The 144,179-nt window shown below is 41.9% G+C and overlaps 1 protein-coding gene across 1 annotated transcript; it reads right to left on the bottom strand.

Annotated features, from left to right (window-relative positions):
* Positions 1–29,690: 29,690 nt before the first annotated feature.
* klf7b (Kruppel like factor 7b) lies at positions 29,691–91,902 on the bottom strand. The gene is made up of 4 exons (XM_070975794.1): positions 91,414–91,902; positions 50,015–50,666; positions 40,100–40,223; positions 29,691–34,355 (listed from the first exon to the last, which is right to left on the bottom strand). The coding sequence occupies exons 1-4, from the start codon at positions 91,513–91,515 to the stop codon at positions 34,304–34,306; spliced, it is 930 nt and encodes a 309-aa protein (XP_070831895.1). The 5' UTR covers positions 91,516–91,902; the 3' UTR covers positions 29,691–34,303.
* Positions 91,903–144,179: the final 52,277 nt, after the last annotated feature.

Genomic DNA, 144,179 nt, shown 5'->3' with positions numbered 1-144,179 from the left:
TAAGACCTGATGTGACAGAGACAGAGAGACAGGATAAGGATGGACAGACTGAATGTGGACGGTGAGAAAGGACAGATTAACCAGGAATGATGATGAAAGGTGAATGAAAGGTGAGCCGTTCTAAAACAGCTGAAGACGCCCGACAGTCTTTTAAAGTGAATTTCTAAGTAATGAGCAGTAACTACGGTCATATATATATATACGTGTTTGTATGTTCGTGTCAAGAAGCTGCACACACAACTTCACCGTATATCAGTGACTTATTATTTCTTTTTGAGATGTTCAGCACCTTTGCCCAACCGGTCATTAATCACAGGAGGGTTGGGAGGAACCAGAGAACACAACAAAGGCAATATCTTCTTTTACAGTCTCCCGTCATCTGATGCCACTTTCACAATCTGAGCTACAGGCTGCTGCTGTCATTTTTCTCCCTGACATAAACAACATATTTGTTCCCTTAATGCCTGCTTAACTGACCACGGAAGGATTATCAAATACACTATCTCTAATAGGGGTGAGACGATAATGTTTTCTCTGGATATTACTGTTGTCGGCCTCTGCGGCAGAAACACATTGCAGATATGAATATGGTTCTTACATATTGGTGTGATGAAGCAGTTCATTGTCCATCTGTTTTGTGTTTAACTCCCTCCATCTGGTGCAGCTATACGCTTACAGAACAGCTAATTTGTTGTTTTCTATTAGTCAATGTTGCCTCACTCCTAGATCTTCCTAAATCATGTTAATGTGGCATTTTATAGCTAAACAACAGCAAGAATGTTCATCAATTCTTCGTTGGACTCTGACCACAGTAATGACGATCCTGATTGTTTTAGGTTTTAATTGCTAAAGAATTCATTAATCCATGTACCATGGAAACATTATCTTATAGAATATTATTATAGCAAGAGTTCCTTTAAATAATCAAGGTCATTGCTATTTTTAACATTTATCAATGTGTCATAAGATGGCAGTGGAGGAAAGACCATGGCCATGATAATTACAATCAAACTTAAAGGTCATCAAAGTCATCAAAAATGAAAGTTTCCATTTCCTGGTCTATTTTGCTTCAGCTTTAGGTTTACATAACAATTTGTAAGAGTGAGAATGAACCTTGAACTCGTGTGCAGCAAAAACAGAGCCTGTGTTGTTGTTGTTTCTGGTGTTTTGGAGCTTGAGGGAGTTAAATCGAGTTTTCAAAGCTTCAGCAAGCTGGTGAACACACACACACACACACACACACACACACACACACACACACACACACACACACACACACACACAAGCACACACACTTACAAATTTCCAGAAACCCTCCCATCCCTCCGGCTCACCCCAATTCAGATGTCATATGTGTATTTTCCCCGGATCAAAGGGAGGTCACGTTAATTAACCAATTTCACACTCCAGGCGCGCGCACACACACACACACACACACACACACACACACACACACACACACACACAGACATGCTCCACCGTCACACAGACATGTTAATTAAAGACTTTAGGCCACATGAGTGGGAACCAATCAGAGCCCATCGTCGAGGGTTACAGGAATGTTTATGATAAACTGCTGATCGGCAGTAAAGTCGAGCCTGGCTGTTGATCCGCTGCGACTGTTTCACAGCAAACTCTCTGTTACAGAAGCACTGTGTCCAGTCACATGTGCAGTATTCTGAATTATACATGTGCATATAAGTATGAAAGCTATAATACAGGACAGGGTGTCCGAACATAGACGAGACGACAGCAGATGAGGTGGGGGTGAAGACTGCCACCATGACAAGCAGACTGCTTTCTCTGCTAGCTTCTACATTAAGCACTGTTTTTTTTTTTTTTTTTTTGATAACTTATGTATTATTTGATTTGTACAGGGCAAATTGCTCTGAAATGGCAACTCATTAAATGAATAATAAGCACAAGTTGTCTTTTTTTTTTTTTTAAAAAAAGGAAAAATTAAAGCTGTGCCAACAAGTGAGTCTTGATAACTTAAAATGATATATTAAACTAATGACATATATTAAGCTGAAATGGCATAAGTGAAAACCACAAGTTATACAAATTCAGAGTTAAGAAAGTAAACTAACTTTCTATATCACGACACCTCAGACTACTCAGTTATACATGGCTGATTACCACAGCCAAACAGACTGTGTTCACATCCTTTTCTGTGGCCAGTTCAGCCCATGTTTAGGTTAGTTTAATTACACTGAACAAAAATATAAATGCAACACTTTTGTTTTTGCTCCCATTTTTCATGAGCTGAACTCAAAGATCTAAAACATTTTGTATACACACAAAAGATCCATTTCTCTCAAATATTGTTCACAAATCTGTACTAAGTCTGTGTTAGTGAGCGCTTCTCCTTTGCCGAGATAATCCATCCCACCTCTCAGGTGTGGTATATCAAGATACTGATTAGACAGCATGAATATTGCACAGGTGTGCCTTAGGCTGGCCATAATAAAAGGCCACTCTGAAATGTTCAGTTGCTTCATTGGGGGGGTCTGGGGGGGTCAGAAAACCAGTCAGTATCTGGTGTGACCACCATTTGCCTCACGCAGTGCAACACATCTCCTTCGCATAGAGTTGATCAGGTTGTTGATTGTGGCCTGGGGAATGTTGGTCCACTCCTCTTCAATGGCTGTGCGAAGTTGCTTTAGTACAGATTTGTGAACAATATTTGAGAGAAATGGATCTTTTGTGTATATACAAAATGTTTTAGATCTTTGAGTTCAGCTCATGAAAAATGGGAGCAAAAACAAAAGTGTTGCATTTATATTTTTGTTCAGTGTAGTTAACTGGTAACAAAGCAATGGGCATCACTGCTGTTTCATATACCTTGTGCACCACTTTAGGACACTGGTGTAACTGTCCACTGTGACCGTCGCTGTATTGTCCTCATATCCTTGACACCTGCCAAGTAATCAGACATGAATGTTTTCTATGGCACACAATGTAAAGGGATGAGAGGATGACTGATTCTGTCTGTATCGTTGCTGTAAATTCATTTTCCTCCCTCGGAAGGCATTTTTAGCTGTTACTAGGCAACAGCTTCCACTTATTTGAAGAGTAATAATAATTTCAAGGCCAACAAAAATAATGTTTATATATCAATAAATGTGTAAATATTGCTTACTAGTGGCCATAGTGTGAGCAGAATAATCCACTTCAACCCATGCATTTTAGAAAAAAAAACTGTCTTTTCGCCTTTTGCTTTCTGCATTATGAACTTCCATGTATAGTATAGTTGAATAGTTTGCGCTCTGAAGCTACAACCCAGCAGATGGCAGTAATGCAACACTTACGGATGCCAACCGCCATAAAACTCAACAGAAGAAGATGGCAGCAACCGTCATCGGTCATCAGTGCACATTTGTTGTCTCACACATTTTTTGTCGGCACATTTAACTCAATGAAGTAACCCACTGTGAGAAATGTAAAAAAAAAAACAAAAAACAGAGATTAAGCAGCTACTTTGACGATGCGCCGTGGATTAAAGCCTACGACTGATACCAAAATGTGGTGCAACATATGTCTATGTCTACATCCACCAGACAAAACAGGTGCATTTCATACAGGCTCGAAGAAATTAAGTCCTCCATAATTTGATTAACACAAAAAGCGGAAGGAACACATCAAAGCGGCACAAGCTATCGCTAACAAACAAGCTAGTCGAGCAGAAAAGTCGCCCTCCTGCAAAACATTGAATGAAGAGCAATGTTGAGCTCTGTTGTCATTTCATAAGGCTAAACGTGCACATTCTTTCTTCCCATGCTGATGCTTTTGCTTTGATGAAGCTGCTATTCGTGAATGTCGGATTCACGTGACAGGGGAATGTGGGTAATGCTGAGCACTGCACAGTCAGGGAGTTTCAGTAGCAGACCACTGACATCCAGGAGTCTTTGATGGATCAGAGGACATCACGAAAAATCACCTTGCAACTTAGCAGAAACTCCACTATAACAGAATGGATGCCCTTAAAGCGATCAGAAAACACTTGGCAGCATCCTCCATATATGATTTGGTCCAAACAGTAAATACAAACAATCCAGATTTCTACTCCAACATCAGCAAGGTGGTTACACTGTCCCTTCACTGCCTCTGAGCAGTGCAGCATGTGAGAGGGGATTCTCACATCTCAACATAATAAAAATCAAGCACAGAGCTCGACTGTCACATACTTGTCTCTTGGCCCTGGTGCACATTCACCTGTCTAAGATGTCCATAGAGACATTTGACCCAAAGGCAGCTGCTGACCTGTGGATGCAGACAGCCAGTCGGAGGCTCAGCCAGGGACTGGAAGGTGCATCTTCATCTTCTACTATGCAGGAAGCTGAAGGAGATGACAGTATATATATACAATTGCTGTCCAAAATGATCCCAACCTCCAAGACCCCCCCCCCATTCTTGTTCTTGTTCAGGCAGTATTCATGCTGCATGCTGTTAGCCATTTACACATGTGCACATGAAAGATTCTGGAGATTTTGACCATCTGTACATGTTTCTTGTGTCCCTGCATGATCCACAACTGGTGACCAGCTATCCACCCATGCACACGCACCCTCACACACATAGAAAAGACAAAAACATGCCTACTAGGTCTAATATCTTAGATTCTAATTCTAACACTTTAAGTTCTAAGATGATATTTTCTGCCTGTGCTCAAAGTCCATTTTCATGGTCCAAAATGGCAACTAATCAAAAGAAACGGTCTAATTATCCTGTGGCGTCACTGGAAAAAGGTCAAACTGCTTTCAGACTACATGAATAAACTTATTATTTCAAACAGAATCTGCACCAGCAGATCTTCAGTGACTCACACAGTTCTCCTCCCATTTCAGCACAGGCAACTTTGTCAAATACTAAAAACCAATGTGGTCTTCACAAAAACAACACCTTAAAATTTTCACTATTTCCAAAGTATGGCCTTGTTTGTATATTGAATCTGGCAGATGTGATTTTTATGTATCCAGGTTTGTCTTGAGGTCCTTGATTCTCCTATGAATATATTTCTCAAGCAGCTGCCTTGATATTGACGTGTCAAGGCAATGCAGACAGACTTATTTTGAAATAAATCAATATATGATGGAAGTCTGGGCCCTGATAAGGTGTGTAATGTCGCCAAATATAAACTGCAGCCCAAGGCATGTTTATTTAAGGCAGTGGGTCCCAATGCAGAGGTCAGGACCCCCTGAGGCCTTCACAGATAAATGTGATGGGTTGGGGGGTGAGAAGAGTTTTACCTCTTGGACTCTAAAAACAAGTGAGTCAGTCTGAGAGGAGAACAGTCATCTTTGATTGGCCTGCTCACAGTTTGTAGATAGAGACAACCTGTGGGGGGGGGGGGGGGGGGTTGCGGGTAAGCAGTACTTGATTATAACAGAGTCACAAGTCCAGACATAGTAGATTCCTGATGACTTTGGTGATCCCCTGACTTTTCATCTCACGCCACCATGAGGTTAACCTTTGTGGTTTTGAGTGAAATGAGTGAAATGACTTAAGAATTATTGTACATTCATGCTCCTCTCAGGGCGATCCCTTGACTTTTCATCAATGGCCATTATTATGTAAAAAATGACCCAATACTTTGGGTTACAACCTGCAGAACTAATGACATTGCCATCTGTATCAGCTTCACATTGTGTTTAGTTTTACCTCCCTGATGTTAGCATGCTAACATGTGCCGATTAATTTCCTATCCATCAAATAATCAATGAATAAACTGACTGTGTCACTGCTTCATACCACACTGATTGTCATCGTGGGAGCTTATTAGATTACATTTTGAAATAATTCCACACAACAGTATTATTCATCCAATGTTATTGTCTTGTGGTTTGATGTCTCTCTGAGGCACATGACTTTATAAAAACACTGAATAAAACATTGAATAATATCTATTGATATTGAGAGCTTCCATCCCAAAACACAAAATTGTTATGGGACTCGAAAAGCTCACATCAACCTAAGCCCTCCCCTTTGTACAAAGATGAAGCCTCGCTGCTGAATTCCTGGCATGCTCCCTCATTGATCCTGCCTGCTCTGCTCTGTCTTGACTCATATTGCTGTGTTAAATTGAGTTTAAATGGATGGCATTGTAACATAATGGCATGCTGTAACATAAAGGCCGGAGGTCAAACCCTCAGGATCCTGAAGCAGCTGCTGCTCCCTCTGACCTGAGGACCTTGATGAAAGGGGCTCAGAGGATGGACAGAAAAGAAGGAGGACAAAAGGAGGGAGATCAGTAATGCACCTTTAAACACACACAAATACAGTACACCTGTCTGTCCCTCTGCACACATTATGACCATGCACATAATAAAGCAGATACATTCAAAAAGATCCCTTTCTCTGTGATTTGGCCTTCAGTCCACACTCAGCCAGCAGATTCCACCCCCAAGCTTTTCTGCTTTTCTTCATGGTGAATACATTGAAAACGATGGCCTTGCTTTTGAATGTGGACAGGAGAACAGAGCTTTTTAAAAGGCTGTGAGCCTTCACAGCAACACACTCATGGTTAAATCATAGCAAACCCAATCTAACAAACAAAAAAACTCCACACTTCCTTTACCGTGTTGACACTGTAAGTAAACCGCTAATGCAGAATCGTCAAACATAAACATACAGAAAATAGCAGTTCCATCATAGCTTAGCATATCTTCATGCAAACTCACATGATGTATGTATGTAGCATATTAGCATCTGCACAAAAGTATCATTGTGTCATATTTCAGGTGCAGGCAACAGCAAAGAAGAAACAAATGCAGAAAGATGCTGGCAAAGCCGGTTGAGTTAAAAAGTTTAACTCAACTTTTTAATTTGAACAACTGATCACCTGATTACTTAGCCTCACAGCTAGAAGGTCCCGGGTTCAATTCCTGCCTGGGGCGCTGAGGGCGTGTCCTCCACCATGCCTTCGGTGCCTGCTGCCCTTCATCACGAGGAAAGGGGCGTTTCTTTGTGGAGTTTGCATGTTCTCCCCGTGTTCACCTGGGGTATCTTCCATAAAAAAAAAAAAACCCCTCTAAAATACATGCATTAAGATCACCACCTGACCAAATGGTGACGAAGAAGGAAGGAACCGGGCACCGCTATCAGCTGGCAGCCCACCGCTCCTGGTCTTCCGCGGAGGAAGGACTTACCAGGATGGGTTAAACTCGGAAGAAGAATTTCACCTAAGCATGGCGTGTATGCATGTTGTGTAGTGTGTGACAAATAAAGGATGTCTTTCGTTTTCTCCTAGTGATGATCCCATGAGGAGCTTTCGCCTGCATATCCCCTCAACTATAGAGACAAAAACAAATCCACTATTGCAAGTTTAAACGGACTTTACAAGAAACAGCGGTCAATGAATAGGCTGTCCAAACAGGCAAAAACCATCCATCCATCCATTTTCTACACCTGACTATCCCTTTCAGGGTCACAGGGGGGCTGGAGCCTATCCCAGCTGTCAATGGGCGAGAGGTGGGGTACACCCTGGACCGGTCGCCAGTCAACTACAGGGCCACATATAGAGACAGACAACCATTCACGCTCAGAATCACACCTGCGGGCATTTTTAGAGTCACCAATTAACCTAATGAGCATGTTTTTGGTCTGTGGGAGGAAGCCAGAGTGCCTGGAGAGAACCCACGCATGTACGGGAAGAACATACAAACTTCGCACAGAAAGGACCTGCCCGACCCGGGGATCGACCTTCTTGCTGTGAGGCACACGCACTATCCGCTGCGCCAGAGTGCCGCCCCAGGCAAAAACCTACCAAGGTTGAGGCAAGGAGCAGGTCATGGTAGCAATACAGAAACAGAGGCATCAAGCAGTATGGTTCAGGGGAAAAGGAGCAGGTTATACAAGTGGAGCTAATGAGGTACTGAGGAGCAGGTGTGCAGGTGGGTGCGGAGGTGCACCTCATCATCCAGGGAAGGTGGGAACATTGGGAGGGCCTCTGGTGAACTGGTGAGGAATGAGGATGCCTGGAACAGCCTGCCATCACCAGAAAAACCTAGGTTTTTTATGACCTATAATTAAGTTACATAACGTAACAGTAACATTTTTAACCCAAACCATGATCTCTTCTTAAACCTCACCAAGTTTGGTGCATAAACCTGAGGAAACTGTGACCATTTTACAACAACAAAGGTTCAGTTCAGCCTAAACCAAAGCATGCAGTGGCTGATTCACAGTGTTAAACAAGTGACGATGAAGGCATGGTACACCTATCACTGGTACTCTCCAATGATCATATATGTCATTTTGTGGAGTCACTGGCAATCAACCTATTCAGTCCTTTAGGCATGAGGACATTTTGGTCTGGAACAATGCAGGAGCTTAGGGATTATACTGTATTAATGAGACTGAAGGGGAAAAATGTCAGATAAGCAGGCTACTTCAATACAAGTCAATCAAGAGAGTACCCTAATCCCTCACAGGTGTACAGAAGGCCACACTGGAACAGAGGATCAAACTCTCAGATTACCACAAGGGCCAAACAAGAACAAAGATCACTGCATCAACAGTAGATGGTTCAACTGCACCACCTGTCTCCTAGGAATTCGATTTATATGCATGTTTTGCAAAAAAGATTTTGGGGTAAATATAATTCAGACAAGATAAAATAAAATAAGATTAGATAAAATAAGCCTTGATTGGTCCTCCAGCAGGGGAATTTGGGTGTTAATGTTTTCTGGATATATTTTTTTTCAGTCAAGGACGTGTTATGTTCCTGATTTCTGTTATTTTCTTTACCAAGTACTTTGACTCCTCAAACCTAATCATGAAAACATATATCATAGTTAAGTTGCCATTGGGAATACAAAGGAAATACTATATGCAGCCAGTCAGCATTTGCAATATGTTGTACATGAATAATTTGTGAAACTTGTTTTTGTCTATTAAAACATTTCCTCATGTGGCTAAAAAATGTAATTAAGGCTCCATCACATTCCTCCCAAAATGTATTTCCTGTTGCAAATTACCAGTACATGAATGCAATTTGTAGGTAAGTTTGGCTGCACAGCAGAGCCACTGATGCACGATCCAGTGGAGACAACCAGAATGCAAAGAATGTCATTAATGGAGATTCAATCTGAGTTACAATAGTGATAATTATATCTTACAACTGAAAATGTGACTAAGGCCTGAGTGTACCGTAGCTCCCAGCTGGTCAGTCCCTAACCTTTCATTCTTTGCCTCTGATGATAGTGTTTCATTGCCAGTGAAACACGGGGAGGTGGGCCACGCCTGACCTTTATCTGATACCTGGCCATTGCATTGTTCAGCTCAATGTTTTATGTTTTTTGAAATACAAATGTTTTATTTTTTGAAATACAAACACCAAGAGCTCTTTTAGGACTTGGAGGGTGGATCAACATAGTGTTTGGCTGTGTGTATTTAATTTCAGGTGGATGGCAAGCTTTAGGAAACTCAAATGCGAGAATGTATGAACACTGTTTCTCACATAGACTGTCCTTTCAAATGTCACCACATTAGTATTGACTTGGTATTTGACTGTGACTTCATTGTGGTTGTTCTGCTCTGGACTTGAGCACGGGTTCATCCATGACTTCTACGGCAGTGCAGCTGATTAAAGATAGAACTTGTTCACAGCTTTATGTACCCTTTAAACAGTGGTGCACACCAGCAGTGTGAGGCATGGAGTCAGAACTCAGAACAAGGTTACCGAGCTGCAGGAGTATCAGACTGGTAATTACTGAGGCAGTTACACAAACACACTCACACACACACACAGGCATGCACACGCGTGCGCACGCACACACACACACACACACACACACACACACACACACACACACACACACACACACACACACACACAGGCATCTGTCATCTGTAGGCAACTGGTGCCACGGCAGCTAGCAGCTAATTGGATCATTGTCTGGAAAGGAGAGAGGAGGAGCGAGGGATGAAGGAAGAAAAAAAGGGAGGAAAGCAGGCAGGGGAGAGAAAACAAGAGATTAATGAGACCAACAACTCTCTGAAGACTGCCGGGCAAGGTGAAACTCACCGGGGATAAGTGCTGTAGATTCATCTGTTTTCTACCAGTTATGCATAAACAATCTATATATTGTTTGTTTTTAGAGTTCAGTCGATATCCTGCTAAATATCTAGGTGATCTTTCATCATTCAGCCTGGTTTGGTCTCAGTGTGATTATAAAATACCCTGAGCTTCATAGATGGATGACTGGTTTATTTAAATTTTGTAAGAAAATATGCAAATGAACTCATCCTTGAAAGCTCTGCTAATCAATATCTTTTAGTGAATCCAATGACTGCATATAAAATGAGATAATCCTGCTTCTCTTTGGAGCTTTTTGGCCTCTTTTAGCTTACGTTTTTACGGCACATTTACTGTTTGGTTCAGTCTTAGTGCTGGCAGGACTGACCCTGTGTCCAGCAGCATCAGGCACTAAACTGCAGACACAGTTAGCTGCAGGAGTAAATGGCAGACATTTTCCTCAAGAGACTAAACCAGAGCTCAAAGGAGAGTTAATATTGGACTTAGATTCATCAGATAGATGCAAATATGACACCAAAATGAACACCAAATGAATGCTAGTGTTGCTCTGTGTCTCTTGGATGTTGGCAATCGTCTGCTAGACATTAGCCAAAACAACTGGGAGACCATAATATGTAATGTGAGTCATATGTGTTTCAGGTTATTACAGAGTGTGTCTGCCCCCAAGTGGCCTACAAATCAATTGATGAAGCTTTTATGCCAGCTTTACTAGTGCCAAGTCTGTGAAATTAACATGATGTGGGGAGACTTAGAAACAGTAAACTTGCCTTTCAAACTGGGATGAGGTGGCGTGTTGAAAGGAGTTGGAGTTAACAGCAGTTGCGATAAAGGATAAAAACTAATTAACCCAGCTTAGCTTCTCTGAGTATGCCTCCAAGCAGCACTGATAATTTGTTATATTGCTGCATCTCTTTTCAGCCAACAATAACTTGTAATTGTCAGGACTTAAAGCAGCATGTCTAATCTGAAACCAAACAAAACTCTGAATGAATGACAATCGAGCTCTGTGCAGATGGTTTACTAACACGTTAGCTATACAAGTCTTCTGCTGCTGAGGGGCCACAAAAATGGATTAATCCATCTTTACGTTGCATGTGTGAAAAGCACAAAATATGAAACATGTTAATAAGACAACTATGGAGCTTCCAGACTGCATTATTTCACTTTTAAGCTAGCAAGGCTAGTTCCTCCTGTTGTGCTAAGCGAGGCCTTATAATTAAACTGAAATGTCATTTTGTTGTCACTGTATTATTCAGTCTGACATCGGGTTCATGTTTACGAGTGGTTTTGTTTTGCAGCAAACGGGTGTTTTGTGTCTTTGTGTCAGTGTCTATGAGCAGTGAACAATTTTCAAACTGAACAAAGAGTCAGTTTACAACAAGCTGTACAGCTGTGCTGATTTCATCCACGCTTATTATCCCACTGACACAGGAAAATGACGTACCCATGGCTCATCCACATGTACATGGGTATTTGTAGTTTCTCTGTGTTTTGACCTTTCATCAACACACAAACGTAGTTTTACATAATTAAAATGCATCTTAAGGAGAGAGGAGGCTTGCCAGAGCATCTATGAGAAAGGATGCACAGGTGTATCCCACACAGAGGAGCAGAACCACATGTTCTTTGCCTGTCAACATTCGTTTGTTCTGACCGCATTCCTTAATGACATTTCACCCTGATATTACTTCTGTCTTTATCATTGAATGCAGGCTACACTCAGTTCACCTGCTATAATCATGGCATGTTGTTTACAGGTCCAAACATCAAATGATCAGATCAACAAGAACACTTGCATTCAGCATTTAGTTGCTAAATCTCATGTCATCATATAATCCTCAATTGTTATGCATAATGCAAATGCTATTCTGAAAGTGTAGTCCTGTGAGCTACATTTGAGATCAATATCACTTTGTCTTTCCTTACAGGGAGTGATCTGGCTGAGGGCTGAAAATGATCACCTGTTTACAGGCAAAAGGCACACAGCCAAAAAAGCCTGGGAGTGAGTTAGTGAATTTCTATGTAGTGAATGATACTATAATCTGTAACTGTTGTTGCTTTCAACATATGCTATTAATGGTCATTGCAACCTCGAGATGTTTCTTCATGTCATTACACTGACAGATGCTGCAGCTGATGCCACTGCCATAGGGCGCGCGCTATAGCTGGCTCCATGTAGTTATTTGTTGTTGCTCTCTCTCTCGGCTTTACGGAGCTGCACAGTGAGTCTCAGTGCACCAGGAAAAGCAACGTCTAGAGCTGGAATATATTTGCATCCAACTCAGAGAACCAAACCAGAGTTGGTGATTGTTGTAAAATTGGAAATTGAAAAAAAAAAAAAAAAGGCTGATTTTGCATTTCTAATCATATAATACAACTGCATATAACATTATTTACCTGAATGTTGGATTGAAATCAGGAGTCATTTGTTCTACAAAGGAATCAATTCTCAAAAATGAAGAAACCCTTTTCCTGAACAGTTGACCTTTTTTTGTCCCAACAGGCCACATTTGTTGATTTATTGTTGCTGAATAAAAGGGAGAAATTGCTGTCTGTTTGTCTGTGTGTGTGTGTGTGTGTGTGTGTGTGTGTGTGTGTGTGTGTGTGTGTGTTTACTGGACGCTGTAGTCAGGGGAAGAATGACTCATATGGATAGTCTAGTGAGACAATGAGGGCCGCTGGAGGATATCGCTCTGCAAGTGCGAGAGTGTGTGTGTGTGTTTTTGTGTGTGTGCGTGTGTGTGTGTGTGTGTGTGTGTGTGTGTGTGTGTGTGTGTGTGTGTGTGTGTGTGTGTGTGTGTTACAGTGCTGATTGAGGGAATGTCACAGAGCAATGAGAAGGAACCAGGCCAACTGCCACCAGAGCGCTGGCGGTCAATTTGGACGGACTGTCACAGCAGCTCGCCTCATGTCCACGTCGCCTCCTTCCCCCTGTTGCTCTCCAAGTGCTAACAGCACAGTGTGTGTGTATGATCAGTGTGTAAGTTTGTGCGTGTGTCTGTGTGTTCGCTGGCCTATATTTGACATCAGTATAGCCTTATAGCCAGATGGTAATGATGCCCCACAGGCCCCCATGTGGAACAGAAACACTGACACGTTGTGAGCGCTGGGGATGTGAAGCAGCGATGAGCAGTGACAGGACCAAAGCTTCTGCTGTCACCGCTGGACACAGCAAGGACAGGCTGACAGCACACACACATGCACCTACATCACACATACCAACTTATCGGCGTGATTATTCTGCACGCTGAGGCCCTCGAATCGAATGACGCTGTGTGGCATGATAGGGTTGCTGCTGAGCTGCGTTTAAGTCATTAGGGCCAAGTCCAAGTCTAGTCTTCAGAAAGAAACTGTCAAGTGTCTCCGTCCTGACCTTTAAAATGACGCGGTATTTAAACATTTTATTTTTAAAGCTGTGTTAATGTGTGGCTATGTGAGACCTGTGTGTCACAGTGTTCTTCCTTTTGTTAATTATTTATTGCCTGTCAAATGTAAGAGGAGTCAAATTCAAGATGAGTCCTCATGGTTGTGTTTTAGTGTCACTCAAGTCGACAGAATATTCTTCACAAGTACTGCTTTTATTTTGAATATTGGAGCAAATTTTACAATTAATGTACGTTCACTTTTTCCACATGCAGCATGTTGAGTTTACTCTGGTTGTGAATGCATACTGTTGGAGGATAGAGTCATCACACACACGCTGCTGAATGTGGCTCAGTGTTGTGTTGTTGAGTCTTCTGTTGTTGTTGTTGTTGTGCTCTCTGTTCCAGTTCTATCACAGCAGATCCTCCAACGATGACCTGAGACCTTGACTCAGAGGAAACTGATTGTGTACATGCGTAAATAGGCTTTGTGTGTGTGTGTGTGTGTGTGTGTGTGTGTGTGTGTGTGTGTGTGTGTGTGTGTGTGTGTGTGTGTGTGTGTGTGTGTGTGTGTGTGTGTGTGTGTGTGTTAGCTCAGGCTTCCTCTTCCTTTTTCTCTTCCACAGTGGGCTACTGCAGGATGCACCAGGAGGTGCAGAAAACACACACAAATGGACTCTGCCCAAACACACACAAAGCACTGAAGGATATACACAAGAGCAAACTGACTGAATGAGCGACCTATCAGACTTTCTGACTGGCTCTTATAGATGATGCCCCCCAAAGGACACTTCTTCAAATGCATATGAAATGCAGCAGGGTGCAATTAAATGACGCTGTCAACACTGCTAACTGTCAAAGGTGTCGTCTGCAGCGGGTTGATTTCTATTAAAAATGATCTCGTCCTCATCCAGAAATATGAAATCAGTCTCTCTAAACATATTAAAAGTGCGTGTTGTGGATCTCTATTGATCGAGACAAGGACAGGGATTTATTGCTCTCCTCCAAACACTCCATCACCGCTTCAGCTCAAGCATCTTCCTGTGAGGAGAAACGGGCCCTTCAGCAGCTCTGTCGTTCACTCTTTTTATACTGTTTCATGTTTGATGATTACAGACTGACAGAAGGGACACAAAGAGCTTGAGGCTTTTAGCTGCCTGGACAGCAGAGATCCATGATACTCTTTCAGGTCTCTTATCAAAGGCAAGAGTACCAGTACGAACTTATATCTGAGGAGAGTCGATAGTGTTTTGATTAAAGGAAAATTGATAGTTGTCCTTACAGCCTGGGTCAGATATTCTTTTGGTGTGGCCATTATTCCTTTGGGTTATGATAATGTTTTGCTTACTAACTTCTGTTGTTGTTGTGACACTGCTAGAGCAGAGTCCATTGAGACAAGGCAGGCAAGTCATGAGTCAGACATGTCTTTTTAAGCAAATTAGATTGTGACCCACAGAATTCCAGAAGCTGAAAGGAGGAGGGATAAAAATAGACTGTAGTCATTTATCTGACGTTTCTCTATCTCTGTGTCCACATTTACATCAAAGTGATGTCCCATTTGTTCAGGCTGTAGTGATAAAGGTGAGTCAAATGCACAAACAGCTCCTAATTACGATGAGACAATGACTTTACATTTATGATGGAGAGTTTCGACTCACATTTCTGTTCAGTCGCCCTTTCGGGAAGCTGATGGTTCCCGTCATGAACAGAAACTCTGCAGATGTCAAACCAACTCCCACTGCTGATCCATCAATAAGAGACTGGAGGCATCTGAGTCAAAAATCACCTAATCTGCCTGCATTTTGTCTTCAGCTGATGATCCATCTAGAGTTCAGTTTTTTGATACAATAGAAAGTGTTATAGGGCACTATACTATATTCTGTAGGACACTTGACATGTTATATAAACTATGCTACGGAGCATTTTATTTTACAAGTCTGTAATTTTACAAATTTTCAATAATTTCACAATAATTTTTCTTTCTCCAAAAGAAAACTGGAATTTACTTGCAAGAAAAGCTCACATTTAACCCAAGAAAATATCCATTCATTATGCTTGCCTGAAGGCAAATTTCATATTTTACATGTTCAAGTTGACTTACTGTCCACTGACTCTCGAGGTTAGGTTAACTGTTAAGCTCACAGGGATATCCCTGGCAGCATGACCAGGTTCTCAAGATCACAGAGATGATCAGCAGCACCATCACCAGCTGCCAGAGGTCAAAACCCTTAAAGCAAACTACCAGCTTCATCAGAGCCTGACAGCAGCTAAGAACACCTAAGGCAATATCAGGGCTTCTCAACACTGCACAGGACTGGCAGCTGACAGTGGACATTGATAGGCAATAAAATTCCCTCAGCACGTTGCCAAGACTGCCATCAGACCTGACATCATTCTGATGTCAGAGGCGACGAAGAGCATTGTCATACTGGAGCTCAGTGTGCCATGGGAGGGCTGTATGGAGGAGGTGTTCGAGCAGGAGAGGGTGGAATACAAGGGCCTAATCAGCAACTGCCACAGACAAGGCTGGAAGGCAAGGTAATTCCCTGTGGAGGTATAGGGTGTAGAGCATTGATGGAGTCAACTGTTTGGCCACAGGCCACATCCATTCAGGCAAAGCTTTACATCCAACCTGCAGAATATTAACACATTCAGCCAATGTGCACATCCAATGTTGCTTGAGAGTGATCATAGAATAGCTTACCAACCCCTGGCCTGGCAAAAAGTATGTTATTCATAGTTCACCTGTTCAACAGAAATGTATGATTCTCCAACTCCGACCTCTCTACTCAGTGGACCCTGGAACAATACCTCTCTGGGACAAGAGAGTGGATCTGTGGCAGAACCTAGGCTCGCTCAACCTCAGCTGGGTTCCTTGAGTGACGGATGTCTGAAGATTGACAGATCCGAAACACCTGATGACCTCACAATACATCACTGATGATGTTCCCTTGCACAGCATCAGAAGATGTTTCATTAAAATTATTCCTGTAGAAGAAGTACCAAATTATAGACCAAAAAATAACTGCAATAGAACACAGGGAGCTCAGGTTAGAGCCACTGCTTCTTTGTGTCAAAAGAAGCCAGTTCAGGAAACTCAGGCATCAGGGTGCCTTCATTTGGACGTTTTCTGGCCACACCTAATTAGTAGAACTTCCCAAGTTAGAGATTATATATATATATCCCTTCTGCTTTGGGATATGCCTCAGAAGAGGGACATGTGGACTATCTTGCTTAGCCTGCTGCCATTGCGACCCTGGCCCTGATGAACAGCAGAGGATTGATGGATGGACTACAGTTTATAACATCATGACAGGACATAAAGACACTATGGAGGACACGTTATAGAACACAAAGCAACAGTACTGAAAATAACAAGGCACTACATAAATATAAGACTATATACACACAATATAGGACACGATACAACCTTTAGTTTGTTTGAATGATGTCCTGGAATGGAAATAAGACCACACACAGTATTTTCAAGCAAGGCAGAGTGGTGTCTCCAAATTCTGTGGTGGCACTGTACAGTTTGGAAACTGTCTCTCAAAACTGTGAGCTAAAAACACTTTAGTGAACCAGGCGTTGAAAAGGATAATCAGTACCCCACTGCAGGACACCATATTTTAGGTGAGTAAGGCAAAGGTGTGTACCGCTGTCTTTGGTTGTATCAGTGCTAAAACATTATGATTATGAATGTTTCATACTCAGGATCACCGTGTGAGACTTGCTCATCTGCAGCTGCAGAGGAAACTGAAGCACTTCTGTCCAGTAATGTAACTGCAGAGCAAACAAGGGAAAGAGAGAGCATCCACAGGAAGGCAAAGAGGGGGAAGGAGGACAGGGTTTATTCTGGTAAACACTGTCTGAACTGATGTGCAGTGAGATGGAAGAGGAGGGAAATAGAGGCTGCTGTCAAAGATAATGTCTCTCCCCCCTTACCCTCTCTCTTTCTCAATCTGTGCATGCACTGAATAATTTAAAGCTTTACAGTACAGCCGGTGATAAAGTCAACCAAACGGCAGAAGCTCTGACTGAGACAGAGGGAGACGAAGGCAGAAACATCACTGCTCGATATTTGACTCTCTGTGATAAGCAGAACATGCAGCGCTCATTGTCTACACAAAGAGGATGATTTCATAGATTAGTGTTGCAGATAAAGCTGTAATGTTATCTGATTACATCTCATTTATACATTGTCATTCAGGGAAGGCTGATGCTTTGGATCATTTGAGCTGTTCTCTGCACGTAAAATACCCATTTGTATTTTAGCGAAGGCTTATTGACGTTGGTAATAGAGTCAGTCGGAACATAATGGGGGAGGGCCTGGTCAGAAAGAGACTGTGTAGTATGTGACTGTACATTGACATTTCAAGAGCGTGCCTCTGCAGTGGAATGATCTTCAGGAATGGTGGTAGATGAAGGTTTCGTGTTAGATTGAAACAACAAACCTGCGTTTACATGCAGTTGGTTAATAATAATAATTTTCCTGCAACCTTACACTACACTTACAGTGTAACTTACTACAAGCATTGGGGGTTTGAGGGAGAATTGGACTTATTTACGGGTTTAAGTTTAAGTGAAGGTGAACTTCACTGTGACATCATAATGTTCAGCAAAAACACTTTGCTGTCTTATTCAGCACTATGACGCAGGAACAGAAGGGAGATTGTGACCATATTTCACATTTGCTCTGAATTGGTGACACTAATCTTGGGTGTCCATCTTGAAACTGGAGTGATTGTATAGATCTTCTCTTTTCAGTTTCAATCAGTCTTTGGGTTTAATTCTTTTTAATATAACATTCATTCAATTTGATTCCCTAAATGCTACCACAGAGGTACTTTTGTGTGTCTTGCTATGCAAGAGTACACATTACAAAACCCAGGTTATGTGTCCTCTTGGCCAAAAAAATCAGGCAGAAATACCTGCATTAACAGAGTATCTTAACCTCTAAACATGACTGAAGAGAACACGTTTTCTGGTGTACTTGATGTCTACGAAATCAGTTTTCTGCTGAAAGCCACCCATAAGTACATGCACATGCACATGCACTGCATATGTGTGTGAGAGAGTGCTGTTGAAGTGGAGTGAGGAGAAAGCAGAGACTGACAGGGAGACAGAGATTAGTCGTGATAGCAGGCTAATGTGCGTTTGACCTCCTGAGTGGCTGTAAGCAGCAGATAAGCTAAAGACTTCATTGTCTGTGGACCTCTGCAGACACTCTCTGTAATTAGTTCATCTATCTGAACATGTAAAGACAGAATTTACACAGACCACTTCCCTCTGCTCTGGTGACCCCATCGGAGTGCAGACTTTTGACCTTTGACCTCTGCAGACTAAGCTGCTGGGGTTTCGGAGAAGTTCTTGTACCTTTTCCCCCTCTGGTAGCATTGCTATACATGCGAGCAGCTGTACATAGAGAGAAAAGATGTCACACAAACCTAAAGAATGCTGTAGGAGCCTGGCTCAGGAGACAAGCAGGCAAACACTATCAACACTGACTCCATCACAAAGCTGAATTTTGAAACTCAGGAAGACAGAGTCACAACTAATCAGGGTTCCCACCTCCAGAAGCTGGCGGGAGCTGTATTGAGTTTGGCAGCCTGAAACGACCCAGAACACCAGGAAACCAAGTGCAGAGAAACACACCTGTATAAGAGCCTCACAGTGGGAGCTCAGGGCTCCTTTATTCACCACAAACACATCACAATGGCATCACAAGAAGGTATATTTATAAAGCTTAATAAGCTTCTGGCTGCAGATCATCTGGTCAAAAGACATTTGTTAATATTTTAGATTAGCATGTCATTATTAACTAACTAACTTTTATAACTACAGGAGTAATGTTTCAATGTAAAATAACTGTAAAATCCCAAATGTTTTATGTGGGCCCACCATGTAGCTACCATTATAACCCATAGAAAGCAAAATCTTATCAAAAAGTAGAATAATTTCTGCCACATTCCTGCCAGTGACTCTTACAGGCAAATAAACCAAACTGTGTTGAGGGTAACTGTTCATCATTATTTAGGGTATAAGCAATGACACATGAAAACTTTAAGACAGCAACCTTTCTGACTCATTTTAAAGCACTGATACATTACATGTGTACACCAAGGCTTGAAGGAAAACTCAAACATTTTTCTGAGCACTCGTGTTCGGAGTCTTCTCCAGAATCAGAGGTAAAGATGGATATCAGTTTAGCAGAAAGAGACAAAGACTTTATGATTGAGAGCAGTAAAACTGGATATATGCTTGTATTTTAAGGGGTTATGATGTAGCTTTGAGGCCTTCACATGTAGCCACTGATGGATACGCTTGTGATACATGTGCCTCCTCAACACATTGAGGCTACAGTAGCTACAGAGATACCACATGGAGACCACAAAAACTGTGATTGCTCAGCTTGGGCTGCTTGTGTTTTCTCCAACAAGTTTCTGATGCTGGAAGAGACTGTCGAGAGTGAAGACACCATGAAGCAATTTGATGCAACACTCAGCTATCTTCTTCTGTTCAGTAACACACACTGAACAAAGCCTTTCCAAAACTCCCTGTGACCACCAGTCACAGGGAATTAAAGCACTACGTTGATAAGCTAAATCAGCTATAGCATTGGAGCTATTTGTTGACCAATAGCTGCTGGACGCCGTGGCTGTGGTAACATCTTAAGGTTCTGCCCTTACAGTGGGGTTTGGTCTCTACTAACCCTGAACAAAGCCCACATTCTGAGCAAAGTCTGGCTGCTGACTAGCTTGCGCGCCATGTAAAAAAGAGTTGCTGGACAGTGGACTTCCTGGACTAGCAGTTTGCCCAAATTCTTAGTTCTAAAGCTAAACTAGGCTAAACACATCATGGACCTCTGAACTGAACACACAAATGAGAATTGATTGACATCTTCTCACCAAACTTTGGGCCAGATGGCAAAAAAGTACACTTCCTAAAGCTAGAACACAATGAAACCATGTCTATCACCTTTGTGTGTCAACAAAGCTGGTTCCTGTATGAACAAATGAAAACTGATGTTGTGCCTCTTATCTCCCACAATATCCACCTCCATGCCAACTCTGCTAGAGTCTGATTCTTTCTTATTGTGACTCACATTTTGAAACAAGGAAGCTGTGAAGCTTCACTGCTAAAATAATATGTAGGAAGGCGAGCGGGAAGTGGATTAGATGTGTGTGAGATGAAGAGAGAGAGAGATTGTGCAAGTAGTTTTATATTTTTAGATCAGTGTGTTTGGTAGAAACTCTAGAGGGAGACTGTGGTGCGCTCACACAGCTCAGATTGATGAGATACGTTGCTAAGTCTCTACAAAAGAAAAATAAAAATGACTACACAGCTTTCACAGTTTATAATGAACCAAATTTGCAAGCAGAATATCTCCACTAACATTGTTTGCAATTCAACCTAGACCTCATTTATCTTTTACACAATTCGTTCAGAAAGGACAATTGACGGCAGCAGCTAGCTGATTCAACATGTTAAAATGGTTTCACCTAGTTTGTTTTACATGTAAATCAAACTAAAGAAATGCACATTCAGTGACGCTCTTTTCAAATCTATTAGAAGTGACACATTTTGAGGTTGTCCACCTGAGTTGAATGAACCAGTAGCAGTAGACAGAGGACATGGGATTTGCATGGAAGTCAAACCAGCAAGGTGTGTCTGGGGAGTGTGGCCAAGGGTAGCCTGACTCATCCTCACAGTCTGATTGGCCACCCAAAAATCCAGATTTCTGAAATGCATCTGGTCATAGAGGTCAAGCATGTGCTGATAAGCCGTGAAACTCAGAGAAGTCTTCCTCCTCTTTGGCTGTTTGTTGGCTAATAACCTGTGAGGATAACTTCCTGGAACACGAAGCTTAAAAGCATTGTTTCACTGACCTCTAACGGTTAACCCAATAGTAATGTGCACTTCCCCTTCTGCACTGCAGCAAAACCAGCCCAGTATCCCTTGGAATGGGAGGATTTTGCCGCTTATGATTTATGTCCAGTGCCAATGGAGGAAGTAGTATGCCCTTTATGAAGTGAAGCGGAAAGTAAGGGTGTTTAGGTTGGTGTGGTGGATGGTGCAGCATATCTGACTTTCATGTAGGAGAGTGAAGTTCATCTCCTGTCACAGACCTGCAAGTAGCATTCATGTTTTTATTATCTATGATCTGTCCTTAACCAAAACCAAATGTTTTACTTGCCTAACGATAACCACAATTAATTTATCAAATTACAATGGGAAAATAATCTACAGTATGTGACAGGAAGCCTCTGCTACACTTGACTTTACAGAGCTTTAAAGCAAGCTTCAGATACGTAAGCTGTTGGGCCACAACTTTACTGTTTGGTTCACTCTCACTGCTCTCATAGAGTCATTCTTTCAGTGTTTTCAGTGAATAAGCTCTCCAAACCCAGTGCGCACTACCTGCCCAGCACCAAATAGCAGGCACATGACAACTAGCTGGTGAACACAGTGGAACATTTAGCAGCCACAGAGACAAATGTTTTAATCAGGAGGTGTAAGAGACCGAAAATAGAGTTAAAAGAGTGACTGTTGAACACTTCCATTCACCAGGTGGCCACAAACACAGCTCTAAATGAACAATACTACTATCTATAACTATTGGCTGTGAAAATAGGTGACTAAAAGGCCAGGATATGTCAATGCAGTAGCCAAAAAAATCTCTTGTTGCAGTAGTTGCCATGTGTAGAAAGGAAGAATTAGAGAAATGTTAATGTTAATCTGCAGTTTTTCCAGAATATGTATTAGAGATGGTCTTGTGTTGTGTTAGGGTTGCTAAAATAGAAATAAAATCAGTCCTATGAAGTAGCACTGGAAACATATGGAAACATATGGCAGCTGTTGCATTAAGTTCGCTGGGTTCACATTTTTTTCCACCATCCTGAATAATTTTAGAGCTGCTTTTGTTCTTGCACAGCTGTCGTGATGTTTTTCCTCTATTAGTAAAAAAACAGCAATGCATGGATAGTTGGTGGTGGACAGTGCGGTCTAAGAGTCACCCAAATGAGCTGACATGGTCCTTCTGGGAGATAAGTATAGAATATGCTTTGGGGCAATTCACCACATTTCTGTTTATTTCTGCTGTTAAGGAAAGCTGATGGCTGCTGTTTCTGTAAACACTTACCGACACTACACAGACTAATGCTGCTGAATAAGATTATACCAGCTCGCTCGCCTTCCTTCTGTACCCCTGACAAGTACTGAAAAAGCTTGCAAAACTTCAAAATGCCCACGCTCATCATCATTGTGACTTCCCATTTTCTAGCCAACACAGCCCACTGCTGAGAAATGATAATAATACTCTGCGTTGGCTTTGCTGAAACGTCTTCATCCAGCATCTTAAACACGCTGTGAGCAAAGCAAATGTAAGCATGTGTGGAAATGCAACGTTGGTATTCGCAGAAAAGCCAAGTGACCATTTAAGATGATTTAAATCAGAGGAATGAATATCAAGTTTGTCCTTCCACTGAAATACAATCACAATTTGCTCCCTTTTAATTACTTAATTAACAATTTCTATGTAAGAGGACAAACTCACAAAGCAGATATGTTGAATAGGAGCTCACTTACTTCTGCTTAATTGATCCCCAATTAGCCATTAATTATTTAATTACCTCATTTAGCCTGCATGTCATTGGTTTGTATGTCAGCTCAGTCAGTGACAAGACTAATTAAAGACCAGGACACTATAAGCAACTGAGGAGAAGCCATTTACAGGCAGGAGAGAGCGATAGATATTCATGAGATTGTTTTAATCTGTAATAAAGACCTAAATTACCAGCAGTGCTGAGAATATGAGCCTTTCTGTTGTAGTAATGTGACGCTGGTTCTCCGTACGTCTGTGCTATTGCCAGCGGCTGGACACGATGTGTCCATCTGCCTTTAATGGCCATTATGAAAGAATAATGTGCTACCATGTTACTCGTAATTAAAGTCATCTGGGTGTCCATACAGGGGTGATTCAAGTCATTTTCTAGAAGGTTATATTCTGTTTTCTGCCTGCCTTGTCTAAAGTGAAGGCATGCAAACTGTAGTGGATGACACGGGTGACAGCTCTAAAGCTAAACCATTTATAACACGCAAATGAAGCACTTTGGTGCGCTTGAGATGAAAATAGAGAAGATAGATGCTGTTTGGATAGAATTTTCCTGTAAGTGACTGTTAATCCCACCGGTGTACTTAGAATAAATTGGATTGTGAGCATTGATAGTTTGCGGAACTTTATTTTTTCATGTTTAAAACTTTTGGAAGTTCAGTTCAGAAACTGGAGGAAAATCTTTACAATTTGAACACGATAATCAAATATTGTGATGAAGTCAGAAATGAAATAGATGGAAAAGATACATGTTTTTTTTTTCATTCATTCATTCATTCAGCAGCTGTGGGTACCTCGCAACTACCCTGTTAAGCTCAATGGCTCGAGAAAATTCCATTTTTTGGTGGGAGTTGATGCATGTTAACACTGGGAAACAGGACAGTGATGTAAACGTATAAACTTGTAGTGTGTGGGGAAGTAAGGCTTTAAAGAACCAGTTCCAATATTTTGTAATAAGTCAAATGAATACAACAATCACGTGTGTAAAGGAGAGGAGAAAATCCATAGTCCTGAGTGAAAATGAATTCCAGAGTGGGATTGACCTCCTAACAATGTAAACCCCAGTTGCAAGCACCCCAAAGCGACATCTGTTGATATTGAAGTGACAAAGCCCTCTGACAGCTGTAGGGTTATGATGTCAGGTGAGGTTATTATGGAGCAACACAATCCATGTAGGGAGCAGGTTGGAATAAAGTCAGCAAAACATTAGACTTAACCACATGAGACTGGTGTTCATGTTTCAATCTGCTGTTTCAAACCACAAATCAATGTTGATTCTTTTTATCACAACTGTGAACCTTAACCATGGCCCTGTCACATCGTATAACAGATTTACTTTCCAACAGCGATTTGTAGCAGCTTTGGAGGACATAGTGGTGTCAGATCAGACATTGTGGTGTCAAATCAGTAAACGTTCTGTAGGTCGTTCTAGAGGGAACGGCCAAACAACGGCTTTTGTCCTTTATCTTGGAGAGCTTCACCAAAGTTCAGGTGAAGCTTACATGAGGCTTTGGTCTGAGTCAGCCAAATTGAATCTTCATCCTGGCAGTCTTGTGTAGGTTTATTGCCATTATTTTGTCCTGGCAACAAGCCTTAATAAACAGAATGTAACTCAGACTGAACCTCAGATTAACTTGATTAACACTTGAATTTTAAAATGCATTTGAACAAAGAAGGACTGTTGACTGGCTCGGACAAGCTAAGTGTTAAGTTAGTGTAGCTTAGTTAAGGAGTGACATTTTTAAAGCGTGTTAAAATGTTCACCAAAGTTATTCTGAAAAACCTTTGACGGAACAAAATACAAGAGAGCCGTGACCAGATTCTACCATTTATTACACATATTACATTCTTAAATAAAAATGCTCCACTTAACAGTTCTTGCATAGATATCTTACAATACCAATTTAGAAAAGAATTATGAAACAGACCAGTAACAAAAATAAATTTTCTTCTTCCTTAATAAAGAACATTACCATACTAACATCATATAATACAAATAATATTTTAAACACTTTGTACAGCAAAAAATTGTAAGTCAAACAAGAGAACTCAAAATAAAAAATCAAAAAACTCAACAGAAGTGACGGTGACAGAGGAGAGGACGTCAGGTGTGGAGTGAAGGTTCATGGATTGAAGGTTGATATGAAAGGTATCGAGTAACAGAGCCCCTGTCGGACAGGTGAGAGGTAAAAACACATCTGCTGTCTTCTCTTTTCCCTACGTGACAAATCATCCCAGGAAATATGTCATTGTGATTCAATCAAACAGTTATGGTTTGAGTTCATTGTGTACACACACTGGATGATATAAAGGTGCTAAAATACAGCTCTTGTTAAATGATGACACTGGATTGGTCACTTTTCCCATTGTGCAGCATGAGGATTGGCACCAAAATCCTGTCTCTGTCACAGTAGTTAGTTTGGGTGCTAATGCTTATTATTTTAAAGGTGCATTTATGTGAGTCTTATTTTACCATCATTCCCATTGATTATGATAACATGTCACTCACCAGATGCATTGCAGAGATTTTGGAGATGGGGTCTCCAATTAATTCAGCTTCACAACAACATCTAGCAAGCGAGATGAGCATCATGCACATTTCTAAAACTTCAAATTGAACCAAAATGACCTGAAACTTTTGTTTGGCACTTGAACCTGACGGTAACTTTTTGGATCTCTGAAAAGCAGCTGATTGGCAGCAACATGTTGTCATAACCAATAAGAACAATATGCAGAAGAATGAAAGACCCACATTTGAATTTTAAGTAACAATTTAGGAATTAGAACTAAACAACCCCCACACAGTGAATCACTAATGGACATCTGAAATGTTGTTGAGGGATTCTGTTAAGATTATGGGTATGCAAAAACTGTTGTAATCATTATCCATCGGGGGGTTATTATCTATCTCATCAATAAGTCTCAGTAAAACAAAAACATTTTTTTCTATAGCTCTATTTTAGATGCAGGCGTGTAGGTGGACAGAAATTGTAGCTTCCAATAAATAGACTGCAAGGGTTTACAGTGTGCAGGAGATTACTTCTCTTGTTTCACCCCTGAAAAAGAGAAAAATCTTGTAGCAGAGCGGGCAGATGGTTAGTTATCCACACGTCTGAATATTGTCTAGACTTGTTGAGGATTGTAAATTTTGAAACAACACATTTTGCAAGGCAGAAGATCTGTGGTACTGTGAGAGCTCAAGTTTATCAGCAAAAAAGTCAAATTCCATTATTATTAAATTACTATGTTTGCCGATTTCCTTCGATATAATACTGGCCTTGGCTTTGCACCAGACACAAACAGAATATTTTGGATAACAATCCTTTTTGCATGCACTGAGTGGGGGAACAACTGGCCAAAAAAGAAGTTCTTAAACTCCAAGTAACCCACAAATATGTATCAAACATTAGGGTCTAACTAAGCAGATAAAGTGACAGAGATGGACAAGCACCTACAAGGCTGGGTTGACCAAGGACATTTAGCTGGCAAGGTGGAAAAGTTATTGCAGTCTCACCAATGAACTGCTTGGAGCTCCCAAGCTGCATAGCTCTTGAGAATACTTCCCAAAACAGCTGGATATCTGAAGACTATCAGCATGTTCTGCCCCAGAGGACTCTGATGGTTGTGGTTTTGGTGGAGAGGGTTTGATGTGGGTGAGGTGAAATATACAGACACGAGGAGAGGGGTAAAGACCTGTGAATCTCTTATATACTGACACATCAAGCATGGACAAACACAGTAGTTACAGACAGACAGAGTCACTCCGGGATGCCACTGAAACCAAGTTTAACCAAGTCACAGCAGGACTGAATGTTTGCACGGTACAACAAAATCCCCCAGATTAATGGTGATGAAAAAGGCTTTTCACTGGAGGTTCAAGTTGATATGTCACTCTGACCTATCGCGACTGGACCTGTAGGAAATGGTTCTTGGTGGAAGGTGCATCCTGGACGTGTAACAAATGTTAAGTGGATATTTGACAGAGTGCTCCAACAGACTACGCTAGCAGTGCGTGCACATGGAGAGTGCAATAGCTAAGTATGATCATGTAGTGCAATGTTTGCAAGAACTAAAGCAGATCTATAGAAACGCTGAAATGTCTGAGACGGTGCTGTCGCCATGTACAGTTAATTTCACACAGAGCGGTCTGTATGTAAGATCTCACGCTATTTACAAAAGCTGCCTAAAGTGACAATCCTTCTTCAGGGTGATAAGGTGGAAAACTATGGAAACTGAAGCCTGGTTCTTCAAAGGACTGTGTCCAAACAACTGCCTGTGGTCAAAGGTGATGTCTAAAGGCACTTTTCACACTGGTTTGTTGGTTTGATTCAGGACCTGAGTTTGTTTGCCTTCCATCTCTGAACCCTGGTTTGCTTTCACATTTGTTCACTGGGGCATGATTTACAGAAGCAATAGTTACATACAGTTTACAGTCTTCTGTTTCACAAATGATGGTCAATTGCAAATTGTAGATACATGTGCAAGTTCTATAGTGTTGTTTTCATGAGTGTAACATGTCAAAATAAAAACACTGGAGGAAATTAGCTCAACCTGCAGCATGGATGTTGCAAATTTTGTGCAACAAGCCAATGATCTGTGGTACTATTGTGTAACTTGTCCCTGACCAAAGTGTGACTTTGTGTCTGTGGTCAAGATGTGATGTTGGTGCAGCTTTTGAAATACACAATCAAAAGCCATTTTGATAGGTGCTCCAGAGCCAACAAGTTGACCTCACATTATTTTCTGTAAACAAGGCAAGAATGTACTGCAGTTCACCTGGTACTGATTTCAGATGAACATCATTCCAGTGGATTTAAGAGCAGTTTCTATTTCTGCACCTGAGTTTTGAAAAACAAAACAAAACAAAACAAAAAAAACCCTTCATATTCATATGTTTTCAGGCAAACCATTGCTAGATTTGGACTAACCTGCCAGTGTGAAAATGCCTTTAGTAACTCCTCATCTGGATTTCTTCTGAGCTCTAACCATTTGATATTTGGTTAACTTATTTGGTGGTTGGTGATGTGACGTTGGTTTCCACAGTCAGCTGTTTAACATTTCCAAAGACTTCAGCCCATCTATGATTTTGAAATATGACACTTAATGATGCTATTCTCAGTGTGCTAAGAAGCTAACTTAAACTAAAGCTTCTTCACTCCTGCTTAAGCTGCTAGTGCCACTATACTGGGCACCCTATAAGACCATGAGAACATTATTTTACATTTGTGAACAATGAGCTCGGCTCCAGCTGACAGTAGACAAGAGACTGAGAATGCTATGAAGCATGAAGAGTCGGAGCATACTGGTAATTAAGATTTAATGGGACGACCATGTAAGAAAAACAGTCCCTCTCCTTCCATCTTCCATCCAGTACTCCTTTTCTGCATCTCTGCCTCTCTGCTCTTTCCTCTATGTCTACTACATTCACAGCAGTTAACTTGCAAATATGCAAATCTTTGGGCAAAGTGTGTAAAGTGTGCATTCAGCATTCCTGCAGCTGATAGTGCATGGACAACTGCTGTGGACAGACAGGGAGAGATGGGGTGAGGATGGAGGGGTGGAAGGAAACAAGAATGGCACTTCAATTGTGAAGGAGAAGGGAGGGTTGGGGGACACACAATGGATTAAAAATCTGTCGGGACTTTGCAGATAAATGCTAATTTATTTTATCTGTAATCCATGAGATAAAATGCAAGGGCTGATTTAATGATTTGGATATTCATGTGGGTAAATGATTTTTTAAATCCTTTTTTCATCACAGTTTAGTCTCTTTGACAAATATCTCACCGTCTCCTGGCATTTCTCTATGCTAACAGGAGCTTTTGTTTGTTCTACATCAAATCTGTCCACAGGGTACAGAGCGCTGGAATCAGTTTGGCTCAAGGACCCTATTGTTTTTTTTCTCCAGACCACTCAGTTTCCCTGTGACTCAGAGCTATCTCATTAACTGAACTGCAACGAGAGGAGTGGAGTACTAATGATAATCAGAGCTGTGGGACGGCAGCTAGCTGGCCTGGAGGAGCCTGAGAGATGGGAAGGACGGAGACCCAGAGTAACAATGTGACAGAAAACCTACTGCAACAGGCTGAGAGGAAAAGAAATGTGAAAGTGTATCTGAAGTGACTTTGAGATGTGTTTGATGTCGAGAGGGATTTTAATTAAAGAGGACAAGAACTACGAGTTCTATTTGTTGCACGCTGGCCAGCAAATCTGGTACATGAAATCTTCAACACCTCAGTATGTCTCTGTAGTTTGGGGCACATTGTCCAATGAGTCATCTGTAAAAAACAAAAAACAAAAATGCTCTGAAAGTGACACATTCGCTTTAGAGTGTACTTAAGGCTCATCGTTTTTGGTGTTTATTGATTTTTTCCCCAAAATGCCAGGATGGTTTGAAAGAACCAGATCGATTTTAACTTTCAAAATCATTCAGTTTCAGTTTGAAGTCACCATACATGCCAGAGTTGTTTTCTTCACAAGAAGACACTGATCCTGTCAGTTTTCCATCAATGAGCTCCACTCGCGGTGTTAGCGGGAACATAAGGTAACAGAGTGACAAGACAAATGGGGACGGAATGCAAATGAGCTGCTGATTATGCATCTGACTATAAAATTATTAAACTACACTGTTTGTGCCGAAAATGGTATTTTAAAAGATCTGATTTACATCCAGATATTTGTATTCTTTTTTTTTCTTTTTTTTTTCATTATTATTATCAGAAGAAATACAAACAAATTCTGAGATGACTGGGAAGGAGAAAAGAAAATACAAAAAATAAAGGGCCCTAAATGTCCTTCAGAAATGTAAAGAGAGAGGAGTCTGAGTGCGCTCAAATTCAAAATGCAAGCTCTGCATTCCTTTGACTCAACTCAACAAGCTCCATGACTTGTATGATTGAATGAATGTGTGAAAGAATCGAGGGTCTCAACAAAAACCTCAACACATTATCAGCCATTGCTTAGATTCAAAGCATTTTCATCAGCAAATGTATCAACCATCATTTGTCCCACATGGTTGCACACACGTTCAGCAGTTAACAACCACTTTGCTGAATCACTGCTTCCCTCACAGTGTGCCTAACGGGGACACACACATACACACATATACACATTCATGCCATCAAAAGCCTCACAAAAGTGCTACGATCCCCATCCCTCTATGATTGTACGTCCTATATTGGAGGGCTCTTTCTACATCCCATTGCATGTCTCAACATTTTGGCATGACTTTGCATCACCCAAGCTGAAGAAAACAACCATCAATACAGCTTTTGTAACAGAAACCTAACAATGAAATGAAATCAAAAGTGAAACACTGGATTCATCCCAAACGTGGGTTGCTTTACGTCGCAGTTAGCAGAAAGAGAGAGTTAGTAGAGAAAGCTGCCGCTGGATACAGAGGCCTCATATGGAGACGGTCTCCTGCTGATCTCTCCTGACCGGGGAGACTCTGCCCGTGGCTAAAGGGCAGTTCCACGCTGGAGGTTTTTGGTATCGATTGTTCGAAGCTGCACCATAAACCCCCTTGAAGGGGAATGTTTTCACTGTTTCACCTAATGAAGGCTGGCAAGGCCAACTGGCACGATGACTGGGCATCCTGGGATGTGAAATCCCCCGCCAGCTTCAGGAAGCCTGCACCCTCACCCAGCCGCACCAGTCAGCAGCAGCGAGTATTAGACTGTTTGCATGTGCTACAGGGCATATAGGTGGTGGTGGGCGGATGGAGCAGCGGTGTCAGTGTTAGTGTTGGCGGTATCAGTAATGCTCTGATTGCAAGGCGAGTTTATTTTTTCTGCAACCATTGAACAAAGGAAGCTGCGTTTTCACCTCTTATGTATCATTTTATACATTAGAGATTTTAGTGTCAGCGATTACATTCAGGTCAAAGATAAAAGTCACAGTTTTCATCAAACATTAAGTAGCCTTTAGCTTTGAAAACCCAGCAACAACAAAACTTACTGGTTTTGAAGATATTCCCACAGACCTCTAAACAACAAGGCAAAACGACATTCCTTCTGTCGTTATTGCAGTTGTACGCGTCGTCACAAGGTAACTAGTTCGCTAGTTGTCTTGCTAGCTAGCAAGTTAGCAAACAACTGTAAGCAAACCAGCCCACAGGTTTTTGGCGTTAAAATAAATCAACTTACTTCTTTATTTTGCTAATTAGTAGGTCAAAGTTAAAATTTGCTTTACTTTGCTACCACAAATGAATTTTCTTATTGGTTTTGTTCAAATTTACTGAATTCTGCGCAAAATATCAACAACATTAATTCTTCTTCTTCTTCTTCTTCTTAATGCTGGTTATGTTGGTTTGTGAGTAGTTTTAAAAGTGGCTCAAGATATCCTGAACATATTATTTCATCAGCCTGAAGCAGCAAATCCTGATTTCTCAGGTTAAACTGATTTTAAAGGTACGGAATTTTCTTGTAAACAAAGTTATGTTTACTTTTCGTGTTTCTCACCAAAATACATTGTGTATTTTTGGGGTCAAACACTCCAGAAACATTTACAAGAGCCACATTTGAAATACGTTAAATTCTGCATTGTTTACTGACATGATAGCTAGCTAGTAGTCTTCTTCCTTGATTTTCTTGGGGCATTGCTTTGTTTCTTTGTACATTACTGTCACCACCTGTCAATCAGCAGGAATGCCTGTGTTCCAACACATATGAATGTGTTCGTTCACCATTTGATCAAATTGTGAAAACAATACAATAGCACTACTTGTGGTTGAAAATCTCACAAGGTACCTTTACATTTTTTGTTTCATCTTATTTGTGAGAACAAAGATGGAACTGGAATGTCAGCAGTCGGCTGTAAGTTTGAGAAGTTGACAGTTTGCCGAACAACCTGTTTCTCGTGTGAAAGAAGTGTATTCTCCAATGTTCCAGTCAATTCTTCAGCACTTTTCATGACTGGAAAGCATATTTACCAGATTTGTAAGCAACCTGATAGGGTAATGCTCATGGTTGTTTTCTTTGTTTGGGTCAGGAGACGGGGAATCATCTTGAGGATTAAAATTGACTGTACATGAGAAGCAGGATAAAAGTGTGGATTATTGTCATGTTTTCGACAATGTTGTGAGTTTCCATAAAAGAGCTGCTGCAATTGTTTTACTTTCATTCATTTTTGATGAAAACTGTGGCTTATACCATCAATTGTACCCAACAATGTAACCCAAGTATCTGAAGTGAAAACGCTGATTAAATGAGAGGCACAAACTGTAGCGAGGGATATGTGGGTGATTGCTGGAACTGAGAACAAGCTGATTTCTCACTTCAAAGGATTTGGAATCGTTTGTTACCTCCAGCCGAGAGCTAAGACACTCTTCTACTAAACAACAGTTGCTAAATTCCTACTGTGAAAAAAGATCTGGGAGCAGAACATATAATTCCAGGAACAGTGTGCATGTGTGTGTGTGTACATGAGCTGGTGTGTGTGTGTTTGCAATAAAGCCTGCCATGCAGTGTTTTGTTTTCCAACTCTGTTCATTAGTTTAATAATTATTTTTCTAAATCTTATTAGTCTTATCTCAAGAGGAGCCGTGAGCAAAGAAACTGCAGTGTAAGTCTGCTTGTGTGCGTGTGTGTGGACGGAGTATGTGTGCTTGTTCTGTATACAATGTGTAGAGCGAGACAGAATTGTTTTTGTGTTGCATTTTTTTGAGTCTTTTTATGATTTTTTTTCTTTGTGTTCTTTTTTTCGCTGTAGAAAAAAAAAAGCACAGATAACATTGAAAAAAAGTCAGTGCAGTCAATGGATACGAAACAGGCAAATTTGACCGGGCCGATGCGACTGCGTCTGCACCACCACACAAAGGTCGGTTGGCGTCATAAGTCCCACGTGAATAAATAAAAAGCAGCTCTTCAGCCTCTGTTCGTGCCCTGCAGTGCTGCCAGGGAGATGGGATCTAAGAGTCTGTGAAAACGCTCCAAGATGACGTTCAGAATCAACGAAAAGTAACAAAAAGAAGAAAAACAGGTATCCAGTTCTTAGCGAGTCCTCCGCCTTGACTCTGGTAGAGTGCGAGACCACGGAGGGTCATGCAAGGGTTTTGTTGTTCAGCTGGAGTGAATCGCAGGGCAGAAAGAGCAGCACAAAAACTGAAGACCTCTCTGCTTTCTGGCTTTATTATAGTCCAAAAAAGAAAATACACATCCCTTCTCTGAGAGTTGGTGTGATTCTGTTTTTTGTTCATCCATCGGTTGCTTACAGATCGCAGAAGCACAGCCAGCGCACATGGGGATTAAAAGACCAACAACGCTCTCCTTCTCATCCCACACATTCTGTTGAAGTCATCTCAGATTTTCAGTTTTTTTCCTCCAAACACAATTCAGTGAGTTTTAAGACATTTTCTCCGAGCGAGAAAAGAACAAAGTGTCATTCTTTGTAATAACAACAACAATAAGAAGAATTATTGTCCTCTAAGTAGAAAAAAAGGGAAGAAAGTGTCGCTGCGCATTTCTGTCAGATGGCCTGCGGAGGCAGCAGGCGTCTCAGTGAAGGTGAGAGATGCAAACACCCACTGGAGGAGAGCCTGAGAGCTGCAGCAGCACCTCGCTGACCGAGGTCCCATGGGTGCACTGAAACACCCAGTGTCTGAGCCCTGGATGCGATTGTCAGCTATGCTAGAAGTCAATCCATACAGTCTCTCTCCTGCAGATTTGGCATTGTTGTTTTCTTCACATAGATTACTGAAGCTGACCGCGGCAGATGATGGTTTTTGATGTTCCGAATATGAGAAACATTAAAAAACAACGAAAGAAGTTGAGTATTTGATCTCAAAAGCCAGTAAAGCACTAACAACTGTCTATATGGATATTTAAAGTTTCCCAATGAACTATCGCCTAACCTGGTTGTATGATTTAAACACACTGAATACAGACAAAGAAAAAAGGCGGCGTAACGTTTAATCAGCGAGTTAAGCGTATGTTGGTTTGGCAGTGTCCAAGCCCCCAGAGCCACATGAGAGTGGCCGGGGTTCACCGGGATGATGCATTCAAAGACGGATGTGTGGAGTGTTCACTATTGCAAGTGTGTGAGTGTGTAATTTTAAAGAAAAACAACAATCTAGCTACTCCTCCTTTTCCTCAAATCCCCATCTCCAAGATCGAACGGACTGACGGCCCTCTCGGGTGGATGTGTGGCGTCATGGCCATGGACTGGTTTACAGACGGGGTGAACGAGGCGGGCGGTTGGTAGCTTGACTGCCCATCCCTCTCTCCTCCTATCTCTCCTCCTCTTCCTCCTCTTGCTTCTTCCCCTCTCCCACTCCTGCTCTTTTTGCCCTCAGATGTGCCTCTTCATGTGCAGGGCCAGGTGGTCTGACCGAGAGAAACACCTGCAGAGAGAAACAGAGAAACTGTATCAGAAATATCCCAAATAACACCCCAAGGATGCAGGAAATATCTGCAAATGATACAGGAAAAGGGATTACAAGAGAGAACATTTTAAAATGAAATTCTATTCAAGCACATTTCAATTAGAGTAAATGAAAAAAACATCTTACACAAGTCTATATAACTGAAAATGTGAAGACCCGCAAAAGTGCAGATAAGTGGAGGTTTACACAAAATAAACTTAATATATCAAGCAACTGTTGCTGATCAGTGCCGCTGGCTCTGTATATTAGTTGTCAATGGGCCACATTCCCAGGCCCCTGAAATACCCACTGGCGCTATATATTTCTTGGGAAGTCTCCATAATTTCAGGCCCCTTGAACTTCCCACTGGCAATGTGTATTTGCTGGAAACGTTCCACACTTCCAGCCCCCCCTACACTCCACACTGGCTCTGTGTATTCGCTGGGAATTCTTGTAGTTTAAAGCCCACTGAACTCTCCATCAAGCGCTCTGGTTCAGTTCAACATTAAAACTTCATTGATTATAAAATTTGAAGATGGGAACTTGAGAATTCATGACATTCTGTTTATTGTAAACCGCATGTGATTCACAAGAACTAACATTACCCACTTAGGCTAATGAGCTAATATTTGTTGAAGACAGCCACAGTGTCCCACATGATTGAACATCCAACAGTACACTCTTTGCAGTGTTTTGCCAGCCTTTTGGATTAAAAAACAATGAAACACATGAATATTAGATGTGCTAACTTCAGCTTCACCTGATGTTGATATTCCCCCTCAAAAATGACCTCTGAGTTATCTAACATGTGGTAATATATCATATTCCAATAGAATAAAAAGCAGTTTCTATGGCAGCCACACAGGAGTCATATTTTCAATGGATGAATAAAGCCTCGTGGAAAAGCTAAAGGTAAGAGTATTATTTCAACATGAAGCCAGCCAGAGAGATTGGAGGAGGAAGACAGAGCTGACAGCTTAACACACAAATTTAGTAATGCAGAGCACTATGGTACTGTGAATTTCAGCAGTCTTACTTGAGAATGTCACACCAGTGAAACCCAGACATGAAGACTTTGAATTCAAGCTCAGTGATTTCCTAAATACAACTCAAACACGACCATAAATCACGGCCAGACCTCCACGGCGCGCTGAGTAGAATACTATTGTAGAAACTAATTAGATATGCCTCGTGAACGTGGACATTGATGCACACAGGCTGGCAGTACTTTCTGATGCTGGGTCATTTAACTCAGCAGTGACTGCACCTGGTGTGAGACAGACATAAAACCAGGTGCTGCTGATGTTCAATATACGAGTCTCAATGTCACGAGTATTTTCATTTTATTACACCATTGCGAGGACATGAAAGCTGAACATCCACAATAAAATGACTCACAAATGATATGACTAAAGGAGAACCAAAACAAAATGTGGGCGAGAATAAAACGAGAAATTAAAAATTCAATTTGCCACAGGCTTTATTCATTATTAATTAGTCGAAGCCATTCTATGTGTGTGTGTATGTGAGTCTGTTGTTCTATCCAGATACAAGCAGGCAGAGCTGAATGCTCAAAAGTACAATAGAAAGTTTGTCACGCTGCAGTAAAAGTCTGCTGTCTCTCAGATGCTGCTCCTTTGAGCCATTCTGTTAATGTCAGTGATCAGCTGCTGCAGGAAACCTCAGTCAGAGTACAGTAATTAGGGTGCAGCCACACACTGAGCCTGGCAAACCAGCTGAAAATGTTCAACATGAGCATGACGTTATCCTCACAAATTCAACTGAAAGCCAATCCGCTCAAAGCAGAACCTGCAAATTTAAAAAATTAAATGAGAAAATAGAAGGAATAAACTACACATAAACCCACGAGTGTGATTTGCTGACGGCTCTGTGTTGGTGTTCAGCTGCACTGATCTCTGCTGTCAGTGCCTTACTGACGCCACTCAGATATTCAGCTGTCGTTTTCTGCCGTTTGTGTTTCAGTGTGGAAAGGGAGTTTCTAGAACATTAGCTGAAATCACAGCGTGGTCAGGACCCCTTTGACATGTTAATTCACCCAAGTTTTCAGATTTCAAAGCATTACTGTGAACACGGTGTCAGTGCACAGTTGAACTTTGCTCTCATCTCTGTTGTCTGCGCTCTAGTGTTTCCCCTCAACCTTTAGCCAGCCATGTGGTACCTACTGTACACCTTCACCAATCTGTGTGTGTGTGTGTGTGTGTGTGTGTGTGTGTGTGTGTGTGAGTGTGCGTGCGTGCGTGCGTGCGTGCATGGCTGGACAGATGGCCATGCCAGTTACTGTGTCACTGTTGGGGGTGTGGAGCAGCCACACCAGCTGGTAAAACCCCATCCCCTCCACCCCTCCACCCCTCCTACTTATCCTCCTCTTCTCCTCCTCTAAACTCTCCCTTCTCCTCCTCACTTCTTTTTGTCCTCCTCCTCATCACTCCTCCTCCTACCAGCTCCATGGAAACATCAGGGGGTCCCCGCTTGATTAGGCAGGATTAATGACAGACTGCCTCGTGTGTGTGTGTGTGTGTGTGTGTGCATGTGTGTGTGTGTGTGTGTGTGTGTGTGTGTGTGTGTGTGTGTGTGTGTGTGTGTGTGTGTGTGCTTCCCCAGGAGAAATTGTGTCAGATTGAACATTCTATCTAATGTTAACCTCTCCATGGCTGCCATTTTTGGCCATTCTCATGGTAATATTTGGTGGGCTCCACCCACCACAGATGTGTGTCTGCGTGTGTGTGTGTGTGTGTGTGTGTGTAGACTACTGTAAGGATTGAGGTGCATCCTGGCTATGTTAGGCATATTTCCACCCCCTTGTAATCTGAGCATCAAGAAGCCTAAAGGGAAATACTGGAAACGTGAAAACAAGATTAAAGGTGCTTTCAAACACTGAATGGTTGCCGCAGCAACATTGGTGGTCTGTACTTTGCATCAGTGGCAACAGGGTGCACCGCCACCACCGTCTATGCCCGTCTGCCGTCTGTACACCACAGGCTGCTGCTATCCACCTTCTGTAATCTCATTATGCAGCTAAATAGAGCAGATTGTAACTTAAAATAGAGGAAATGGTTTGCAATGTGAAACGATTAATACAGCAAGTTTTCCTAAGTGGTAACATAAACACCACTTATTGTCCCAGACCGGATAAACTTTGGAGATGATGCCCGTTCTGTTCATTGATCTGTCTCTTCTCTGCTGATGAAGAGGTGGATTATTCAGGGAGCTGTTAAGGCCTGTACAATCAGCTCCCTTATCGTTTCCCTCGCTGTAGTTTCTGTGGCTGTCATGGTCGCGTGGAGAGATGTGTCGATGGAAAAGGTGAATCATCGTGAACTCTAAATAGAGCATTCACTAGAGACGCATCCGCCCTCCCTCTACCTGCCACTGCGTGTACACTGAAAACAATGTCTGAAAGCACCTCAACAGTCTACAGTCAGGGTGAGGCTGACTGTAAGGAGTATGGGACCAGTCCAAAGTTCAAAAAGACCATGAATGTCTGCACCAAATGTCACAGCAATACATCCAATGTTTGTTGAGGAATTTCAGTCTGGACTTAAGTGGTGGACCGACTGACTGACCAACACTGCAATTCCCAGAGCCATGACGCTAGCTTAGATGCTAGCTTATATGCTTGCTGTGGCAGATTCAGAAGACTTCATTGTTGCAGTTGGTAACAATACAGCACAATCTTTAGCTTTAGATTGTTTTTTTTCCAACACATGTGACAGAATCTACACTGTGTGATTGGATGTTTCTTCCTGAAATGCCTGTTTTCTCTCTGCACATTTTAATACACTGGCTTAGATGTGCACAGATGTTTATCCTTTGCAGCGACGATTCGATCAGTTTAACGCTCATCTGAGCCTTGAAGAGCTCCAATCACTCACCAACAATGTCAATGCAGAAAATGAGCCGGACTTTTACCTCAGGAGCACTGGACACCCAAAACAACGTCTCCCACTTCAGCACTCTGTGGAGACTCTGAAGTGGGCAGAGCACCGATTGTGACTCATCTTGTGGCTGTGTCACTGTGTGTTCAAGTGTGTCATTGTTATGTCTGGGCCTTTAAATGTTCGTGTGTGTCGATATGACTTTGCATCTAAACGTCTTTGTGCTCTGTATGTGTGTGTGTGTGTGTGTGTGTGTGTGTGTGTGTGTGTGTGTGTGTGTGTGTGTGCGTGTGTGTGTGTCCGTGCCAAAAAGGAGCTAATACAGTCCCAGCTCTTAGCCAGGATTAGAAGCTTCCAGCAGGTTTCTGGAGGGTTTTATGTCTAAAACCTAAACTAGAGGGAACCCACAACAGCCAATTACACTGTCTCTAGGGCAAAAGTGTGTGTTCATGTGTGTTGTTCATCAGAAAGGTAGTGCAGGCACACACACACACGTACAGAGAGAGTGTATGTTAAAGTGGAGCTGGCATCTGGTGCCACTCAATTAGCTGAGACCAGTCTGCCAATAGCCAGAATCCATTTAAGTGCCAGCACAGGGGCACACATGCGCGTGCACACACACACACACACACACACACACACACACACACACACACACACACACACACACACACACACACACACACACACACACACACACACACACACACACACTACCTTGAATACCAAACACCAAGCAGAGATGATTTAAATGGCTGCATTTATGCTGCACGTTTATCCAAAGCACTTCACCGTTTTACCTCTCATTGCTGCCTAGAGACCCTTTGACATGTGGACAGGAGGAGCTGGGGATCAAACCGGCAACCCTATGATCAGTGGACAACCTGCTCCACTTCCTGATCCACAGCCATGCACAATGTTACGTCTCTGGCTTTTGTCCACACGGAGACTTACACTGCTTTCATTGTGAAACACACACCCTGTCATTGTCTTCCTTTCCTTTTCCACTGAGCTCAGGCTGGTGAAAAAATGAATTGATTCAGTATCAATGGCTAAAATCTTCCTTCACTGGCCAGATAACGTGACTTGAAAGTGGATAATTTTCCAATCTATTTGTGGACAGAAACAAAATAACGTTTGTCTTACATGCGTTCGTGTGGCTGCCACATCATGTGATTCCATGAGGAACTAACTTGATTTCAGATAGCAAGATTCCTTATCATTAAATTGACTACACTATAAGCTACAGTCTTTATCATCAGGAGTCCAGATAAAAACTCACCTGAGCTCCACCTGTACACAGCCGCTGAAGGACAAAATGATCACATTGCGAATGTGATCTGAACTTCAAACTGACTCAGTTGCACTATTTTGTTTCTTCGGTGTTTCTTTAAGGGATTTTATTTCCTAAATGTCAAATTTGCTGTAGCTTATTACACCGTCCATGCGTGAGCCTGAATGAAAAACTTACTTCTGTTTTGGATGCGTTGGAGCCCAATTTTTGTGGAATTAAAATTTAGCTATACTGTGGTAATTTAGTCCCAATCGTTTTCATCACTCTACTGATTTAAATGAAAAGAATGGAAGAGTTAACAAATGAAAAACATGTAGAATTTGCTTATTTGCTGTCTTACCTGTTAACAGCTTGATCATTTTTCATTTTCTGTGAGTTCAATACAGGCGTAGCTCTATGATTTTGCCAGCTTTGCACACTTTTATCACTCTGAACAAAACATATACTTATTGGGAAACGCAGGTTAAACCCGGGTCGTCGAGAGGTGAGGGGCACCAATGTCCTGCAAGTGAATGTGTAAACTGAATGTTTACCTGTCGCAGTGGTTGCACTTGAATGGCTTCGCTCCGGTGTGTTTGCGGTAGTGTCGTGTCAACTCGTCACTACGGGCAAAACGCCATTCACAGCCCTCCCATGAGCACTTATAGGGCTTCTCACCTGAAAGAGAGAGAGAGACAGAGAGAGCGAGAGTTAGAGAGAGAGAGGAGGTGTCACCTTTTATTATAATTTCTACATCTAATTTCACACGTCTAAACTACAGCTGTTCACTAATACACGGGTTACCACCCCTGGCTTTTTCCATACCCAGACAGACAGACAGACACACACACACACAGACAGACACACACACACACACACACACACACACACACACACACACACACACACACACACACACACACACACACACACACAGAGCCCAGGGGCCAGGCAGGCAGACCAGTTTTAACACAACAGCCATTTCAATGAGCCAATACACTCAATTAGCTGTAAATGAAGTCTTTCAGCACGCGGCGTGTTAATTCATAATCCCAAATTCACCCTGAAATGAATCTCGTTTTGTTCCCTCTATCACCACACCTCCGCCCCCTACCCCCCCTGCCCGCACACACACATACACACACTCACACGCACACACCCTGAGGTGGTGGGATCTGAAATGTAAATGAAGTTTCATCCCCCACTTCACCAGATGGGAGAAGAGATGGTCTATTGTTCTCAGCCTGTAGTTATCTCTCCATGATAGAAAGCCTTCCAGCTGTGTGTGTGTGTGTGTGCGTGTGTGTATTTTTTGGCTAGAGGTGTGTGTGTGTGTGTGTGTGTGTGTGTGTGTGTGTGTGTGTGTGTGTGTGTGTGTGTGTATGTGTGTGTGGGTAGTGTGCAGAAGCAGACTGTCTTCAGATGGGACGTGATGATGTCTGACTGTGTAAATGCCTGTATGAGAGTGTGTTTCTCTCTATGGGTGCGAGTGTTTGTGTGTGTGTGTGTGTGTGTGTGTGTGTGTGTGTGTGTGTGTGTGTGTGTGTGTGTGGGAGGGAGGGGAATCAGCAGATAAAGTGGTAAATCTGGTCTTCCACCAAAATTATACCCCAAAAAGCAACACCTCAACTTAAAATACCAGCAAGGACAAGAAGAATGATACATTTTCTTTTATTAAATGGAGGTTCATAATTTCACTGACGTATAACTATATGTATATATAAAGCAATAAATTGAATTCCTTGTAAAAGCGGCCTTCATTTGTCCTCCAAAAATAATCCACATAAATTCATACTTGGCATAATTCTGCACCAAGCTTTTTAATATGTCAGAATACTGAATATGCACTTCAATTAAGTCTAATTATGCCTCCATATCTATAAAAGAGTAGCAAAACACATATTTCACACTGCCATAGACTATTTTTTCCATGCACAGGTATAATTCTGTGTCTCTGTTCTGTGTTTTAGGCAGACTCCACTTTTCATTTTTCACTGAATTCAACACCCTGCTAGTCTTTCACAGGAAACCTTGCAATGTGTCATTTCTGGCATGGCCTTGTTTGTGTGTGTAGTTCATTTTATTTTTTACTTTAATCAATTTAATTTAGAAATTTCAAATACTGATTTAGAGGAAACACTTTAAAACACAGGCCTTTCTCCACTGCAAATTGTTGAAAAAACATGGCCAAACCTAACTGCAGACCCCTAATGAGTGTAACTCTGTGCTGTTTGTGTGTGTGTGTGTGTGTGGGTGTGTGTGTGTGTGTGTGTGGGAGAGAGGGAGAGAGAACTGGGGGGTGGTAACTTTAATTGGGGTCTTAATGACTCCTAATGGGGAGTAATACAGCAGCTTACAGTCAGTTAGCCAGATGTCCCCACAGCCCCTCCACTCCTGTCACAGCACACACCAATCTTCTTAAGGAGACAAACATGAACGCACACCAATCCAAAACAATGTGAAAACTGAAGCATTTCACAATACAGTGGAAACATAATTGGATGCAATAGAATAGGATGTGAAGTGCGGCTGGGCCAACGACATAGAAACCATTATTATAAAGAACGACCTGGTTCCAGACCTCTGTTTGTCACCCACATTTTGTTTTTTCAGTGATTCAAACAGGTCTGGCGTGGTGCTCAGTGATGCTGGAGAACAGCCAGGAACAATGATTTAGTCGTCATCTTCCTTTGCCAGAGCCACAACAGTTATGACAAACTTGGCAAAGATTGAGAAAAACATGAACTGCTCCAAGCAACCTGAATGATGTTGGTGGGACAGTTAGGTCTCCGGCTTGTGATTGGTTAGGGAAATTAAGAACTCTTCACTCGACACGATGTCAAAAACAAAATGGCAATTCAATTTGGAAAGAAGGTGGAAGAAATAATTATGCTGTTTTTTTTGTTAAATTATCAAATTTGAAGTATACATATTCAAATGCAGCAGTTGATGGAAACACACCCTTATGTTTTGACATTTGAAGATAAATGCACAAAATTTCGATGCATGTATATCTGCAGGTGCAGCTTCCCAGTTTGGTTTAGCTTTAGTCCCAAACGATAACCTCTCCATCATCTTCCAACAGGTGTGCTAAATGTCAGATTGCTTTTCTCAACTGTAATTGCCTCAAGTCTCCATCTTGAATCATCACAGCAGCATAACAGAAGCTGCAGAAAGTACACCTTCACATGGACTAATATCTGAGAGCAGAGCAGCTCTGAGAGCAAGGTGATGCAACGACAAGTAAAAGATGATGTGCTACAGGAACATCCAACTGTGAATGATGCCCCGTTCCCCTTTATTTCCCCCCGGTTCCTGTGTCTCTTTGATCGGAGTCGTCTTTCATCCACAGACACAACGTGACTGCAAGGTGACGCAGTTGTTCTCGCACTAAATGAATTCCAGCTCATGAGCTGTGCTCTCCTGGATTTGCATATTCAAATTCTGCAGTCAAATCTCGTGCAGTCGGTTGCTGATTTCCAAAACAGGGATTTGGGTTTTGTGGCTTTCCCACCGCTGTGCATCGTAGTTGGAAGGGAGCAATGCAATGAAACAATGAACTAGATTAACAGAAGAGTTGCTGGTGCTTTTCAAATTGTGTGATCTTATTACACCCTCTTGAATGTAGTCATATGCACTAGCTGAAGAAAACACTCAATAATTTAGTCTTTACACTTTCTTTTCAAAGTTTTTTTTTTTAAATTTGATGAAAATTTGCTCTTGTGATATTGCCAGACCTGCTCCTCATATCTGCTTGAGGACAACAGCTCTAGGCTACGTGAGCCACAGCTGTACTAGCATAGCACACCTGACACTCAAACAGAGTTGTCAGGAGTCAAGTTGCATTGTGGGTGACGATTTATCTCTGGCTTTGTCGTGTTAATATCAATATGTTTATTAAGCCCTATGCTAAATCTGTGGCGTGCTCTTTTACACGTGCTGTCAAAGCCTCATAGACTATGAAAGCCTAATGGGCTGAGAGCTTAGCTTAGTTAGGTGCATCAGCTGCAGTAATAAAGGCTTTGTATCAGGCCATGATAATGAAGGAAGAAAGCGTGACGCATACGGCCACAAGGTTTGTGTGATGACTGAAAAGTAAGAGAAAGCAGATCCACGTGAGTCAGATGGAGTTTCTCTGCAGGGCAGCTCTGCGTTCAGGAAGTCCTGGTTATTAAGTTACTGCTCCTTCCCATTAAGAGGAACCAGTTGAAGTGGTTCAGACACCAAGTGCGACTGCCTCCCTTAGGAGGAGAAAGGCAAACCCGTTGGAAACCCTGAGGGAGAACAAGCTGGAGAGACTTCACCCACCAGCATGTGTCACACACCATACTGACCCTGTGACCATGACAGGAAAAGCGACTTCAACATGGATGGATGGACGAACTCAGAAGAGTCCAACTGACACTGGGTGTTTGAGGCCAGTGTCAAACTTTGAAAAAATAAAATCTCCTCTTCTTCTTCTTTATTGTTGATTACAATAACAGTAAACATAATATCAAAACAAACAAACAAACAAATCTAAAGTCTACTGAACTTGAAGTAAGATTCAAGCCAAATATAAATTGCTGTTTACTGCTGCAGTTTTGTTTTCCATATTTGCAAACACACAGTACATGCAGACACCAGCATAACTATGATAAATCAGTATCAGCTGATCATATTGAGCTCCTGGTAGGCTGGTTGGGCTGTAATGGTAAAGACTCATGATTGAGTTGCTTTTTTCTTTTCATCTTAAATATTAAGAGCTGGATTAAGCTGGCAGAGGCCACAACAGTCACAATTTCTTTTATCCAAAAAGAGGGAACTACACAGATTTATCCTACTCTGAAGCTACTGTACAACAGGACGTTCTCAATATTTTGTAAAAGCCCACAATCCTGTAGTACAGCGGTGAAAAATGTGATTCTACAACAGATTACCTGTAGTTAAGAACGAAAAATCACCCATGTTGAATCTTAAGCTGTAGTCTCTGTATGTGTGAATCCTCCTACTCACTCCACAGAGTCTCTCACACTCAGGACTCCTTACAGGACCAATATTTTCAACATACAATGGCAAACCACTTGGCAGCTTATCCTGCTGGAGAAATGCTACACTCTCAACCTGCATGTGTGTGTCTGTGTGTGTGATATGGGGTATGAGTGGGGGCCGCAGGTGCCAGACAGGCGGCCGTTTCACACCCGTCTTCTGTAATTGGCCAGAGCACCCCATCTTCCTTCAATAGGACCCCCAACACATACACACACACACACACACACACACACACACACACACACACACACTCTCTCTCTCTCTCTCTGTCGGAGGAATGAAGCAAGGCCAGCTTGGGCCTGACGCCACAGCAACCATGACGCCAGCCAATTATAGCACAGCAAGGCAAGGATGCGTGATAAAGTCACCTAGCAACTGAGAGAAAGAGAGAAAGGGGGGTGGGTGAGAGTGAGTGAGTGAGTGAGAGAGAGAGAGAGAGAGAGAGAGAGAGATTAACAGGCATGGACAATCAACCAGCCACCAACCAATTATGGAAGAGTGTGATGCAGTTGCTTGGCAACCCAAACTGAATGAGCAAGTGGAAGAGAGAGAGATGGGGGGGGAGAGGGAGAGAGAGAGAGAGAGAGGGAGAGAGAGAGAGAGAGAGAGAGAGAGAGAGAGAGAGAGAGCGAGACAGAGAGAGCAGGTTGGAGGTTGGATTTGGTGGGTGTACAGGAGTACAGAGGTATATATGTGTGTGCAGAGGTCTGGGGTTACAGCAGGGTTTTTCCTGAATCCACATGAGGCTGTGGTGGCACCTGCTGAGGGTGGGGGTGGGGCGGGGGATTTGAAGCCTTGGAAAGTCAAACTCAAGCTGGAGTGGTCATGCCAGTGGTTTTTCACATTTTAACCTATGAACTACTGATCACATAATTATACTTTACATGTCAGTCATCACATGTGTGTGCATAAATACACTTAAATGTATGAATCAATTTTCTCATGAAAGTTGTTTCAATTACATAAACCATCGCAGTGAACATGAGGCCTGCATTCATTTTTAATTCATATAAAAACTGGAGAAAACATAAACTACACATGCTTTGCAGTCAAGGAACTGCTAATTATCAGAGAGCACCGTTAGTGAGGATGTAGCATTATTTGATGGCTGAATGAAGTAAAATGGATAAAATAAAATGGTTGGCTTGCTAAATCAGTCATGACTTCCAAAAGGTACAAATGTTCATTTGCAAACATTAAATGTCAGAGGGTGCAGTTAAATGTCATCCAGCACTGTGAACTGTCAGAGGTTTGCACTGCTGTTTGAACATGTTGATTTATGGCTGTTTATGGTTTATGGCAAGCATGTCCAAACTATTCCACAAAGGGCCGTGTGGCTGCAGGTTTTTCCTCCAACCAATCAAGAGGATGCAGTCTGACCAATCAGCTGTCTGAAGACTGAGACTGGAATAGTCTGGACATGCCTTGCTTATGGTGTTCAAAAAAACGCCCCACTACAAAAACCTAAAATCAGTTTGTGTGAAGATGGTTTAAATTTGGATGTGCGGCCAGCTGAGGGGTTTGGAGAATATTACTCCTATCAAGTTCAAATATTTGATCTGTGTGTTTATCAGGATTTTCTTCTCTGGACATGTTTTAACCTATTAAAAAAGTATTTTACAAAAAAAGGGTAAAGAGCAAAAATATTGGAAGACGCTAGGTGTATTTCCCAACATGTCCTGAGTGTTCCTATGAGCTGCAGTGTTTTGAATGTGCATCCAAATATTGTTTTAGGTCCATTTAGCAACTGTAGGAAAAGCTGCCTGCACACTTAGTTGATGCTCCCTTCCTTATTAAGTACAGCTAAGCCCCTTCAAAGACAAACCCTCCTACACTCCTTCCAAAACAGCTCATCTATTCTGCTATCTTAGGTGCCAAGTATGTAGTTAAGTATATTGTGTTGGACCGCTGCTTGAATAACAAGGAGGATATAATTATTAGCCATCTACAGTTTTTAGAGATCTGAGCAGATCCAAAAAAAACCCCACACACATAAAACCAGAAAATCCTGGCTCTGACTCAAAACAGCTCCGACTGGGTACTTCAGAGATTTGCTGAATTAATCTGTACATCTATTAATGTTACAACTCATCCCTAATTGAACATTTTCATTTGAGAAAATGAACCTAACTTCACATCATCACTGCAATTCAGAGAAATTGGTTCAGATGCAAACAGAGGAATATTATTACCAACAATATATGGAATTGCAGCACATGCTCCTGACAGAACTCACTATAATGATGTTTCTAATGGCCTCTGGTGTGCACAATGTGACAGTAAGTGTATTGATGCTGTGCAGGCTTTCTGCAGTTGCTCCTCCCTGTAGTCTCTGCAACGTTAATCCCTCCCTACATGTATGTTCAATGATTTATGGTCATAATAACCCAAAAAGAGGATTAAGCTAATTAAACCACAGTGCTGCGCTTGTAGTGAACACATCGGGAGGGAATACTCCGCCCCCACATTTATACCACACACACACACACACACACACACACACACACACACACACACACACACACACACACACACACACACACACACACACACACACACACACACACACAGAGTGAGGAAGCTGCAGTGTCTTCAGGGTATCTTTATTTTTCGGTGAATGTTTCTGCCTTTAAAAGCTCATCGTTGGTTAACATGACTCGACTTTAGAATCATCAGAAGATTAGAGATACTGCAGCTAGCGGCCAGGCTATCAGAAAGCTAGCTGCTCCATTCTGGATTAGCTATAATAAAGGTACAGTTGTGGGTTCCCCCGGCTATGCTAGGTGATGCCCTGGAATGTAATGCTATACTTAAAGCCATGCAATGGTCGCTGGGATCATATAAGCCTGTAACACGCTGGATTAATGACGCCAAGGTTGCTAGTATTAATACAGCGGAGGTCTCCAGGCTATGTACTGTAATCCTGGTGAACACCAAGGAAACTGCCAACAGTGGATGATGATGACAACCAGGGGCCATGAACCACTCAAGATACTGTAAATGATGCCATGGTTAAAGCTAAAGTTGAATAATGCTAGCTTCAGGTGGCACCGGTCTGCACAGGCCTCATGCTGTAGATAAGTGATGGATTCAGCCTCAGGTACTCAGGGAAGACATTTTGACTTGAAAACAGTTGAATGGATTCCTATGAGTGTACAAACCTGCGGTAGACTGGTTCTGGTCACTGTACTGAAGTAGCTCTAAGCAACAATCAAAACAACATCCACTATGAATAAATACTTTCTTTTTGTCTGTGTGTGATTTTGCTTGCCAATGAATGTGGACTTTGGTTCCCACCTAAAAGCACAAAATCATTCTTTTGGCCCTGCTCAGACGGTGGACAGCACTGCCTGAAAAAACAAGGCCCCTTCATTGATTACAATCACAACTGAGGGTGTGCACAAAGCAGACTCCAGCGAAAAAATGCACTTGGCAGTGAAGTTGAAGTGAAGGTGCCTTGCACTGTAAAATATGTGCCAGCACATAGATCACTTAACTAAATGAATGCCATATTTCAATCATTTACCTGCCAACCATTGATAAAGGCATTGTCTTTATGATAACTTCTCAGAATTATAAAATCCTTCCTCATAGTACTGTGAACCCCTGTGCAGAGTATTGATTAGCTATCAACTCCTCACCACTAAGGGCCTCACTACTGCAGCCCTTTGCATTTGTTCTTAATGCAGGCCTGTTTTTGGTCTGAACACAGGGAAAATCTTTCTTTCATTTCTCTTTGGACTCAACGCTTCTTTGATTGGTTTACTGGTGAAATCTGCTGAAGTCAGAGCACTTTCTTTTCAGTTCCTTTGTATGTCAAACAAGAAAATTATGAAGAGTTTGACTTAACAAGATCTACAACTTGCTGTACAGACTTAATTGTAGAATTGATTAAAAGGTTTTGGTTCCATGTGTTATGAGCGATAACACGCTCAGAAAAATAGAATAGGCAGTTCCTTATTGAGTAAACTTCTTAGCACAACGGATGTAAACTTTCTGGCTGAGTTCAGGTTATTCAGTTCTGTTAAAACTCACAAATTTGTCATAATCTGCTTAAGTCCAATCCATCTTCATCTTCTCATGTGTCTCCTTCATCAACCCGAAGCCCATCTCCACATGCTATCACTTTGGAAAGCTCACAGCAAACAGCCCCTGGACACATTAGCTTGGTGTGTGTTCTGTCTGAGGGTCACTGAGAGGGCAGCTGTAGTTAGCAGCTAAAGCTGCATGTCAGACCCAGTTGGACACGGCTGAATTCGCAATGTCATTTACAACCAGCCTATCAATCATCAGGCAATTACTGAGGCAGGGCATTTTGGCACTGTACTGGTACCAAGAGTCATGAGGAAATTAATAAATTTAGGGGATCATTTAAGAAGTAAAAGAGGAAAAAGAGAGGACTCAATCTCTTATAAAGAAAAATCTGATGGTTTTTTTTTGCAGTTTTCTCCAGAAACACATGAAGTGAAGCATCTTTTGTGTTATGTACAGTATGTGCTGGGTTAGCCTCACTCAAAGCTCCAGGTTTAAGCATATTGTAGAAGTTACTACATCTTGTTTAACAAGTGTGCTGGCAATGTATATGGACATTGACCCATTTTTCTTTATGTTGTTTCTGAAACCCAGCATTTCAGGTTTGAAATGGAACACAGACTATGAGGAAAACTGCTGACTCTCAGCTTCAGTTTAAGTGTGTTTACAGTCCAGGACTGTGGTCACTTCTATACATAGGTCCCTAATTTTAGGTGATGGAAATTAGCTGGAGAAGTTGAAAAGCTGTATAAACCTGAATAAAGCAATCATTTTCAATATCTGACGTCTCACAGACATCATCAGAGAGTTGGTATCTTCCCTTCAGATGCTCTGTAAGGCCGTAACACAGCTTGTTTCAGGGCTCTTTTACCTGCGGTCTGGTCAGCAGTGAAACACACAATCATTTGGATTGAAGTAACGCTTCTTGGTGAGTCAACTGGACAACCAAGAAAGCTCTCTTGGTTTCCATGTGCATGTTGTTCTGCTGTATTGTCCTGAATCTTGAGGACCTGAGGCCCATATGACACAAGCAATTTGTGACCCTGCCTAAACACAGATCACAAATGGTGGCGGTGTAATGTTTCAGAGGTGACTTTTGCTCACAAACTGCAGAGAAATATGAAAGCCCTAGCAAGCTTCTTGCATGATCATGCATGGGTCGCAGACAAATTACATCTTAGTTATTTGTTTTGATCAGTAAAAGCAGGTGTCATGCTGCAAATTTGGTCAAAAGGGCCTATGTACAAGTCCCACAGTGTCGATGGGAATTCCCTTCAATGATAGCTGCAAGTCAGCACTGTAAGCTCATAATCACTGTTTCATTGCAATTTTGAAGTGCTTGAGTGCAGAGCTGAAGTAATCTAAAATGTTACCCTCTTAATTTAGAAATGTAATGAAGGTCTTACCTGTGTGAGTCCTCTGATGTGCCTTCAGATGGGAGCTCTTGGTGTAAACCTTTCTGCAGCCATTAAACTGGCATCGATGGACTCTCTTTTTGTTCTCTGGTACGTCTCCTCCCAGACTTACTCCTCCTCCCTGCTCACTGTCACTGAGGGCTCCTCCTCGGCTCGGCGGTGAGGGTAACGCCCGTGCTGCCACCAGCTTAGCTGCCCCTATCCCCACCTTCTTTGCCACAAGTTTGAGCGTTAGTGTACCATCTGCTGTCGCAGTCAGTGTTTGTGTGGGTTTGACGAGGTGGCGGCCAAGCTCTGGTGATGATGGCGGTGTTAGGGATGTGACAGCGGCGCTAAGCTGTGCGGCACTGACTCCTGCAAGGACTTGGTCCTTTGGTGTGAGGGTTTCAGTCCCTGCATCTGCTTGGGACTTGCTGGGGTTCGGCACCTGGAGGATTTTGGTCTGGACCTTGGGGAGAGCTACCAGTAGTGGGGGCGGGCTGGGCTGGTCAGGGAGGCTGGGGAGGAGGGGGTCCATCAGGTCCTCATCACTGTCACCACCATGCATGAAGGCTGGTGTTAAGAGACAGTCCAGCTCCTCATCAAAGAGCTCTGAGAGTCGCTTGGGCTCCGTCTGTAGATACCGCTCCAGCTCTAGACATGTCTGCAAGAAAAGGAAGCAAATGGACGGAGAGTCAGACATACTATAAATACACACTACACCTGTTAGTTCAGTGTTTCTTACTTTAATCCAGTTATATACAAGATGCTGTATAACTCCAGGGTTTAACACGACTCTTACACACAGCATATTATCCCAGGCAGAATACTGAAACCACCATTGAAACCACCCATTGACTGGTTATGATCTTTTCATGGCTCACTGATAAAAGTCCAGTCACTCTAATGCCAGGAAGAGCATTATCATCCTTCTCTTGTTGACTCTGCATGACTTTCCAGGGTTTCTGATCACCACATGGAGGTGTTGGTTGAAAGCTTGCCTCTCAAACAATTCATTTGACCTAAACGGCAAAACAGGTTACTAATGGTGCCTTCTAATATGACACATGCGACAATTTAAAAAAAACACTCACACACATAGGCTGCCGATAACACTCCTTTTTTTCTTATCTACCCCCTCTATTGTTAAAGTCTCATAAAGGGAACTAAAGCTAATTAGTTAAACCTTCCCAATGGAGTTTTGCTTTGATCAAACACAAGGCAAATTCAGCATTTCTCACCAAAACGCACCGTGTACCTTGAGGTCTAACAAATGTGATGAATGCTTTTCCTGCCTCATGAAACATTTGCAAAACTGATTTTTCTTAAAAGCTTGAAACCTGTGTTGTCTACGTTCATGTTTACGAGCTAGAAGTCTTCTTCTTTGCTGTCTTTTTTGGCACCTTGCTGCATATCTTGGCCACCTGTAAATTAGTGGTATATCAGTGTGACACCACTGGCAGAAATGCCTACAATAAGGACAGAGAAAGACAATGGTGGTGGTTTTAAGAGTCCAATTTTGACTGTTTATTGGGTAAGAACAACAATCTGCCATATCAAAGTCATAATGTATGTTATATGCACAACCATCCATGTTTTCTCCCCATTGTAGACTTTTCACAGAGTCTGTTTCCTAGTCTATATAAATTCCAACACACGCTGAAGACCTTATATTTCTGCAGCTGCTGTCCATGTCACCTGGCACACAGCAGTCCTGAGAGAAGAGGGATTTAGTCTGTGATTGATAGTTGCTGCCTGGCCAAACTCTCAGGAGCCCTGAACTGTGGAAGCCTTGCCTGTTTCCCTCTGCTCACCCAAATCAACCAGCCATGGAAGTTATTTCGCAAGACAGAGGAAGGAGGGCAAGCAAGATGATGGAGGGAAAGTCAAACAAAAAAAAAAAAAAGGAGAGGGAAGGTAGATAAGGAGAGCGAGACAGGGAAGCAAGGCTTTCTGTAATTGTTTATTCAGCCCTTTTATAGAGGTAACACAGACATCTGTGCATTTTTTCAACATCTATACGCTTCCAGCTTTTGGCAGCAGAGCAGCATCGCCGCAGTGTTTGGTCTGCAGGCCTTCAGTGCTTTGGTCAAGGGCACCTGCCACGCTACCTCAAGGGGTTGGAGCCAGAAACCTTGCAGTCATTGACCCAGTTCTCTAACCTAGAGGCTATAGCTCTCCTCTCCAAGAGTTCATGTTTTCTGTAATTCCTGCCACCCCTCACCTGGAACTACCAACTGCACTTTTGAGGTCTACATGGGACTGTTTAGTCGATCCAGCTCTGGCTTTGATCTCTCACACCTGCACCACTAGTTTTTATCGACATTCTGCCTCATCCCACAGGGCAAATAAGGCAAATACAGCTGTTATACCTTTTAAAAGTTAAGGATTTTAACATGAAGGGAAATCCTTAAACCCTACATTGGAGTGAACAAATCCTGTGTTCATAACGTGTTTGTAAATTTTTTTATTCTATTTTTTTTTAGAGAGAGAGGGAAAAGACAGCAGGCCAGTCCACACCACTGTAACCGTCCACTCAGCACTTTCTTTGCAAGCTACCTGGCTCCAGCACTATCCTGCAGCATAGTGCCTTTACTGTATCTGCTTGGAAAGTGAATGTCCTCTGTTTGGCCAAAGGCCTTTGGCAGCTGAAGGTTCTCATCCCGATCCTCTGGCTCTTTCCACCTCTGCCATCAGAGCAAATTACAGCCACCATACAAATGTTTTTTCTTAGCTGCAGCTGGTTGACTTGGTCCATTCAGACAGGCCAGCGCCGGAGCTTTGCTCTGCTCGGCCTCAGTGACGAGACACACAAACCAACACATTTAGTCAACATCTGTTGAGTGGTGATAAGCTGAACTTCCCTCTCTCTCCTTTTTTGCCTTTCTTCTTCCCTTTAAAAGAATGTCTTTCTTCCTAAGGATGCTCATTTGCATGTGAATATAAATCAAAGATATCTCTTCAGGGGGTTACACTGCTTCATAAGGAAACTTGAAAAGAGAAGCATGTACTGTATGTAGAGATTGCACAGATGTGCCCAGTGACAATATCTACTGCAAAGCCGATACTCCTGCTGTGAGGAAAACCTTCTGGTTCACCTTTTGTCCGGATTGTTGCTCTGATTTGTTAGCACCAGTATTCCTTTCAGTAATTGCTGTGTGTAACACATTATCTGGTCAAGCATGCTTTTGGAGGCTATTAGATCTCTGTTTAAATTAGATCAGCTACCTCTAATGCATCTAGAAACCAGGCTTTTCACTTCAGTTGCTGAAATCTGGGGTTTACAACAGAATCAGCTTACCAACAGTGTCTGAAAGATATCGCACGTCCAACCAACAAACATGGTTAGTACAAATAACAATCCTGAAGCTAATACAATGAGAGGTATTGTTCCAATATCCACCTCATTATATCAGAGAGGATGTCATGGTCATAGGAAGTGAACCATTACAGCAATAGTTGAGCATGGAGACACGTGTGTCCATGTCCATGCTTCCATTCTTTTGTGCCACTGATATCTATGGAGCCCAAGAGGAAAATGTTTTTGATCTTGTTTTACACTGCTACAGACTGAAGATACCACGAGGATGTAAAGGTCACAAAGAGGAGTACTCTGATATTTAGTCTGTGCAGGTTTTCCAATTCATTAATGTTTCCGGAGATTAAGCGGAGTATTTCTCAAGATAAAAGGAAACACGAAAAAAGAGTTTTTTTTCTTCTATCTAAAATATTTGTTATGCTTCCCAGGGCTCCGGAGGATAACAGTTTGCCACTGTACTGTATGTGCTATACACATTATTCATAACCCGCAGACAGCGACAGCACCATGAATATTACTCCTCTTTGATACAGTAAATACAGCTTATTAATGATTTCTGACAGCATACTGTATCATTGTTTCTCTTGGACTAGAAAACAAAAATAGAAAGGTCTGTGTGTCTCCTGGCGGGGGCTGGACTGATGCTGAGGATTGTGGGAGGTGGGCGAGAAGGACAGAGGGTAGAGAGAGCCCGAGGCTGTGGAAGAGGAGCGAGCGGCGATCAAACCCACGGCTGGCAGTGAACGCACCGCCTCTGACATCACACATATGACCTTCTCCTTTGTCTGTTTCTCCTACACATCATGAATATCAGGTAACAATGACATGTATGGCCTGCTGTGTGTGTGTGTGTGTGTGTGTGTGTGTGTGTGTGTGTGTGTGTCAGTGGCTGCTGGATAACAGCTCAGACTGATAGCATGTGTAGGGCTCACCTCCTGTCCCCCTGCTCAGTCCCACACCATATGGAGAAAGGTCACACCGAAAAACACACACATACACACACCCACGCACGCACACACGTGCACACACACACACGCGGGCGGCCAGTAACACTTCTTTTATGGCTGTTTTTTGAGTGACTGTTGGAACATTTCAACATAAAATCTCCAGGTTGAGCTGAAGAGAATCGGCTTCACTGACAAAAAGTCAAAGGTACGAGGCAGCGGGAACGTAACCGCTTTAGGACCGCTGCCAGCAGGACCACTGCAGTAAGAAGCATCCAATCAGTGAGCTTGAGATTCTGTTGCTGGCAGCTGATGGCGGGCTGAAGTTAGAGGTTAATAAGATAAAAATAAATAACATATGATGCATTGGCGTCACTTTAGCAGAATGGGATGAACGGGAAAACCTTCTGTTATTCCGACTTTGTTTGTGCTTTATTCCAAGATGGTTGCTACTGTGGGCCTGCAGTCACACCAGAGGAACAGACTTTCAGCACTATGTTTTATCAAGTTACCTTTGTTCATTAACAAGCAAAGCCACAGAGAAATAGCAGAGAGCTCCTTTTTAATCAGCTAAAAATGGGTAGCACGGTGGCACAAGTGGTAACACTGTTGCCTCACAGCTAGAAGGTCCCCGGTTCGAATCGTGTCCTCCACCATGTCTTCAGTGCCTGCTGCTTGAGGAAAAAGGGGGCCTTTCTGTGTGGAGTTTGCATGTTCTCCCCGTGTTCACCCGGGGTTTCCTCCTTAAATAACCCCCACTAAAAACATGCAAGAAGACCACCACCGCCTGAACAACGGTGACGAAAAAGGATGGGTCCCCGGGCGCGGGCATCGGCATCGGCTGGCAGTTGGCAGCCCACCGCTCCTGGTCTGCCGCGGAGGAACGACGGACCGAGGATGGGTCAAACGCGGAAAAAATTTCACATAAAAGCATGGCGTGTGTACAGTCTCCTCCTCCCTGTAGCATGTGTGTGATTAATAAAGTACTAATCTTAATCTTAATCTTAATCTTAATCTTAATCTTAATCTTAATCTTAATCTTAATCTTAAAATCGACTGTGTTAGTTTGGGACTTCATCTGTCAGCATTTCATTTTTCAGCCATTTGGCCAGCAGGTTGTTATCACTTCTGTCCTCGATATTTTAGCCACAAGAAATTCCAATTTCACCATCTCACAATACAACTATGAGGCTGATGTGAATGTTGTTTTATTCAACTTGACTTTTCTTAATTACAGTCTGTGTGACTGATGCGAATGCAGCGTGATGTGCAGTGTTTTGTTCCTGACAGCAGTGATCAAGTGCTCTGAAGACGGCAGAATCCATTTCACTGTCTTGCAGATTTTCTGTAGCAGTGGCCACTGATGCTTATGACTACTGATACTACCTCTAGTATTTAATATACAAAAACTCAGTCTCTACTGTTTAATCTGTGTAAGAAATCAGTCATCAATACAGACTATGATTGATTTCGTGGTTTTCTGGTTGCTTAATTTAATTGTGTATTTGTACTGGAGGTCAAGGTCAAACAGCGTCCAAGTGGCCCTGCTGAAATTTGAAAGTTCTAAATGTCCACATATAAACTATATTTTACTTGTAAAACCAACTATGTTCGCATGTGATCTGTTTGTAGATATGTTTCATAGACAGAGCTGAAGATAATGACAATGGAAAAAGTCCACCTTGTCTTCAAACATCCCCTGTTCCCTCAATGGACGTTTTTTTCCCCTTTTTATTTTGAGTGTTTGATTTAATATCTCAGCTAAAATAGCTGCCAGTGACGTGCCAGTTCTGCCTCTGTGTGTGTGTTCTCAGCCTGCTGAGGTCCATTAATAATGAATGCAGAGAGCAGAGGGCCCTGGATGGAAACGCTAAGAGCTTTTGACAGACAAAAGATCATCGAGGACGACGCTCAGCAAACAGACTGAAGTGGGTTCAGCAGGAGATGCTCGGTCTGTGTTTGGATGCACACAGCTATGTGACTATTATTACCAACATTTCCATTAGGACAATGGTGAAATTAAGCCATTTACGCAATTCTGTAAAGTGACGCTTCCTATAATGATCTGCTTCACATGTCATTACCACATAAAGGACTGACTGAAAAACATGAACAACATCAACAGCTTTCCATCTACAAATATTTAGATTCTGCAAAACCTCGAAAGCTTCAGTCAAGAGCTGATTCGGCCCGTCTGAATATGTCCTCCACCCCCCGCCAAATGTTCTTTGCAACTTCTGGATTCTGCATTGTTTATTTTTCATCTCAGTTTAATTCAGAAGCTGAATTTGCCATATTGCTGAAGACAAATTTGATATTTCCACAAATGATGAGAAGACTGGAAGCGGTCGTCTAATGAACCTGAACAGCTTTGCTGAACTAAGATCCAACAGGGAGAGATTTAAGTCTGCTGTGGTGTTGACTGGAGAACAGGTCACAGAACACCCCAAAATGATTCTCGACTCACGTGACATTCAAAACACACAAAGCTCAGCACAACTCCTTACACTTCTACACAAAGCTCTGCAAACACAGAAAGCTCTGCCGACAGTGACTTACAGCAACACCATCTTACCTCAGGCACTTTAAAATAATTCCATGCTTATTCATGAGTTTCCATATAGAGACGAGCGACTCATCCTATGTGCCACTTAAGTTTAAGACATCTGTGTAACATCAGACAGAGCAGCAGGTACACACTAGAGAAAATAAAATATGCCTTTATGTCAAAGAATGGGATTTTGCTCATGACAAGCTGAACAGTGATACTGTACAGCTACACGTCACAGACGCGGGGTTTTGTTTTTTGCTCACTGCTTTTAAATGCTGAGATCCACTCTGACATCAGCAGCCACAGACTCAGAGTCAGTTACAGGATGTGAGACAACTCGTCAGGTTTTGGAAAAAAAAAACCTCAGTTTGAACAAATTTATAGGAACCGCTCGATCAGGCATCAGTTCCCTCACAAGTATGCGCTCAACTATGATGAAGTGGTAAAACTGGAAGCGGTAATGGAGCTTTAAAACAGTTTTAGAACAGTTTTGGGTAATGAGGTTTAATAATTCTAAAAAAGAAAATTAACAAGCCCAAGTTTTCCTTTAGATTTCTTCCACATCTGCGTCCTAGAACAAACCCTGTATGGAAATGGCCACATTTTGTGACTCTACAGTTTGAAATAATGGTAATCAGTTTTAAGTTTCTGGAATTTGTACTTTATTGCTAAAAAGAGGTAAAAACAGTGTTATACTTCTTTAAAGAAACAAAGCGTGGACACGGCGTGGCAGGTATCACAACCACACAGTGAACACTTCAGTGTAGGTTCTGCATTTCCTCACATTTCCTCCATTCATCGTCACCATAGCTGTGCCACATTCATGTGACCCCCCCCCTCACTGAATGCAACAGAAAACTGATGTTCCAGTATTTAGAGTCAGTTTCCCCTCAAACTGCCGTAGAAAGCCTCCTTGTGAGGATCTCATCTCCTCGAGTCTAATCCTTTTAGTTTGTTCCTGTCTCTCTTTATCTGTGTGTGCATTAGAGTGTGTTTATTTTCCCCCACATTATACAGCTTTTGGCTTCAAATTATGTTTTTCTCTTTGCTTTCTCGTACAAATAGGTCCTAATTAAAGTGCTTTGGCTTCCATAAACTGCTCTTTGAAGCTCTACCTCTTGATGGATCTCGCTCTCTCCACACAGCGGGCTCTGATGGCTAATTAGCCACTCAAAAGAAAAGGCAAAAAGAGGCTCTTTATTCAGCTAATTTGCTGATGTGACTGTGTACATGGCGGATGTGTGTGTTTGTAAGAGTGAGAAGAGCATAATGACTTTTAACTGATGTGTGTGAATATGTAATGCCTCATGCTCGGGAGTGTGTACAATATCAAACGGGTGCTACTGGCAGCGAGCTGCTTCCTTTATGTCTGAGCAAGCATCAGTGTGGCAGAGTGCGTTTGGTGCTTTGTTACAAACTGAAGTGCAGTTTGTGAGGAGCTTTCTGTGAAGATGCTGGAACTGTTTGAATTACTGCAGCAGCGTCTCTGTGGATTCTTACTTATAACTGCATATCCTGCAATCGGATCAAAATAACATGAAGCTTGATGCATTAACACTCGGCTTCAGCACCTCAAGTAGTACTAACATCATCTTCTCCTTACCTACATGGTGTCAGATTCACCTAATCATTTTTAGCTCACATTTAAAGTGTGAATTCTCTAAATTATACACATTAAAAGTCAGGAGAAATGTTGTTGCCGCTGGTTGAAAGAGCTCATGGAATTTAAAAATGCTTGAAGTAGTGACCTTTCTCTTGACCTTTATTTTTAATGGGAAACAGACAACTTTTCATCCCCCCTAGTGTTGTGGTATTAATGAAACACTGGAAGCGCTGCTTTTCCTTCCAAATTTCAGTGAGGAAATGATCATCACTACTTTGGAAATAAGTGGTAAAGTGAAATTGTCACAAGTAACTACAGCAGGGGTTTGCCATCGGGGTGGAGGGGGAGAAGAAGAAAACATCAGGAGAAAAAACACAAGTTCATTCATTCATTTCATCTATAATAGAGACATGAAAGCAGATAGAAATACGTTAAAGCAAAAAAAAACAACAACAACAAAAAACAATCTATTGCCAGTTCAATGAGGAAGTCAATGCCTTAGAAGAACATTTGGAAAAAGAGATGAAGCACCCAGCTGTAGCTTTCTATACTTAAGGTGAGCGCTGACTCATCTGTTCGCCTTTATTTGTCCATAATGCAGATGATCTGCAGTTTTCCAGACAGATGCCAGAGCAGCATCACTGTCTTTATTTATAACACTGCATGTTATACACTGCATGTCTAAATGTATGTAGACACCTGACCTGTCCACTGATGTGAATGGAAAATCTTACATCAAGCAGATTTTGAATCTGGCTGCAGGGATTTGCTCCCATCCAGACACAAGAGCATCAGTGACACTGATGCTGGGTGGTGAGGTCTCGCTCACAGTCGGTGTTCCAGAGGTGTTGGATGGGGTCTGTGCACTACCAAACTGGGAAAAGCATTTATGGACCTGTTTGGGGACACTGCCATGTTGAATCAGGAAACAGCCCTGTGTGGTGAAACTGCCCTAGACCAGCTGTACACAAGGACAGGGATTTCCAAACACATCTGACCATGCAGTGTAGCACAGCAGCATACTGTCTCATGCAGCCTGAACCTCAGCTTGCTTATGGACTGCTGCCATTTTGGAGACACCAGTTTCCTCATGCCTCCGCTGCACTGGTTCCAGAGGCAGCTGCAGTAATGAGCCAGAATCATCCTGCGGGGTGCTGACAATCTCGACCTGCCTCTGCCTTCCAGCGCTGCCACTGCTACCGCTTCCAATTCCACTAAAATCCCTCTTAACATTGCTCTGATGTGGGTATGATCATCATCAGTGTTTCTCAAATGTGTCGCCGAGGTGCAAGAATCTGAGATTTTATATCCCATCCAATTAGCAAATAGCAGCTTCAAACATCAGGGTTCCTCACGCAGGTCCTAACAAGTCTTAGAGGGTCTTAAATTATCTGAATTTGAGTTGACAGTTTAAATATCCTTAAAAAATGAACTGAGTTAGTAGGTTTAGAAAGCAGAAGTATGTTTCCATTGCTATATTCTATTTGGTTAATTATAGATTTGCTACCTCCCATCATTCTGTTTCATGCAAACTGAAGATACACAATGTTCTCCCTTCACCCTGGTTAAAAAGGTACAAACCAGCAACAAAAGCTGCTGTTTGGTGCATGGATGGAGAGAAAGCCAGCTTTGCAGACAGCCTACAGCAGCTAATCTCATCAATGACTGGCTCCCTTCTCTGGTTGAACTCAATAAAACCAGCTGCTGATCAGCTGTTTAGGCGGAGTTACAATGAAACAGAGGGATGCAGAGTTAAGGGAACAGCAGAGCTCATCATACCCAAACTGCAGGCAGACAGCTCAGTCTCTTAACCGTTCAGCTTTAATGCACCAGTGTTTTATCTGTTTGTACAGTGATTCTGAGGAAAATCCCTTTAGCTGTACTGCGTTTGGAAAGAAACATGTAAATGTTAAAGCTTTGATAAGCTTACAGAATCTGAGCGTTTTGTCGTGCGCTGACTTCAAATTGAACTTGCGAGTGGAAGTGGGGTACACAAAACGCTTGACATTGAACACACTGAACACCACTTGTCACATGTGGTTATTTCTATTATTGTGCTTATTAATGAATATTCTATTTGATAGTTTGAATTTCCAGATTCCAATTTTCTCTCACACGATCAAAAGCTCCTGAACAGTAGCGATAAGGCCAAAGCATGCTGCAGGTTTGCCTGACAGACAAAAACACTGCAATCTGCCAGCTTTGTGTGGCGCTCAGTGACAGACGCTGAGACAACACAACACTGCTGCAGTGACAGGGCCGACAGTGTCTGCGTGTGCCGTCAGTGTGTTCAGGTATCCTCTCACTCTTAATTGAAAAAGCAGCACCGCAAACAGAGGAGAGTCCTGTGGGGTCTGATGTGAAAAGCAGGACGAGGTTTCAATAAAAGAGGTTAATGGAGACGAGACCTGATGGAGGAACGAGGCAACATCACCGATCTGACGGAGGATCAGTCTGGAAAAACTGAACGTGGCTCAGACTGGAGCTGCAGCAGATGTATGTTTTCATCAATTGTGGATCTCTCAGTGATATATATATATATATTTTTCAATTAATCGAGGAATCATTTAGTTTATTTATGTGCCACTATCATTCGGCTAATAGTCTGAGTAATAGTTCAATCAGAATCAGCAGGTATGATTCGGCTTCAGTGACTGTATATAAACTGGCTGTTAAAAGGACAACATTAACCTGAATTCACATACGTTTTAAGGCTGAGAAATATATTAGATTACTATTATCATTAATAACACCAGTGCCAGAATACGTTAATTTTTAATGCTTTTCCTTCAGGCTCTTTTACTTTGACAGGATGGAAATTCAAAGGACAGTGAATTTTAGGAAGCTCTTGAACATTTTAACATGAGCAGTCCTAATGAACAGTTCTTAGTCCAAAAACCCCGATTGAACCTACGACTCCTCATACGCTCGGTGTGCTTCATTTCTTCTTGCAGATGCACGGTGTTCATTTCTGAGCACATGCACAACCAACACAGTGAACTAAAGCAGGACTGAGGTAGCCATCATGCATGTGCTAACTAATCTGGTGAGTAGTACATAAATCAGAGCTTTTCATCTTAAAATAAGACAGCTAGAGAGAGAGAGAGAGACACCAGTTTAACAGCCAAGAGCCAATTAGAAAGCAGTGAGCTCGAGAGAACGACAGACAAAGAAAGATAATCAGCCAATGAGAGCGAGAGTACAGGAGCGACTGAATGCACGAGGAGAGGAGGCTCTGAACGCACGCACACACCCACACCCACCCACACCCACCCACACACACACACACACACACACACACACACACACACACACACACACACACACACACACAGAGCATCACCTCCGACCTCCAGCCTCAGCCAATGAAATTTTAATCAACAGTCTCTGATGGAGGAGAGCACTCAGACTCTCCTGCTGTGTAACTGCTCTCTCTCCCTCTCTCTCCATCTTCTCTCTGGTCTCTCCTTCCTTTGAGCACGTCCCCTCCTCCTCCTCCCTCTCACCTCTATAAACACCTCCTCCTCCCTCTTCTCTTTTCTCTTCATCACACACATTTCGCTTCCTCCATCCTCATTCACAAAGCAAAGGTCACCTGCTCCTCTTTCTCCTTCTCTTTCTTATTCACTTGCTCGCCTTCCTCTTTCCCTCCTTCTCCTCCTCCTGGTTTCTTAGTGAAACGGATGAAGCATCTCATCACTGTGACATGGTAAACTGTAGAAACCATTTTACTGCCTAAGAGAAAAACTGTTTTCATAAGTAATCTTAAAGATAAACAGTCAAGTCCAGCTGACTGACCCTGATTCACAGTTCAGCTCCTGACTTCATGTGCACAACCAAACAAACAAAAACTGGCTAAAAAACAGCTTGTGGATTTTTGCATGTGATGGTAATTAAAATAAAAGGAACTCCACTTGATGCACTACTGTGGAGTGTAAATATTCAACCACCAACTGTCCATCTAATCTACCCAGCTGACTGCTTTCTCTTACTTTACAGTCTGCATATTGTTAGTTTAGATGGGACACTGTGTAAAACATAAACATGTCAGATTATGATCATCTGCTAATCCTTTTGACATACTCAATAGAAAACAATACCAAGTCAATATATTTAATGTTTTACCTCATCAGCTTTATTGATTTTTGTTAATATCTGCTTATTCTGAATTTGATGCAGCAACTAAAGGCTGGAAAGATGTGGAATGGAGTTTAACAAAAAAGTGTGAAAGAGTAAGATTTTTGGAGTTTATTTTCTAAGTTAAACTACAGTTTGTGTTGGGGATGCTCTTTGTTGGTGTAACATTTCGGTCTTTGGGTGTTGAGGGGCTGGATTCAACACTTCTCAGGTGTTGAGTGATCTACAGTTTTGTTGCCGTGCCCACCAGTTTAGTCTTGGACTTGTGAGTGGCTCGTTATCAAGCCACTGCAGAGATTGATGACGAGCCGATCATTTGAATCAGGTGTGTTGGAGCAGGAAACATCTAAAACATGCAGGGCAGGGGGGCCTGAGGAACACTGCTGTAATGTATGTTTACACTTGTCTGCACTTGAAAATGTGACTTGTTACAGCAGTAAGTATGCAGCGTGGATTGTTGCACACACTGTATGCAAATTTGTGAAATAAAAATTTGTACTAAACATTATGTTGTGTTTTTGCAGCCATTTTCTCCTAAAACCTTTTTAGTGTTTTTTAATATTAACTCCATAAGTGTTAAATAAAACATACTTTTAAGTGTTGAATCTTAACACTTAAAAGAGTTCACATTAGAATTAATTCAAGGTGAGAGTTCTATTTTACAGTTTTAAATCCACAAGAGTTCAGTTTTAACTCCTGAAAAGGGTTAAAAGATCAACTCCTAGAAAGGAGTTACGTTAACTCTGTCCCAGAGTGAATTTGATGGTCTCACATGTACACTCAGATTGAGTTGATTTGAACTCACTGAGAGTTTATTCCAAAGGCCAGAATTTGCTGTGATGGTAAGAGGTGAGAGCATCATGATTGGTTATGAAAGGGGCATCCTCGAACATGAGCAAGGATGAAGAGACGTTCACCACTTTATGAACACATGATTGTATGAAAGATATTCTTACATTCAGTGTTTATTTATGTTTTACAAAGCAATTGTTTTGGAGTCAGGGTTGTAATATATCACATTGTGGAAAATGTATGAAAATCATCAACCTCACACATGTAACACATCTCAACACATCACCCTGATGTGATTTCACAGTCAGTAAGCAGTAATGTTCAAGTACTGTGCAGCCAGTATTCAATTAATAAGTGAGCCGTTCGAGCAGCAGCTGAGCTGAGACGCTTCTTAACCAAAACCACCGCATGTTAATGGTGGAGCTGGATTCATTTGTGGAAATGTGAATTGAACTTTTTTTTAGAGACGAATGATTAAAAAAACATTTTGGAAAAAGCTTCAGAAAATGTGTCTGTGTGGATTTCACTCATTCACTCTTCATTTCTGCCTCCTCCTCAGACAAAACTGTGACAACACATTATCCAGAACACACTCACTCACCCTCACTCTCTCTCTTTCACACACACACACACACACACACACACACACACACACACACACACACACACACACACACACACACACACGCAGATGCACACACATCATTTTCACTGTCCACGGTTATTAAATACAAGGACATAAAATTAATTAACAGCTTAATCACTCACATGCGCGCACGCACACATACACACACACACAGACACACACACACACACACACACACACACACACACACACACACACAGACACACACACACACACACAGAGCGAGAGAGCTCTAAAAGGACAAGGCAGGTACGGCCTTTTAATTTGAAGAATAATTTAATAGTGCTTAACCAGGCTTATGGCCATTCTCTCTCTCTCTGTGTGTGAGTGTGAGTGTGTGTGTGTGTGTCCTTGCTATTTCATTAACTGGCTGAGATGGAGGGATTGAAATCTGTGGCAGAATCATCTGTTCATCTGTCTGTTGTGCTTTCTGTTAATGAAGCTACTCTCTCTGCAGCTCTCTTTCTCTCTGTAGGTCATTTGTCATGTCGGACGGCCTGTCCTCCAGCGTGAGGCATTTGTCCAGCCAGGAAAAATGATGGGCTTGCTATTCACTCATCACATCCAGACAGTGAACACACACACACACACACACACACACACACACACACACACGGTCTAACCTTTAAGCCAGCTTGTACATGAATGAGTCTTTCTATAAATGCTTTTAGTGTCACTTGCTCTTTGAACTTCTGTCATTTTAATCTAAAGGACAGACGCAGGTGCAGTGTATCACCTGCAGTCTGACATTACGTTACAATATGAAAAATAACAGCAGTTGCTGCAGTTTTGCAAATGTTAATAATTAAAGAATCAGCTGAAAATCATTTTCAGTCCCAGCCCTCTGAGTATTGTTTTCCTGTTTCCTCCTGGATCCATTACAGCCGCGTATTGACTCTCAGTGCTTAAACTTGAACACAGTTTGAAAGTTATAACCTTGATGAAAGGTTGGATTCACTGCGGATTGCATTAGGCAACGTTCTCGTGTGACTGTTGCTCTTGAAATGTTGGGTTTATTTTCTTAAATGAATCATTTATAATAATTCAGCTAGCTCAGCTTGCGAGAAGTGAATTATTTTCAATCACACATATTTCCTCTTCTCTTTCCTTTGAACAAAGACTTTCTGTTTAAGTTACTATTTTACAGTTACTGTGCAAACACTGTTACTGTAATGATGCTTGATTGATCAATTGAACATGTTCCAGTATTGAAATAGTTTAATGTGATTTAATTAATTCTCCCGTTAGCTGGACTCTTATTTACTTATCATTTCTAGTTTTTGCTGTATCTCATTTCAGTATTCTGCTACTATGCCTCTGTTTCCCACAGGGATCGTTGAAGGTCTAATTTGAGGAAGTGTTTGAATGCTTCTTATCAATGTTTTTCTTGTCCTGTAAACACAGTTTTTATCTGACAGTGTGGCTGAGATACTTGAAGCGCTGAGTGGTTTTCACTCTGAGTGCTTTTGTTCACGTCTATTCACATGGCAGTTTCACAGCCACAGACTGAACGTGAACTTTAAACACTTGACTGTAGGAAAACCATTGACTCTGAAACTTCAGTAACAGTAAATGTGAGAGGTAAAGAGACACTTGTGCAAAGTGTAATTCACAAACTTGCATGCTGTGCATTCTCCAGGTGGGGAAGCTGTTCTGTCACGATCAGACCAGCTCATCATAAACAACCATGCACCACCAACAAGAAAGTTAATCAGTCGTGAAACACGTCGCCATCTACAGGCAAGGAAAGTAAAGCTGTTGGCTGAAGAACCACAGCATCAAACCAGTCAGAGTCCTATGAGGAACTACTGGCAGCTAAAGGTGTGCTTTAGGTGTGATGACTGTGCAACTGTTCATTTGAAAGCAACAATGGTGTCTCCTAATCAGGCTAACAAAGACCTGCCAAGTATTATTTCTGAAAGTGGCTGTCTGACTAGTCATGTTAGCCTAACGTACACGCTTAATGAAAAATAATAGCAAATAAAACCAAAAACATAAACACGAAACCATGAACCCACACAGCCAAATCTCAGCCATTCAACATAAAAAAACACTTGACTCAAAATGTTATCTTATGAATAAATGAAAGTTTGCCTTCAGATGGCGCACACAGGCAGTCACATCATTAACACACTGGTAGGAGAGGTGTGCTCGTTGCTATCAGCATCTTGGGGAAAGTCATATTTTCAGCTGTAACAACTCGCAGTTTGATATTGTAAATACTTTATGTTTTCAGAATTTATGTAGCAAGAAAACACTGAAACATGCTTAAAGAAGAGACTTTTCTCTTTGCTGGCTTTTGAAAAAGATTTAACAAATATGCTTCTGCTTCAAGGTTTGGTAAAGAAGCATTAAACTCTCATCCACATTAAATCAAATGACTCCAGGATATGTGAAATTATTACCAGTGCCTCTATTACCACTGAGAGTCAACACACCGAGCATCTCTGCACAGAATTCAGCAAAACCAAAGCAATGCTGCTTCTCACAGTGAAAAACAGGCATATGCTCTTTGCACAACAGCACAAGCCAAATGTGTGCTACCTGCGTAGCAGGTATGCTACGATTTCCACCTCAGGGTTCATTGAGCCATTAGAGCTGCACATTGAAACTGCGGCTCTAACCACTGAACCACTTCATTCAAGCCCCTTTCTTTCTCTGAATGCATCATGAGAGCGAGACGAGAGAAACTGTACTACCTGATTTGTTTTGTGCAAACTAAAAATATACTCTACCGACTGCTGTGACAACTCTCTGAGGAAAACTACAGTAATGCAACAGAGAGAGTGGAGAGGTGGAGCGTCTGTGTGTGAAAACAGAGCAGCATGTGTGGATGACTGCGTGAGAGAGCTGTGCAACATCAGTGTTTATGGATATTTTCAGCTTCCTGCAATAAAAATACATGCATTCTGAACGATTTCATTTCTTCTGGACTTACAAACCATAAATCTGTCTGTCCAGAACAACTGTCTGGATAGATAAGGCCAGCCCATACCATGCAATTAATGTCTGTATCCCAGAAAACACCTCAGTTCCAAATGTCAAAACTCATCCAACATCATATTTCATGTGTCACAACTGAGCAAACAAAGGTCTGTCTGAAGCCTTCTGTGGAGCATGTGGTCATCTAGTCAGTCAGCTAACAGGTTTTTTTTTTTTCCCAGACAATGGGCCTATCGCGCCGAAGTCTGCCCTCCTTCTTGTACCTCCTCTTCCAAAACAATTTCCATTAGATCAGGAGTCATGCCAATTATAGAACCAATCTGTCTGAAACCCTGTTACTGAGAGACCACAGCGTAACGCCCCGCTACCAACAGCATTTATGTGTAAAAGCGAAATTTTGCCCCAAAATTGATTGGATTGGTCAATTTACCAGAAGTCGAGTTCAACCGCAGTGACCTTTGAGAGAATGGAAATCCAGAGATTCTGAAATGATGAAAGATGTTGCATTAACCATATCTGAACATCCAGTTTTATTTAACCCTGCCATTTCCCCCTACTTCCCCATGGTTCTGTTTCCATAATGCATCACTAAAAGCCACTTGAGAATAAAAGTATGAACGGTCTGCTCATTGGTTAAATGTGTCTGGAGTGACATCATACATATGGGAGGGGGTGAAGGTCCAGAAGAAAAACCCAATCCGCCCAACATGCTCTGTTGTTGGCCCAGGTTAGAGCTTAATTCATTCTGTGTCTCACCTGCTATGGGAGCAGCTTATCTCAAACTTGGACAGTATACCTTGTAGATGGGTCACATCGAAGGTTGAATCATGTTCAAACCACAAACCTACCGCTCCAGAATTCATTCATAACAAAACCACTTCTTTTAAGGGTTCTCAGCTTGGTTGATTTGGTCTGCACCTGAATGTGACAGCGATGTTCAGACTGCCTGAATAAACTGTACCAAAGGGGAAAACAAAACAGAGTCCAGTACAGCCGGACTAAACAACAGAGGTTGTAAAACGCCTGGTTTACAACAGTTTACAAACCAGAAACCATGACCACCTTGACTTCGTCTTTTCAAACACAACATGAACATTTTCTGGCCGCGTCAACAGAAACACACATCTATTTCCTTTCAGGTCAATATCTGAATCCTTGGTTTTACTTGTGTTTAGATTGAAGTGGCCAACTTTATCTCTGCAGGTCTGATCTCTGTCATTTAATATTACACCCTCAAGGGTGGAGTCATACAGAAATATTGGACAATGAAAGGACATTCGGTCACACCTGCAGTCGACTGTGTGAAAGGTAATCAAGAAGGTAATAGGATGGTTCCACTGGGAGCGTCTGCTTTCATAAAAATAATGTCAGACTTCATTATTCAGGCTGACATACTGAGGTCTGCAGGACCCCAGGTGACTATTTGAACTGATATTAGTCTTTTACTCAAAACGTCCGCTCAGTCACTTCTGTCCACCTTGCATACGGCAGGTATGATGATTTTTGATTGACAGCAAGTTTATTGTGTAGTTGTTCAGTCTGTTTCCACGCTGATCAGAATGACACAACCACAAGTATTGTCACTCAGGACAATATTGACAAAAACAGGCGTAACCCTGTCTAAAGCTAATAAGCTCATATCACACACACACACACACACACACACACACACACACACACACACACACACACACACACACACACACACACACACACACACACACTAACCTCCCATATGAGGCCTCTGTCCTCTCTCTCTCTTCCTAATTGACCATGAAAGTACCCCATAAATCGAGTTACTGCATTGTGCCTGTCTAGTCATATAAAAGTGCTTTAATGGTTTTGCTAGGAGCTCTGTTGGGAACATTAGGCAGAACTCTCCACATTCATTAGCCCATTAGCCTGTTTCAATATTGACACTGTCTCATTTGTCCCCTCCCCTGTCTGTCAGGGCCGAGACACTTTGGGACCAGGTCTGAAATCTGCCCTCTGGCTCTGCTTTGGTGTGGATCAATCGGTGCTATTTCACCGTTTGCTAACTGGTTCAACAATATCGCTTTGGGAAATGTCTTGAAGTCAAATAATGGTGAGGAACCAAATGAAAACCAGTCATGTTTTATATGTAATAACTCGGCTGCTTTGCTCAGTTCCATGCAGTTTAATTGTATAATTACAAAAACCTGTTGTCCATAAAGCTTAATTCATACTCATGTTGTGATTTTAACTATCTAAAGTCCCCTAAATTGTCTTAGAAATCAATTGTTACATTCATCCACAGACAGACTGACATGATAGATAAAAGTTATCGCCAAGGAACTTGGAAGTATCGAAAGAAAAACCCAAAGCTGAACTGAGCGTGGTTAAACACGGCACTGTTATTCACAATCATTCACAATCAAAACAGTAAATCCTTCTAAAACAATTTCAAATACCAGATTTCCATTCAGAATTGGAGAAATCCAGACAGAAATGTGGAAAAACAAGTAACGATCCTGATACAGCTGACAATCACACCTCGTTATGCTGGTGTTCTCATCTTAAACTGAAAATGACCTGGAGTCAGATATGACAGTGACAAACTTACAAACAAATTTTGTTGTTCTTAACGTAAGAATTATTCAGTCCACTTTATTTTATATTCAACAAGAAATCCTGGATTTTCCAAAACTGTCAGGCTGAATTTTGGAAAAAACTGTCTAAATGGATGCACAGGACAGCTGAGTTTTTCCATGTGATGGACTCGGCCCTCCTGGGTTTAATATTCTATTCAGTACAAGGGCTTATCGTTTCAATGAAGTATTGATCAAGCACATAAAAAATATACTCTTCTTGTCCCTCCTTGTATGTGTACTGTATTAAGTTTATGCACAGCATATCTATACATATATACATCACTGTTTCCATATAAATACATAGCATATACAGTATACACACAGCAAACTACAGTGGGAATCTGAGGGACCATCACGGTTTGAGCTGCTAAAACTATAAAAAAATAACTGGTAATAATCCAGGATTGCTTATTCTACTCAAGGCGCTAACAATTTAAATTTGTTAAAGCTGAGAGCAGAATAACTTTGGCACACCTATAGATGGAGAAGAGCAGGGAAACAAAAACTCCTGCACACTATCCTCTACACTACGCAATCAGAAAAATGTATTAATAATGACGTTTTGTGCAGGGACCTTTATAACCTGAAGGTCCTTGTACCTGCCCGGACCTGTGTAAAAGCTGCATTACTGATATGACTCCCTCATGAAATCTCTTAAAATATAAAAAGTCAAAGCTGAGAGAATAAGGAGCTGCTGCAGTGCGGCGGTCTTTTCATTAATGCGCACATACTTGTATATTATAAAAGCATTTTCAAAGGAACTGATCATCATTACACCACATACTGTATGTAAATTGGATCAAATAAACAAATGGCATGAACACAGAGAAAATACAGAGTCCTACAGAGATCATCTCTGCATCCACCAGCCTCACTGAGCAACACTGCACTGAACCCAATGAACCCAGCGAGGTAGAACATTATGTTAATGCTGAGATATGAGACTGCATTCCTGCCAACTAGCCAGAGAGGAGATAGCATGCATGTGAATGCACGTGCACACACTTTCACACTTCCACACACACAGTCACACATTATATCTCCCATTCAAATCCACAGGGGGTTTCTGGCTTTATTTAGCTATATGAAAGACATACCGTGGTGTGTGCATGGCAGCTGGTCCAATCATGATAAGTATGCAAATTTACATTTGATTACTTTTATACGTGTGCTTTGTGGAGTGAGGTGAGTTTTACTTCAGTATCAGCTGCTGTCAGCAGGTAGCCCCGCTTTGAATTCAGCTTTGGAAAATGCTGATATTACTGCTGCATTTTCTACAGCATGTGACAATATGACAACCCATCTATAACTGCGTCTGTGTGTGTGTGTGTGCGAGAGAGAGAGACACACACAGAGAGGGAGTGTGATGAAGTACAAGCCTGTTTAAGGTCAGTCAAGCTGTGTTGAGCGTGGCCTTTACCATCCCGCCCCCCTGTGGAGGGTCCTGGAGGGCGGTCTGCATTGCGTGACCGAGTTCATGGACATTTTTTATGTCGTGTCGGTGTCGCGGAAGAAAAGAAAAAGAAGTGAAAGCATCGGGCTTTGTCACCTGAGGCCTGCAGATGCTGTCACAGGGCAGAACCAGAGGTACGTATCACAAAGCCTAACACTGATACTATAATTCTGTGACTGTGTCATCCTGCTGCTTCCTGAGTCGCTGACTTTGTGGATGCTGGCTTAAAGCTATTCATACTGGTACCCAGTGGACTGGTCACCTTCCGTCTGGACTGATTGAATTCTTTAGTCTTTATTCGGATTCCCATCAGCTTCCACAAAGTGGTCGCTACTTAAAGGTGAGGTCACATCTACAGGGCTTGCTGGAGGGCTTTAATTACTGGATTCCCTTTAATTTGCATCAAGACAAACAAAAGCAGGATAGATCAGAATGAAGAACCTTTTCCCCAAAAAACTCTTCCCAAAATTAAGTATACTTATATAAAATTCTCATATAGGTGTGTTGCAAATAATTTAAATAAAGGCCACGGCTCTGTTGAGGGGAATATCACGACCCATTCACAGAACCTTTCAGAGTTAAATAATACTGCTCCCATTTGATCAAATGATCAAATAAACAAACTCTGTTTTCAGTCATTAATGGAGCCCTTTACTCCCCAAATGCAGGAGAGCACAATTACAGAAAGAGCGTTCAACTTGTTGTTAGTGACATATAAACCAGTCACTGAGTAATGTTCAATAAAGCAGAAGCACATTATTAATGCTTCTTTTCCAGTTGCAGCTTCAGCTTATTGTTTTCATCCCCACACTGGAGGAGAGCTCATTAGCTCACCCAGCAGTTATTTGGTGAACTGTCGCTCATTGCCCATTTCTCATCCAGTTAAATGAGGTTATTGTTGGTGACGATCATTTAGTTTAAACGGCTGCTCCTCTGAACACGCTTGATTTTATCACCCACACATCAGTCTGAACACAGCAGACACCACAAGCTGTTAAATGATGTTCTGCGTAATGATGGTGTTTATATATGATGTCAGCACCATGATGCTGTGTGTGTGTGTGTGTGTGTGTGTGTGTGTGTGTGTGTGTGTGTGTGTGTGTGTGTGTGTGTGTGTGTGTGTGTGAGGACAGACTCCTCACTACAGCACACATGCTGACTTTTACCCCCTGATGTATTCCTGGTATCTTGCTGACAGTCTGCAGTCTCAAGAATACATTCATTTAATGATTGCTGGGTTGTGTGTGTGTATCTGTGTGTGCGTGTGTGTGTGTGCGTGTCTGTCAGCAGCCAGCTAGTGTGCAAACAACAGCCTCCTCACCGGAGTCAGTACATGCAGGCGTGGAGGTCACCGCACAAAAATTTGACAGACTTTTGTGATCGTACACTTTATCGAGAGCAGATGGAGTAGATTAAATTTAATCAAACAGCAGATAAACAATAAAGATATTCAAATAAAAACGCCACTGCTGTATGCGGGGCAGCTTTGTCCTTTGCAAAAATGAACAGGAAGTGGCCATAAAAATGAAAGTCCAAGGGGTTGATGTTTATGTGTCGCTATGGGTGCAGCTTTCTAGTTTCTAGCAGTTAATAATATTATGAGTTTATAATTGGAAAATGATCACAGCAGCAATTATTTTACCCTCCATCTCAACAGTTGTGAGATTGATGCTACTCAGTGTTAGCTGTCGACCACCATGTTGTGGTGAAAGCTGAGCCGGGTCCAGCTCTTTCTTCCTTGCTGGAGCCGTCTGCTTCAGGACAACAGGCCGCATTTTATTCTATTTTTTAATGCTTGCATGCCAGGCTATTGTCAGTCTAAACACAACCTAAAGAAGAGGAGTTGTAAGAGGTCTTTTGGGTAAGGTTACAGGCCAAAAATGAACGCAGACACAGTTCTGTTTCTACTTGGGTGTCTTCCTCCATTGTTGTGTTCATACATTTACTTGCACTTACAATACAGACAGGTCGGGCTGCATGTGGACCCTCGCCGCAGACCCTCGTGGAAAGTATCATTTGGGCTTCAGTCGCTCAAAAAGTCTGAACTGTTTAAGCTAAAAATTGTTTCGCTGTGGGTGAATATGAGGTTGTCACGCTAAAAATAAACACAGCAGATATATAAAGGAGACGGGTGGAAACAAAGACTTCACATTTTCGATCATTCTGCACTGTCAGATACCAAAACATGAAGGCAAATAAAGGCTATAAAAAGACAACATCAGTGTTAATCTTTGTAGACCATCATGACTGTGTGTGATCATGAAGAAAAAAGATGCACTGAAAAACGTGAGTAACCCAGAAACACAGATACATGGAGAGTAAACTAAATATAATGCAGAGAGGTGAATATGAGGAGGAAGAGATGTCTCCTGTTGACTTAGGGAAAACGAGGTTTCAATTCTGTCCTTCATAACTGTTGTAGAATACGTGTGTGTGTGTGTGTCTGCGTGCGTCTGCATGTGTGTTTGTGTGTAATCTAATCAGGATATGGAGATTACTATTAAATCGTCCGGCAGGGATTACACTCCCTTTCACCGAGCTGATTCAAAGACGGCACTTATAAACGGGGGTTAACAGCTTGTTGTAAGACGCTGGATTGTGTGTGTGTGTGTGTGTGTGTGTGTGTGTGTGTGTGTGTGTGTGAGACCTACGTGCCAAGCTAATCTTCACTGCTCAGAACGATGAGAGGGCCAAAGAAAAGCAGCCGAACAAAACTGAGACAAATACGTGATGAAAGATGGGAGAGAGGGCAGAACAAAGGAAAAGACACACACACACACACACACACACACACACACACACACACACACACACACACACGCTAAGAAAATTATAGAGTTAGATGCACTCACCCAGCAATAACAGTGTAGAAGTGGAGGATCGCCACCTTTCCCGTCTGAGGTCACGTCAACAAGTCTGTTACAGTGTGTGCATGTGTGTGTGTGTGTGTGTCAGTGCACTGTCTGTGTCAGAGCGTAACACATCATGACTTACAGCTCACACTATAGAAAATATGTCAAGCTGACTCTCTGCAGCATCTCGCCCTGATAAGGACTGTTATTCTGCTGATCAGGATGATATCCGAGTGAAACTTTCATTTCAGAGCTTTGGTTCTACCAAAAAAATGCACCTATTTTAGCGTGCCTATTGCACATGTCCATGCTCCATCTCCTGTGCAGACAGTGTGTGCCGTCCCCGACCACTGATCAGTGCAAACTGCTGTGCCCTCTGCTCTGTGCAAGCTGCACTCCAACGCTGTAGTTTGCGCTCCGAAAAAATCGACAGGAAGCACAACAGAAAGTCCTGCAGCTTCTTTTGTGTGACTCTGATGGGGCTGTTTAAATAAACAAGCCTGACTTCCCTGCAGTGTCGCACACACATCTTCACCCCATGGCTTTCACAGTGATGGAGCAAAGACAAGCAACACACTCAGCATTTATCTCAATGTTCAGTATATTTCCTTTCGCCTACTGAGAAGCACGTGAGGAGATATTCTCATCATCATCATCATCATCATCAAGGCCCGCAGAAAGAGCAACCAGGTTTCAAATTCAGGAGTGTCTCTGTATCTTGACATGCACTGTGACTCATCAGGCTCTCTCCAATGAAGAGCAGGTCAATTTGATAAAGAAATGAAAAATGTTGATCCTGTACTGTCAGTTGATTCTAAACAGATCTTCCAGATGCTGTTATTACTCATTTGAGGGGGTGGGAGGGTTCTTTGAATCACTGTGGTTGTTCGCAGAACCTCTTCCTCAGTAAAAGAACCAATGCAAACCTCTGGAAAGTGTTTTTTTTGCTGCGACTGCTTGCTGGAGCTTTTCCTGCTCTTAAAAAAGCAGAGCAAACAGGGAGAGTGTGCAGAGGATCTGCTGATGTGTATCAGAGGCAGAGAGTCAACAGCACCGCTGACCGGCCGATGATGCTGTTTGGTGAATTGTTTACAGACCAAAGAGAAGCAGTCAGAGAAGCTTTAAATCAGCGCCGAGTAGAAAAGTTAGGCTGGAAATCTTGAGTGACTGAATTTCAAACACAGCACTGTATCTCATCACGAGCCACTCAGCTGATTTCAGTGCAGTTTATCATTAAAGAAAGAAAGAAAGAAAAAAAAAAAGTCACACACCAAGTGCCACAGAGATGTTTGTGCAGAACAAAACACTCTCCTCTGCCTATTTCAATTTGTGCAAATTTTATGCAAAGCTGTCACTTGTTTTCATTCTGCAAAGCACATCTGTGCACACATCTGTGTCCTGACTCAGACCAGGGCTTCATTACACAACATCACCTGGCAGACACATGCTGCTGCTACAAGCTAAACAACAGAGAAAACAGACTTTCCACTCAGGTTTCACATAGCTGCATGGCGATGAAAATACATAAGAAACTTTTGCCATTGCTAATAAAAACATTTTAATACATATTGACGTACAGTGATGTATCAGTATGTCATGTAACAGTTTGCCCCCGCGCCCAGTCTTTCTGATGTGAGGCTAAACATGTCCTGGACACTCCTGCGTCTCTGTCCTGGACACACACAGATGCAACTCATATCTATCTTCTCATCTAACAGAGGGTGAAACATGAGAATTTCTCAAAATGTTGGACTGTTCTTTATTAGAGATCTCAAAAACATTACTCAAAGATGCAAACACTCAGATAAAGTGATGCTCTGATGGCAAAGAGAATTTCATGTACAGATAATGACTTAGCCGTCCAAAATCACTGCAATAGAGCAGAAAATGTAATTCTCTGTCCTGTCTTTTCCCTTTGGGCTATGAAACACACACACACACACACACACACACACACACACACACACACACACACACACACACACACACCGCTTGAGGTGTAACTCTGATCATAAATAAATGTATAACGAATGAAGTCATCACTTATACACACACAGAGTCCCAACCGCCTTTGTTTCGCACACACACAAAGAGTCACGCATGCTCACACTACACAATGACCTCATCCCTCACATCATCCCTCCTCCACCCCATCTTACACACACACACACCCTCATATACGGAAAGGGTCAATCCATTAAGACTCAACAGCAGCTGATCCCCTCCTTTATGTTCCGCTTGTTTAAATTCACTCATTCATTTCCCTCCTGTAACAGACTAATGTAAATGTATCAAAGAGCCAAATCACATCAGCATTATTAACTGAGCTATTCTGTTCTGCACAGTAACATGTAATCCTCACCCTCATAAGAGGAAATCACACACTTATCTGACTAAACGCACCCAAACAGCCTTCATCACACTGAATCATTTATGATGTGTCAATTGTCATAACCTCAAGAAGCTCATTTATCCTGAACAGAAGCATTTTATCAGAACACACAAATTCACCAAACTCATCTGATGCTTAATGTGTTTAGCGGCTCTCATACCAAGACATATAATAGTGGTTTGTGTGTAATCTAAGTATTGTATGGTCAGTATTTAGTATCTTTAGGCAGGATTATTGTTCGCTTTACTCAGTCTGCCTGTCTGGCTGACTTTCCTGCCTATAACCTTTTGGCCAGATCTCCTTTGTTTAAATGGTCTTTGATGGAACTTAATGACTCAATAAAGGCCAAAGAGATAGAGAGCATGCTTTGATCATTCAGACATATACAGTCTGTGAGTGCGAGGGCTTCCTCCAAATAGTATTCCCTTATGTAGTGTGACACTGATGGAGAGCACTGTCCAACAATTCTCCCCAAAATCTCCCACAGGTGTTCAGCTGCTTTGAGATCAGGTGACTTCCTCACACTCATCAAAACATTCAGTGAACCCTCGTACCCTGTGTGGACTCATGACTTCAGGTGTTACCTTTTGTGTGTTGCTTGTCTGTATGCTCTTAAATTAACATAAAGTCTACAAAGGTTTGTCTCACGGATAAAAAAAAATCCAAGGCTCTTTATTCTCATGCAAATATCCTCAGAAAAACCAAAAACAATGAGGGGAACTTCGACAGCAGCTCACACACAAAACGCAGAAAATGAATAAAATGAAAATATAGAATTGTTCCACTGCGAGAAGGATCACTGTGAGCTCATGTGGAGAGATTTAGTCACAAACGGATAGATGAACAAGATTGTGCGTTTGTGTCTGTCTGTGTGTGTGTGTGTGTGTGTGAGAGAGAGAGAGAGAGAGAGCGAGAGCGAGAGAGAGTGTGTGTATGACTCCAGGGAGGTTTCTACTGTCATCACACCTTTTTTTTTCCACCGGGGTCTGGCTGTCTCTCCCTTTCCCTCCCTTGCTCTCTCCTTTACCTCCAGAGGTCTTTGTATTTTGAGGAAGCCACTGATCTCATTGGCCTTGCTGGAAAGCAAAGTGGGTGGACATATGACTCATACATGCCTCCATGCCTCTGTGTGTGTGTATGTGTGTGTGTGTGTGTGTGTGTGTGTGTGTGTGTGTGTGTGTGTGCCTGATGAAGCCCTCTCTGCATAGAAAGTTGTCTTGGGGGTAAAAGAGAAACACCATCTATTTCTCCACTTTGCTGTGTCCTGCAGTTCAACCCTAAATAATTCAGATGTCTCCCCTCTTCCGCGACACACACACACACACACACACACACACACACACACACACACACACACACACACACACACACACACATGCTTGCATCCACCCACACACACAAGCACATACCCACCCACACACAAAACACACACACACACACACACACACACACACACACACACACACACACACACACACGCACACACAAATTGTGTCTACAACTGGCATCAAAGTGGAGTTTGCTTTTCATCCAGCTGGAAACTGAGGCCATGTCCACACTAATGTGCAGAAATCTGAAAACGCATGCCTTCTGTCTCTGCTCTGGGCTACTGACTGTGGACACACTGGTCGGAAACTGATTTAAAATAATCCTGCAACTGCCATTATCATTGTCTTAATTGTCATTTAATTATCGATTCTCCTATTGATCGCTCTGTCAGCAAAATGGAAAAATTCTTATTATTTTCAAGGCAGTCTTATCCAACTAACAGCCCATAATCCAAAGATATTGTGTAATATATCTTCACATCTGAGAGGCTGGCTCAGACGCTCAGAGGCTTGTTTTAAGCTGAGGTGTTGACTTTGATATACAATAATTGGCATCATTTCTATGTTTATGCTACTCCACCTACAACTTGTAAGTCGCTGCAGGGTCTCAAAGCAGCAGCCCACAAACTGGCCTTGGTTAGCAGGTTGCGCGCTCCACCCCCCCTCAGTCTAATCACTATTTTTCATTTGCGCAGTCATCTAGCAATAAAAGAGTTAAGAGCAACACCTTCACTGTTTGATCAGCTGCACTTCCATGCAAAGTAAAAGAGACAGAGGCAACAGAACGGAGTTTTAAGCCGCTTAAACGGTCTTAAAAAGAGGAGGAAAAAGAATCAGTTTCTCTAGGAAACGAGACGTAAACAACATGTTTAAATGAACACACATTATTCAGTCCCTGACTTTTTTCTCACACACGCACCTTCTTTCTCGACTTTGTCTCTGCCCATGTCTGTGAACATGTACATACAGACCGGGAGCACATTTATATATGCACATAAATACACACACACACACACACACACACACACACACACACACACACACACACACACACACACACACACACACACACACACACAGCAGCACTGGTCTACTCCCTCAGGTATTCCTGGCAACATTGTGGATTAAAATAGCTGTCGACCCACATATGCCAGTATAGCAGGCATGGCACTGCTGGGCCAGACACCACAACCATTTGTCCACACACAGTACAGCAGCACACAGCTGGCCTGATTTACAAATACTTGCATAACATGCAATTCTGACAAACTCTGAAAAATAGTGACCTGAGGAGCTCCAACTCAAACATTAACGATTAACAGCATCCTTATTGTTAAGTAAAGTAAAGCTGAATTATTCAATCAGGTGTATTTTAGTTCAAAACTTTAGTCTCATCCAAAAAATGAGTCAGTTCTCTCGCAGCTGCAGCAGGAAACACATTAGAGGTAATGACATAATGTGGATTCAGTTAGTGACTCAGATATTTAACATCTCTGGCCCCGCAGCTGTTTTCATGTTTGTTTGATATCCAGCGATCAGATCAGGTGGATCTAACCAATGAGAGCTTGAGGAAACTGAAAGGCAGACGTGACACCAGCGGGAGCCAATGAAGCTGAGGTTTGCAAAGCTCCAGCTATAAAATACAAAGAATTCTGAACTCACGTACGCAGAGTTTGCTTTTAAATGAAGGATGTGAGGAGCCATTATTTGCATGTGAGACTGGCAGAGGGAGAACGAGCGTGTGTTCAACATTTCAAACACATACTGTTGCAATGACATCAAAGACAGCTGCTGAAAGGAGATGCTGAAGAAGAAGATTGGATGTGGACTCTGGTGAACTAGTGTACTCCAGGTCTGGGTTTATTTTTCATTCTTTCCTTAGTTCCAATTAAAGGTGCCCGGCGGGGTTTTCCTCCAAACAAGCAAAAGTTCTATTTATATTCAGCATTACTCACACAAAAACATTGTGTGCACATTTGAGCTCTAACAAATGTGTTAAATGCATTTCAGTCCTCATAAAACATCTGCAACGCTGACTTTTAAAGTGTTTTAAATCCAACATTGTTAACTGACAAAAAAAGTGTTCTTTTTGTCTCAAACAAGAGCAGGATCCAATCAGAGACAAACAGTCCCATAGTGTGCCTGGAGGTCCCCCAGGAACCTTTAAGAAAAAACTGAGTGCTACCTCATACGCTGATATCTTAAACAGCAGTGTGCTTCTAACTTTGTGGCAACAGCTTGGCGAAGGCCTTTTCATTCCCGGTCAACAGGTTTAGCTCTTAAGCTTTGGCTTTGCTAATTGTTGACTCTCAGTTCTCTGTCAGTGTATTTCTACCTCTCCGTCTCTCGCAGACAAAGAACTGCGTCGGCAGACTTGTGAAGAAAAACAGGACAAATTCCCAAGGTCATCCTCCTCCACTGCATATGACCCATTTACTGTGTCCCACTCTGCACACACACACACACACACACACACACACACACACACACACACACACACACACCAACCATGCATGCATAAAGGCACACAAGAACGCTTGGCACGCTCTGTGCTCCCTGCAACTCTGTCTGCAACACACATGCACTCTCTCTCTCTCTCTCTCTCTCTCTCTCACACACACACACACACACACACACACACACACACACACACACACACACACACACAGTGTATTATGCTCAAATGCCCTGAAACAATGTGACATCCCGATGAAACTCTTTAGCAGGTGCTCGTTTCAGACAGACACACTGTGACTGTGGCTCAGACGAGCTTGGCAATAGCTCAACATTGTCTCATTTTGACATTTAGAAGGTCTCTGCTGTGATGACACAGCAATCCAAATACAAAACAACACTGAAAAGTTTTTGTTTTTCACATCTGGAAAGTTTTGTCTGATGTAAAGTACAGCAGTAATGTACAGAAGGAGTGTACAGTCACCAATCTTTTGTACATTTGTTATGATTCATCTGGATTTGGGAGGACACTATTCTTGTTAATATTGTATTGGTAATATTTTTACTTCTGACCAAGGAGGACTAATGTGATAAGAATTCTGGGTAAATTAAATGACATTCACACTACATGGCTGAAATTCACAGGTTCACATGCTGAAGCTGATGCACTTCACATTTTCAATTCATCGTTCAGCCTTCTGCCCCTTTCCTCTTCCTACCATCACACTGAAAAGCAGAGAGAACATAAAATGATTCACCATCCCTCCAAACAGATGAACAGCAGTTCGTATTTGACTTTCCATACTGAAATGTTCCATTCAAAGGCAGGTTGAAGCGGCTCAGCTGTGTTTACTGCAGCACAGAAAGAGACGGTGCCTTTGGAAACAATTTCAGAAGGCAAAAGACTGGCATAATTACAATGTCAGCGACAAGGACGCGAATTTAGTGAAGCAGTAGCAATACGAAAAATAAACACTTCCAAAGATGGCCACTGGTTCTTTCTCATCTCTGCTGGCTACACAACACAGTTAACCAAACACAACTGGAGCCATGTTTCCATCTTATTGTTGGGGGTCAGAAGGTGAAGTCGGTTGTCATTGTCATTGTCTGACTTACTTTAAGCAAGCCTAACAGCAAGAGTGAGTGAGATCAAATCTTGCACACGAGTTGAGATCTTTGTGAAATCAGCGGTAAATGTGTGTGTGTGTGTGTGTGTGTGTGTGTGTGTGTGTGTGTGTGTGTGTGTGTGTCTGTGTGTGTGTGTGTGTGTGCACGCGCTCGTACGTATCCTGGATGGTGCGCTGCCAACTGTAGGCCTTGGCAAGCGAACACACACAGACACTCGCTTCCTCTGCCACTGTCAACATCCTCTGCACACTATGAATGATGTCATTACCAAAACACACACACAGCACATATGAGTGCCCTGGTGGCTGTTGGTTCAGCACAGGAGCTGAGAACTAATGAGACAGGAAGAGACTGTGTTTCCGACCAGGTGTGCAGATATTTAAAAAGAAATCTCCCGAAAAGTCTGCAAAGAATCGTATGAACGAGCGTGTTCATCAACTGGAGGATACTCTCAGGAGATCATGACGAGACAACGTTCTAAAAAGAGCCGCAGTAACTCCTCTGGTACGTGGTGACATTTCACTGCTGCTGGTATTTATGTTATTTTCATGAATTATTTTGGCTCCTCTGGCCAAACACATCATGATTCTTTCAGCTTTCCTTCTTCATCCTTTATTTTTGGAGAGTTCCGACTCCTCTCCACCCTGGCAGTGATTAAGGAGAAGAAGAAAAACAGAAGAGGAAGCAGGTCCTACAATGTCATTGTTTATTTGGAAAATGTGTTTCCATCAGCCTTTATTGCACCTTCACTTTGCTGACACATCCAACTTTCCCACCTCAGACCAAAGCAGGAACTTCTTACTATATTTTAGCTGTTTTTTTCCCAAATTTCTATCATTTCCATTCATTTTTTATGTGCAAATTAAAAACGTGCATAAACAAAAGGATGTTGGGGAGAGAACGGGGGGCAGAGAGGGGGAGAGGGGGCGGGAGGACGAGGGAGAGAGAAGAAAAGAAAGACAGACAGAGAAAGAGAGAGAGAGAGAGAGAGACAGAGAGAGAGAGAGAGAGAGAGAGAGAGAGCGAGGCGACTAGAGAATGGGAGGGTTGGATGGATGCCAGGTCACAAGGCTTTATCCCTGAGCCAATCAGTCTGCAAACACTGGCTCAGCAGGGTGTAGACACACAAACACATACACACACACACCTGTATGTGTGTGTGTGTGTGTGTGTGTGTGTGTGTGTGTGTGTGTGTGTGTGTGTGTGTGTGTGTGTGTGTGTGTGTGTGTGTGTGAGTGAGTGTGTGTCAATACAGGTCAGCCTGTGATCACCAGGAGGATTTCTCATAATAAAAACTGAGTCAAGTCAAACACTCGCTGCGGCTCTATTTTGGAATAACTTCCCAAATACAAGTGCATTTGATCAGCAAACCCAGTCTCGAATCAGATAACAGAGGAGAAATAAATAAAATAAATAAATACCTGCTGAAGATTCATTGCAAACTGTACCCATAATGTGGAGGTACAGCATCATTGGGCCTGTAGTAGAAATTTCATTCAGTTGAAAACGCTTCACTTTGCTGTAGTCCTTGAAGGTATGATTATGGTTTGGTGCAGTTCAGTCAAGTGCTTCCCTGATATAGAATCTATACAAGTAGCTTGATATTTCAAATAAATGGAAAGTGCCCAAATGGTGCATTAACATGCAGCTGGTGAAAGATGACTTCCCTAAGAGCCCGGTCACACAATAACGTGACACAGCACAATGCTTTGGCACATCCGACGCGTAACGGATGCTGATGGAAACCCGGTGATGTAGTGACTATTCGCGCTCTCAGTCACTAACCAGACAGAAAGCTGGCGCTCTAAGTTCAAGGGAATTTATTTGTTCCATCAACACTGGGCTCAAGAAGGACTGCAGGCCGAGCTGCATGTTTCTTGTGAAACAGTTAACACTCCTACAGAGGAGGCTTATATAAGGCTGAAAAGAGAAGAGAAGCAGCAAACGGAGAATGATGAGTCTCAGGAGATAACTTGTTGGAAATACGACACTGATCAATGATCTGACATGCTAACCTGCTCACTCTGAACGTACCTCATGTAAATTCAACACCTTTGCAGCTGTTGAAAGCTTTGCTTCTGTTCAAGCTGTGACAGAGGTTTTCCCCTGCTCACAGGCTTTGCTAAGCTAGGCTAAACGCCCTCCTTTACTGAGGCCACAGAGGTGAAACTGATATCAGTTTTCTCTTCTGAGAGCGTGTAATTCAGCAAACAAGCACATTTCCAGCGCTTCCTATCATAAATATAGGCAAAAAAAATCCGTACGTGTATAGTATGTAACACATGATGTGTGATCAGATGACTTCCACGGTGTGCTTGAAGCATGAAGAGATGAATGGGTAAATCTCCTTGTAAACTGGAGTAATCAGGCTCCACAGTGAATCGTGCTGGAGAGCTGTCCTCCATAGAAAACCACTCATCTTGAAAGATCAGGGCTATGGCTTTCACAGTATAAGCTCTCGCCATCACGAGTGCAGTTCATTTGTTCTGCTTTCCTGCCGCAGCAGTCTGACTGCTCACTTTCTTATCTAATCTCTGCCACCGTAGACTGAATGCCTTATTCACTTACTGAATTATGGGTTCTCGGGCGAGTGTGTGTGTGTGTGTGTGTGTGTGTGTGTGTGTGTGTGTGTGTGTGTGTGTGTGTGTGTGTGTGTGTGTGTGTGTGTTCAACTCGAGTGATTTCAAATTATGAGGAATAGACAATAACTGTGTGTGTTTGGGAGAATGATAAAAAAGAAAATGAATGAATGCAGTGATTAGAGCAGCTCATACTGAGGACAATATTGGCACCAGCTTCCACACTGTAAGAAGTGAGGAAGCATGTTCGTGACTAAAGCCTTCTGTTTTTACAGCTATAGATGTTTCCCATCTTTCTCTGTTCTCCTGTCGTCACTGGACTGTGATACATACATACAGTTATGAATGGCAAATTAAAGGATCTCTTGACTTGACTAAGTCAAAAGTTTGTTGACGTGTTTAGAAATCAAATTATAGACTCCCATCCAGTGGAGGAGGAAGTACTCAGATCTTTTACTTTACTCAAAGAAGGCATACCACAATGTAAAAATACTCTGTTAGAAGTACAAATCCTAACTTAAGTAAAGGTGAAAAGTCCCATCCATCCATCCATTTTCTATACCCGACTATCCCTTTTCCGGGTTGCGGGGGGGCTGGAGCCTATCCCAGCTGTCAACGGGCGAGAGGCGATGTACACCCTGAACTGTTTGCCAATCAATCGCAGGGCAACATATACAGACAGACACCCATTCACGCTCACACTCACACCTAGGGGCAATTTTAGTCACCAATTAACCTAATGAGCATGTTTTTGGTCTGTGGGAGGAAGCTGGAGTACCTGGAGAGAACCCACGCATGCAAGAGAAGAACATGCAAACTTCACACAGAAAGGCCCTGCCCGACCCAGGGCTCGAACCGGCGACTTTCTTGCTGTGTGGCACGCGCACTACCTGCTGCGCCACTGTGCCGAAAGGTGAAAAGTACTGGAGTAAATACATTTTACTATATTCCACCCCTGCTTCCAATCATCAATTTTTTTTATAAAGCTTGTCATGTTCAGGGTCACAGTGGCCTGCAGTCAGTCCCAGCATGCAGTGGGCAAGAGGCAGGTCCCTGTGGACAGGTTGTCAGTCCATCACTGGGCTGACACATACAGACTGACGAGAGTTGTGCTGATCAACCTGAGCCTGGCGGGTTCAGTTCAAAAGGAAATCACAAGCAGCTGAGTGGTAAAAAGCATGTCAGCCTCCAAGCCGTTCATATGAGTCAATTCTGATGTCTGCATGAGAAAAGTGTCGACAAACCAGAGGAAAAATGGCAGCAAAACCACCATTGTTGGCAGTAAGTACACATCTAAATAAAATCTGATATTACTGCTAATAGAATTGATTCAGCTATGGAGCAATGCATCAGGTTTCATTTGTTAATAAACCTCTGCTTTAGGTGTCATTTCCACCTTGGAATAATTGGTCTGCAGACAAAACAGCAATAAGTCTTTAGTTCTGGATGAGTGGAACGTATTGGAGACACTAGATGAAAAGTCAGAGAATCAGCAAAGTCATGAGTTTCATCCTGTAAGGAACCCAAAGATCTTTATCAAACATCATAATAATCTGTGTTAAAGTTCTTAAGATATTTCACTCTTCAGTAAAGTGCTGGACAGACAGCACAGTCCTAATGAGCAGAGGACGAAATGAGACTTCCATTGTTTACTGAAGGAAGAATGAACAAGGCCAAAAAGATCAACTTTACACAAAATGGTCATTTATTGAATTTAAAAGCTGGAACCAGCACATTACAATTTCTACTAAAAAGGTTATGCAAAGTATTATTTTCTTTTAATAAACTGGTTACTTTCTTGTGCCAGCACTAGAAATATGTTAATACTGCCATACAGAAGTAGCAGTAAAACTTCCTGTTGCTGTTAATATGAAATATGTTGAATTCAGTTTTAAGTTGGTCTTCAAATAGTAGATTTTCTGACATTTAGTTATGTAGTTATTACATAATCAGCAGCTACCTCCCCTCTTCTCTTCATCCCTCTCTCTGTCGCGCTTCCCTTTTTCGTCTCTTTCCTCTTTTTCTCTCCATTCCTTTGTTTTTTTTTCCATTGTCTTCCGCTTTTTTTTTCATCTGCTGTGACTATGAGGAAGCAGCTGTGCAACACAGACAATTACATAACTCTGCATGTGTACGTCTGCAGTAACAGGACGGACGGCGAGCGAGACGAAAAGAAGGTGGCGTGAAAATTTATGAATCTAACTTTCACCTGCATTTATTCTTTTTACCTCACGTATTGTGTCTACTGGTGTTTTCTTTCACTCTCATCCTTTCCTCCACTTATCCTCCCACCGCCACCCTTCCCCACCACCCTTCCCTCCATCCCTACATACAGAGTTACTGGGCTGTGAAATGTGAAAAACTGCAGCATGCATGGCAATTCATTATCTTGTCAAACTTCCCAGGGCCAGCCTCAAGCCAGGAGAGAGAGAGGGAGAGACAGAGAGAGAGAGAGAGAGAGAGAGAGAGAGAGAGAGAGACAGAGAGAGAGAGAGAGACAGAGAGAGAGAGAGAGAGAGAGAGAGAGAGAGAGAGACAGAGAGAGAGAGACAGAGAGAGAGAGAGAGACAGAGAGAGAGAGAGAGAGACAGAGAGAGAGAGACAGAGAGAGAGAGAGAGACAGAGAGAGAGAGAGAGAGAGAGAGACAGAGAGAGAGAGAGAGAGAGAGAGAGAGAGAGAGAGAGAGAGAGAGACAGAGAGAGAGAGACAGAGAGAGAGAGAGAGAGACAGAGAGAGAGAGACAGAGAGAGACAGAGAGAGAGAGAGACGAGAGAGAGAGACAAAGAGAGAGCAAAAGCCTGGTTCATGCAATGGTCGCTGTAGTAGGTTAACAGGTTACCAAAGGGAAGAGAGGAAGGTGAAACAATAGACACTGTACATGAGAAGCTTCACAGCATGACAAGTATCTTATTACTGTTATGGTTAACAACTTGGTTTGTCTGCTGGTTTGAGTAAGACCGGGTCTCATTTTAGTGGGGCCAAAGAAAATCAAACCAAAATCCACCTCAGGTATATTAAAAGTTGAAATAATGAAACTTACTAATGCAAGTAACATGTAACTGTCAGTCGGTCAGTGGAAAATGTGGGTTAATAAAGAATTCAGTGATAAGAACAATACAGAAGAGGTTCCAGCGAGAGCCAGTGAGACCTTTCAAAATGTTGGTGCCTAGAAAAAAGCCTGAGGAAACATTCTGAACTGAATTTAACCTGTGTGGCAGCATTTCCTCCCAGGCTGTGTGGCACACCAACAAGCTCCATAAGTCAAACGCTTCAGCTGAGTTATTGTGTTTTTGATGGTTCAGTTGAGGTACAGAAATGTTAGAAATGGTTAACAGAGAAATGATGGCGCTTGTAGTGGCGATACATAATATAAGAGTGAACCCTGCCTGGCAAGACAAATTCAGGGAACAAGACCCAGAATGTGCCTCTCAGGGGCCAAAGGCTTTTCACAGCAGTTCTGAATGAGAGACTTTAATGTGAAAACTAGCAGTGATTGGTGATGCAGAAATACTGTAAGGACTGGACAGAAGCACATGCAATGGTTGAATCTGCCTGATGATAAACTGCTGCAGGTCCAATACTGACAGAATGCACTCTAGAGAAAGCTGCAGGGCTGTAGGCTGCAGGCTTGCCAGGCCTAATGGAGACACTGTATATCAGTAACACAGACCTGGTTGCTCTAGCATAGCGCTGTAATGACACCGCAGCAAATAAATCAATCAGCTTGAAAAGAACTACAGACACACAGACTATGTAAATTAAGAGACAAGATGAGAAAGAGGCAGTGAGAGAATGAGCCTGTTAAAAGCACTGTTGGGCCTCTAAATGAGGCTGGTTACCTGCACGGGTGTCCATTTACACTGTAAATGCCGATCTTTATTCACAACAACCACATGAGAACCACCTCTGCTTCAGTTTTCACCTCCACCAACCCTTTGTTTTCGCTGTCTCTATTTTTCCCATCACACTTTGGCAGGGCTCTGCTTTGAACTAAATGGATTATATCTAATTGGAAAGTCTGGGTTTGCCATTTTATCCTTGGACACTGCACACACACACACGCAAATCCCTAAAGCCCATCACATCATTCCAAACCTGCAAAGATGCAGCAATTATATGCAGAACATGGACCCGTACTGTCAGAGGCAACAAGGCTGACAGACAGGCTGGAGAGAAGGAGAGAGAGAGAGAGAGAGAGAGAGAGAGAGAGAGAGAGAGAGAGACAGAGAGACAGAGAGACAGAGAGAGAGAGAGTGTTTTCCACATGTTCAGCCATGATGCAAAGCAGCTGATAAAAGAAGCCTGTACGAGGAAACAAAGACCAGGAGCATGGTGCAGGGACAGACAGCAAAGATAAATGACACACACAAATCTGATTGTTTGTTTGTATGTGTGTGTGTGTGTGTGTGTGTGTGTGTGTGTGTGTGTGTGTGTGTGTGTGTGTGTGTGTGTGTGTGTGTGTGCTTCTCTGTCCGTCTGACAGCAAACGGCCAATTACTGTCGAAAGTGGCGGGATGAGTCCTGCCAGACCATAGCTTTCCATTAGTGCATGCCAGCCAAGCATGTGTGTGTGTGTGTGTGTGTGTGTGTGTGCGTGTGTGTGTGTGTGTGTGTGTGTGTGTGTGTGTGTGTGTGTGTGTGTGATGGAGTGAATGAAGGGATAGAGGGAGACAGAAGGAACAAGAGTGGAAAAAATGTGGGTGTGCCTGGTCTCAGTGTGTGTGTCTGTCTCTATGCTCTCCCTGAGACTGTCCCCACTAGTGCAGATAAATTTGAAAACACACATCTTTTCCATCAGTTTTGGCCTTTTATCCACAATAGCCCAACATTTTGCACTCTGAAGGACTAAACATATGTCAAAGACGCTCTCTTTGGAGAGTATGAATGCTCACATGGCAGTCTGTATGAGTGACATTGGGATCTGCTATTAGCAAACACTTGCCCTCTTAATGTCTGTGAGCCCTGAAGCCACATTATCATTGAGTACTTGTCGTGTTTCTGTCCACCTGACGAATGTAAATATTCACTCCGTTAATTGTTCTGCTTTGGTCTCCACCAACTCTGAACATAATCATCTGTCTCTTCAGCTGCTGGATGTTCCACTTTCTTCACCAGCGACTCACACACTGAGCCTGTGCTGTCTGGGGCTGGACAGGTAGTGTACAATGGGCTATCACAGCCGCCAGCTGCTGCTGGAAATGATGCAACTAATTATCCTCTTACTCACATCCAAATATGACATCTGATAGCTTGGACATATACCCACACACCCATATAATGTGCTTGCAGATTTGCATATCATAGAAGCATGAATTATTGGCCTTGGCAGAGGTCTGCACTCTATGGGTGCCTTTCTAGTACAAGTTTGTCACTTATTCCTGATAAGAACAGAAATAAGCATATTTCAGAAAACATCCCTTCAAGACAACTTTGCCTCCAGTTACCTTTCATTGCCACTAGTTGTTGCTGAAGTAGCAGCTAATGTGGATTCGAATCGTCATTTTGGCTACACAAACAAAACAAGTGCTGTCACTCACTTTTGGTTCAAACATTACCCTACAGTGCTCTCATTTTAGTCAAACAATATTTGTATTAAGCTGAAGTATGTTTTCTACATGTGCAGGTACACTGTGAGGAATCATCCAGGTGTGCATCCCTGTCTCGAGGCACCAGCTAAAACAGCTTTTGCAGCCATTCTGTGGAAAGTGAGACGTGACATCAAAACCTGGAACTGCATGAAACCTCTCAATCAATTAACAATATGCTTACAGACAGAAAAAATAGGTTACAGGGGATGAAACTAAGTGCTGTTTGGACTAAAAATAGGATGAGGCAGTGTGGATTTGTGTCAGTAAGACAGTCAGGGAGGAGAAATGCAGTCTGGGCTTCATTCAGGACTATATAAACACACACCCTTTCAAATGCACACAATGGACCGACCCAGCGCCACCTGAGGAGATGCTGTCCCATGCCCAGAACCTTGGAGAGACTTTGGGTGTATTGGTTTACTGAACATTAAATAGCAGGTGGCAACACACTCTAACACACACACACACACACACACACACACACACACACACACACACGAGAGGCCGAAGATGGCTTCCAATTAACAGCTTCCATTTCTCAAGTTCAAGGGTGGAAACTTGAGGGAAAATATTTGTGTCACCTGATTTTCTCTTATTAAATGACATTTAAAAACTCAAACAGGAGCTATATATCAAATTTTGAGTCTAAAACTGTTTTCAGTCCTCATTCAGATTTTCTCCCCACAGACCCAGATGCATTTAGTACTCAAGAAACCACCACAATTTACTTTAAATGTATTTTAATAGAAGTCCGATAAAGATTTACATCTCAGATAAAGGTTATGAGACAGTCTGTTGGCTCTCATGCAGAGTCTAGTAAATGTTCTATAGCGGGGGATGATGATGCATAATTCAGCAGGATTATCTGCAAACAAACAGTGGCAGATGCAGATATATTATTTAAAGACAAGTCACTAGCTATTAGGCATGTGTCCGTCTTACATTGCCTGTGTGCGTGTGTGTGACAATCCAAACATATCAGCCTGACAGGCTGGTCTATCGATCAGATCAGTCACACTGTAAGCAACTCCATCACCACCACAGTGACTGAAAAACAAAATCACTCCATTTTCACCTTCAATCGGCTCTCAGGTATCAATTAAAGCAGAAAGTCTCCTTCATTCAGCTCAACAAGACAACAAACATCCTCGCGTTGAAGGAAAGTTGGAGGAAAACTGTTATTTTTAAATGCTAAACTTTTCAGATTCACATTCGGGTGAAATACGCAGCACTGAATGAGATCAACGTGGAGGCTGCCTGGTAACAACCTCTTATCTCCAAAACGTCAAGTTTAAAGGAAAGCCATGAGAAAAGCAGCATCTTCACACTGACTTCTATCCAATAATGTGTCGTATTAACAATAAGGGCAATGTGCAAGAGAAATATAAGCGGTAGAGCAGCTGAATTTGATGCGTAGTAAACCAAAGTGAAGCCGAAAACCTCTCATCTCCAAAACGTCAATCTTTAAGAAAAAGCAACATTTTCTGCTTAAAGCGGTATTTTTTTGTTTTGTTTTGTTTTGTTTTTCAGGTGCGTTTGAAAGCCTTTTTAGATTGGAGTTATAATCTGAGCATCATGAAAGGGAACACCAGCCTCGTGCTTCTGATTTTACCTAAATGATTCAGGGGCTTAATTAACCCTTAAATATATTTAAGATACACTTAAGGGGGCAGTTCGTAGTAGCGCACGAGGCGTAAACGTAAAGATGCTCAGAACGTATTTAAAATGCTGTTTGTCCATTAGTGCCATTAGTGCGTAAAGCTGTCTGTATCCTCTCCCTTCTCCTCCCCCTTCTCACCCCACTCCCCCGTGTGTGTGTGTGTGTGTGTGTGTGTGTGTGTGTGTGTGTGTGTGTGTGTGTGTGTGTTTTCTCCTGTCAGCGGACCTCGCCGTGCTCCATGTGAGCGAAAAAAAAAGAAAAAAAGACGCAACTGCGCGGGGCTGCTGCTGCCGCTCCTGAGCGCACTACAGATGCGAAAACAGTAAAAACACAGAGAGAAAACAGCAAGCAGCGCACACATGATAATTCATCCCAGTTTCTAACCCCTTCAGTTTCCCGGAAAAGAAGAGAAAACGCATCATCTCTGACCTGCTGCCAGTTCTCCTCCAGGGAAGGCATCGCAGAGAAATAACCAGTGTCATGAACGAGTTGGAGTTCCTGGAAAATACTGTAATTCGCCAACACATCCATGCTTGATGCAAAAAACAGGAAAACTCAGTAAAGAAGTCCGGGATCCAAACGGTAAAAACGCACTTCTTCTTTCCTCTTCTCAGACTTCAAGTAAGAAAAGAAGAAACGTTGGGAAAAAAAATCTCAGCTGGTGCAGATGAGCGCACCTGAGCACTTTAATGAAAAAAGAAAAAAGCGAACAGGAAAGAAAGAGTTGATTATTTTATTTTTGTCAACGCAATCCCCTCTCCTCTCTGCTCGCTATGTCACGCCTCTCTCCTCAGTCCGGACTTGGGGGTGCCAGATCTATTTCCGCATTGCCAGATTGCCAGTCGGTCTCCGTACAAGCTGCCAGGTTGCCAGGTTTGCTCCTCCAGCAGCAGACTGGACCCCGCTGCAATCCAGGCGACCGGCGCGAGAGGGGAGGGAGGCAGGGGAGGAGCCACCTGTCAATCAATTTCATGCGTGACCTAATAAGGTAAATAGGGTTGATGATGTCACTGACGTCCAATTAAGGAGGCGCTGAGACCGAGGGAGGGGGCGGAGCTCGCAAGGATGCAGAGATGCTATTGGCTGCAGGAGGCTGTCAGTCCGGCCATAGATGGCAGTGAGGGGTGAGTTATTTTTAGAGGCCTATATAAAACCAGCAGCATTCCTGTCTCAGTCATTACAGGCTGCACAGGCAGAGAGGAGAGAAACCACGAGCGCTGCCGAGGAAAGAGTCACCAAAAAGCCAAAACACTTGTAAGAATCAGCAGAAAGAGGCAGCTGAGCGTTAGAAGTAGCAGCTGTGATGGTGGAGATAAGCTGTTGTGTCGTTTTTTCTGAGCTGTGACAGCTTCAGCACAGAGACTGCTCCATGTGGTCTTCATGCAGTGATGTCTGTGCGGAGAGCAGGGACGCAGTGGAGAGAGGAGCTCAGCACGGTCCTCCCACCTGTTCACTTTGCAAGAGTTTATCCCCCTTTTGTCCATTTTTGGAGCCCAGTAAATCCACATTCATTTGCATTTTTTTTGGTTTGTTTTTGTGCCCACTCTTAATACTCACTGTTGCCAAATGTCACTGTATATAATGACAAAGTACATATACTGATAATCAGTGGTGGAAGAAGAGTTCCAGTTACTCTTATTATAGTAAAAAGCAGCGTACCACACTGTAAAAATACTTATTCACAAACAAATCAAATTCCTACTTGAATGTACTTAAGTAAATATACTTAGTTACTTTCCATCACTGCTTATGACAGTGTACTATTAAAAAAATATTAGGAACGTTAACACTGAGTATTGCAGGAAAATGACTTAAGATGTGAAACTGTGCAAACTGTGCAAATGCTACAAAAAGTTTAAATTTTGGTCACGAGCAGAATTTCGTTAACATATTATAAACCAATGCAATTCTGAAAACGAGGATATGGTGCTTGCAGCCAAATGAAGGAATTCAGTGCAAATAGGGTAATTACATAGGGATTGAAATGATACACTAGACTCAATATAAAGATGCATAGCCTAAATATGTATAGATACCTTAAATATACACATATAGAATGCCTGAATATAAATAAAGATATTTCTTTGGATAAACTTGAACTTAAATGGGGGTACAATTAAATTAAATGGGTAAAGAGGTTTTTGTGGTATTGTCGCCAGTTTTTATTGAACTGCTACACCCCCATGTTTCTACAGTAGCCCAGGAAGAACAAACCAAACATTGGCCTGTCATGTTATTCGTGAGTTGGAAAGGGAGGGGTGAAGTGAGGGGTGTTCAAATCACAAATCAACTGGTTGCAATCTGCAACCACACCACTAGATGCCACTAAATCCTACACACTGGAGCTTTCAGTTCTATAGATTATATGTATTCACAGTCAATACTGACTTTGTTTTTCAAGTTCACAGTTAAGCAGCTTTGTGGCCGTGCAGGTTCAGAGAGTGACTGTCGGCGCAGTGGATCATGTCTGGGTGATGCGTCTTGTGTTTGTACAGGACTGACTGACTGCTCTTATCTGCCAAATCTGTCATAGACACACATGAGTGATGCTGTTTAGTTAATGTTTGTACACAGTTTTATGACAATCCACCGCTCTCTGTCCAGTGTCCAGTGTAACTCACTGGTGACTTACTGGCATCTAAGTGACACCAGAGGCTTCTCCAGCTTTTGTGTTCGCTGTGATGACCGTACTTGCTATATGAGCTAAAGATCCAGGAGCTAACCAAACTAGCATGGTTCTCATTTTCCTCCTCTGTCAGTGGGAGTTTCATTTCTTTCCAAAACAAATTGGTATATTTGTTTTGTAGATTTCTGTTTTTAGGATGTTGGGTTTGTGGTTTTGGGGAATTTTGAAGTTCAATATATCATTTACAATTCTGATAGTTCAGAGGTTCAGATCTATTCTGTAAATGTGGTTTCTTGAAGAGAACAAGCCCTCATTAATGTGGTAAATTGTTGGTCATTTAGTTGTTTCTGTACTGCCTGTTCATTAATCACTAATACATAATTTAATATGTCAGTGATCTGTCTGACATCAATATTCGATCTCTTCGTTTTTAATCCAATACCAGCCTGAGCCCTGAGGACGGACAGACAGCCAGAGAAAATGGCTCTTCTGTTTGCTTTGTTATAGACAATCACAAACCCTTTTAAATGATCAGATGTCAGAAATCATCTCCAACAGGCTCTCAAAATGTTTGATGGGCTGCTGCGTTGTATTAAACTGGTATTGTTAAATTCTTACAAGATGATTGGGTCTGTAGCTCATCTGCTGCTGCCGCACACTTCACTTTCCTCTCATCCCTTTCCTCTACTTGTTATCTTTCCTCATTTTCTTCTTCTTCTCCTCCTTCTTTCTACCTAATTTTCTTCTTCACCTGGAGCCATATTCTCATTTTTCCTTCTCATTCTTTCTTTCCCTTTTCTTTAACGTTCCCTCTTCCTGTTGTCCTTTTACCATTTTTGCTCACGCTGTTTCCTTTCTTAGTTCCTTCTGCTTTCGCTTTCAGTTTTCACTTTTCTTTCTTTAAATTTCCTGTCTTTCCTTTTTGTTTCTCGCTACTTGTGCTACATACTGTTCATGTTATACTACAATTTTGGAGTTTAGTCATCAGTAACTTTCAGTTCCTGAAACCTAAATCCAACTCTGACACAGTGTGACTGACACACACACATCCAGCTACTCTTACAAATTACATTAACTGGATTAATGAGCATGCAATAATTAAAAGGGCAGAATTTGAAACTCAAATGTGCCGTCTCAGACAACACTGGTCTGATTTTGACAAAACCTGGAGAGCAATGCATTCTGGCACTTTGTTTCAGCATTGCAGAGTGTTATTAAAGGTCAAGATGTCACCTGAGAGACAATAAAACATCTACAGCTAGAATCCATGTTCCATCAAAGCTGAAGGAGGACCATGTGAACTTGTTTGCGGAGAGCCGATTCATTAGTTTTATTACTTATTTGAATCTGAACAAGTGACACTAAGTAGCAGGAGGCTGGACTGGCTACATGCAGAAAGTTTACATTATTTATCATCAATAACTGCGCAATTTGTTCTTTTGGAACTACTGTAAATACTTGTTTATATACTTGGTTGAATTGTATTTTTATTATATCATTCTAATATTATGTAATATGTATTATACATTATAATACATATTAAATACCTCTATATTGAGTTATACTTAGTTATATTTTTAACAAACTGCTGCTATTCTTGTTTATATATTTTGTTACATTTTTAAAAAAAAAGTATATATTTTCTGTTTGTCTGTATGTTTAAATTGCCACTGCAACAGAATAATTTCCCAAATTGGGATCAGTAAAGAAACAGTCTGAGTCTAAGTCCTAGAAGAACAAGTTGTTTTTTGATGAATTAAGTCACACACCACAAACCCAGATGACTGAGGGACCAATCAAATGCAATAAGCTTAAAAGCTTTATTAAGCTTGTTTATGTTTTGAGAGACCTAGTCTGCCTATCTGATGTGTGCTTCCACATATCTATCTCTATCTCTTATGTAACAGCCACATGATGTGTAGCCCACACTGAAAATGTATGCGTTATTGAGTTAACACTTCCTTTGTGCTGTTGTGTGCTTGGCCTTCTTCTCTCTCCCTGTCTCAGCTTCTTCTCCTTGTGTCTTGTCCCTGGGGGACATACTCCTGGTCTCTCAGGACAACAAGGGCCAGATGGCTTCTGGATCGGCTGTTCCAGGACATTTTCCCCATTGATTTTTACAGCTCAGTCTGCCACTGGAGGACCAGAAGGGAAGAGGGGAAGGAGGAGTGAGCTGGAGTAAAGGAGGAGATGGTGAAAGTGTGTGTGTGTGTGTGTGTGTTGTGGGGGTGAGGGGGTTGGAGGACAATGGGTCAATACGACCACTGATTGCCTACAAGAAGCCCTTAACACATTGACATGCAACATCAGAGAGATTCAATATTAAACAATAGTATAAAATAATCAATATCAAGTTTCATTCATACAATGCTGGCCAATCGCTACTAGTATTACTTCCACCCCAAACAGCCCTCCATTATTACACCCACTGCTTCTTTTATCTACTGTACTGCCTCTGCCATTAGTCCTTCTACTGCTTCTGCCTTTACTTATATTTATGACCACTGCTACTTCTTTTATCAATAGTTGCCAATAGCAGAGTTGTGTTATGGTCTGGCTGCACGTCTCCCTCATTCCTATTGTTACTGTTGTTTATCCCTCTCTTGTGTTTCTTGTTGGTCTGCTGTTTGTTCTCTCACTGTGTTTGTGTGTGTTTGGCAAGACATGGTGCTTTGTTTTCCCACCCGCTGCCAATCAACCTGCACACCTGCAACCCATCCTCTCGTCAAGCTCCTGCAGTATATCCAAAGGGCTGCCAATGTCGTGCTAGGTTACGTCCAAGTTTAAGCCTAATTACGTATTTTCCTGGTGTTTGCTGGTGAATCTAGTTTCATACTGTCTTGTTCTGTGCCTCAGGTTCATTATTTCTCTGTGGTCTTCGCCCAGCGTTTGCCAATCTGCCATCCAGCCAACTCCTCAGCTCACTCTGGCTGGGCTCTCCAGACCTCCTTTTCAACATCTTATCAATAAATCTGCATTTAAACTATCACAAGCCATGTGTCTGAGTTCCGCTTTTGGCTCCAAAATGAGTTCAACCTAATAGAGCGATCTGGCCAGCATGGACAGCAGACTCAGACCCGGAAACAGCAAAGATTCAGAAAACAGTCTCCAGCCAAGGAAAATTACCAGGACATCACAAACAACTCCTTTGACCCTGTCTGACAGCAACCAGGCTACTGTAAATCAAATCACTCAGTTATCTAATCAAGTGGTTATGTTATCATCTCAACTCTCCTCACCAGTCTCTGCAGTGCAAGCCATTCAACATGTTCCTTCAGCTCCACCACCTGTGTCCCCTCCACCCTTCACTGGGGAACTGGTACATTGTCGGGTTTTCCTTCTTCAGTTATGGGACTTCCTTTGTCAGTTTTGGTTTGGCCAGAGGCAGTTAATGCAAACTAGTGTGTTGTCACTCTTTGTTATGATGATTTTCTGTCGTTATTTAATGTTTTTGATCACCGTGATCACTGAGGACATCCTGCTAATCAGTAAATCTCCACCAGGGATCTAGCAGTGTGGCTGTCCATTCTGTGGAGGTTAGGATGCTGGCAGCTGACTCGAAGTGGAATGCTGAGGCTTTACAGTGTTTTCTTTTGTTTTTATTATTAAAATGCTCAGTGAATAATAGCAGGATGATCTGCTTTCTCATGATGAATCCACTAAATTTGACTCTCTTGTGTCTTGAGTCATCAAGCGTTATAATCGCCTTCGTGTGGCACAGGGACAAGGTGGGATGTTCCCATCCTCCACTCACCTCTCACCACCATCTCTTGCATGATTGGGAGTTCATTCATTCCTCTTGGTTTGAGCTCCATCTCCTCTGAAGAAGAGCCCAGGCAGTTAGGCAGGGCTCAATTTTCTCCTGTCGAGCAGCTCCACGGGATGCCGGAGGGTGAGTGCCTGTACTGTGGACGATTTTGCCATTTATTTTTTTTGCTTTCTGTCCTTTTTGGCCAAAAGACACCGCTCACCAGTAGCTATGGTTCAGGTCAGGCTTTTCTAAAACCTAGAATGAAAATTCAAGATACGTTCTCCTAGCTCTGCTTGGCTCTGGTGCAGAACACGGTTTTTGGGATAGTGATTTGGCTCCTCAGTCAGCCTGAATCCCCACTCTTTGCTTGTACTCTAGATTGGAGATTTTTGGCCCGGGTAACCATTCCTGTCCATGGTCCCGTCTGACAATCATTGGAAGATTATTCAACTAAATATTATCTCTGCACCTCAGACACCCCTAGGTCTGGGTCACCCTTGGTTTAAACAACATAATCCCTGTATTGATTGGGAAGATAGTCAGCTGGACTTCAGTTTGTCCTGCCTGCAATCTGCTTCTCCCAGTCCTGAGCCTCCAGATTTGTCCACTGTCCCCACTGAATACCATGATGTAGGTGAGGCTTCAGTAAAGACTCTACCTCCCCACCCCTGTGACTGTGCCATCGACCCTGAAAGATCCTGAAAGAGGTCATGTACAAAACTGCTCACCGGCTGCAGGCATTATTCGACCATCTTCCTCCCCTGTTGGTGCTGGTTCGTTTTTGTCACTAGGAAAGACCACACTCCGTGCCTTTGTGTTGTTTTCCATGGGTTGAAAAACATCACTGTTAAGAACAATTACCCTCTGTCTTTGATCGACTCTGCTTTTGAGTGTCCCCATGGTCCCACAGTGTTCACAAAGCTGCATGTTAGAAATGCACATCATGGGGAGAGAGATCCCCTCAATCGCTTTGTGTTTGTTGACCTTGATGAAATTCTCATCTTCTCCCAAAACATGTCAGCCCACATCTCCCATGTCTGCCAGGTCCCTCAGAGGCTTCTGGAGAACAAGCTCTTTGTGAAGGCAGAGAAGTGTGAATTTCACTCCAGTACTGTCAGTCAGTTCCTGGGTTACATTACTGAGAGCAGGCAGGTGTGGACAGATCCAGAGAAGATCAGAACAGTTGCTGAGTGGCCCAAACCCATCAACAAGTTCAGTGGTTCTTAGGCTTTGCTAACTGTCAGTGCTGTTTCATTAGAAACTACAGTAAAGTTGCAGCCTCCCTCACCAGACTCTCCTCCTCCATCCTCTTTTCCTGGACCCCTGAGGCTGAGGCTCCATCTCTACATCTTATCAATAAATGTGCACTTAAACTATCAGAAGGTGTGTGTCTGAGTTTTGGGTCCAAAATGAATTCAACATAACAGGTTATAACACTGTCACAACTGCTGCTACCACCATGACCATGACTACTCCTCCTCCTAATGGTCCTCCTCCTCCTACAAGTTCTCCTCCTCCTTTTATTACTCCTTCCTACTATTACTAGTGCCCCTCCTTGTCCTTCTCCTTGTATTTCAGCTTCTCCTCGTAGTCCTTCTCCTACCCCCACTACTAGTCCTAGTTCTAGTCCTCCTCCCACCCCTACTATTCCTTTTACTAGTCCTACGGCTCATTACTCTCCTGCTCATAGCACTCCTTCTACTAGTCCTAGTCCTCTTCCCTCCCTCCTTCTCATACTCATCCTACTAGTCTTCCTCCTTCTTGTAGTCCTCCTCTCAGTCCTACTACTAGTCCAACTCCTATTACTTCATCTCCTCCACCTCACCTGCTACTCCTTGTAATTCTAGTGCTTGTCCTCCTCGTGCTTCTACAACTAGTCCTAGTCTGCTACCCCATCCTATTACTCCCACCCTGTTTTTTTCTTTCTTTGTCTTTTGTTATGGCAAATAAAGATGTAGAAAAAGAGAAAATGGGAGAAAGGAGAGAGAGAGAGAAAAGATTTCACAGTGAAATGATCTCAACTTTAGTTCCATGTGCTCGGCTTCTGGATAAAACCACTGAACACCAGAAGAAGAGAAAATATGAGTGTGTGTGTGTGTGTGTGTGTGTGTGTGTGTGTGTGTGTGTGTGTGTGTGTGTGTGTGTGTGTCTAGCACACAACCTTTTAAAATCTGTGCATCGCTGTCCAGCTCCACACACAATCAGCGTTGTAATCTCATTATTGTGTTGTGCTGTTTTGGCACAGAGAAGGATTGGAATGAGAGTGGGAGGAGAAATGGGAGAGGAATTTTATCAGTGTGTTTCCATCATTCAATCAGGGCTGGAACTTCAGGAGGCTAAGATGGAAATTAGGATGACATTTTCTAGTTATTTCTATTCAAGAATACGAGTATGAGTAAACCCTCTGCCTTTCCTCTTCTGTATGGTTAACATGGAGGACGCCACATTTAAATATGAGAACATAATCTAAAATATAACCAAATAATTGGTGGCTGTGAAATTATATATACAAAGAAAGATAAGACTATATAAATGTAAAATAATCGCAGTAAGGGTGAAAGGTTAAGTAGGAAATAACTTGCTACTGGTCTCATAAACTTCCTGGTTACAATACTGTTTTTATAGTAGATCATTCATGTTTCCACATGTGATCAGATGTAATCAGTATATCCTTATCCTGGTTATGAGAAATAGGCTGGCTCGGTTATTCAGAAACAAACAGGGAAACTGTGGCATGTAAACATCTTATCTAGGTTTCTTATCACTGTCTGCTGCAGTATCTGTGCAGGTCCAACTAGAATCAGTTTTTTAATCTTCAGGACATATCACCACACATCAAGAGCCCTCTTCAGTTTCTCAGGTTGTTGCAGAGCCCCGGGCTATGTGAATGTTTCATTTACAAATCTCACACTCTATTTTAATTATTTTTATCTTGAGAAATCCAATAGTTGGAGGAAAGGGTCTTTAGATACAGTATGTGAGAGGCTGACTGAAGAGATGTGAGGCAGCGTTTTGTAGTCAGGATGGCAGCTGGTTGAGGATTTTTCATGCAAGACATCGTCATGCTCTACTCTAACTTCTATGTGCTGCAAGCACATTGCTTCAGCTGGGAACAGACCTAGAGAAGTTTGTAACATATACACTCCATACTTAACAGCTATTTCCATCAACATGCACATTTTCTTTGTTTGGTCTGGACAATCAAAAGGGGCACACATTGAACGATTTAGGACAACACAGTGTATGACATGCAGAGTGTGGTTAGGGTCCAGGAAATCATCTATCCAAAGCTAACGGTGTCACTAATTAAGGAAGAAAAGTGGAAGAAAGCTAAATTCAGATGAGATGGCGGATGGAGACACATGGACGACAAGGGCTGAAACAGGTAGGAAATTTACCTGAGAAACCTGACTGATAAAAGCCACATCTGAGTATTTTCTCTATTATAGTTTTTCATAGAGTTTGGTTGCATTCCAAAAATGAAAACATGCAAAACATGACTCATGAAGTCAATGAGAAAAAATGCAGGTCATAGTTCAACTCAGAGCAAGCGTAAAAAAGTAAAAAAAAAGGAGTGCATGTAACCTGGAGGCAAGGTGGACAACACACAGACTCTGCCTGTGTCTGTGGCCCTGACAGAGGGAGGCGACACAGACACCATGCTCTGCTGTGTGAGTCACCGCTGGATCGCTGAACTGCACATCAGTTCAGCACAAAATTCCTTTCTGACTGAGAGAAACAGAGGTGAAACCACAAGCTGTGAACCGTGAGCAACATGGTAGACCCAAAGGCCTGAAAATAACACAGGACAACTCTACACGCAACACAGCAACAGCAATGGAAAACTACAGAAGCAGTGTTCAGTGGGCCTGTTGTAACAGTGCGTTACATCCCTGTGCCTTCTCCACACGTTCTTACAAGGTGTTGATTTTAAGGGCAAAAGTTTGTTTTCACCTTCACATTGGATAGACTTCGCTGTGAAGGTCATTAGAACATTTTTCATTTTGTCTGTACCAGAACACTTAACACAGTGTGATTTATAGACATTACTGTCTGCAGTGAACGAGCAGAACAGAAAGGAGCAACTTTGGAGATGAGTGGAAAATTTTACACTTTATTACAACACACACTGCATTTTTTTTTTCCATTTTAATGAATGATTATGTACTGAGCAATTTGATGAGACTAACTTAAAATGTTACATTTGCTGTGGTTTCATTTAAAACCAAAATATTCAAATCCAGGCTTCACAATACTATATCAACTATAAGCAAACGAGTTGGTTCTTCCTCTACCTTCATAGCCAGAGAGTGTCATCCCCATAAAAGTAGGTTGAAAAATATATTTCATACATATTTCAACAATGTGTGTCATTCAGTGAGGGATTGATGCTGTCATAGTTCACATCACCTCCACAACATCCACAACATCCCATATGTGCAAAAGCATAGAGACAAAGACACATTAACTGTCCCAGTCCCACACTTAAACACACACAAAGTGACACCTGCCTTCCTGTCACTAAACACAACACATTTCCCACCCTCCACTTGCTAAACATGTAGCTGTGATATTTCCTGTCTGCTCCCCTCCTCCTCTCATGTCTGTGATATTTTTAATAATGGAGAGGAAGAAGCAATATATCCTCGAGCAGAGGGAGTGCTACAGGGTTAAGTGTATTCTGCCGCTAATTGCGCTTTCTGGTTTTTAATAAAGAAAAACCATACGCCTGCAGGCCTGTGCGTGCGTGTGTGTGTGTGTGTGTGTGTGTGTGTGTGTGTGTGTGTGTGTTTTCAAACCAGCACCAGGGATGAGCAAACAGTTGCAAAGTGAAATGTCTTTTGGCTCTGTGTGTGCAGAAACTCTGCTCGTGTCTGTGTGTGCATGTGTGTGAGTGTACAAATGTATCACTCACATTGAGGGGACACACACGCCAGCCCTCATAATGTAAATCATTAAATTTTAGGGTGAAAACTTGGGTTTAGGTGAAGGTTAGTGTTAGGACAGTAGTAATTATGTTTCTGGCTACAGGAATTCTCTAGAAAATGACTGGAAGTCAATGTCATGTCCCTGAGTTTGTCGTGACTGGGGAACAGTCGTCTGCTTCCCTCTTTCTATTGTCTGCCTTGTTAAATAGGGCAGCAATCAACAAATGTATTCATCATTAATTTGTCCTTTGATTATTTTTTCAATTAATCAGTTAGTGATTTCTCCAAAATAGGGCAAAAAAAAAAAAAAAAAAAAAAAAGGAAAAATACCCAGACATCCTAAACTTTTATGCTTTTGGTCCAGCTAATTGTTTTAACATTAAATCGTGGTTTGGAGCTGGAATGAGTCACGTTGGATGGGGCGTGGGGTAAAACTTCAAGCCCTTACAGTATTCTAGTCGGGTGGATTGGCTCATAATGTCTTAAAAGCATGCCTGTTTTGACCCACCGCCACCTGTCTATAGTCCCCCATCTGATTCTGTTAATCATCTCTTTGTATGCTTGGAAAATGTTTATAGTGGGATATTCTCCCTTTTTCTTTCTAAAGAGCCACTAAATACATGTGACCACATTGCCGGTAAGTACAGAACCATGTGTCCACAAGCAGGATGTATCATTAAAAATGAATGAACATCATGAATAAACATTTTTATTCATGCTGGCCAAATAAGAGCAAAGTTTACAGCAGTATTTTGGGAAATCTGCAAAAAAATATATTCAAAAATTGTCCATGTGAGGGTTTCTGAGCTCGACAAATCTCACAGAATCTCAGAAATTTCAACCTCAGATGTGGAAACCAAATTCATCCAGGCATTAATTACTAGTTTACACTTGCTACTTCACAGTCATTTAAGATTTCAGCTGAAGTAAAAATTTGGGGGTCTTCATGCTTGTCTTTGTCGGGGTTGTAATGCAGCTGCAGTTTCGCCTAAAAGGAATCCTAAGAAACAATAAGGGAGAGAGGCAAGTGTGGGAAAGGAAGAGTCCTGTAACGGAATGGTGGGTGGATGGTGGACGGTTGAAGAGCCCATGGAGACGTTATGTTCTTTATGAAGCCGTAAAACAAAAGGCTGCTGCCTTCATTCCGTCATCACAATGACCTTTGTTTGATGACCAGCCCCCTCGCTGGCCCTTTAAAGGTCCGGGTAATGGATGTTTATACATACCAGCGATACACTACAACACATAACCTCATCATCATCCTGACACGGCCACGGCATGCTGGGCAATAATCTGCCTCCGGCTCCAGGGTTTTATGATTGACAGAACTGAATAAATCTTCTCATTTGGATACGCTGTGACAGGAATTAATTACCAGGCAATTGTGTCTAACATATTAATTTAGAGGAGATTATACAATGCATTAGCCCGGCACTTATTAAGCATGGTTATGTACGCCTGCGTTTGTGTATTGAAATCGCACAGGCGGAAAATTCAGTCCAATTTGCCATGCTTGGCTCCCGTTAACACACTGCTGTGTCTCTGAAACCCTCCCTCCTTCCTCACATCCTGTTCCTTCTCTCCTTCTTCCCTGCTGCCTGTTCTATCTCTATTCTCTTTCATCATCGAGTTTCCGTCATCTGACTGATATAAGAGTGGTGTAACCCTGGGGTCTGGTGCCATATACAGAAATACATTTTGGTCAGCCTTGTGAAAAAACGGAAAGAACTACTTTTCTGTTCCTCCTGTCAAACATAGCCTCCATTTTCCTCCTTGAGACTGTCATTATATTTCTTACAGAAGGCAGACATCATTCAAATTAACTGTCTGTGATTATGCTACCAAATTATTGTTTTCAATTAAATTATGTAGATACATTTCTGCTTATTTTTAAATTTAGATAAGAACCAGGCTATGTACACACACAACAAAGAAAACCTCGGCTCAACATTACCTCTAATTAACCCTACAGTCATCAAGAAATAATTCAAATACCAATCCTCTATTTAAAGAACATATTTTTGTTAATTAAAGAACTCGTCTGATGTTCAGTTATTTCTATGGCTTATTGTTGGTCATATCATCATGAGCATCTTCTAATGTGATTTCCAGCCACAGGTAAAGCTGAATGACAGTGTCATTAAAATACCTAAATAAAGAATTGTACTCTACGGCCAAAGATTGGTTTGTTTTGATGCATTTTCAAACCCTGAGCGATGTAGATGTATGATGTGTATTTTTATTCTGCCTCCACTGTCGCTCTGCAATTCACCATATAAATGCGATGTAGCATGCACGGCCTTAAAGCCAGTATCACACAGTCTGACATCGACTGTGACCAGGATTTAGACTATCCCTGTCGTCTGAAGCATTTTATTCAGACCTTGTGCCTCGTTTAGAAAATGGACTGACAACCAAGTGTGACTTAAGCAGAAAACCATGTACAGGCACTTATTTCTAAAACCTTACATTGACATGGAAATGATCCACCAGCAAAGTCTATACTTGATGGAAGTGATTTTCCTGCTGGTTATGTAGAGGTACTGCAGTTTGGCAGCCACCATGTTCTGAACGTTTGTATAACGGGTATATTTCACTTGTACCAACTTCAATTTTAGACTTGGCAGAAACAGAGAAGCAGCACAAGTTCCAAGTCTCTTGAATGTTTGGTGGACCAAACACTAAACAGTCACAGGCAGACATCATCCAGGAGTCTCTTGCAGAGTTTGGTGACGCACACACCAAACAAGCACAGGCAGACACAAAACAGGAAGTGGAGGCAAAACGTGGTCAGGGACAGAAGCCTGATGCATCTGCTGGGGAATAGGGGAACAGACGTGGTCAAAGGCAGGCAGGTTTGGCAACGAGAGATCAGTCCGAAAGTGCTTGAGAGTCTTGCATGAGACCAGTGTGGCACTCAGTGAGCGTGGGAGAGCGGCTTAAATACTCGACTGACTGGGAATGAATCCCAGGTGTGTGATCACGTGAGTGGGCAGGTGGGTGTAGCTGGCAGGGCAGTGAGAGTGGAAACATACTGACTGAGCATGTGAACAAGTGAGAGCCAAATGAAGTAGTATAAAGAGCAAGGGAAGTCTGCATTTGGAGGAGGTGGGAATGTTGAATGGGTCAAGCACAGAACTTTGACCCAGGAGAGCGGGGCTAGCGTCCCACGCTAAAGCAAAAGTCAAGACTACATGACTAACATACTTATTGTAATCCAAACTCTGATCTTTTCCCAACCCTAACCAAGCAGTTTTGGTGCCTAAATGTGGGTGACCAGTACCTGAAAAAGTGACACCAAGAGGCCCTGACCAAAAAACTAAACCCTCATGTGTGCTGTCATTACATGAAGGCAGGTGCATCAGTGGAGCTGATTTGACATTTATAGGTGTGTAAGTTACAATTAGGATTCTTTTTATGCTCAGCGTCTTCTATGAATCAAGCATAAGCACACTGTCAGAAATGATCCTCAGATTAAGTTCGGGTATGAATATAAGAACACGACGCCTCAGGACTGATGTTCTAAATTGTAAAGCGTTCAGCAAGCGTTCGACTGCTTTTCGTTTTGAATTTAAAACAACTGACAAACAAATGAAGGTATAATTGGAGGCTCTGCTCACGCTGAGACACAACTGCTGCATCGCTGAATAGATTAGCTGTTTGCAGGCTGTTGCTATGGTGGTGTACTCTACTGGGATGTGTGTGAGGGTGTGTTTAGTGTTCGTGAGTTGCTTATTATGGAACTGAATGCTTGTTGTTTCCCCGAGTGTTCATCTGTGTGTATGTGCTCTGATTTTGGTGCATTTCTGTGTGTTATCTTTTCGCATGAATACGTGTGTGTTTTTCTGGCTGTCTGTGTGTGTTTGTGTGTGAGTTTTTCTGTCTGCGTGTGTGTTTGTGTGTGAGTTTTTCAGTCTGTGTGTGTCCCTGGTGTGCTGCTAGTAAAGCGTGGCGTGTTGCTCTAACAGGCTTGTCCTCCATTAGTGGCTCAGCGCTGGGCTTAAAACTGGGAGGAAGGAGAGAGGAGGCACAATGGAGAGACACGCACGCACGCACGCACGCACGCACGCACGCACGCACGCACGCACGCACGCACAGACACACACACACACACACACACATACACACACACACACACACACACACACACACATACACACACACACACACACACACACATACACACACACACACACACACACACACACACACACACACACACACACACACACACACACACACACACATTTTAAATTCTACTTAGAGCTTAAAAATAACAGTGGGGCAATTGGACCTCACTGCAGTTGAGCTTTTCTGTGTGCTTGCAGGTGATGGACAACAAAGACTCATCAAATGCACCATTCCTCATGCATCATGGGCAACACGTCATTAACTGTGTCCTAATATGTACAGATTGGTTAACATTAAGATTGGGATTACAAGTTTGCGTAGCCACAGATGAACCAATGAGCAGTGTCTCACACATTAACCAAAGTAAAATCCATAAGTTTATGGAAAACATGAAGTGACTGCATTCCTTCTTCCCTCATTATCCTCCATCCATCTTTGTCATGAAATACAATGAAATACCCTTTCAAACACCAGCACCCCCAGTATGTAGCAGTGCAGACCTGGAACATTTAGTACAGTTTGTGTAGGGTTTGTTTCTTTTTGTAGGCAGCCCATGAGTCACATGAATGCTACTCTAAAGTGATGGAAATATGGCACTGACATTAAGATATCCAAAGGAAACAAACTGCAGATATGGCTCAAGTTACATGTCTGCAGCCAGAAAGTTGAATCTTCTTGAAATATCAAGTAAAGTGAAACTGCTGTGTTATCACGTCAACTGAGCTGAGGTTTTGACAGGATTATCTGAATTTACAATGTTCTTTAAGTGGTGCACGGTGAAGCTAAATGTTCAGACAATCAACGTGATCCATATTAACGCAAGTTAGTTGAGTTAGTCAAAGCCAAAGGACAAAGCAAGAGCTGAATTTAGCCTGATGCTTCAGCTGCAGCCATTTAAACGGAGGATTGGTTTAATGAGAGCGACGTGTGTTTCTGACAGTTTGTTGTAGTTGGCAGGTGTATTTTCTTCTGACAGAGCTGACAGATGTTACCCCTTGCCTCCACTCTTTATGCTAAGCTAGGCTAAACACATCGCGGACCTCTCTGTACTAAACGAACATCCATCCTCTCATCTGACTCTGGGTGAGACCAAAACCAAGCCTGTTTGCCAAATTTGTCAGCTTGTTCCTTTAAATGCTGCTTCAACTGTCAGACTGCCTCTCCCTGCTGTCTAATCAGCCATGGCTGGTTGTACGCTAATCCAGTCAGTCCATAGCAGTCCATAATACAGGCAGCCAGAGTGTGAAGAACGTAACACACACACATAAATATATAGAGTGCACTGCAGTGCCTCAGGCTAGTTACCACGCCATAAATCCCATATTTACTGACAGCGAGGAAGCTGTCAGTCAGACCCACAAGGACAGCTCATCACACCATGAGAGACACACTGACATCCCCTGCTGATTGTGTGTGTGTGGGTGTGTGTGTGTGTGTATGAATGTATGTATACATACAAAACTGGAGTGTGACTTTAGTCTGAGTTTGATGACAGAGGGGGATGTACAATCAATCTTGATTATTTTTCAAGTGTTAGGGTAATGGGTACATACCCAGATTGTTTATGAGATGCTTTCATATTCATTCTAAAAGAAAGCTCCACCAAAATCCTGTGTTTTTACTAACACTCGCCCTCTCTTGGCTCTGAGGTGGCTCTGAAAAGCAGATACATTGGCTGTTGGTGACTGTGAATGACAAAATAGTTAACCGTGTTTTCTGTAAATGAAAGTGAGATGTCATTGTAACACAGTGAAACCAAACTGCCTGTTGCTGCTGTCCTCCAGGAAGGAGCGAGAACTTTCAAATTAACCTTTCAAACCTTCAGTGTTTTATCCAAAAAACACACCCTGAAATATCAATGTATTCAGATCTTTTTGCTTAAAGAAACCCCCTCTTGCACATCGAGACAACACCAGCAACATCAGTGCTCATTTGGAGTTGGGTTTCCATCCACTTGATTGAAGTCCAATATTAAGTCTTTTTTACTGCAGCTCTGGTTCGGTCCTGCTGGGCAGGTGTGTGCAGCCGCTGACAACAGTGTCCTACAGTTTTATTTGCCGCAGTTAATAAGAGCTGAAAGGATTCACCAGAGTCACTTGATTCAGTGTCAATAATTTAAAAAGAGTAGATCATCTTCAGCTTTTCTTTTTTAAATCTGGATTTTATGCTCCCATGCATCAAGGTCATTGTGCTGCCAGAGGAGACCGGTTCAAGTACACATGATCAGAAACTGCGCCCACTGTATTTAGACAATAAGATTATTTGTATAAAAGATGCACATTATTTTATATACAATAACTGATAAATGCAGAGGAGGGCTGCACGGTGGCGCAGCACGTAGTGCGCGTGCCTCACAGCAAGAAGGTTGCCGGTTCGATTCCCGGGTCAGTGTTTGTATAAATTATGAAGTTTGCATGTTCTTCCTGTGCATGCGTGGGTTCTCTCCGGGTACTCCGGCTTCCTTCCACAGACCAAAAACATGCTCATTAGGTTGAGTGGTGACTCTAAATTGCCCCTAGGTGTGAGTGTGAATGGTGTGTGTATGTGTCCTGCGAACGGCTGGCGACCGGTCCAGGGTGTACCCCACCTCCCGCCCATCGACAGCCGAGATAGGCTCCGGCCCCGCCGCGACCCCGAAAGGGATAAGCGGCATAGAAAATGGATGGATGGATAAATGCAGAGGTTTATATATTAAAAATATAAAAACAAAAAAGTAAAGTACATTAAAACCCAAATGAGGTAGACAACTTCTGAGATATGACCTGGAATGCAGGAAGAAGTAGAGACGAGAAACCTACTTCACTGTGATGAAAAGTCTCCATGTTATGATGTTGTACTTCGTGTTATGTGTGGATTCATGTTTGTTCTTGTGCAGCTCTGGAGGATTCATCAGTGAATAGCTCAGAGTCGGCACAAAACATAAAAGAACAGCCAGGCACCACCAACAGGCACACTGACCGTCTGCTGCTTGACGCTATGCTCAGCATACTAACAAGCCGCACACAAACACAAGGCTGCCGACACCTTTGTGATCCTCCTGTCTTGCCTCATTATTTACCTGTTTTCTGGTCCTGAGGCAAAATGATCTGCAGAGCATTTGTATAATTACACTTCTTGGTTCCACCTTGTTTGAGGAGAGTTGAGGGACATACAGTTTTGAATAAAATATCTTTTCCTGAAGTTGGTGATTATACTTTGCTCTGTAATTGCACGGTTATTTGTGAGCACAACAGGAAAGTCTGTTTGGCCATTTTGCCTGTTTATATGCACATGTATTGTAGACTCCCACACTCAAAGTTTAGTCCACTCCAATTAAATACTGGGAGGGTATGTATATAGGGGGCGGCTGTGTGAGGCTGTGGTTGTTGCAGCTGTTCTTTTATGATAGAGTATATACAATAATGCCCACACAAAGGATGAGCTGATCAGAGCCTCCTCCTCATCCTTAGGTATAACCAGCATGGCAAACACACTTCTGAAATCCTAATTTTCTTATTAGAATGAGTAGCATACTTCACCATAAATGATAGCAAAAGGTGCATTTCTGAAAACAGCTGATTTTTGTTGCCATTGCCTTTTGTTGCTATGCTATTTGCCTAAGGTGCTTCTTAGTGTTGCATTGTTTTGTTTTGTTTTTTTGTGCCAGGAGACAGATAAACGCTAGAAGATAGAGGAAGAAAGAGAGGGGAGAAGAAGAGGGAATTACAGGAAACGAGAGGGAGAGATGGGGGATAGAAAGAATTTGACCCTTTTCTCCTCTAACCCTGGCTAACACACACACACACACACACACACACACACACACACACACACACACACACACACACACACACACACACACACACACACATACTTCCAAAAGGTTAATGTGATGCTAATGTAGCCTGTATTGAGAGGGTGATCATTATTTTCAGACCTTTGCAGTGCATCTCACCTGTGTATAGAAACTGTTTGCTGAATAAGCGTTCACATCCTTCACGCCGCTAAAAGCAGCAACGTTACTCTGCTGCAAATGAAGAACATCCATTCAAACTTTCTGACCTCAAAATTTGGGAATCATAGTGTCATTTTGAGTGTGAACGTGAACATATATTGTCTGTTTATGTATGATGCTTTACATGCCTCCCTCATATATCCTCAGCCTTATTTCTCCATATACTCCACGCACATTCAGGAGGTGAGCTCAGTTGATACGTTCAATATAACTTATTTCCCAGTGAGACAGACTTTGGTTGTCAAAAAAACACATGAAAGAGTCATACTGCTGCAAATGATGACATGTAGACGACGTGCCCAAATATGTTCAAAGATGTCTTGACACAGAGCTTCTGTCCAAAGACTGCATGCATGTATGACATGTCAAAATGTTATACTGACACTTGACTGTGATAAGTAAATGCGTTTGTCTTTATGCCCTGCTACTGCCCTGCAGTGATTTCAGTGGCCTAACTGGAAACAATCTTGTTACCTGAAGTAAAATTTCTCAGTCTATACAGCACTGTGCATAAAACCAGGCTAATTAAAATGAACAAATCTGTGCAATCAAGTAAAACCTAATTATGAGACTTACACTAATATATAAAGTTAATTAGTGTTTGTATAAATTATGAAATGTGATGTGCAACACATTAGGAAAGGGAGGGCAAACAAATAAACAATGTGAGTTCTTTCATTTGAATTAATTAAAATGTGGGGAGAAGGTCAGTCTTCAACAACCACTTCTACACTGGATGTTATGAATCAAATCATTTTTTGTGTTTACTCTAAATGTTTTATAGCTTTTTAAAAGTGCCTACATGCTGTGTGTGTATTGCAAGTGTCTGTGCAGTGTATATGACTGTGTCTGTGTGCGTGTGTGTTTGGGTCAAGTGTGTTAAAAAGCAATATGGCATCAAAGGCTGCAGGTCAGATATCACAGCTGCTGCTGGTTTAATCAGTGAGTTTCTGTCAGGACGAATGAGCAATTTAAACAAAAGGCAACAAATCTTGTATTGCTGTGTCCCAGTGTTGTGCACAAATGTGTGTGTCCTCCAGCACTGATGTGTCCAAATGGGCAACAAACATTTAGATGATAATGACATACAGTATGTGTCAAAGCCCCATTATGTGTAGAATTTGACTTTGGCAACTCCAAAGTGGTAGCAGTAAAAAAAGGATCTTGTCACAGACTTAGCAGAAAACAGATAATGAGGCTACGGGACTGAGAGCAAATGAGATGAAAGCAACACAGAATGCAGCGATTTTCAAGGGGATTGTCACATTGATGCAGAACATTTAGACAAAAGCAAAATAGAAATGTTCATCATCGTCCCCTGGTTACTGCTGGAAAACAGACTGAAAAATGGAGACAAAAACAAATTTACACCAAGTAAAAACAACTAGGTTTACTATTGATTGACTGACTTATTCCTTCATGTCACTTAGATGACAAATCTGCCTAAATGAGCTAAACTCCATTCGAACTTCTCAGATTTCATTAAAAAGCATCAAATTTGTTATAGTGTATTTTTGGTGGTGTTGTCACTGAAGGAGTCCAATTACCAAACAGAACGCTGACACTGGACAGTTTTGCAAAATACTGTCAGCTGTGATTTTGAATGTAGAAAGTCCAACATATTTTGCAATTGAATCCTACAATATCTGCACATGGCAACAACATTAAAGTAAAAGGTCTGATCAGGGTGAGGCAACTGAGATGGCTTGGTCACAGCTCGTCATCATAGGTGTAGTGCTGCTGGAGTGCAGTCAGTCAACAGTAATTATCACTCTAACCCAGGATGTGAACACCAGTCTGATGCATCAAACACGTTACCATCCCACTTTCTATATTTACACTCTGGTACTTCTTAGTGCATTGACACTGATCCTTGATGCTGGACTGCCTATAAAGCATGATAACCAAGCCAGAGTTCCCATCTCTTTCCCATCTCTCATCACTTTTTAAATATATATATATGTGTATCTATATATATGTTTTACCAGCCTTAATACTTCATTGCTTGTATGGAAGGAAGCCTTTCCACTGTGTCATATCCTGGGAGGTATTGATTTATCTGAGCTCTAATTGCTATGCAACTGCCAACTGCCTCAGTGTTTGAGTTCTGCACTGGAGGATAAAAAGATGGTGGCTCTTGATTTAGGTTTTCTGCCTCGAGGCTGTGAGTCTGTTGACATTTTCCTCTTAGTTAACCAGTTTGTTTTAACCCATGACTTCTCTTTTTCGTGTTAATTCAATTCAATTTGTGTTGTTCCTGAAGAGCAGTCTACATTCCCAACCATGTGGAAAAAGTACAAATTATTACATTTGGGTTCTTGTCCATTCTGAGTAACAACACGAGCATAATAATGCCATTACAGTTCTAACATGCTCAGCACACACACACTTTAACTCAGATCGAATACAGTTGTAATACAGCAGTGTTTTTTGTTCTTTTTTCTCTGTCAGTGCAGCGTCTCTCTATGGCTGCCCCTGAGGTTGCCTTCATTGTTTTGATGCCATGGTCCTCGTCTGTGTCTTTGGTCAAAAGTCTCTGAAGCACAGTCAATATCTGATGCCAAAGCATCAGAGGAGCCCACTTTTCAGGTTAACTCCTCAAACCGAGCCAGAACAGAGCCGTCTCCACAAGTGTCCACTGAGTGAGTGGTGAGACTCAGCACATATGGGCAGTGGACTAAGAGCTGGTCTTATTTTTACCGCCTCTGCGCTGTCTCTGGACACTTTCTCTCACTTTCCAGCATTTGCTACTAGCATTAGCAAATGCCTGTGTGGTGGTGATGCCTTAGATATTTCAGCAAATTGCTTATCAAAGGAGCTACTTTTCATGCCTCCTCTTAATAATGTACCTGAGCACAGTTTGCAGCTGTTTTACTTTTGTCATCATCACTTGTCCTACAATACCTTTAAACTGCTGACATTGGTCCTGCCCTATGTACCTGTTCAGCTGACCAGAGGTTAACACCACTTTGCCTTGGTATCAAGTGTGGTTCCATCAGAGCAGTTTTATATTACAATTATGAGTACATAAGCACAGTAATGCACCTGATACCCAATACTGGTGTTGGTATCTGCATCAAAACCAAGTCAGTGATCGCACATTTGGTTTTAGCTTCTCTTCATCATTTCCCAGTTAACTTTAGGATGCATTTTTAATTTTGATCTGTGACTTTATGGTCAAGACATACTGTGTTTCAAACAGCTGTTGTGCACAGTCACCATCTACACTCAGATTGTGCAAGCCGATGTTACGTTTGTTAACATGTCAGCATATGCACACATTTATGTTATAAAATGTACTTAGATAAAGGAATAGTCAAGTAAAATATATGTAAACATTACGATATTTGGAGTGTGTGTGTGTGTGTGGGGGGGGGGTATGTGTGTGTTTGTGGGTGGGTGGGTATCTGGTGACATATGATACCAATGTTAAATTGAAGGACACCTTTAGGCTACAATTGCATTAAATGTCAATCAAGCAGCACTAGACAGTGTCTATTTATTCATTATAAATAACAGACTTCCTCTGTCGCCTCACTGGATGAAGTAGATGACAGAGACACGTATAAACAGTATAGAGCTGCAGACACAAACGCACACATTAAAGCAACATTAAAGAGAGCTACGCAGTTTTTACACACTGCTTAGCGCTCACACATAATGCTGTGTTGCTAGGCAACAGTGGTTGTTGACATCCCTCTCTGTAGTTGTCCTCACCTGTCTGAACGTCAGTCTGTGAGCCTTGTGTACCACAAGGCCCACAGCAGTCTTCTTTGACTGACCATTCTCAGTTCATCATATAACCAGTCCACTACCCACCTCTCTGTCCCATTATAACCAGTCCACCTCTCTGTCCCATTATAACCAGTCCACCTCTCTGTCCCATTATAACCAGTCCACCTCTCTGTCCCATTATAACCAGTCCACCTCTCTGTCACACAGCACTCCTTTGTGGTCTGAGCTGCTTGAGGTCCTGTAGCACATGTAGAAGTCAGTGCTGGAGGATCTGCTGTGAGCATTTTAGTATGTAGCCAGATGAAGCATGCAGTTGGTGTGGTGCGAGGCAGCAGGGCTGCCAACGTTAGCTCATCTTCTTCAACTGACGTTACATCTGTTGCATCGTCAGCTGCTTGTTGCTCCTTCTTTTTGGAGTCTCTGGCTGTTTTATTGAAAAAGTTTTGTCAGTTTAGGCAAACTTTCTTCCGTCTTCCTCTGTCTCTTCTCAAATCCACTTTGAAGAGGCTCCATATTGGTAACAACTGTCTGTCTCTGATGGTAACTCAAATTCTTACCTTGTTTGATTTGATGCAAATACAGCATGCGAAGGTCAAAGGTCAAGGTGGAACAATCCATTAAATGTGAAGCATGGGTGATAAGAAGTACTGGCAAATATAGATATTTCATTGGTCCACGTTTGCATGTAGGCAGATCTATTTCTATCTATTACAGTTTATTATTTGTTTGGCGCCACAAGAAATGTTCAATGTAAAATGCTTTATAGAGAATAAAAAAGGAAACAGTTTCAAAATGTGGAACAGGTTCAATCTCCAACCTATGTAATATGTTGAAATGTGTTGATATGTTGATGTGTATCATGGATGGATGCATGCAAGTGACGGAATACAAGTTCCCACTGCAGTGCAGCAATGCAAGCCAGGGAAGATGAAGACTGGTAGCTAGCAAACAATTGCACCATTCAAAATATTCGAGGAATTCGAGGAAGGAAAGGCTGAATCTCGTCTCTCGTGTCTCAAATTGTAAATCATGCAAACAATATATTTTAAAATGCGCTTCTTAAATGTTTTTCTCCTGAGATAACAAGTTTACAGTTTGTGTCCATTCTTTTACAGTAGCATGCCACCACACCACTTTCTTTAAAACACTGTTTAACTGGCGGTGTGCCTCTTAATTAAACATTACAAATATAATATAATTCGTAGTCAGCGCCCTCTCCTGGCTCATCATGCAAATCCAGATTGCTTCTAATCACCTCATCTTAGCTCAGCTGCTCATTGTATCCTAATTTGCTAAATATTATAATCTGTGTTTAGTGTTTTGTGGCATCTAATTGAATTGCTTTGATGTGTTTATGTATTTTTCAGATAAGGAGAGAGACCTGCAGTTATTACTGAAGTCTTTCATTGTGGGAGAGGACACTAATTGCTAGCTAAGAGCCAGTTAGTGTTGGACGCTAATTGTGAAGAACAGAGCTAACTGGGGAATAGAAAACTAGGTTAAATCCTGGCATAAATTGACTGAAGATAAATATGAGTCAGAAATACATGCAGGTTGGTGGAGGTGAAGTCAGAAACCAGAAGTAAATAGAGAGCAGCCATATAGCGGCATTTGAAAGTGAAGAAAAGGGTTTTAATGGAAAATTTTGGATGTTAAAGAGTGAACGTGCTTACTGTAGATCACTGAGTCAGCCGAAAAGAGTGGCTCCCTTAATAAAACAGAGAGCCTGAACAGAACAGTCATACATGAGAGTGATAAAGAAAAGCATGGCAAGAGATAAATGTGTGTTGTTGTGTGTTTCATCAACCTTTATTTTACCTTGAAGTACCGTTAAGCGGTATCCTCATTTGAGATGGTCCAGATGTAAAACAATGCTTGCACAAAAAAAAACAAAAACAAAAACAAAAACAAAAACGCAACAACAATAAAAACTACAATGAATGAAAGCTAAAAGCAAAAATACAGGACAATAAATATGCTATGGATTGAATAATGAAATACAATCTGATTAATGGAATCGGAAGTAACAACCTCTTCTGAGCGCGAGAACCAAGAGAGACCTTTAGGTAAAGATGGCAGTGTGGGTTCTGTATGGATCAGCAGTTATAAACCTGAGGGCTGAGTGGCAGACAGCATCCACTGATTTCAAAGTTGAGGCAGCAGCTTTTCCATAATGTAACATCCCCATAATCCAAAACAGATAAAAATAGTTCTTATTTCTGTTCAGTTTAACAATCAGTGTGTTTACGTGATGCTTGAAGTTAAGATTATTGTCGAGCCAGATATAAAGGTATTTATATTGAAGCACTCTCTCTATGCCATTGAATAAATGCATGCTGAGAGACTCAGTATGAGGAGCCTTCGTGAACAGCATCTGTTTGGTTTTGTCTGAATTTAACAGTATCTTGAAGTAGATGGAGTGAATCAAATGAAGACTGCATACATTCAGTAGCTGAAGTAGACGTTTGTCAGCTGTGAGGAGACATGGGTTTTGAAAGTGTAGAAAATCTAATGAAAAAGGGCTTACAGAGAAGAGAACATGACAGTGAGATGGCTGGATTTAATATAAGCCCTGTTTTAGCCACTCAACAATGTCATGAGTTTACAACTAAGTTACACAGTATAGCTGCAATATTAAAACAAACTCTCCAGTAGTAACACAGATACTGTATTTTTGCTCAACTGCAAGAAAACTGAACGTCTCACCAATGTTTAAAGAACCATATTCGCATTAATTTTGGGCGTTGTTGACTACAGGATCAATATCACTTTCAGATCAGAGTGGCAGACCTCAGACTTGGACAATGGACTTTGGCTTTGAGAATAATCCGTATCCCAGTCATAATTTCAACTTGGATGTTTACATAAGTGGGAGGTTAGTCACACTTAGTGGGTCTAATCTAATATGAGGGGGTGAGAGGGTAGATGAAGAGGAGGGGAAAGGAAGAGAAGAAGACAGAAGAGAGGAGAGTTAGTGCTGATAGTGAGAGACTCAGTGAATGAGTGAGAAGGTATTTTGGCTTAGTTTCCACATTTCCACTACATTTGTATGGATTTTATGTATTAACCTCAGTGAGGTGACACCACTGCTGTGCTCAGAGCACGGCTGGCGATGCAGGAGGCATCCATGATGCTGTTTCCTGACATTGGAAACCAAGGCAGAATGGTGTTTTCCATCTGCTCAGAACATCAACATAAACCTGCTCTACACATACCTTTGCTCTGTGCTGCGCGCCCCACCCTGTAGAGAGCTCTGCTCGTATTGCTAATTATGTCTAAAAGGCCCAAGGCGACTGACGATGTAGATGAACCCATATAGACTGTTAAATTTGGGAGGATGTACAGGTTGAGCCCGCTGACCTTCAGCCTTCTTAAGGCCAGGCTGCAGGAGGAGGAGGAGGAGGAGCCTGAAATAGGACACAGCTGCACACACTCTGTATTGGAGCAGTCCTCATTACGATCTGTGTCTCCGTCTTTCTCCCTGCAGCGTTGTCACTCCTCGGGTTTTGTTTAGAGCGGTAAAGGGGGGCTTCCCAGTGTTTCTGTCCCTTGGGCTTCCAGATGCTAATTTCGGTGTTGACATGCTAGATGAAGGATGCAGCCTCTCTAGTTGCTTTCTTCAACAACTCGAAAGCTTAGCAACTCTGGGCTGTTTGTCTCATTCATCTTTGTTTTCCTTGAATACATTAATGGAGACCCTCATTTCTTAAAAAAAGAAAACCTACCTCTACCCCCAAACCCTCACCCTACTTGACTTCTCTGAAATGAGAATTCAAGGACTCTTGGCACCTTGGACTGTTAGCTGGCAGTGCAGAGGTGTTTTAAGTGTTCACCGGGTTGGGGAGGTGTCATTAGTATTGACATTAGCAGCTGCCGCCTCACAGCCTCTGAACTATAAAGACTGCTGAGGTTCAAAGACTCTGTCTCCATAAACAGATCTTTGGGAAGGGGAGAGAGTTGGAGAGCATATTTGAGAGAGATTAGGTGAAGGAGAAAAAGGGCAAAGCTGCAAGACAAAAAAGAAATCCCATCGGTGGTGCAGGGGAGTGGCTGCGTTGCTTTTGTGTCTCACATCCACTTACCCTTCCTTTTCTCTCTATTTCTGTTACACGTCGACCAGTTTGACTAATCACTGTTTTGGCATTTAAGAATTTTACTAGACACTCAAAAACAACCCATTTCATCAAAATGAAAGAAGAGTGAATTAATCTAACAAACCCTCTGCATTTTTAAGATCACATTCAAGTTAAATCAGGCTTCTTCCCATTTAAATATACATAAAAATTGGAAAAACAAGAGCCTGTTCTTTTATTGTTGTTCCTGATCTTCCTGCTACTGCAAGCACTGTGCCCACTGTGCAATGTGTAGTTCCATAGAGTATAGTGTGGTACAGTTCCCTTGTAGGCTACACTGATGTCCGTGATCTTGTTGCACCATGACCAAAAAGCTGGCTAAATAAACTGATAGATGTCAAGCGGTTTCCATCATGGAAAAGCAGAAGAGAGACACATAAGAATGTGCTATGGGAACGCGATACTGGATTTTACGCCGATGCTCATGAACCAAAAACCCTTCTTTTCCTGAACCCACTGCCCTGTCTCAAAGACTTTAAAGTGAGTTGACACCACACACAGAGAAATAGTTTTTTCCAGGTTTCACCTTAATTAATCACTATAATTAACTTTCATTTTAAACTTAATTTATGACATTAAAAAAGTGACTGAATTCACTGAATCTTTACCTGTGATTCAGTGGGTAAATAAAGCCTCCAAGTTCACCTCATCCACTTTGTAACGCCATCTCTGAACTGGGTGCACACAGAGGAATCTTATATCTCTCTTCTAATCTGCGTCTGTCTTTGCAAGGCAGCAAACAAGCATACTTTGAAAAATGTCAATGTTCCTTTGAAGTGAGGAGAAGATGCAGCCCATATGCAAAGTGTTGAGAACGCTTGTATGCGCCTGCATGACACCACAGCAGCTGTGAGAAGAAAGTGGGATTAACAAAGCTGATTTAAAAGGATTAGAGGGTCCAACAGAAAACAGAGGACCACCAGGACACCTTTTGATCCACATGGACACACACACACACACACACACACACACACACACACACACACACACACACACACACACACACACACGTGTCAAGTATCCCATAATCCGTTTCAAGTGCATTGTCATAAATTGTTTGCCCCCATATTCATTGCGATTCAATCCATAAAAGCCAGTGTAGTTGACAGATATGAAAGCAGAGGAAGAAGAGGACAACACACATGGGGAGAGCGTGAGAGATTACTGTGGAGTACAACAACAAAAATCAATGTGACCTGAAATGGTGTAAGATGATCACAGGCAGAACAAGTGCCGCTAATATGGCTCATGGAAGTAAAGGATGTTCTGCTGTGGAACTGTCAAGATACCTTTCTGTACAAATCAATCGCACAGCGTAAATGCCTCGAGTGAAAAAGCTCAAATGTGAATTCACTCTTATGATGGGAAAACACAAAGTCAGCTCATGGCCCATTTCCATCTCAGGAATAGCTAATCAGCTGGAAGATGTCATTCCCATTTCAGCACCGTGGAGATTTTGTGACCCACCTCCACCCCTTCACCACCTCAGAAGTTTCTCTCTCCTGAGTGAAATGCCACTGGTGCAAAGCCAGCTCTAAAAAAATGGTTTTGCAGAGAAATTTGCCAGGCCTTCACAGATCTCTGAGCTGAACTCCATCAACACCTTTCAGATGAACTGGAACACCAACTCTGATCCAGACCTTTTCACCCATCATCACTGTTGGACCTCACTAATGCTCTTGTGTCTGAATTGGAGCAAATCCCTGCTGCCGGGGTCAAAATATTGTGACAAGCCTGACAACAGAAGATTGGAGGCTGTTATAGGAGCAGATTCATGCACATGGTTTTAGAAAGTCATATTCTACAAGTACACACGGATGTACATTAATGTTCCTTCATCTAGTGCAGCTCTGGTTTTAGGTCCTGGACTGCTGTTCCTGCTCCCCAAATCTCTGCTCCTGAGGTTTTGGGTTATATTTAGTGGCTGAGGAGCTCTCTGCTGAAGTACACAATGATGATCCTTGTGTTTATTTTTGTGTTAAACTAGCCAAAAAACATTGACTCTATAGAATGTGTAGGGATTAAAGTGAACTTTTCATCTGTGGATCAGACTCTAGGTAACCAAATTCCCCAAAATGGCAAGGGTTTTATTGAGAGTTAAGTAAAGGTTCTCATTTTAGATGATTTTATAACTATTAATCAGCCACTGGGAGCAAAGCAAAGTCAAGTCAAATCTATTTACATCACACATTTCATACAATGTAAGCTCAATGTACTTCACACACAACAAATATGAACAAATTAAAGTAGGGCATGAATGCATATTTAAATATGCATATGAAAAAAAAAAAATTCATCCCCTGCACACCTGACCCAGAGAGAGAGAGCGAGAGAGAGAGAGAGAGAGACAGACAGACAGACAGACAGACAGACAGACAGACAGACAGACAGACAGACACATGGAAGTGGTGGCTGCCTGTAGGCCTTAGAGAGCAGGTAGGTCTTAAGCTTGCACAGTTGTGGTACATCTTACATCAGGCAGTTTGCTTTGAAGAGTGGACCCACACTGAACTTAACTGAATGGACATTCACCACATTTACCTCTGGTCATGGGTGTAGTTAGGAGACCAGTGTCTGAAGAGCTGAGGGTCCTGCAGGGTTTGTGAGCAGTGAGCAGGGCAGGGTTGTGTTTAAGAGCTAGACCTTTGTTTTGTTTTGTTTTGTTTTGTTTTGTTTTGTTTTAAATCAATTCTGTATTCCAGGAGGCCAGTGAAGTGATGTAAGCACTGGAGTAATACGTTCACTGTGTCTTGTCCCAGTGAGGACGCTGCAGCAGTTTGAATGAATTGGATGTCCCACAGAGGAGAAGAATGCATGAACAGCTTTTCCAGTGTCTGACCAAGACGAGATGGATTTAACTTTGGAAACATATTTTACATGACAAAATGTTGTCTACTCATGCTTGTAATGTGGCTTGTGCAGTGGATTTCTAACCTGCTCACTGGGTTTTAGAGACGGCAAGATCAGTTTGGATTTGCCATCTCTGCACTGCCAGTTATTCAGAGACACAAGCTGCTTCAGGACCTTCACAGTGACAGCAGCCACTTATAAAAGACACACACACACACACACACACACACACACACACACACACACACACACACACACACACACACACACACACACACACACACACACACACACACACAGAGCGGATTTAAACCCAATTGTGCTCAGAGGCACTTAAGGTGTTCAAGGTACGCAAACACATTTGTGGATGTTATAGAAATTCGATTATTGAGCAAAAACAGTGTTGGGGTACAATCAGTTTCTCCATGTTTTGTTGTGTTTAGAACACCATTGTTCCCGCTGAAGAGAGGAAAGATATCAAATACATGCATCTCCTTATTCAAAACATTGGAGGGTCTTTTTCTCTGTGAGCACTGTTAGATTGTGGCTGTCTCTCGCTCCTCCTGACGACAGGATTGTGACACATTCAACCAATGGTGCAGACTACTGTTCAAGGTGGGTCTAGTTTTCCGGATCTCACCTGGGTTTACCATCAACTTTCACACTTCACCATCAACCCTGCCTCCCAAAAAAATGACATGTATGTTCTAGTAATCTGCAACAGCAAACAGCTTGAAAGAAGCTTATTGACTCCCGGATTTTATTTTTTATCAACAGTGATGTTCATGCTGATCTGCATAACCTTTGCTGACAAGTTCATTTGTTTTCATACTGTAGCAACCGATGGTTGAGTTTCACAGAAATTCTAGTCTGAAATACTAGAAAAGTTAACTCTGACTGAACACATGGAGGTAAGGTGGAATAACAAATAACATATGTACTCTTTTCAAAGTCAAACCTGCAGATGATTTTCACACTGCAGGATTTCATTTCATGTAACTTAATCTAACTTTGTTCATTTCTAGTTGAACAGATGTTGATGATTACATTGAAATGTACCATTTGAAAGATAGATAACTAACCTGAGTGAAGCCTTGTACCTGCAGCTTAAAGCCATACCTTTAATCATTCCGAACAATCACTATGTTCACACACCCACCCACACACACACACACACACACACACACACACACACACACACACACACACACACACACACACACACACACAGGCTCACACACTGACTCTCCTCATTGGCTAACTGCTGCTTGACAACCAGGGGGGACCCGGGGGAAAATCTTCTCATCGCCATGGCTACAGGGACCGGGGATGACGGCGACAGCATTAATTATTTTAGGATGGGGAGCGACTGAGGTGGGACGGCAGTGGAGTGTCAATAGTAATTAACCACTGCCTGCTCTCACGTGTCACTTCCTGTGCCCGGGGTGTGTAAGCAGGAGGTCGTGATGTTCTCCTGTAATTAGTGCTTGTTCAGTTTTACATCTTTGCTCTCATTAGTTTGATTGCTTGACTAAAATGATCAGCGGTGAAACTGATTAACAGGTTTAGATGTCAATTTTCTTGGTTTTCTTGGCATTTTTCCCCTATTTATTTTCAGTATTCCTTCACTCTTTGTGTTTGTTTTGATGAGGCAGTGTTAGCATTTCGGTCCTTTTGCACCTGCACAGTTTGGCCTTGAGCGTGATTTCACGTGGATAATTTTATGACGCCATTGTTATGCCAAACTAAAATTAGAGAGCTGGCTGCACATCATGCTTGCATGGTCATTATTACATCGCTGTGTCTCTCTGTGTTTGGAATGGGCAAACAGACAAATATAAGAAATATAAACAAACCAAAGAAAAAATCCATATTAAGAACCTACAGCCAAAACCATGTATAAAGTAGAGGTCGACCAATCATGGATTTTTAAAGGCCAAAATAGTAACGATAGTTTGGGGCCCCCAAGAAGGTATGAAAAGAACAATAAACAAATATTCTTCCAGATCTCATTCAGACAAGAAGGGAGATGGATCCCATTGATTTTAATGTACTATTGGCAGATGTCAGATGAATGACTGCCTTGGTGCATATCCACTATTCTTCTCAACAACGCTTACTAAGTATAATGACAGTGAAGTACACTCCTCACACTCCATTGACTGGAACTCCAGAATTATGGTGTTTCACTGAGCAACAATTGAAAAGTTACCTTGATTGTGCTCTGTGGGTTGTAAATTATCCAGGGGTTGGGGGGAAGTTTACGGGCGGCGAATGCAATGAACGTCACGAAAATCACAACTTAGGTGATAGCACCCAAGCATGAATCCATAACAAAACAACACAACTCCACAACGTAAACTGGTAAAAATGACGGCAGCCTAATTTCTAGTAATTGCTGGTTATGTTGAAATATGTCGAAATCAATGCACCCTTCAGTGTTTACTGCGGACCCATTCACCAATGCTGATTGTAGACTGCAGTTGATCTCTCCTCTAAGATGGAGGAGGGATGATGTTACTCTCCAGCCCGCCCAGTGAATTCAGTTAAGTCCTCATGATATGAAGACATTGCTGATTTTGTTGCAAACACAATCAATAAACAGTATCTGTCAACTGGACTAAATTACATCAGCACAAATCTATGTAAAACTAGGATTTGAGTACAGGATCTGACTGACGCTGGCCAAAATCAGTTGTTAAAATCATCTTCCAGACAAAGTATGTGTACCCCAACCTCACATCCTCACTGCACTGTGGTTTATGTTCAGCCATGGTTTAGTACTTGGTCTGTACACTCAGTACATGAATACATTCTTGACTATTCTTATAGTATCAGTGTTCCTTGTGGTTCTTGTGTGTTCCCGTTTGGTAACAGTGGTTAAAACTGATTATTTCTAAAACCACAAAAGCTCCTCTTTAAGCACCTCAAATGATAATTGTGGTAATGAAGTGGAGATGAGGTGTTATGACTACCAAGGGTTTGAAAGATGGTTGATAAAATCTCTGAAAATGAATATATGTGAAAAGGAGATGAAAATGATTGTCAATCATGTTCTAGTTGACAGACCAAAGAGCTGGAAATGTCTTGACTCTGTGCATGTAAGAGATATATGTCAGTTTCTATCTGCCAGCATGCTGCTGCCTAAGCTACCTCTTCGATTCCTCCACTTAGTTACAGAATATGGTTAATATCATTTTACAAATGCAGTAACCGCTTTGAATGCTACTTGATGTATCACAAGTATAGAAATCTTATTAGGCCTTATTTAATTACATTTTATTGGATTGCATGATCAATCATAGTTTTTATGTTACATTTGTGTTGTATTGGGTTACATTAAAGTTTCAAAGTGTGTTTGATTCGTGTGCACTGCGTTATGAAATTCATACCGATGTTAGTCCTCGATGCCAAAGGGAAAGTGTCGGCGATGATTAGTGTTTTTACTCAGTGATACATTCATCAATGATTTGAAATAATGATTCTATTTGTAAGATGGGCTTTGATCACAGTAGGAATAATTTATATTAATGCATTATTTATTATCATTTATTTTATTATTTATGTTTTCCATATTTAGCTTTGGCCCCTGATTGATTTCAGAATATAAACCTTTGATTTCAATAGACAACATTTTGATTATTGCTTTTATTGATCATTGTATGACTTTGGATTAGATGGTACTTGATATTTTTAAGTGTTTATGTTTGATGATTGTATGTGTGTGCAACTTCAGCTCTGAAGGTATTTCTGTGATAGTCAGTGTTGATCTCCCAATCAAAAACGGGGGATCTGTGAGGGAATTTTTCTTCAGATACTACACACTGTTTCCCCTGGTCACATTTCTGGTCACTGGCAAACCAAAGAACAGAATGTATCACCTTCAGAGCAATATCTCATGCTCCCAGTCTCCTTGGGATGGCTGACGCAGAGCAACTGTTGTGATGGAGCTGGGCTGGCTCAGAGACAGACAGACTGTCTCCTCTTAAAGTGTGAACTGAGTGGCTACTTCCTTATGTTTAGAATCTTATACCCAACAGATTGTCTATGCATAAGGGGATGGGTAAAGAATAGGTCCGGTAAAGCGTTAAATAACCTTCAGAGTTGGGGCGGCAATACACGGAGTGATTCTCCTGTACTGCTCATCTCCATTCTCCTCAATCATGTTTGAAAAAATACTCTCACATAAGACATACAGGTCTCCTGAACCTTCATTAATCTCGAGAAAGATTTCTTTCATAGCTACAACCTCAAAGTAGACTTGCCCAGCTCACCAAAGCTAAGACTGTTAAAATGCTTCTGTCCATTCTGAACTCTGAAGAGTTGTGCCTCTTCCAGTTTTAAATGGTGGTCACTGTAGGTAGTCAGGTTTATGGTTAACACAAAGAGTAATCAGCATTCCTCCAGCAGCAGTTACCTTCAGTCTAATGCCTTCATAAAGCCATGCTATAACAAATAACCATATCATGCTCATAGCTTACAAATAAAGCAGTTATGTAAAGTTTCATTTCAATCTAAATTATCTCAGTTACACAATGAAATTAGTGACTTCCATGCAAAACAATGAAGAATGTCCCTGTGAGACTGGTGGAAGCTACACAGCCACAGGTCATTATTGGTGTCAATTTCCACTATCAGCACCAGTTAATCTGTCACAGATTTTGTATTTAAATTCACAGTACGTCTGGAATAAACTAGATTTCATGCAATTACAGTCAGTTACAAAGTCTTCAGATTTCTCCCCAGCTAATTGTTGCTATAATCAATCCATGAGAGACAATTCATGCAGCTTTAGGAGGAGACAACCGAGGAAGCCAAGCTGAAAATGTGCTTTATAGGACTAATTCAACAGTTTTGGAAATATGCCCATCCACTTTCTCTCCAAGACTGAGATGAGAAGATTGATAACGCTCTTATGTCTGTCTGTTCAATATGAAGCTGGAGCCAGGGGGCTAGCTTAGCTTAGCATAAAGACAGCAAACATTGGGATATAACCCAGATAGGTTTGAAGCAGTGGTAGGATTCAGTGCAGCTATTGAGCACTCTGACACAATCTGACACATCCAGGGAAAGATTTGATGATGTGTTATGAGTCATTCTATATGTGTGTGCGCGTGTGTGTGTGTGTGTGTGTATATAGCCATCCATTTAAATGAAGCCACGGTATATTTTTAGATCTGATGTGATATGGTGCGATGACACTGGCAGTTAAATCTTTTTGTGCTCAGGAGAAGATTTTTCCTGTAAAACGATGAGCTCATTCTTCCAACAGAGAACTCTTGCTCTACTCCAACATGTTTTATTCAGAGATGACATCATGTTACTGGAAGACTATGCTTCCCTCTTCAGTGAAGGTCATGTGAAGCAGAAACCAGGCTGAGCGCAGAGAGTGTGTGGTCGTGAAAAGCAGCTACATTTTATTTTCAAATGCCCTGAACTACAGTTTTCTAGTTTGTGTTGCTGGTGATTTTCTCCAAACTTCTGTGAACCACAAACCTTATCTCACACACTGTGTCCACCCACACATGCGCGCACACACACACACACACACACACACACACACACACACACACACACACACACACACACACACACACACACACACACTAACTAACACCAGTTATGAGCTTTCCACATGGATAAACATGATGCAGTGAACACACATGCCAAGTTAACCCCTCTGAAACTCTCGGCTGTGCAGTCTGAAAGTTCTCAAACTGCTCCCCGCCTCCTCACCTCCTGTCTGTACTCCATCTACATGTATCCTTCTATCTTCCCATCTTTCAATCCACCCATCCCTCATCTGTCCTCCTCTTTCGCGATAGTCTCTTCTCCACTTTGGGAGGTGCTGGCACGAGAGTTTCTCCTGGGAATAGAACTTGTGGAAAGCTCACTTGTGGCCTTTTAGCGTGTCTGTGTTTTGTAAATGTGGAAGGGGGAGAGATGGAAGGAGTGAGGGAGAAAGAGGAGAGAGGGGAAAATTGAAAGTGAAAGAATCGTGTTTGAGGGTGTTGAATGTAAATGCAACATGAAAGGTTTGGTTTGCATGTATTGCAAGTATTGCATTCTGAATTTCAATTACCAAATTAATTATTATTTATGAATTACTACCCCACTCCATCACTGGTATGATGTCTGTGATATCATGCATAATTCGAAGTGGGCTCTGTCTCATCACACACAATCAGCGGTGTTCATGGGTAGTGACTGGTGAGGGATCATGTCCTTGTCTCGGCACTGTTGACTCTTTCTGGTTGGTCTGATTCCAGTGTCTTCTGGATGAAGCAACATGGATTACATCACAAAATCCAAATATAAAGACAGAGATTGTCAGTGTTGTTAAAATGACACATTTGGCAGCTGTGTGTAGACCTGAACATGGAGCTAACACAACAACATCACGCAGGAGTGATGCAGTCCTGAAGACGTCATCATGTTCTAAAGGGAACCAACGAAAAAGAAATTATCAACATTGTAAACAAGCTCAAGAGCAAGAAGTCAACAGACTGCAATGATTTTGATATGTCGTTGGTTAAAGATATCATTGAGTGTGTGATGAAACCTCTTAATATTTGTAATCAGTCACTAAAAACTGGTGCCACAATTCTCTAAAATACTGGAAAAATTATTCTATACAAGGCTAGATGATTTTATCACAAAGCATAATGTACTGTGTGAACAGCAATATGGTTTCAGAACCAAAAGAACAACATCACTTGCTCTCATGGAATTTGTAGAAAACATAACATCTGCAATAGAAAACAAACAATATGCATTAGGAGTATTTTTAGATCTAAAAAAAGCTTTTGACACAGTTCACCACAACCTATTACTAACAAAGCTACAGAAATATGGAATCAGAGGTCTAGCACTTTCCTGGATATCCAGCTACTTAAGCAATAGAAATCAATATGTGCAAATCAATAACAGTAAATCACAACTAAAGGAAGTTAAGTGTGGGGTACCTCAGGGCTCAGTGCTGGAACCATTGTTGTTGATTCTCTACATTAGCAATACATGTGAGGTTTCAAAAACACTACAAATCATTTTATTTGCAGACGACACTAACTTGCTTTGCTGTGGAGATAATTTGGAACAACTTTTGGACACAGTGGCAGATGAAATAAAGAAACTGAAGAATTGGTTTGACTCAAATAAACTCACACTAAATCTAAGCAAAATTAAATTCACAATATTTGGAAATAGGGCAAATAACTCACAAAAGAAACTCATGATAAATAACACAGAAATAGAGAGAGTGAATGAAAAAAATAGTAAATAAAAGCACCCACAGAGAACCATCAAACCCACTCCTCATCAAACTGAAGGCGCTAAAATTCAAAGATTTGGTCGACCTCAAAACAATTGAGATCATGTACAAAGCAAATCAGAATCAGTTACCACAGGGCATCCAAAAGTTGTTTCAAATAAGAGAAAACAAACATAATCTCAGGGGAATATGCATTTTTAAAAAACAACCTGTGCCTACCAACACAAAAATGCCCTGTATATCAGTCAAAGGAGTTAATCTGTGGAACAGCTGCAGCGAAGAAATGAAAACCTGCAGATCACTAAATAAGTTCAAGCAAATTTTTATAAACCACATTTTGAATGGATACAAGAGAGAAACGGAAACATGAATTTATAACAATGGGCAATGTGCCTTTTTTTTCTTCTGTGCTGTTCTCCTACACATGCTCTGACTGATTAAATTATATAAACACAACAATAAAGGGGTGGGACTAGATAAGTTTTATTAACTTCATCCTACACCCTTTCGAACAAGGTGTGATTATCTCTGTTGCTACAGAGCAGTCTCTTTAATTGTTTTTTTTTTTGCCAAAGCACATTGTATATTTTATTTATTTTGTTTTTCTTTAAACCTGTTCGAATAAACAAATAAACAAACAAATAAATAATAAAAATAAATAATGTTCAAGCAAGATTGGATTGAAGACGCCCCATGAGACGCTCTAATGCTGAGAGAACCAATATAACCAATGAGCTGAGGATGCTGTAGCATGTATATCAAAACTGTAGCTGTATCAGATTGAAAGGTACATTTTGGACACTTCACATACTGAAGATTGATTGTTCTGGAGCTCTGCTAGCTTTTCCATTTACCCGCTGTAAGAAATCACAAAAACCTCTTTTTGCATATCACCTTGTACTGTGTCAGATCAATAAAATATTAATTTCATTACATCCTTGTTTAGATCCAGCTGCTTCCAAAACACATTTGTTCACAGCCCCTCAACTTTAAAAGTGAGAAGAATATACTGAGGCTTTGAGCTCGAAAACAGTTCCAAATGTTGCTGGCAGCTTAATTGGTTGTTGGCACCGAGCGGTGGAGATGGGAAAAGGTGGCGTAACAGACTGAAAACTGATGATAATATCAAAGCCAACATTATTGAAAATCAGTAAAGATTCACTTGAAAAACTGAAGTCTTTTCTTGGAAGAAAATTATCTGCTTAACACTCAGCTGTATGAGCTGTATTATTCACCACAAATCAAGAATGAAAATGTTACAATGCCAAAAAGCATAGCGTATTTTACTATTAATTTGTAGTGGATATCCTCTGCAAAACTGACAGTTGTTCATGTCCTCTGAGCCGTCCAGCAGCACTCTGAGGTGTTTAGATCAGGACACCGAACAGACTCTGCATGGAGTTTCCTTATCTCTCTTCTCAGCTGCCCCTCTATCTGCTCTGCACCATCTGTTGTTCATTTGAATAAATGCCACAGGTAGTTAGCTTGTATTTTTTTTATTTCGCTGCCTGAATATCGGCCATGGATCTTTTGGATTTTGCTTTCATGTCTGAACGCTCTGAGGTAGACCATATCAGGAAATAAAAGGACCATCTGCTGCTCTTGATCAGACGCACAGAAACACGCATACAGTACATCACACGGTACATCGCATGTACAGTGGTGTCAGCATTGGTTTACTGTCTTGCAATGACGCAATTGCTAATAACAGGATTTAACCAGTTAGTATCACATCTGTCAAAACTGCCTTTGGATGACTGAGAGAAATTTATTCACAGGGAGTTTATGGTTCAGCAAAATCAGCTAGACAACTACATTAACCATTAACTTGCAACACTTGCATTTCCTCTCAATCATGTGTCTAATTGCCAAAGTTTACCACCTGACTTGATCTCTTTGTTTGGCTGTTTTAAAGGACACTCAAGTTAGGTGGGAAATGTGAAATTTCTGACTGTTCAAGTTGGCGAGGATCACCAATCAAAGGGCCTTATCGCACCTACAGTCATTAAGATGTCTGACTCTGGGTGCAGAGGGAAGAGGGCAGTGAGAGGAAGTCCTCACTGCCTTTATGCAAGACTACATTTACATGCACAAAAGAATCTGGTTTTTAATAATAGAATATATTTATAATTTATGAAAAATATTACTATACTGTAAACATGACCAATGAAAATGAATTCCTGTTTACATGCAGTCCAGCAAACTCCAATTAATGAAAAACCTCCATCTTTCATTGGTTCAACCACCTTCTTGAAAAGGTTGGTTGATTTTTCCACATATCCAAAAACCCAAAGGATATCCCACGTCTTAATCTGAAACTGCTACATTCAGAATAAGGCCTAATTCAGATAATCCAACCAGAATATGCTTTTTACATAACTTACTTACTTACTGCCCATTTTGCCCCCTGGCAAGTAGGGCAGCATGCTTTTTACATGAACAGTATAAAATTGGGAGTTTTGCCATATTCCTAATAATAGTGGAATTTTAGCATGCATGCAAACAGTGGCGACATCTGAAGGAGTCAGAGCCTGAACTGCAACACGCCTACAGTCTTGCTTGCTACTTTGAAGCTGTTGACACTGTTAACACTGTTGTAAATGAAGAATTAACAGCGTATTTGGTCCAATGTCTAAAGTGAATGTAATTATATTTGAACTACAAACTGGCAGACCAAACATTCATCAGCCCAGCGGTGACATCTGCAGTGGTTGGTAGCCAAGGATTCATTTATTAGGTATCTCTGTGTGTGTGTGTGTGTGTGTGTGTGTGTGTGTGTGTGTGTGTGCCTGCTGTGATGAACCACAGGCTACAAAATCTGTCTTGTTGGAAGGATGGCTGGAGGTTAAAGAAGAATCTGAAACAGAAGTCAGAAAGCTCTTTAATTCCATATGAGCCAAGGCAGGAGTGGTATTATTATTATCTTTTTTATTTTTTTATTTTTTCTTCACTGTTGTCCCTTAGGATTTCACCATTGAAATGTGTGTGTGTGTGTGTGTGTGTGTGTGTGTGTGTGTGTGTGTGTGTGTGTGTGTGTGCGTGTGCGTGTGTGTAGCCACCTGCTGAGCAGCGCATAGAAACTGGGATTTTGGCATCAATACTTCAGGGTCTGTCTGATAAGCTTGGCCTAAGGGGAGAAACCGAACCAAAATAACAACCCCGAGATGGAGAGAGTTTTACTGTCAAGGAAGAAAAAGCATGTCGAGGGACAAAGATGACAAGACACAACATCAGCGCAAGTATGGTTAAGTTCAGAAGTGCTCAGATCATTTCATTCTTTTGTCTTTCAAGAATAAAAAGTGCAAGCTAAAAATAGCATTTTACAGGCTCACTGTTGTCTTCGTAAACTGTCATATATACGGTGACTGTTGGAACGGTGAAAGACAAACCAGGAAGGTTTTTGTGAGGTTTATTTTATGTCCGTTGAGTTTGTGTGAAGTGTGTTTAGCGATGATAAAACTACCGTTTTGTTTGTTTGTTTTTTTCTCAACAAAAAAAGATGGCTCTTTTCAGGGATCCTTCCCATAATGTGATCACACACTAACAATAACAATCTGAGCCTGAGTCAGTGGCAAAAACACTTTCAGTGGACAGACTCTGACAGTGTGAAAACGCCTGGAGAGATTACATTGCAGCCCACTTCGAGGTTGTCGGCTGCAGAGCTCTCACTCAATACTGAACCAATTCCCAAAACAGTCGTCTCCATCAGTCACTTGGACACAAACGCATTGGAAAATAGGGTCCATAAACACAGATAATATTTTACCAGAAATTCTCCCATTGGTCCAGAACATTGAAATCTTCCAGGATATGTGGACTGGCACCAATTTCTTGGGAAACAGCAACATGGTGAAAACTGACACCCTTTTTAGTGGCATTTAAGATACAATGTGTGACTGAAGAATGTGATTAACAGCTTAAAATGTGTCTTATACTCAGTATACTATCACTATCTTGTAGATTAAATTGTGCTCAATGAGGAACATGCCCAGTTTCAAGAGTCTACCTAACTGCAGCACACAAACCCTGCACCATGCTGGCTTAAATCCAAATATTCTCTTCTAAGGAAACTGCTGTGGTTATGGAGATCTGTCGAGCAACAAAACAGAACTAAGCTCTATTCACTGGAGACGCAGGCTGTCTCCACATGTATCATTTTGTATCACTTAATAAGAGACTCACACTTTAAATTTGCAGGTACAGTTTAAATATATGAATCTTTTACTTTGGCAGATATTACAAGGTTGTACTTTAACCACAGGATTATAGACCTGTACTGAGACATTAAATGTGCTGTAAAACCAAAATCATGAGCTTCCTCACTGTGCAACTTTCACATTACATGCTGTCATTCAGTGTTGTTTAACACTGATTAGTTCTGTCTACAGCAGCACACACAAGAAAATCTGTAATGAATGAATACAATATGAAAGAGGCTGCTTTTACTTGTAGTGCATATGAATGGTGTTTCTGTGCGCACACACTGGGATGGTACTGAACCAGAGGCCAGCTGGTGTGATGCTTGAAAAATGAACACATGGTCACAAAAGAGAGAAAGAGTGTGTGTTTCTGACATAGGCTACTTTGGGGGACAAATTTCAGACTAAAGACCAGTTAATTGTGGATGGCTTGTCCCTAATTGGAAAACAGCAGGTTTTTGGTTCAGTGCTTAATCTTAGGTTTAGGTTAGGGTTAGGTAAGTGGTGGTTATGGTCAGGGTAAGTCTCCAGGAAATGAATGTAAGTGTATGTAATGTCCTAAAAAGTGACTGAAGTCAATGTGTGTGCGTGGGTGTCTGGGTGTGTGTTTGCTTGGGTGTGTGTGCATGCATATGTGTGTGTGCGTTTTGGCGGGTGGGGTGATACTGAATAATTCAACTGTTCTGCCCAAATTCTGTGGTGAAGCCAGGCGGAAAGAGGACAACATGCAGTGTATGTGTTGTGTGTGTGTGTGTGTGTGTGTGTGTGTGTGTGTGTGTGTGTGTGTGTGTGTGTGTGTGTGTGTGTGTGTGTGTGTGGAGAGGGGCAGCTGAGAAGGTCAGACATGTTGGGGGGATTTAAATGGGATTTCTTTTCCTTCAGCTTTAAAAAGGTGCAGAGAGACACAACATTGAAACTGGGTCAAGGAAATGGGTGAAGGTGACCGTACCCCCCACCAAACACACACACACAAACACAAAGGAGGAAGTCCACAGAGTGATGGAGAGATCACCCTGAAAATGGTCTCTCTCTTTTTTTGGTTAAAAAACATCTTCAGACACTGAAATGACATGAGCGTATAAACTGGCAGAATTTAATTCTTGTTTAGACAAAAATGAGTCTTGGATACTGAATGTAAGGCTAAACAACCTTAGACAGATGCTTTTGTTGTGTAGCTCAGCTTAAAAGCTATTACCTCAGTTCATTTTCAGGGTTTGTGTGTCTCTCATCTGTAATGTACAATACAGTAATGTAATAAAGCATTTTCCCTGTTACCTAGCCAACAGTATCCATGGATGCAGGTACAAATGTTTGTGGGGCTCTCTCTTTGTGTGTATGCTTTGTGATGTCAAACAGAAGAAGAGGCAAGCCCATCTTTAGATCTGCAGGAAACAAATGATGTTTACCTGTGTTCTGTACTGAATGCACCGTTATGTTAATGAAGGAAATCATGGCTGAGAGAACACAGAGGACAGAGAGGACACAGAGGACCAGAAGACCAGAGGCAGTGATGTGACATACAGACGCAAGAGTTGGCAGGTTTCACTGTTATCTGCTCACCTGGTGGTCCGACAGCAGAAACTAATTGTGAGCTTGGCTGTACTTAAAACACAGCACAGGTTAATACTGAGAGGAGGTCTCGCCCCACTGCCATATTTCCTGACTGAAATAAGATGAAGAGGTTCACCTGTTTTCCTTTTGTTGGATTCATGAGCGGATGGCATTTTCAGATTTAGTCAGTTTCGTGTTTGTGTCACTGCAGTTGTCCATGGAGTGTGAAGGAGAGCATAAATTATATACAGTAACACGTTATGACATGGCCATGGGAAATACAACAGGAAGCACGACTATGAGTGCCGGACTGATAACAGACCATTAGAGAGCCTATCATAGATCATGATTACCATTTTGTTTCACTTCATTATTCAGGCTATTTTAAAAGCGTTACTTTTGTAAATCAAAGTATTTTTTGATTGGACCCAAGAGGCAGAAAAACAGCACGAGAAACAAAGGGAGCCATTTAACACAAACGGTTTATTACAATCAAAATTAACCACTAATTACAAACCAAAAAACCTGATGTACAAGAAAACACAAGTTTAGCCCTAAACCTAAATTTCTACTACACTGTGGCGAACAGATAAACTCTATAAACCAACAAACTGAGGAAACCACAATATGGGACTAAGAAATGGGAAACCAAAACGAGGTACGCACCCAGGCGACTGTGAAACAACTAGAGACAAGATTTGCAAGGAAGCTATGAGCACAAGGACAAAAAGGCTGGAAAGTCTACGCGAGACGCTTGGACAATCTAGCAGCAAGATGATGCCACCACGCTGCCTAAATACAGGGAGAATCAGTGGAGTGAGCCTCAGGTGGGCCTCGCAGCACCGCCAGGCCACACCTCCACTGCAGACACACAGAGAGAAAAATACACACAGACAACTACACAAACATAACCAAATCATAATCATACACACCATAACAAAAAGGAAGGTAATCAGTCACCTGTGTAGGATGATCATGTCACCATTGTGGATCCTGCCTACAGATCTCTGATTGGTTGAATGCCATTGACAGTCAATGACCAGACCTATGTGAATAGCTGAACAAAGGTGGACATGTATTAAACTGCTGGTAACCGTAGCAACAATGCTTTGATTCATGTAGTGTTATCAGATAGAGACCAGAATAACGATGCTGACGACATCTATTTTCTTGAACCCTGTGGCGCACCCTATCCAGCATGTTCCACATTCCAAATGAGTGTGAGGTTTTTTTTTTGTATTTTCAAGGCCAGGCTCACCTGGTGCACATGGATACATGGTTGAATTCAATTTTCTGACATACTGAAGATCCAATGGTGCAGGCTGCAAAAATTTAACTCGTGGATCTGCCATGTGTACAACCTAATTATTAATTAGAAGCTGTAGATGGAGCAGATTTGTGCTTCAGTATAGGCTACTAGCAGTCATGGATTATGGAGCTAGTAAGAATCACTCAGTAATCTTTGTGTGATTTTAGATGCATTTATATGGGCGTGCCTCCACCAAATAGTGACCAAGATGTTATGGATTAAGTGTGCTGAGCTGTCACCCTGCTCTGAGCACATGGGCAGCAGACCTTGGCATGAGGATTGCAATACACAGCTGCATAAGCATAACCACTTTGTGCTCCAGGAAAATACCAGTTTGCCCCCAGTGCGCCCTGCACCAACACAAAAACAGAGTCCGAAACTTGTGGGTGGATCATAGTGACACACTGACATATCTAAATACTGCTGAAACAAGAGGAATAAAGCAAGAGTTTACAGCTCTAGAAGCTCTATGAGGAGTGCAGGCACAGCAGGGCTTTGAGCTAAATGCTAACAGTGCAACATGATAACATCCGCACAGTGACAATCTTAACATACTGATATGTAGCAGGTATAATGTTTGCCATCTTAGTTTAGCATGTTAGTTTTTACCCAAAATGTAACATCACAAAAGCATGAGCTGTTGTTCTTGTGCACCGTAAAATAAAAAATGCTGTGTGTTTGACTCAGTTGTGTGTATCTACAGTATGCTCCTATGTGTCTGTGTTAGTATGCTTTTTCCTTTGTGTGTGTGTGTGTGTGTGTGTGTGTGTGTGTGTGTGTGTGTGTGTGTGTGTGAGAGAGAGAGAGAGAGAGAGATGGAGAGAGAGAGAGACAGTGACAAATGGAAGCAGTCTCCAGTCCATCAGTGAAGTGGCTGCTGCTTTGTGTGGCTGATAATAGCTAACAATAACTGCTATGAGACTTAAAATGACTCGTAATTACATCGTGCATTTCATAACCAGGTCCTGAGCTCGTTACACAGCAAGATTTGTTTTTAAGTCACGTTAACATCATCACTTCTGTGGCACTGACAAATGGCCGAGTCTGCAGAACGCTCAGCATGGGCAGCATCAGCACGAGGTCTAATTCAATTTTGTCCAAATTTGTTCTAGCGAGCTGCTCATTAAGTTGGAGGTTTGTTTGTCTTCAGAAAACATTAGCTGAAAGTAGATCTATACGGTGTAATTGAACTCCTGTGTAAACCAGGCGAACACAAACTCATCATTCAGTGTAATGACTTTCATCCATTTCACTGATAGTAATAGATAAGACAAACAGGAGGGGACACTGGCATATGAAGATAATTAATGTCCCCTCAGAAAATAGTGGAGTGGTCAAAAACTCCTGCTGAACTGTACGTGTCATTGCCTCCTACAAGCTTCTGTCTCCTCGCCAAACAAATTAAATTAGGGAGTTAGCAAGCCATTAAAAATGTAATCTGGGAGTTTCTCTTTTTTTCACAGATGGATTGCATGTCCAAAATAAGTTTTAGGTGTCTGAAAGTTCAGCAGTAATGCCAAGTGACTGAAAAACACCATATGTGAAGCATGCCTGTTTCACTGAAAGGAGGAAGAGTTTCTGTCATATACTGATTCTGTTTAAAGAATTACAGTCAGGAATAACAACGTCCATGCAGAGTGTACCGAGGAGGAAATCTTAAAGTAAGGCCACAGTTTGTTATTCTTAGTACTACAGGAGGTGCTATAGTTACAACATACAGACAACAACATATTTTCAAAAGTCCAGTCAAAAACCCCTCAACAGAATGCAAATATACTGTAAATGTGTGTAAATATAGATCATCTCAGTGTCTTTTTTATGACAGGCTCCTAAAATCAGATCAGCCACACTGCAGCAGTGACATTTTGTAAATAAAGTTGCACAGTTTCAAATTAAAAGTTTCAGATCTTTAACCAGAGATAGGCTGGTAGTTAGTATAGTGTTTTTCTTTCTTCCAGTCTTGGTGGTAAGCTAGGCTAAACATAGCCCCATTTGTGACCTGACAGCACTCATTACTCCACGATTTGCTCACATTGCTGCACAAACCTTCTGGGAAAAATCCAAACTGCGTGTTCTATCGTCTCTCGATCTCTTGTGTTATTTTCATGATCTTTCTGACTTATTTTTTATCGCCACAGCTCTCCTGATAATGTTCTGTGCACACACTACCTTTGAAAAGTGACTCACAACAATGGGGCCTCCACCCATTTACAGTCCATTCAGTGTTTGCGACCAGGCAAAGCAGATTTTATCTGAAAAGCAAGGGCAGCTATGCACCCTCCCTTGCTGCCATCTCCCACCAACACGAGCTCCAAGCACGTGGCCAGAAGACTTTACGTTAGGAATGACGGTTCAGCAGCCTCTCTCTCAGAGTTTTAGACTGGATGTAAGATACAGTCCCTGTCTGTCACTGAAATCCATCGCTCCATGCTACGACAGATTAGTTTAAACAGCATCAGCCTTGTTAAACTCTCTCTTGATGCCTTCCATGTTCATCATGAAAGGTGCAGTACCTTGAAAACACAGAGCCGCCAAGGATTGAGCTTACATCCCAACTTTAATTACTTTTTGTTTTTTTTTTTTTAATCTTGACACATTTTTATCTTGACTACACACCCTGCATGAATAAGAAGACTGAAAATATGTAGGGTGCTTTTACAGCATGCGCACACACACACACACACACACACACACACACACACACACACACACACACACACACACACACACACACACACACACACACATTTTCCTCCATCACTTAGGACTCAACTTGCAATACAAACTAAAGCCACCAGCTAGGTCCATTAATCGGTTCCAGTTAGACCACTTCCTCTCTCTCTCTCTCTCTCTCTTATGCAGTGTGTGTGTGTGTGTGTGTGTGTGTGTGTGTGTGCGTGCGTGCGTGCGTGTGTGTGTGTGTGTGCGTGCGTGTGTGTGTGTGTGTGTATGTGTGTGTCTGCTTGTATTGATCTCTGCTGCTCTCTGTGTCCATTAGTGGCCCAGGAGGCAGACGCTCTGTCTGTCTGAAGTGTGTGTGGGTCTGTATGAAGGTTTATCAGATACTCATCACACACTGCAGAGTCCAACACAGCAGACGCCTCATATGGAAAATGTTACAATTATGCTAAGCTTTATGAGGGTCCACCATAGTGTACACAATACACACATGTGAATGAACATGAGCATGATATTGATTTCTGGTGATATTGCATGTGCATGAGATCTTATTAGCAGCACTTAACTTGAAACAGAAGTGTATTGATGCTTGTATTAATCCATTGCACAGCAGGTATGAACAACAAAGAAAGACTGTTTCAGTCCATCGTACCCAGCTAAAGTTACAGGGACAAGAATTCAATTTCGTCTGACTTCCACTGTTGCTAAAATCTCTAACCTGACAACATGAAAGATTATTATATCTTTGAAAAAGAAAGATCTTTCTGCTCAGAGTGCATCGTAGAGCAAGAGGTGCTGAGAAATGTTCAGGCCCTTGAGTCTGATGAAGCAGTGAGAGGAATCTGCTGCTATGGCCAATGTTGATAAAAGATCCTGAATGATACACTTTCATACAGCGTGCTGTCACTACCACAAACATAAGTAATTATTTTTCCCTGGAGATTTCCAAAACAATACATTGCTCAAGTACTGCACCTAAGTACAAAATCAAGGTAATTGTACTTTACTTGATTCTATCCATTTATGGATCTTTGTACTTCCACTCCACTACTATCTCAGAGGAAAATATTTTTTACTACTTTTTACTCCACTATGTATGAATTTTTCATACCCTTCCCTGTCCAGTAAAAAGCATGTATGAATGTTTGTGATAAACTGGAGGATGAAGTGTTCCTTCATGGGTTGAGAAAATTCTCCTACCTCTTAAGATAAAGAATCTGTTAAAAAAAAAAAAAAAAACACCAGCTGAACATTTTTCAAGAATAGCTGGAAAATGCATCATCACAATGCTGACTCTTATTCTGAGCTCATGAAAAGATGACTTTTTAAGAGATACGTGGGTCTCACAGAACAGCGACCCTACAAACATATGATGATCTTATAGAATATGATGCATTGCTGCGGATTAATCTGCCCCCCAGTACATAAAATAGTTAAAATTAGAGCAGTGTTAAACACATACAACAGCAAAATGCAACATACACATTAATGCAGCATTAATATTAATCTAAAAACATGATATATAGTAGTAAAATGCCCATTTTACTGCAAAATATGTACTTTTACTTTTCACACTTTAAGAACATTCTATACTTGAAGTAAGTAAGTAAGACACCTGAAGTAAGGCTTTGACTCCAGGACTGTTTTTTTATTCTCACAGTGTGGTATCACTACTTAAGGACCTGAACCCTTCCTCCACTACTGAACCTAACAACACCCAGACAGCATGTACACCACATCCAAACTCAATGAGAGTGTTTCTATAAGTAAATGTATCTTACAAGTGGCTCTCAGCCAGAAACAAGCAGGCCTTCTTAAGTGGACATGATGTTTTCCCTTGACCTAAGATCACTTGTATCGACCAACTTGCCTATTTATCTGAATGCACTAGTAGTGTGTGTGTGTGTGTGTGTGTGTGTGTGTGTGTGTGTGTGTGTGTGTGTGTGTGTGTGTGTGTGTGTGTGTGTGTGTGTGTGTGTGTGTGTGTGAGCGAGAGAGGAAGTTTGATACAGCACTTAAAACACAACAAATATGCAGAGCGGCTACAAGAGGCTCATTAAAATTTGATGCTCTCCTCTCTCTGCTGCTCTTATCCAAGGTAATGGAGGCTAATTAGTGCTCACACATACACAGTATCGTTAATGGGGAGTAACAGAATCTGTCCTCTTCATTCAGATGACTCTTCAGTGCTTCCTGGACCGGAGGCAAAAAAATGAGCTCTGAATTCCTGAACTGTGTCCGCCAAGGTGTGCTCAGACACATGGAACCTGGATGTGTGGATGTTTTCTGCAAGCGAACCGCACATTAACATGTTCCTTCGAGGCTTTTTTTTTTTGCTTTTTCAAGCCATTGTTTGAAGCATGGAGGAGTTTTGCCTGAATGTTATTGATGTTTAAACAAAGCTTTTCAGCCAACTCCCCAATTTGTTTAAGAACTACTTAGATAAGAAGCAGAAGAGGCTGACATGGGAGAACTCGTCTCATCTTTCTGGTGTTTTTAGTGTCCATTCAAATGTCACAGTCGCTCAACAGTAAAAAAGAGTTAGACGCTCGGTCTCAGATGCAAAACCTTGGACTCTCCAGATGTATTTGAGTGCTAAACATGGACTTTTAGTCTTTGACTTCAATGAGGGCCATTCATTCATTCATTCATTCATTCATTCATTCATTCATTCATTCATTCATTCATTCATTCATTCATTCACTCACTCACAGCAGCCTATATCAAAGCACAGGTCTAACAAGTTAACTAGAAAGCTGCACTGCGTAAAACCTGGAATGTATATTTATGGTGTTTATTGTATGTTCTTGCTTCACCCAGTGTTGCAGATTCCAGGGATTTCCAGGTTTTACTCATCAGATCCTGTAACAATCCTATTTCATCAACAAGTCCTCAAAGCTTAAAAACAGGTTGGTTGTTTCCAAAAATGGCTCCTATCAACTTTGACCCATCATCGCTGTGGTTAATGGAGACTGTCCTTTCAAGAAGGACGGCCTCAGTCGTTTCAGCCATGGTCCCAAATGAACATCTGTTTACAGTCAAGTGACAAAGTCCTCTAGTTTCCGTAGTCATTGTAACAGGAGCAAAGGAGGAAGCAAGGTGATGTTATTATAGAGCAATAAAGTCTGCAGAGGAAGGAGGTTGACATTCACACACGTTCACATTAACCCTGACTTAATCTGACACTGAGAAACCACAATGCATTTCTAATCTTAACTAAGTACCTATTAAAACCCAAACCATGAGTCTGTCATGAACCAAACCAAGTCGTGTTTGTGCCGAAGCCAAACAAACCTTATCTACTGAGCTGTTTTTCAGTTTATTTTTCAGCTGTGACAGTTTTTGAAGGCACAGATAAAGGACAATGCCGATATACTGACAGAGGCATCACATCACAGAGCAGGGTGTCGTTCTGAGGAGCAGTTACAGCAACATTTTGCCGTTTCATTTGTAAGACTTGTTGCATGACTGTCTTGTTAACTTCATGCACCTGAAACTAGTCTATAATGATTGGGCCCCGATCAGCCTCATTAAGAGGAAACAACTAATGCTGAATGTTGTAGTGAATGAGAGGCAAACCGAGGTTCCTGGTGACAAAGAGGTTTTCTAGCTGTGTAACAACATGAATCTACATCTGTTGTTGCTGCTTGGAAATGATGGTCAATATTCTCACGGCTGTCACTATTAAAATGATTTTTGTTATAACACGGGATGGATCCAGGTTGCACGGTATACACTCACATTAAAATGTAAGATTTAAGGTGGAATATGTGTCCAACAGCTTCCCCTGTTTGATCTCCTCGGTTGCTTCATCTGTTCATTCTTGTCACATGACTTGATAAAAGCATCCTGACAGCAGTTTGACCATCTTTCATGTCTGCTCAGAGCAGCCAGACCTGAAACGTCCTGGTCAGGAAAAGAGAAATCATTTCAGATCTTGTTTGACAACTTCTCAACAGCGCTGGACATATCTTGTCTTCCTGTCCTTCTTGACTTCCTGCCTTCCTCTTTCACCCTGATTATTAGGTTTGTGCAGGCTGAGTTTTCAAACAGCTAAGCCTCTGTCTCCCATCCTTGCTATTTCACTCTCATTACCAGAATTACTGTCATTTTCTGTTCCAGCTTGCCACAACATAATGATTGCATGTAGGGCTGAGAGACAAAGCAGCGTAAGAGCTCATCTCTGTGTTTCCACTGATGGATACATGCATGCATAAAAGTCTTATTTACCATGGTTTGTGTTTTATCTTTTGTTTTCATCTTGTTCGTGATCTCTGGCGACGTGTGAAATGTTATTATTGCTTACTTAATGTACCCACGTTTTTTCCACCTTTACCGTGACAGCCAACAAAGACATGCTGTAAGGTCTTAATATGTGCATTATAGCTGTCTTTATTTACTTCTATGTGAACAAAATCTGGGTGTAAATCATGTACATAATTGCCACAAGGGCAACACATCAGCCCCAATGTACTAAAGAAGTAAATGTGGTGGTTGGATGGATTTTGTTGCCCAGCCTGTCCACAGACAAGACATTAGCCCCTTTTGAATTCAGTTTATTTATTAAGAATAAAATGTTTTAATTAACACAGTTCCTCTAAATGTCAAGCCAATTTTGAAATGCCACAAATGGAAATTGGATTTGTTTCCATCGACGTGCTGGATGTATTTTTGGCATTCACAAAGCCTATTGTTCATGTTAATGTATTGGACGCAACACGCTGACTGTTTACAAGTTAACTTTATGTCTCATTATGATATTATTTAGTTAATTAGTTATTTAGGAAATGTATTGTCCATAATGTGGAAAACAAGTGATGCTCTAATATTTCCCCCTGTCCAAGCCTTTCCGCTCAGGTTTGTGCCTCTTGTGTGTTTGGAGTTGTGATGTGTTGTGACAGGAGTGTGTACTCAACGATACTCAGTGACTACACAGGAAGCATTCGCTCTTCCCTTCTATCTAAACTATCCCTCCTGTCTTCTTTCTCTCCTCATTCCCAGCTTTCTGTTGCTCTAACTTCACTAAATTTGACTTGATCATGTTTCACGACTGAGCAGGTTGAATGGGTTTAGCTCTCTCCTCATCAGCCTCTCTAATCCAGGATTTCTAAACCCCAGCAGGGAGAAGCCCTCCTGCTCACCCTCCATGTTCAGAGTTGCTTCATTCAGTGAAGCCTTACAACTGTGATGACTTCTACGTCTGAGCTGCACAGTCTCAACACAAACTGATCTCCATGGTAACAGGAGACACTAGTTGTGTCCTGTCCTGGTGCACTTGTTTCCTCTGATTGGACCAGTGTTCCTTTTTCTTCTTTTTTTTTTGTTTAATCTTAGTCCTGTGTAATGTCCTTGGTAGTTTTTATTTTAAGTTTTAGTTGACATAAGGTCAGTCTAAGTGTCTTATCTTAGTCAAAGAAATCCATGAAGCTCCTGCTGCTGCTTTAAATAAATGTGCAGACATCAGCGTTCACCCCGCCACACGGCATCCCCTGGTGTATAACTGACACTTGCAACACCTACACACACACACACACACACACACACACACACACACACACACACACACACACACACACACACACACACACACACACACACACTCTCTTAACTGATGTGGTGTCTCTCTGATGAGGTGTGTGTAGCACAGAACATGGAACTCTTGCACTGGAAAAAAAATGGAATATTTTGTCTCCTCTATGCCAATGAAAATAAAGAGACATTTCGGTAAAGTTGTCACATGTTAGTCACAATATTTTATGTTGAGATTGTCAAAGTCAAGTTAATGATGTTGGTGCTATTCGTCCACACACACACAATCACCCACTGACGGCCATGTTGCTGTTATGCAAGATTGGCCCAGCCTTCAGGAGTAAATGAGGTCTTGCTCAAGGACACTAAAACATGGAAAAGAGGAGCCATGGATTGAACTACCAACCCTGAACCACAGCCAACAAATTTTATTGATGGACAGCAGTTTTGGTGTTCTTTGAACCATATATGGAGGAGTTCAAAACCTTAATATGTTGGTTATTTATAGCA

Source organism: Chaetodon trifascialis, chromosome 12 (genome assembly GCF_039877785.1).
Source record: "Chaetodon trifascialis isolate fChaTrf1 chromosome 12, fChaTrf1.hap1, whole genome shotgun sequence".
Taxonomy (NCBI): Eukaryota; Metazoa; Chordata; class Actinopteri; order Chaetodontiformes; family Chaetodontidae; genus Chaetodon; species Chaetodon trifascialis.
The sequence above is the reverse complement of the archived record's forward strand: the minus strand, read 5'-3'. Positions and strand labels throughout refer to the sequence as shown.

Excerpts from the sequence above, each read along its gene's own strand:
- klf7b (XM_070975794.1), bottom strand. The coding sequence starts at position 91,515 with ATGGATGTGTTGGCGAATTACAGTATTTTCCAGGAACTCCAACTCGTT. Across the intron at positions 40,224-50,014 it reads ACATCAGAGGACTCACACAG|GTGAGAAGCCCTATAAGTGC; the intron begins GTAAGACCTTCA and ends TCTCTCTTTCAG. Across the intron at positions 34,356-40,099 it reads AAGTGCAACCACTGCGACAG|GTGTTTCTCTCGGTCAGACC; the intron begins GTAAACATTCAG and ends TTCTCTCTGCAG.